We start from the raw sequence: 132,904 nt of genomic DNA on the forward strand, positions 1-132,904 counted from the left end.
ATAATAAAAGAATTTGCGAGCATTCAAAACTCTAAAACGCACGGTAAACGAAAACTGTCGTTTTGAGTGGCGTTGAGCAGATTCTGACTAACTTAAACACCTGATTGGCCATTGACATCAACTTTACATTTTCACGCCCCTAAACATGGTGCGGAACAAAACAAACTGACTGGTTGATTTACATGCCGATTTCAGAAGTCCTCTGGGCAGTTCTTGGCCAATGAAAGCTGCGATGGAGTTCAGACCTCACAGACAGTCTGAAGGTCTGGCTACATGAAACTAGACATTAGTGGCTGATATGACCCACCCGTTATATCACGATATGAGTAATGTTATTTCACGATAACAATATACTTATTTTTGCTTTAAATTTATTCATCAGGATTTTTGATAACCATTGAAATTTCATAAATCTCATCACCAACTTCAATATCACAAAAAAACAAATACTAGCTTAACTAACAAAGTCAAGCTCACTGTAGATAAGTAAACAGTCTGTTACGGAATGTATACTCATAACAGAGGAATGGTTAACAGTTTATTTGAGACAGCACAAAGCAACAGGCAATGTAAACAGGTGAGAAGACACACAGAGACTTGACGTTCTTTGGGAGGATGAACCTGGAGAGTGAAGGTAAGACTTGAAGGTAATCACTGGAGAACAGGACACAGAGAAGAGAAGAAAAAAAATTAATAATAGAAAATAAAAAAAATTTAAATCACTCGAGAAACAGGCAGGTAGTCCATGTTGCATAAATGAGACCAGACAACTAACTGGGGTGAGGTGTGTGCTTAAATTGGAGTGCTGATGAAGGTGCAGACGAGGTGCAGGTGTGTGTGATAATGAAGTGCATGGAGGTGAGAGTCAAGGAGGAAGCTGGGAAGTGAAGAGCAGAAGTGACAGGTGACCATGTGTGACTGTAACAGTCAGAGATAAATTAGTAAAACCTGAACAAAGAAACTAATTACAAGCAATAGGGCAAAAAACTACAATAGAACAAAGACACAAATGAAATAGGGCCTGTTTACATGACAACGATGTACTAAAAACAGATGACAAAACACATAAAAAGTTTTCTGTTTTCAGTCGTGTAAACAAACCCTTAGACCTACCTGAAAAACTTCTAGCACTAAAAAGGCCTAAATAGAAATACTGCATAAATTGTATTAAGTAATTAAAGGTAGGGTAGGTAGGATTTGGTTAAAAAACTTTTTTAACTTTGTTTAAACTTTCTTTATATATCAATACATAATTAAAATGTAAGTACTCTGAAAAAGAAAGTATGTAAATTGAGTGTTTGTAGACCTCTCACGACTGTTTTAAAGACAGCTCATTATTTCCATTCACTCCACCTTCTCCCTTCTGGGCTCTTTCCAAAGCCACGGCCCCAAAACACATGAACGCGCCACGCCGACCGTCAGCTGAAAGACGCATTATTTACCTGAGACGAGCGGAGAAGAAGTGCATGTAGTGACATCATGTAATAAAAAATCTAACTTTATCATTATGAAAATAAACAAATAAGATGTCTTTTAGTACTCACTCTCAAGCTAGAATAACGATACAGGTAAAGTTTAAAATACACACACAACACAGTGTCTACGACACACACAGATACAAGATAAAAACATTGGTAGGTTATATACAACAAACAAAGGGCCGAAATAAACGTGCAGGTAAAGTTCCCGGTGAACATGGTAAAAGAGTTTAGTAGTAGCTAAAGCTAACTTAGTTCTAAAAAAAGTGTACCAGCTTTTACACATGCATTTTGTTATCTAAAGTTACATTTTGCGAAATTCAACACGACAGCGATCAACTTGAGCTAAGCATATTGAGTATTTATCATCTCTACTAATGGCTCCCTAAGTGTATAACATTGTAACTTTATGCTAAGTAATGTTATGTTAGCTATATTAGGCAGCTACGTGTGCTAGTGAGACATACTTCATGAAAACATAAACCAAAAAAATGTATAATCAAAATGAAAGATTACCTGTCCAGCAGAAATACAGCCTCTTGAACTCAAACGGGTGCGCCAGGGTTGCCAGGTTTTCACAACAAAATCCGCCCAATTGCTACTCAAAACTAGCCCAAAACAAGCCCAATCGTGTTTCTCTGGTAAAAATCGCATTTGGGGGGTAAAATATGTGTCTTTTTGGTAGGGCTGCCTGCTAAAATTCACAAATCCCGGGGCAAAACATCACATAATTGGGGTCGCTTCAACCCGCGGACATGAAAAACAGCCTGCGGCAACAGTGTTTGAAGTAGCCCGACTTGGCAACAGAGGGGTGCGCGCATGTGGGCAGATCCTGTAGCAAAAGGGGTGGTAGCCATGGTAGCGAGAGAGAGTGACAGTCGCCCAAGCCAATCACTTGTTTCGGCCCGAACGAAAATAATGAGCGGTGTTTATTGCAGATTAAAAAGTCTAGAGTCACCCGATTTTTATACTCTCTTTTTCAGAGTACTTAAATTTTAATTATGTATTGACATATAAAGACAGTTTAAACAAATTTGGACAAAAGTGTTTTAGATCATACTTACCTACCCCACCTTTAAATGTACAAAACACTGCATAGTCGTCACAGTGTAAATTAAATATACATTTATATTTATCAAAGTAAAAAAAATAAAAAAATAATTCACTCAAGAGCTATGAGATTGTCTGATTAAAATTAAATGACAGCAGCAGGGTTATTGTTTGCTGCTGTCCCTTTAAGACTGAATGGACTAATCTAATATAGCTTACACATGCGCTTTCTTTCTCAACTGTTTGCGTTCACTTAAGACATAAACGACTGTGTTTACAAGGATACTCGCAAAAATGAGCATTTTGACACATACTAGTGTGTGTATTTGACCGCTCAAGCCCAATTAGGCACCAAAAACAACTCAGTTCAAGACTCACGAGCTGTGTGAGCAGCTGCTTCATGTGCGCTCAGAAACAGCATATACCGAAATGAGTCCGCTTTCGCTGCTTATTGTGCTTGAACGTAAAATCACTTGTTTTTAAACAACAAGGCTTAAAAACCCATTCAAATAATAAGATATGTGTATGTCACGTGAGCGTGACGATCGAGACGATAGTCCAAAATCTATACCGGTTGACAAATTTCTGATCGTGTCTACCGGTATATCGCCCACCCCTAGAGGCTAATATTTGTTGCAGCATTTGAACTTTAAACAAAGACATAAAACATTTAAAACAACACCCAAACTCAAATATCAACAGCAATATTGCTGCCAGTTGCTGCCCATAAACTGTACTCGTATATGAACAATACCGGCTTCCACTGCAGCATTTAGCGTTCAGCTTTTATCAGCTGACTCATTTCACACTCAGCCTTCAAATCTATCACAGGGACAGGTAAGATAGCTGAGAAAACAAAGAGCTCAGGAATAATATTGCTTCCAAGGGTAACCAGTGTCCTGCAATTGTGGGAAAGGAAACACCTCATATAATACTCAGGACATTCTTAAAAATAGGAAAATGACTGCTTTCCTTCAAGGCTCGATGGCCTTCTCCTGTATGCTTTTAGCGTGTTGTTAACTGAACTCTTTCACCCCATACTCAAAAAACACACAGCTGATGTCAGTATGATAACGTTGCGTGAGCAATGACGTGTGTCTGCCAGACCAAACAAAAGATCTGACACATTCAATGTACTTTGGCCCAAAGCAGAGTGAGCTAAGACAGCATAACAACAGGTTGAGGCCGTCCTGTAACCTCGTTTGCAACAAAGCTAGAGCTGTTATGCTATGGTAAATACTGCTTAAGATGAACATTTCAGGACACCTACAACGAGTTCCTAAAGACAGTGACATCCTTTTATCCCTTTGTCTCAAATCGGAAAACCTACAGTCCATCATCATCATCATCATCATCATCACACCTCCCCTCACACAAAAGTACACAAAAATGTTTTTAAAAATCAAACAATTAAATTACCTCTAATAGAAATACAATACATTTTAATATGAATAATATAAATTACTATAATTAAAATAAAATAGAAAATATTAAATAATCTCAGCATATAATAATTCACATTGCAAGTAAACTCTTTGATAGTCTGGGTCATATTGTCTTTTACATTACATCATTTTGTTCATGTTTTTAAGGATGAAAGCATGTCATGTAATCTGTCCATGTCGTCGTCTTCTTACCGGTAATTTCACAAACGTATATAATCATGCCAGACTTTTGGGCCATCGACCTGAGAACCCTTCCTGGGTTCAGTCTGGCTACGAGATCTCTAGAGAGACACATGCATGAGGGACACTGTAATTAAAAAAAAAAAAAAAGTATAATCTTTGTTTCCATCAATTTAACGCAATAATTTGTCATTTCTAGTCATTTTAATTCATTAAGTTTAATTAATTTATTGGTTGGTGGTTGAAAAGTTGCAATCAGGTTGCCCTTTTGGCACCACTTTGGGTGTGTTCACACTTGGCAGGTTTAGTTTGATTAAAACGAACCCTGGTGCGATTGCTTTGTTAGTGCCGTTCATTTGATTAAGTGTGAACGCTGTCATCCGAACTCTGGTGAGCAACAAACAAGCAAACTGAGCAGGGCCGTGCACAGACATTTTGAGGGGCAGTGGCCCAAACCAAAAAAAGGGGGCACTGGGGTGAGATGGCATTGGGGCGAGGATTGGGTGCTTGTCCATACAAATTATCCATCTTACTCTTACTAGTCAGTCAAAACAGTTTTGATCTAATTCTGTGTCTATCGAAAATAGTGATATATGACATTGTATTATGTCGAATATGAAAGTTTTTGTGTCTATTTGTAAATTAAGGATTTGTGGACACAATGTTTTTGGCTTTGTGGAGTAAATGTTATAGCTTTAATTTTGAAGAAAAAAGATCAAATTAGACTCTTGGGGTAAGATGACCAAGCCATATTTGGCACAGAAGGCCCCAAGTGGCATGTTGTTACTGGTGTTATTGTTTTTGTAAATGTAATACTTATTGTAATTAACGGGGCTATTATTTAATATTTTCATGAGTTAGATGTACATTTCAGGCATCTTCACTTTCATTAAAACCTATAAGTTAATTGAGTGATTTCTATTATGACAAAATCTATTATGTTTTTTTTATTATGACATACCTTCAATTAAAATATGGGCAATTAAATAAGTAAATATTGATATGCTTGTACATAAGTCATAAAAAAAATACCTTTCAGATGATTATCTTTTACTGGGATTCAGATTTTTCTTTGATCAGTTATTCAATTATTCTACTAAATTGTCAAAATAAAATTAAGTGGAATATTTTTTGTATTTTACATTATGACACGGAAGATGTATAGCCTAAATAGTAATAAGATTTATATCAAAAGTAATGTATACATTCTGCAACAGTTTATGGGTTATTATATGAAATTAGGCCTATATATATTCTACAAAGTGTGCCATCAACAGCAAAGTTGATGTTATTTATATTAGACAAGAATTATAATTCTCTTCCAAGAACGTGTATTTTGTACAAGTTGTTAGCACTATTAGAAGATCAGGAGCAAAATAATACAGACAGAAATACAAAAACAAACTACCAAATTACTAATTCCGCGGATTGTAATGCATACTGTTAATGCAACGACATTCTGGAACTGTCGTCTCCGCTTTCCAGATTTCAGCGCACAGACTCAGAATGACGCTGGGGAGCAAGCGGGAAAACACGGGAGCGGATTCGCAGAATCGGTGGATCTTATGCGGAGGGAAAACAGAACACTTTTAGTTGGGATGGGTAGCGACCAAAGACTGCGAGAGGGGGACCTCAGCTGATGAGGGCAGAGGGGCAGTGGCTCTAGCCACCGGGCCAGCCCCCTGTGCACGGCCCTGGAACTGAGACCCCTGAAAAGATGGGTTTCGGTTCACTTCCATTCCAATTAACTCTGGTGCGGTTCGACTGAAATATAAACACAACAAGGACCAAAGACATCTAAACAAACCAAAAACACTCTAAAAAGGACAGGATGCTGAAACTGAAGAGTTTTATAAACTCTTCACGTGTTTTTAGCTGGTCAAAATACCATCATATTTTGCCCAGAACACAGCATTGTTTTGGATTTTCATTAAAGGATTGGTTCGGTTCAAAATTAAAATGTCAATATTTTACTCACCCCCATCTCATCCAAGATGTTCATGTCTTTCTTTCTTCAGTCGAAAAGAAAACAAGTTTTTTGAGGAAAACATTCCAGGATTTTTCTCCACATCATAGACTTCCATGGCAACCAAAATGATGACGGTCCAAATCAATGCAGTTTCAAAGGGCTTCAGAGGCATTTACAATTCATTCAATCCACACCAGATTTAGTTTGGAAGCAGAGTAAGACCCATCTTTTCAGGGGTCTTGGTCTTGTTTGGTGCGCACCAGGGTTCAGATGGCAGCGTTCACACTTATTCAAATGAACCGCACTAATAAATCTCACCAGGGTTTGTTTTAATCAAACCAAATCAAGAATGTAATTTTTTTTTTGGTCCGGACCAAAAGAACCAAGAGAACCGAACTATATTTGAGAACACATCTTTAGATTTAAGTCAGCAATTAAACTTGAGTTTTAATAAATTTTAGTAGGTTAACATTTTTTACAGCATCTGTCCTGCCATTTTAGCAATTTTGGAGGACACTAGATCCTTCAGAAAGGCAAGTAGGAAATAGGATTTTTGACAATGACACATCTGGTACTGAACACAATTCATAGTTTTCAAGTGACGTCACACGCTTATAGGAACGCCCACCAGGAGGGTAAAACAAGGCTTTCCTCCATTGCCCTCCAGTGATTTAAACCAGGTTTGTAGTCAGTATTAATGCAGTAAGAAAATGATATTAAAATACCAAATTCAATATACACCTTATTGATGTTGCATACAGATGTTTGTACAGGAAAGCAGATGAACACAGAATATTAATGCAACACAAGGTTTCTCGTAAAGTGTTTTCCCCATCGAAACCCATTATAAAGAAAACGCGTTGCGTTCATATTCTTGGCCAGTGTATAGCATGCATCATCAAAAAGGTGTAAACTGAATTTGATCTTTAAATACATTTTTTTTTAGTACATTACAGCACTTTAAGGGTGGGTTGCACAAATATGGATTCTTTAGCCTGTCATCAGTTCACCCTCTGCCTGTGCTGCTTGATCAGCTCTACAATTCTAACAGTTTTACTGCGTAATTAAAAGTTTAAAATTAAGTGGTGCAACAACTCGATTTAAAATAAAATCAATTTCAAACAAATTCCTAGATTAGGGTTAACTTAGCTTAATTGAACCCTTATTGGTGCAACTCACCCTATAGTGTTTTTCACGTTAAGCGTTTTAAAAATGCCCCGCTGTTTTTAGTGATTGGAATACTGCAGCAGGTGCTGTATATGGATCATAAGTGCCCAAAACGTGCATCTTGTTCACATATTTTTGTTTAAAGATGGAAATTTGACAGGCTTGTGCAGCAGTTTTATGGAGTTCTATGGCGGTTTTGCCCTCCAATGCTCCGCGACAGTCACGTGACTGAAAACTATGAATAGGAAAATGTGTTGGCATTGGACAGTAAAACCAAAAGCCTAAAACAACTTCATGGCCTCTGGCACACTGAGTGTGATGCTCTATGAATTGAAGATTTAGTCTACAGCATTCAGGACAAAGAAAACGATCTTGAGCTGTCTGCATTTATTATCATGAACGGTTCAAGGATCTTCAGCAAATTAATGAATTTACTAAATGTTTCTGGTTAGCTAGATACAAACAACAATTTATTGTGATGGGGAATATTGAAAAAAAAGTGCTTTCCAATGTAAACGTGCCCACAATTTTCTTTTAAGACATATTTGCTTTTAATTCAATGCACATATAAAAACTGACTACCAAGAATGTTTTTGTCCATAAAATTACACACTCTTCTTTAAGTTTATGAGATTTTTTTGAAGGCGATGAATGCGTGTAATTATCTAAGTGCTAGTACCTTAGAGTCAATGATTTAGAGTGCAAACACACTTTTCATATGTAGTATTGTGTAACAGTTACTTACAAATAGTGCCAAAGGGTGCATAAGTGGGTTATGGGATTTTCATACTGCTGTTTGTTGCCAAGCAGCACTTCCCAGATGTGAATTCCCAGTATCAAAGCATGAGAGTGAGTGTTATGACTGGTGAGCCTTTATGACAAAACAAACAGGCGGAAAACACAGCTCATCTTTACATCTCCTGCTGGAGAAGGGAGCTGCCCAACAGTTGAGTGGGAAAATGATGTCATGGACTGTTCGTAGTTTCCCTTCTGGGCATTAAAATATGAGAGGGAGCAAAACAGCTTAACTTTTCTTTTCAGAAATTAAACAACAAAAGTTGCAACGATAGCATAAATAATAAATGGCACAACTAATACCAAATATAATCTGCTGTTTTGTTTTGCAATTTTGTGCTTCGAAATCTGGACTGAAATTGTGTTAATAATGCTATTACTACTATTATGTATGAATACATATGCTATGAAAATACATACAAAGGAATAAGGAATAAGATGCTTCTGAGGAACTTCTTTCATATGACAAATGATGCAAACTATGTTGTGGAGCAATTTAAAAGTTAGATTTAAATGTTTAAAGGCAGACAAACTATAGTGGATGGCAATACTGTGGTGTCAAATGTGTCAAGTGTTTTGATGTTGTTCAGTATGCAATTTAGATCTAGCTTCTTGATTTCAAACTAAATATATCTTAACCAGAGGCCTTGAGTCAACTTCCTGGTCTGAAAATAACACATACTGGTGGTTTCAGCATAGAGGAAATGGTAACACTTTACACTTTACTTTACTTTCCCTTATAGTTAATGTATTAACTACCATGAACTAACAATGAGCAATACATTTCTTACTGTACTTATTCATCTTCGTTAATGTTAGCTATCCAGTTGTTCATTGTTAGTTCACAGTGCATTAACTAATTATAACAAAAACAACTTTTGATTTTAATAATGCTGAATTCAACATGAACTAAGATCAATAAATGCTGTAGAAGTATAATTCATGTTAACTAAAGTAGTTAACTAATGTGACCTAATGAAATCTTATTGTAAAGTGTTGCCAAAAATACATTAAGATTAGACCACATACAGTGAAATAGTTACATAAAATATTTTTGTACATCTTGTAATTTTATAAGGGGACTGGAAATGATGTTACTGCTTATAGAATTGGTGTCTTCCTTCAGATGCAGCAGGTGACAAGTCTATTAGTGTTCATCCCTTTTCAAAACACTTCTACCATTCAAACCATATCAAAATAACTTGGATTTTTACAGCACTCAAGAATTTGTTAGTGCTAAGAAATTCCCCCAAGAACACCAAAAATCGGAGACATTTTAAAATTTCACACGACTACAAAAAGTCTAGAAGTTGCATAAAGAATTCAGAAAAACAACCACGTGTTTCCCAATCCCATTTTATGAAATCTGCCTTTTTTTTTCTCATCATACCCACGTGGCTGCAGTCGAGACAAATCCCTTCCGCCCTGCCATCACATCTCAGACAGACATTCACCCTGAATCAGAGCAGCCACACATGAAGTAGTGATGAGACACTTCGAGCTGTTATGTAAAACTCTTGAGCCGTGTCAATGCGGGAGTTCTCAGAATGTGTCCACGTGTCTCCTCAAATCATTACACAAGTACAAGACTCCTAACACCTTTTTGCCAGCATGTAAACAGTAGGTAAACAAGCCTCCTGACCTTTTCTTATACTTCACTGGAAGCAAAGAAAGTCCATTCTTTCCATTTGAGCTTAACAACACTTCAAACTACTTCAAGTTTCTCTGACCTCATTTTTTCTCAAATGTTTATACAGACTGCTTCTTTCTGATTAAGTTTTCCTTGCTTAAGAGAGAAAAGGGAATTAAGAAAAAGTGCACGCACCCATCTCATAAGGCTTCCTGTCAATGCTGTCCATCTTTTCCAGTGTAATCCACGTTCACCTTTTCAACCATAGAGCCATAGGTGCAGAGGGAGCCATGCAGGGTGGAAGCCACACAGACACAGAAAAGTATAACACAAGCGGCGTTGCCCTCCCTCCTGTTCAAATTTGGGGGTTGGATTTTGTGGGAGCCGAGCGTGCCTCAGAGAGCATGCTCTGAAACGAAAGGCACACTTTTATAGGCACATAACAAGTGATTTCCAGTCCCTCCTCCCCTCCACATCCTCCCTCCCTCCCTTCTGCCTCCGAGCTGAACAGAACCCAGGAATGTGGCTCAGACCAAAGTCCGGCCTCCATCAGGAGTAGAGGAGCAAGAGAAAGCCTCCCCCCACTGGATCAATAACACGTCCAGCTGCCCGAGGCAAACGCTGAATTTTACCGGCCGCTTGCTTTTCTTTATTGGAGGCAGGTGGCTAAATGGCAAGAGGTCTGTACCACGAATGGGAGGGTCCCAGTTCCCAGTGAAACCACTGCTGGGAGAATGGCACCTAACTAACCCCCTGACCCTTCATCGGCCCCAAGGGCATCCCAAAAAGACTGGCTTTCCCAACAAAGTGTGTTTCCTACTAAGAATAGGAATGTGTGAGGTAAAAAGACACCTGAGCGAAAGTGTTCAACTGGTTAAGTAAGTTGTGAAATACCCTCTTATGTTACTGCTCTCAAGTTCTCACAAATCAAAGGTGCCACGCCTCTTTTAGTCAACCCCCTGACCTCTATTGAAACTTAAACAGGTCTAAAATTATTTCTTTATTCAATACCATCAACCGTTTGGAACTAGTACGATTCTTCTTTCATTTTTTTTGAAGGAAGTCTCTCCATGCTACAAGGCTGCCTTTAATTGGTCAAAAATGCAGAACAATATAAAATAACTGTTTTCTATTTGAATATATTTTATGTAATTTATTGCTGTGATGGCGAAGTTGAATTTTCAGCATCATTACTCCCTAATATGCTGATTTGCTGCTCAAGAAACATTTCTCATTATTATCAATATTGTCATTACTGTCACTTTTAATCAATTTAATAAAGCTACTGAATAAAATGATCAATTTTTTGAAAAAAAAACCTTACAAACCACAACATTTTAAATGGTAGTGTAGTGTATACTATATTTATACTTTAATCATACTTATTTGTTTGTTTATTACATTTTTAACACCATGTTAGCCTCAAGGCTATTTACATGGCAAACACAAGGTCAATATCACAATCCATAAAATAATTATATTTAAAAATCAACTTGACATAAGATAATCATACTTATTTAACTATTATACTATTTAATACACTAATAACATCACATTATACTATAATCTAATATACTTGATTCTAATTAGTAAAGCACAGCATTTTTCATTTTTTGTAAAATGGCCATTAAAGTCTTTACTTGACTGTGGGCAACCTTTTTTTATATACACATACTGATAAAGTAATGTAGTAATGTAGTAAAGTAATACTCCAATCAGTATTTTAGGTCTCTGTATTTATTTATGTGTCAAGTAGCCATTTAATAAATGGTATAATGTCATTCACTAAAAAATAACTTAAATTTAGGATACAAGATCTGATCACCCTAAAAGAGATAACCACACAGCTGAAAAGGACTGAATTATAAGTTGTGTGTTATTATGCTATGTTAAGTTACAATAAAAAGACTAAAACACAAACTAAACAACTAGAACAAAAAATATGAACTTACGAAAGAGAACTAAAATAGTCCAAAAAAAAATTATTATGGATAACTGTTGGCCATCTCATCCACCAGCTCTGTTATCATTTACAGTATGCTGTTTCATATACATATCCACCCAAGGGAAGAATGAGGCACGCCTCCCATGGTGTTTTTCAGTGTGTGCACGTCTGTTTTCACTCTTCTATCTATGTGCCGCTGTCTGGATAACTCTGATAAGAGCCTTGTCTCAGCCTACATGCAGATCTATTTGCCATTTCACTGATCAGCCGGATGAGACTTTTGTTCACCAAGTGTAGCAAAACAAACCACTGCGGTTTTCACACATACATGCATACTTATCACATACCGCTCTATCTATCGCAGACAAAAACACACACGACCCATGAATCACTGCTCGTATTCCCCAGCTCTCAAAAACACACACTGAGCTGATAAGACCGAATAGCAAACAGATTCATTCGAGAAAACATGATTCCGCTGGAACAAGCTTCTATTCAGAGAACATTACAACAAATAAAAAAATTAAATGTGTTTCTCCTTTTTAATTCATAAAAAAATCCTTAATCTACTCATTACTGCTAAAATCTAAATATGTCTAATAAAAGTTATGTAATTAGTTGATTTTGACACCAGATATTATATTTTCTGGTAGTAAGTTTCACTGTGCAGGGTGTTTCTGCCGTGCTCCGGCGATTCTCTCTCCTGCCCTAATTTCTCAGAGAATCTGTCTGCATTCAAACCAGGTTGTACAATGAGGACATTAGTCCTTTGAGACATTCTCTCAGCCTCCCTCTAGCTCTCTCCTCTTTCACACACACTCTCACTTTCTCTCCCCCCACTCACTTCTTTTTTTTTCTGTCTTACCCTGATTGCCATCCTACAATGAGAACCAAACCCTGTTCTCAGTATTTCCCTTCCCTCTTAACACCTGTCCATCATACCATGTCCCTGTAGGCACCAAACAAATGCCAAGTTAACGTCTTACCTCAAATGGTTTCTATCCACTGTATCTAGTAATGGGGTTTTCAAAATAAAAAAGGGGGTTTGGGGCAAAAAAAGTAAAGTGTAAATTCCGCGATGTGAAAAGTGCTATACAAGTAAATCTGATTTAGCTTTAGCATTTTTTTTGTTTTACTTTTAAACGTCTTTATTAGTGATGCACCGATCATGATTTTACATGGCCGATTCCGATACCGATTTTTTTCAAGAAAACTGGCCGATTCCGATTCCGATACCGATTTCCGATTTTTTTTTTTTTTAACACAATAAAAGAATGAAAGTATACATGAACAAGATGTTTGTTTGGTATTTAACAGGCTAAATTGGCTTTTGGCTAATGAAAACAAGTCCGCAATCTGAAATTAACAAGAAATTTAATTGGAAATTAAAGGCTGAAAGGTGAAATTAAAGGCAACAACTGCATATTCTGCAATCCAAACAAAGATGTTACTTAAATCAGCATTTGTTTTTAAATTCAGTGTAAAGAAAAAAAGTATTTACCAGTGAAATTAAATAAAACCAAAGTATATAATTGTTCCAAAATGTTAAATCAAATAATGTTTAGTGCAACGAAAAAAAACTAAGATGCTACAGCAGGTGCTTTTTAAATCAAATTAAGTCAATGTAATTAAGGTAAAATAAAAGGTAACACTTTAGAATAATGGTCATTAGTTAACATTAGTTAATGTATTAACTAACATGAACTAACCATGAGCAGTACATTTGTTACTGTATTTGTTCATCTTTGTTAACGTTAGTTAATATAAATCCAGCTGTTCATGGTTTGTTCATGTTAGTTCACAGTGCATTAACTAATGTTAACGAGATTTTAATAATGCATTAGTAAATGTTGAAATTAACATTAACAAAATTAATAAACGCTTTATAAGTGCAGTTCATTATTAGTTAATGTTAACTAATTTAGTAAACCAATATTAACTAATGACCATTATTCTAAAGTGTTACCAAATAAAAATGATCATCCTATAGCAGGGTTTTTCCTGGGTCAAAAATGGTCTTCGGTGGTTTCTGACAGACATTGTCATCCACACACACAGTAAAGAACTCTACCTACATGATCTGTGAGCGCAACACTGACAATACATGTAAAATAAATGCAAAGAAACTTTTGTAATTTTTGCTTATCTTATTTTGACATCTAATATTATGTATGATCTCTACCTTGATGTTTGTTTCTTTTGATCCTCATTTTTTACACTATTTAATGATAATTGTTTTGGTATAATCATATCAATATTAAAAAGTAGCATAAAAAAATAATAAATAGCCTAATTTTCTACCATATACAATTTAGTAAAATTATCAGCTAGCTAAGAACTTTGTTCGGGTCTCACCTATCTCCAGTCTACACTAAATTATATTTCACTACACATTGTCAACATAAATAAGCTGAATGACTGTGGATGATTAAACTAATTCTTACTATTCACTCTTGCTGAATTGGGTAAGCACACTTGTGTTCTCATTTCAGAGGAGTTCTGAGTAAATTAATAAACTGGTTCGTTAGTTCAAGTGTTGGACGGATCAGTTGTTCTAACCAGTCGTTAAAATGATTCGGTTCAAATGAGTCATTGGTTCGCGAATCGGACATTAGCAGACGCGTTGTGTGTGCAGATGAAGCTGAGCTGAACAAACGCTCACTATCTGCACTTGTGCAGGGCGCGGAGAGGTAGGCTCGCGCAGGAAAGCGGCTCTTCCTCAGTTCTCCAGGTTCCGTTTGTAACACACAAGTGACATGTTCGCGAATGATTGCAATATAGGCGTATGTGCACGCGGGCGCACTTCCGGATAAATCGGCAGAAAAATTCAAAGAAAACCGGCCGGTTGCCGATCGCGCGCTAGAAGCAAAAACCGGCCGGTTCCGGTTTTTGGCCGGTCAACCGGTGCATCCCTAGTCTTTATAATATCATATTCACTATTTTTCCTCACGTTCTCAGAAAAAAAGGTACAAAAACTGTGGTGGGATGGTTCTAACATGTACCATTTAGGTACTAATATGTACACTTTTAGTACCAGCATGTACCTTTGAGGTACTTATATGCACTCTTTAGGTACAAAGATGTACCTTTTGAAAGGGTACTGCCCTAGTGACCTTTTTTTCTGAGAGTGCACACTGAATAAGTTGGTCTTATGTGGTGGGCCGTTATCGTCGTTAAAGGGGCTATATGCGTTTTTTCTGAAATTTAAACTCGCGACTGACACCTGTGGCCAAAAAACAGAACTGCTCTCATTTTCTGCTCGCTCTCGCAGCGGTGGTGACGTCACATCCGCAGACAGCGCGGGAAAAGACAACCCGCCAGAAAATAGGAAAAATAGGATACAGGCTTATAGGTGCACCCACTGTGAGCGGACAAGGTGTCAGTGTGCTCATCAGGAGATGTTTGAGTCATAAATGGTAAAATAAAAAGGCTATTGTAACGTTTATTTTGGGGAAAAAGTTGCATATAGCCCCTTTAATGTGAGACTCTTATCGGGCGATAAAAAAAAATATCGCCGTTAATCTATTCTCAAAGTTGGGTTGGGAGCTGGGTCCTACGCAAGCTATGATGACTTTCACCTTGATATTTTAGCGCAGATGTATACCTAGCCGAATTGCACTGTAGGGGGCGAGAGAACGAGTCTTCGAACCTTTGTGTATGCCTACTAGTGTTGTCGGTTGTGTGACCGGTCTGAATTTCTCGCGGGGTTGCACATAGCGTTAATTCTACTAATTCCCGCAGATTTCACGCTCGCATCTGAAGCCCACACACATACCATAATAAAGCTTCCTCTGGCATACAAGTGCAAAAATGAGCTCCTTTTTCCAGCGTATTAATGGTGAGTTTTAACGTAAACACAGTCGTAACCAGCAACAGTTTTTGGGATCCATGCGTGCGTCAGGTCTTAAAGGGGCAGAAGTTATTTATTATTCAAACTACAAAAAGACAAACAATCACTTACGAGCACACATATTCTGAATTAATCTAGATTAATTCCAAGATTACAGTGAGATTAATCTAGATAAAAAAAATGTATCTATGCCCACCACTACTTATAATATATACGCGACCTTCATAATTTGGGAAGAAGGTCCTTCGCAGTCCTCTTGGCATGAAAAGGTTTGAAAACCCTTGATGCAGAGCTTTACCCTTCTGTGTTCATGAACTTTCCCGAGTCTCTTCTACTTCTCACAACATAATAACATACCACGCAAATCTAGAGTATTCCAGAAAAAGTATCCTAAATGGTTTATTCAGTTTAACACAAGTTCATTTTTAATTAGCTAATATTATTGAAACGGTTTGCACAAAACATCAATGTTTTGCGTAAACAAATCGCCCGATTAGTTTTGGCGGGTGTCAGACTGACTACAAGGAAGAGAATTAAAGGTCAAAGGTTATGGGAAAAAAGGAGGTAAAAAGAGCACTCGTGCTGAGGTGAAGGTGGTTGTCTGACTGGGCAAGAACAAAACAGTGAGGTGCAGAAGCGGGGGAGGAAGATTGTCATTACGGCGGCCACAATAAAAGGTTTAAGCCTGTGACCCTTCAAAGCGAAAATAATGCCAATTAAGCTTTAAGAGACCCTAGCGTGGGTTCAGCCAGTGGCTCTTAGCCCTGGTCCTATTTGTCAGTTTTAATGACCACTTCAGCCAGACAAACAGCTCACATTGTCCGTACATAAGAACTACATCAAGAACAAAGGCGGTACATTTACTGCCTTTCTCGGGTCACGCCTTACCATAACACAGCAGCATTGACCGGCAAGCCACTACGCTGACCCAATGACTTTACAAAGTGAAAACAAATAAGAACGTGGTTTAAATCTGAGTTTCAAAGGCAGCTGCTGCCTGCCCCATTGATGCTGAATAGCATGTGGTTATCTGCGTTTCCTCTGCAAATAATAATAAAAAAAAAAGGAAGGACGCATTTAAAACAACTGAATCTGAACAAATAACGCATGGACTATTTTCATTTATCATGGTAGGTAATTCAGACCATATTAAATCTCTCCCAGGTGTGTGCAATGCATTATTAAAGCTACTAACCTCAAGAGCCTGGAACAAGGATCTGTGCAAACAGCAGCAGCAGCTACGGTGCAGGCAAATCTACAAGCAAACAATTGATATGTATCACACTTTACATATTTGCGTATTCTTTCTGCCACAAAAGTATAATGAAACCATGCTGCTCATTTAAAACAAAACAGAGACAGCAGATGGCAGTATTTGACCCCTTTGCTATAAAAACTTGGGACATTTTAGGTGATTTTATTTTTAAATATTTATAACATTTTCATATTTTTTTTATATTTATTTAAGTTATCCATGAAAATTATAAAACAGCAAAATCACTGCAAATTCTCTTTTACTGTTTTCTTGTGAATAGAATAGAAACACCTGCACAAGCCAACAATGGACCTTTTGTGCGTAGGCCTTGAAATAAACGGGCTTAACAACAAGCAAAAAGTAGAAAACTCACAGGTCTTACATTGTTGCTGCATGAAGCAATGGACCGGCAGCTTGCATCACACCATATGAAGCTCTATTGCCTCCTTTTGGAAATAAATGGAAGTTCCCGAGGACTTCATTTCAGTCAGACAGCTTGATTAGAGTTGTAGTAGCCTGCATTTTGCTTCATTCCTTATGGCATTTAGACATATTTTAAATGTTTTTTTTTTCATATCTAAAATTGTAACACAAAGATTACTTTTCAAGGATGTGTGAATGCAACAAAAATACATGTTTCCATTGTCTTTTAAATTAAAGTTTTTCCTTTATTTGCTCAATAACATCCTGTTCCTTAACTAAAAAAAATCTACATGAAAATATATAGTATATACATGAACATTTAAAAAGCAAGAAAACAGACATCTTACCTGAAATGTTCTGGTTAGGACTGCATGAATGTTAATTATCTGTCCATAATTTGTAGAAACAGAAGTTTCACTTGAAAGATTCAGACCTCAACACAAACAACAAGCTAGAAAACTCACTTATTCTGTCTCTGAATGCAAAGTGAACAAGCAAAGACTATAATATCAACACTGAAAAGCAAACGTTATTCCGGTGAGACGTCTGTGGGAGAGCAAGGGGCTCAGTGTCTTTACACCCTCTGTGTGTGTGCGTGCGTGTATGTGTGTGTGCTCCTTTCACTCCACATATGCGTGCCTTTGCTATCGGCATTACACTAATATATGTCTTGTCTTTAAGAAGGCACTTCCCTTTTTTCTCTTTTTGACTGGAACTGAAATCAATGGTCACGCAATTACAGAATGTGGATTTGTCAACCGACTTCTGGCTGTTAAAGTGCGTGTGGGGAGCACTATACAAATACCCAATAAGGAGTTCAATAAGAGCAGTAACACTGCTGATTGCAGACTACGGCCCCATCAAAACCAGACAGCCAGTTCCAGGTGTTTTATTCTGTCGAGAGGCAATATTGCATATTGGCAAAGAACATCAATGTTCACTCAAACGTCTCAAGGCGGTCTATTGACTCTCCACCAGGGAGCAGAGTCAACCATTTGGAAGTTATAGCTCCTTTCAAACAGTTTTAAGATAGGAACAAACGTTCGGAGCTGGAAAGTGCTGTCTCGAGAGGCTCCGTCACCGATAATTAGTGATCAATCACGAATTAGTTTAAAAGCTTGAAAAGAACACTGAGAGCATTATTAGATTGCAGAGATTCACTGCTCTCCAATAATGCCTTGGATTTTTAGAGGAATGAAACCCTCCAATCGTTTGTCAGTCTCCTCTATTGCCAATCAGGCCCATTAATCAGGGGAAGGTCCAACCGGGTCCACATCTGAAAGATCGCAGGTGCCAAAAAGAAAGGAAGAGGGGGAAAAAGGCTGCTTTACAGCTTGTGTAATTAGAGGATGTAGTCAACTGCTGCAGGTTCATCACTGTGTGGTAAGTATGCTTTAATATGTTTAATAACCCGGTCTTAAAATGCTAATCAGAGAGTCATTTGTGTTCATTCTGCCATCGAGATCTAAACTGAATACCTAAACTGAAAGGTGTTTGTTTAAAATTGCACTAATCTAGCGTAACATATCTAAGATACTTTAATGTCTGGAGTTTGCCACTCTCTCCCATAAGGATCTGTAGCTGACCTGAACTGACCGGCTCTCTGTAATTGAACAAATGCATCAATGCTGCATTTGTTCGATATCATTTCAGGATGCTGCTAGAGGGCATAGAAGAGAACAATATGTCTAATAGATCAGATTAGCCCACAAATCACAGGTCAAAGAAAGAAGCCATATGACAAGATACCTGAGGTTAAACCATTAAAGATTTTATATGGTTGTCCTTTACGAAACCTGACTAAGGCCGTTTTTTGTAATGTCATAGGGGCCTTATTGATTCAAGAAAAAAAAGAAGAGTTATAGTTTGTACTCAAGTTTCAGTTATTATGGCATAAACTGCCAACATATTGATATACATAATACTCACACTATCCTCTATAGTCGATTGACTTCGGCAAACTAAATGGTAGGATTTGCTACGCTTATGGTGATGTAGGCCTAACTTACTTGATAAAGGCGCGAAGAAACTAATTGACAGAAATTGTATTTTCAATTGACTTGTTTTGGCGCCTTAACAGGTTCGTCACCTTCACAGGCGTGAAACCACAAATAAGAGATACCTTACAAAGGCGTGAGACGCCTGACTGTTTTCACAAAACGTTCATCTCCAGATCAACGAGATCATGGGAGCTCTCAAATAAAGAGGCAGACTTTCTTAATGGATCCTGGCCCAAAATTACTCTGGACGTAATTTTATAAAACGTGCAATTATTAGCTTTGGGTAGGCCTAATTGAAAGGAAGAAAGCAATGAATTACCTACTTCTCGTAGCTGTTATGTCGCTCTTTTTTAATGACGATCTCTCTGCAGTACTTTTTCTGCAGTGAGGATGGGCTTGTTGCACGTCCATGCTGGAGTTGAGAGGGGCTGAGGCGAGGCGAGGCGAGGCGAGGCGATACAGCTGTCACACGTTCGAATCATTTCCGTGAATCGGTTCTTTCGAACATTGCTCTGAACATTCCAATAAAGCCATTTCTAGGAACATAATGCTGTTTATTGTGTGTTTTTTAAAAGTAAGTTATTAAGTAAGTTATTAAGGTGTTGATTGTAATTAAATATATCCCCAATCATTCATTGCATATGCGTTAATTCAAACGATTCGACTCAAAAGAACAGATTCGTTCACTGATCTCTGCTTGATCATTCCCACAGGTTCGAAGAAACAATAATAACAAAGTTGCAACATCTCAGATGTGTTTTACACAATCAAACACTATTGACTTTTCCACGTATATGCTATATTATTAGTCTTAGAAACGAGTAGGCTATCGCTTTACATTATGGATAAAGGCTATTTTGACAGTACCATTCGACCAATTATATGGATTAGTCTGTGATTGTCCATACTGCTAAATGTAATAATATGGGCATCCTACTAAACAGTTTTACAGTATTAATCCAAGGTAAACAGATGAAGTCTGACGTCTCTGTTTTACGCCACATCAAATGTTCTGATTGACTGTTCATTATTTTATTTTTTCAAAAAAGCGTTTTGATTTTTATTCATTTTTTTATTCACAATTGAATTCCTGATATCAACAATTTAATTCTTGATATCAATATAATTTCAGATATCTAAAATGGCTTTCTTAGTAACAATCACATTCATGATATCAGAAATGAATTATTGTCACTCTTGGCAATTTAATTGTTGATATCAAGAATTGGATTGTTGATATCAATAATTCAATTCCTCACCAAAGGTATTGGCAACAATAATGATTTTTTTCCGACCAGTTTTCCAGGACACGTCTGTCACTGGTCGAAAAAACGATAGCCTCGCCCCAACTGTCCGGCTGCTCAAACAAATTGAGCAGTGATAGCGCCACAGAGCATTCATACTTTTTTGGTAAATCAACCTGCAAATGACTTACTTATAATTGTCTGTTCATAGTATTATGGGATGGGACAGGAAACCTTTTAAAGATTAATTACATTATTGATTATTTATTTTTTAAAATGACACACTTCAGCTTTAATGTAAAGATATTACAAATGCATCGGATATCCATTCAGCTATGCTTAAACAAATATTACACTTTTTATGCATTCAAGTTACATTTGCAAGAGAAATAATTGAGACATGGCTGCCTTTAACATCTCATTACAGAATTGTACATATTTGCATGGCAGGAAATGATCTCTAATATTTATAATAAGTGCTGCATTATGCCACTGTGCATTTTGACCTCTTAAAGTGATAGCCAATGCCCTGAGAAAGCCTCTTTAAAGGCTCAGTAAACACTACCACAAATGTTCATTTTTCAGTGCATTCTCCTCTGTCCACCTGCAAACAAAAACTCTGCCACATCCTCTATCAATATCTTAAAAAATATTCTCGGTTGTGTGCTTCCAATGCAGGTAACATTTCAGTCTCTTGTGGAATGACCCAGCCTGCATACTAGGTCATTCTTGCTGTAGGGTCTCTCTCCAGCTGAAGCTGTGGTTGGGCCCATGAGTTAAAGGAAGAATTGGTGGATCCACCAGCTGCCAGACTCCTGAGTCCCCCTGCTCCTCACAGGCACAGAGACCCAGGTATGGAATCTGGATGGAAAAATCGGATTCCATAAAGCATCACAAGTATAAAATTCAAGTGTTTAAAGTAAAAGGATGAAACTAACCTTTCGGACTACTTGCACAAAATCTTTAGGATTCTGGGGAGAAAGTCCCTGGATCTGGCGAGTGCAGGCCTCCAAAGAGGAAGCATGTCCCACAAACAGAATATTTTTTCCTGATATAAAAAAAGAGAAGGGGGTTATTATTAGGGATGCACCGAATCCAGGATTCGGATTTGACCGAATATTGGGCTTTTTGACGGGGTTCGGTTTCTGCCAAACCGAACCCCGTCAAAAAGCCCAATATTCGGTCAAATCCGAACCGAACCCTAGGCTTGCACTATGTGCGTTACACTGGTCGACGTAATGACGCCGCCGTTGATTACGGGAAGGTGTTTACTAGGTGGACCGATCAAATGCAGTCGGCTGTGAGAAAGTGAAAATATAACTCGTGAGCAGAAAAAGTGTTGTTTGGCAGTACTTTCACTCAAAAGAAGGCGATTCAAGTCGAGCTACATGTTCAATTTACAATGCCGATTTGTCTCGTTGTGACAAGGACCCTGAACAATAGCCGCTGTTAAAACATTTGCGTATGAAACATCTGAAAGAATGAGTTTTGCGTGAAGGAATCTACAGACAGCAGCCAAAATGCTGCAACTTCAGGTACGACAAAGGAAGGACAGTCATCCTGGCATAATGTTGCCTATTCTTTCTTTTTTTAAAGTTAAAATAAAATAAAAGGAAAAATACACTGCTGTGGACGTTGTTTACTTCATTAATGTGTTTAATGTGATGGATTCGGATTCGGCAGAATCTTAACCAGTGGTTTCAGTATTCGGCCGAACCCCAAAAATCTGGATTCGGTGCATCCCTAGTTATTATTAGTTAGTAGTAAGATCAAGTGTGCAGCACACATCCTGAAAAGTGAAGCCAAAGCATTTTAAATGCCCCCTGGTGGCTAGCGGCAGTATAGGTCATAAACCCCTCCCTCTCCATGTCAAACTAAAAACTCCAATTACACTTCGAATAATTTTTTTCAAAGATGTTGTCTGTCATTTTAGGTTCTGTAGTTCTTATCACACAGACATATGTTCACAATAATATTTGATGCTATAAAAACGTCATAATTGACAGCTTGTGCTTGCGATTGATTCTGCAGGAGCGTGAATATGGGCGGGACCTTGATACCGCGTCTCCACCTCAGGATCACTACTACGCACTCAGGCTCCGAATGATGTAATCGGCAACAACCATTTCTGGGATATTTTGGCTTCATTTTTCTACAGTGGAGTGAAGTGGTGGAGACATGTTATCCTTTTTTCCCCTCTTTGAGGCAGAATCATACATATGTACATATGGTTATTTACGAGTTGAACACAAATGAACGCCACCACAAAGTCGTAAATTCCAGTGGGAAGCTAGGGATTTTCTTTAAGCCCTGATCTTTACGAGTTGGGGGCGTGTCAGTGAGAAACAGGCGGAATATCACAATACTTAAAGGGTTAGTTCACCCAAAAATGAAAATTCTGTCATTAATTACTCACCCTCATGTCGTTCGACACCCGTAAGACCTCCTTTCATATTCGGAACACAAATGAAGATATTTTTGTTGAAAGCTGATGGCTGAGAAAGGCTTCAGATAGGCCTCCATTGGACTTCAGTACATTTACACTCCCAAGACCCATAAAAGGCACTTAAAACGTCGTTACAAAGTCCATCTCACCACAGTGACTCTACAATAATTTTACGATGCGACGACAATAGTTTTTGTGCGCAAAAAAAATCTAAATAACACCTTTATCCAACTTGTTCTTGTCTTCCGTGTGTGCCTCCACGACGCATGCGCGAGAATATGACGTAGCGCCGGGGTTCGGGAATCCATGAAATGCACACTCTAACCCCATTTTGAGAACTACGCCGAGACCTAAAGCACGATCAATGTAGAATACAACAGCTTACACACGTGCGTCTTCCTCTGCTTGTAAACAAATCGCTTCTGGGTCATGTGTCCGAACGCCGGATCTGCGTCATATTCTCGCGCATGCGTCGTGGAGGCACACACGGAAGACAAGAACAAGTTGGATAAAGGTGTTATTTAGATTTTTTTTTGCGCACAAAAACTATTGTCGTCGCATCGTAAAATTATTGTAGAGTCACTGTGGTGAGATGGACTTTGTAACGACGTTTTAAGTGCCTTTTATGGATCTTGGGAGTGTAAATGTACTGAATGCCAATGGAGGCCTATCTGAAGCCTTTCTCAGCCATCAGCTTTCAACAAAAACATCTTCATTTGTGTTCCGAATATGAACGGAGGTCTTACGGGTGTCGAACGACATGAGGGTGAGTAATTAATGACAGAATTTTCATTTTTGGGTGAACTAACCCTTTAAAGGTATTTAGCAGTGCTATTGTCATGCTTTCCTTTTTACAGTGAAGTAAACTAATTGCCTGTACAAAATATGATAGCATTATAATATAACAAAAGCAAAACACACCTGATGCACATTCCAGGAGGACTTGAACACCGCAATAGTCAGGTAAACGCAGCATTTTTATGACTCACCCTTATTTTTGCAGTATGCCAAAATGTCTTTGGTCACCTGGTGGCTGCGACTGATATACGTGTCATACGACTCCGAGGCGGTTAGCTTGCTAATGGGGATATGGGGTCTGTGGAAAGGCAGCTGTTGATTAGGACTGAATTTTAAATGTAAAAAGCTCTTAAATAGGTAACAGAACATGATCACTCCAGTTGTTACCTGTACGTTGTGTCTACATTAAGGTTGGCCGCAGCAAGATCTGTGGGGGGTATCCAAGCAGGCAAAGATGTTCCTGACACCCATTTAGTCCACTCAAAAAGCCCAGGCTCAACTCGAATGCTTATTCTGCCATCTTGCTGCATTCCTAAAAAGCAGTACATGTCACAGAGCATTTAAATATAACATTTTTAATTAAAAGTAGACTAATAAAGTGACAATGTCAATAAAAATGTAGCACAACAGAGTGTTATTCTTCCACATTTATTATGAAGCAGCTCATAACTTTTTGGAATATTCTGGATTAAGTACAAATCTAATACAATTGGCGTTCTCTAAAACAGGGAGTTTTAAATTGGGGTCCAGGGACCCCCAGGGAACTGCAAGGAAATTCTAACTATCTATTATTGGGTGGAAAAAAGTGTAACATAATAGAACTAAATATCCAATTAATATCCATTAAATATTTCGCATAATATTCTTATGCTCACCAAGGCTGCATTTATTTGATTAAAAATGCAGTAAAGCAATAATAGTGTGAAATTTTATATTTTAGGAAGGGGGTCCCTCACAAGGGGATCATCATATTTGAAGGTCCATGGCATCTAAAAGATTGAAATCCCCTGGTCTAAAAGACATTTACATGCTCCTATTGAGACTTTTCTGTAGACGTGTATAGATTTGTACACACAGCACAGGAGTAATTTTTGACAGGAACCGAATCAGCTCATTAATTCTCATTCATATCCTTCACAAGATATAAGAGTGTGATTTTTCCAAACGTAGGTCATGTAAAACATCATTCCCTCGTTTCAAATTCAACCTTTCTTCATATCATGTTGGCATTATTATCTATTACACCACTGCTGTCTACAGATTCCTAACTATAGTACGTACCTCTGAGGATTTCATGAGCTGTCTGGACACATCGGAGGCTGGGTGAGCAGTAGACAAAATCAATACTGGTATTACTTTCCATCAGAGCCTCACCTGGAAATCAGACAGATGACATAAAAAGAGCATGATGGACAATTCAATCGGTGAAATTGCATGTGAACATTAAAACACGGAGCAGACATACCCACTATCTTAGCCTGTGTAGATCCAACCACTGTGATAGGAGCATCCATTCCATAGTCCCTGTGCGCTCCACCCCAGGCGGGCAGTGCAGCAGGCATATTCAGGTTCCTCCTCACGTACCTGCCTACAGGAAGACAAACTGAGCTGGCAAACTAACAGCACCACGTGAGCGAGGTGCCACGACCCGTCTGTTCAGATTACCTTTGGAGTCAGAGCACTGTGAGAGCCAGTGTTTCCCAAACACAACATCCATTCTCTCTCCATGCCGACATACAAACAGGGTCCTTTTAGGGGTCCGAGACTGCATGTTGGAGCGAAGCACCTACCATCAACAGCACAAAATGCGTTAATAAATTACACCATTAGTATCTGCACAAACCCAACGTTTATGTTTTACTCAAAAGTGTTTATTTGTCTTAAATGATTAGGCACCTGCATAGGTTGGCAAATAACACTCAAGATGGCAGACTCTCCCAGCTTTGAGTTTTCAAAGCATCGCATGTTGAGCAGCCCATCCAATGCTTTGTTCTCTTTGCAAGACTTTTCCAAAGGAGAAGTACAAAAGAAGGAGTGCGATCTGTTCAAGGAGCATGAGAAGATTTAAACGACTTTGTTGACATTTAACACTCATTCAGACTGTGAAAATTAGATTATATTTTTTCCTTTCCTGTCAATGTGAGTGGTGTTAAAGGCACAATATGTAAGATTTTTAGATTAAAATAAGCCTTTCAATGATGTCATATCTGTGCAACTACCCTTGATTTCCATGATTTAAAATAGTATGCATTTTATTAGACAAGCGAGCAACTGAAAACGAACCATTGTTATACAGCGCAACACGGTTAGTATTATAGTTTGAATCGCTTGTTTTCTTGATTCTCCGCAAGTAGTGTTGGGGGTAATGTATTACATGTAACTTGAGTTACGTAATAATATTACTTTTTCCAAGTAACTAGTAAAGTAACGCATTACTTTTCAAATTTGCAACACAATATCGGAGTTACTTTTTCACATTAATTTGACTGACAGCTCTCCTGCCCCCATGTTGAGAAAAATAAGTGCAGAGGCGTTGTGTGTAAACATGATGGTTATTGTAGTTCCAGACTAAATGTGAGCATTTATTTATCTCACTTGCACAATAAAGATTCTGTACTACTCAAAATGAATAAAATCAGTCAAATGCAAAATCAGAGTACAATGCAAACCTCCAATAATTAAATGTTAAATAAAACAACTATTTTTATGCATAATCTACCTTTTTATATTAAATTTACCAATGTCTGGCTGCTGACCTTTGATGATGAAAATTACTAGATTTTTATTGGTTTTTATTTTTATTTCTCCTGCATCCTATTCTACCATTATCCAGAATGGCAGCACAGCAGAGCTGCACCCTCTACTGTTCATGCGCGTGAATTAGCATTTTTACCTCAGCCTGGGGCTTATTATTTCAAATTTGGTATGAAGAGGTCTTTACCGTTGCACAAAAATATTACTTTTTTGATATAAACAAAAACAAGCCCAGTTCAGGTGAGAAAAAGTAACGCAAAAGTAACGTAACGCATTACTTTTCTTAAAAAGTAACCTCAACTCAATCAGTTACTTTTTAAGGGAGTAACGCAATATTGTAATGCATTACTTATCAAAGTAACTTTCCCCAACACTGTCCGCGAGTAACGTTTTTACCATGCCTCAGAGACAACACTATTTTTTTATCAAGTAGCTAACATAGCATAATCAGAGAGAGCTTCTCCATCATACTATATATTAAAATTAATTGCATGTCATTTAGTCATCCTGTTATCGATCTAGATTAATGCAAAGTGCAAAAAGTCTCCAGCCACGGAGCGAATGCACGAGTAACATAATTCTCAACACAGTCAAATGTATTTAGTATGATTGTTTAAACCATGTAAAACAGCACAAACGGAACAAAAAAGAGCGGAAGCGACCGACTGCAGCCAAAGCATAATAAAAGCTCTGAGACCTGTGTTTCACTCAGGTCTCTCTTCATACCACCATAACGTTAATAAAACTTTAACGACTTTGTTTGCCCATATAATCTTAATAGATTTATGTTAAGCTTATTTGGCTTGCTGTCTACTGATGAGGGGCTCGATGAAGCGGCTTCGACTCAAGCTCTGATTTACCCCACAGTGACTAAATGATTATGTAGGGCAAGCTACCTAAGATAAAAGTGGAGTTTGGGGGGGTGGTGGGATGCTGGAACATCTGAGACTGAGGAGAGGTAAGCAGCTGTTTATATACTCTGGCTGTTGGCTGTTAATTGGAAGATTAGATGGGCTCGCTCCTCCCTAAATTACGTTTGGAACTTCACTTAATACATTTGCTCATTCATGAACAGGATTTCTTTCTGAGTCCGTCGCATTCCTTTCCATTGGCTGTGAAGATGAAGAGTCAGGACTACAACTCCCATGATTCCACACTCATTCACTACATCATGTTTTGAATAAGCGACCTCTAGCGGCGAAACTTACATACTGTGCCTTTAACCAGCCATAATGCTAGGATGTTATGTGGCTGAACTAATTTTTCTAAGGGTACATTTACACGACATCTATGTACTAAAAAACAGAAAAGCTTTTCCATTACATTTCTCGTGTAGAGATGAAAACGTAGTTGGCAATGTCACTTTGTATGCATACAAAATATGCATGATGTCACCGTTTTCACAAATTCACATTTTTGTTGTTTACACAGAGAAAATAATGCACTTTGAATCCCGTTTTCAAAAGCCTACATTTTCAGGCCCCCAAAACGCTGTTGTCGTGTAAATGAACGGCCAAAACGCATAAAAAGTTTTCTTTCTTCTGTGGAACACTCACAAAAAATGTACAACACTGGACCCCAATGACTTTCATTATATGGAGAAAAAAAACCACTGAGACATTTCTCAAAGTATCTGCTTTTGTCTTCCACAGAAGAAAGAAAGTCATATAGTGTAGGAATGACATGAGGATGGCTGCATCTGAAATCACATACTTCCTTACTTTATAATAGGTGAAAAACAGTGTGTTGAAAAGAGCAGCGTGTCCGAATTCACAGTATTTATAATACGGATGACCTACTACTTCTGACGAGATTCTGAAGTTCACATCCAGTGGACAATTTACTAGCCCATGAGGCCACAGGAGAGGATTTGTGAATGGCAGTGAAATGACGCCACTGACACTGGTAGGTCACATGACAATGACAACATGGATAATTTAGTACGTCTGGATTACATTCATACTACACACATTCATAGCATTTAGACCATATTTGTTTAATGGATGCAAAGTAATTTCTTATTCAAAAGAAGTACCTACTTAGGAAGTATGCGAATTCGGACGCAGCCGATGAGTACGTTTTAGGTGAACTATCCCTTGAGCCTTGCTGAGAACTGATCACAGCATTTGGAGAACCTACCCATGGAAAACCCACGTGTCAGACTCATCAGCAGGGCTCACATAATTCTCAGGCAGCAGTCCAGAGACGCCTGTTCCCAGAGACGTGCCGTACACCCAGCCCTCACTGGTACTCATTTGCTCCACTGTAGATGAAAAGATAAAGTCTCCTGGCACCAGTTCCAGCTCATCGTCATTCTGAGGAGTGTAGGGGTACATCACTCGCAAAGTCTGACAGTAAAACAGAGGTTAGTGTGCATTAGAGTACATTTGCATGAACTAGTAAAACATTAAAGACTGCATGAATTAGACTAATAGTATGACATAAGGCTCAATTGGGCCTCACCTCATGATTCGCAAATCGTATGTCCCGTGAAAAGAGGGCAGCTAGCCAGTCACAACCCAGCTTCACCTCAATCCCTCTTGCCAACTTTTCCAAGGAAGAATAATGATTGGTTGGGAAGTGATAGGCTAGAGTCAAATGAAGCTGCTTTTTATGTGGTTCCACATGAACATCTAGGAAATAGATCAAATAATGTCATGAGCATTTTTATGAATATCCATTTTGATTAATTAATCAGTATCAGTTCATTTCATTTAAACATTTTGTTTAACACATAAATCGTGTTTAATCGTTTAGCAATCGTTTATTTCACTTTGTGAAATGTATAATGTATGTATAATTTTCATTTTGTTTTAAGCTGTTAGTCTAATATTTCAAATTCATTTCAACATTTCAATTAACGAAAAGGTTTTTTATTAGTTTTAGTGGTAACGCTACAATATGGTCCAATTAGTTAACATTAATAAATGCATTAACTTCGACTGACAATGAGCAATGATTGTATTTATGAATCCTTGTTAATGTTAGTTAATAAAATACAACCTGTTCATTTAAGAAATGGAAGCTTCTTGTAAAGTGTTACTATTTTCATGAACTAAACTAAAGTCAAAGCTAAATTCATGGCATTATTCACAACTGCTGCGGCGACCTGAGTTCGGTTCCCAGGTCCTTTGTCGATCCCATTCTCATCTCTCCGCCCCATTCATACCTGTCTTATCTATAACTGTCCTATCCAATAAAGGCTTAACATTTTTTTTTAATTTCCCTGCCTTCATTCTATTGAAAAAAGCAGCTTGAACATTCTGCTAAATGTCTACATTTATGTTCCAAGTAAGAAAGAAATTCATACATGTTTGGAACAACATGAGGATGAGTAATGAGCTGATTAGAAAAAACGTGAGCACTATGCAGGCACCATCTGTGACAAATGCTCAGATCACGCCTCCCCACCAGCTTTAGTGGCAGCCTCCACCGCAAAATCAGCCGCAAACTTCTTCAGTGTCTCAGCCACCTGCTCCTCCACAAAGAGCCCTATGAAGTTGGTGGAGGTGTAGAGCTCCAGGGGCAAAGGGCTGGGGAAGCGTCCTCTCCACTGATTCACTGTAGACTGCAGAACTTCAGTCAAAGCCACTAGTTTATTGTCTGGACACTGCAAATACATAAAATGAAGAAATACATACGGTACTTATAATAGATCAAAATTAAAATAGAAATTGTGACTCACCATAAAGAACTGGCAGAGTGTGATGTGTGGAAATATGTTGTGAGCTTTGTTCTTTCCACAAGTCAAGCGAGACTGCTGCCAGAAATGGGAAAGCTGGTTTTGTAAAGGCCCACTGGGGCGCAGGTAGAGCACATACTCTCTGGGTAAAGGGTCATCCAGGAAAGGGTCATCTAAATGTGAGAAAAGCCTAAGAAGACACATGCGCATGATCATAAATGATACAGCATAGCTAAGCCAGCATATAAAGTCTGTGTAAATGTAATGGTTAACAAATTATTATGCTTGTTTAATGGATAGAACAGCTGGATTGATGCAAATGAGCCACTAGAGGGCAGTAAAATTCATTTAAACAAAAGGTTTTCAACCCTGCTCCTGGGGACCCACTGTCCTGCAGAGTTTAGCCAAAGCCACTAGAAGGCAAGCCTGCAAGGATAGCAAAAAAAAGTGTAATGCCGGCTAACATTGTGATACACGGGCAAGGAGTCCAGAGGCCATTTTTTAATGGATGTCAATGGAGGAGAGGCTTCACAACGCTGAATAAACCGCTTTTGTGGGAAAATGGCCCATTGTCTTATCTAATCTTCAACATCTTTGCTCTTAAACATTAATTTTGGATTGTTTACATCGACAAAAAAATGCTGTTTTATAAAAGAAGTCATGGACAATTGCGTGACCGGTTTTTTGCGTGATTCATTTCTATAGTAATGTGATTGGTTATCAAGGCACACATGATCCAAGTTGGCCGTTATCTTTTCTCAAATGGTAGAGCCACGGATTTGCATACTATCCGTCCAAAATAGTATTCAAAATAAGAATTAGTGTGTCCGAAATCGTAGTATGTTTAAATGAGTATTCCTAGTATTTTCTACTTTTACCGGTTATAATTCGTAGTGCAGATCCGTGTACACTCTAATGGCACAACCCATTGCACGTTGTACGAGGATCCGATTAGAACTACAAACACAAATAAAAAGGTCAAATAAAAAACATTATATTTAATCTGCAAAAGCATTGTGAACTTTTGTAATGATACGTTAACTTTTAAATGTATCATTATGCAAAACGCAAACACAAGCTCTCCAGACCCGCAACTGGCAGATCAACGTGCTACTACATTTCTCTCTGACAGCAGGAAATTAAATTAAATTGAATGTGGAGAATTTTAACTGACAAGATGTTTGACAGAGCAGTTCCGTGACAGGATGCATGTAACCAAGAGACACACTCAAAAGTATGTACTTTTTCTTCACAAAAACAGTACATACTTACATACTTTTTGGGCATAGTACCAGTATACATAGGCGAATTGGGACGCAGCACATCTCTGGTTTAGCTACAATCCTAATCAAACACACCTGAACCAGCTAATCAAGGTCTTCAGGTGTGTTGAAGCAGGTTGGAAATAAACCTTGCAGAAGAGTGAGGGTGCGTTCCATTCGACCGTAAGTGGACTGCGAAGTGGACTTCAGAGGGTATTCTGCCATCTTAAGTGAGATTCCAATCCAAAGGGAGCGAACATGTTCAGTACGAAGGGTACTGCGAACGGCGTAGGGAAGAAGGGAACATCGATACATCACTTCACAGGAAGTAGAGAGTGAAAATCACCCAAATGTCTTTGCGCGTCGCGTGCATCACCTGTCTGAACTAATGATTGTGCAGAGCCGTTGGTTGGAAGAGTTTTTAAACAGCTCTGCGATTAAGGAGTTTACATATGCATTTGAATATTCATAGTTATTATACAAACTAGAGTATTTATGAATGGTTATGGCAATAACTGTTACATTTGTATATTATATTTGATGAATATGTAAACAAATTAAAAGTGTTGAGAAGCATCTGAGGGCTGTCATGTTTTTTATTTGACTTTATTTACCTCAGGAATGTTTCCTGTGCAGCTGCACTTGGGAAAGAAAGCGCACGAGATGAGACGCTACAAAGACCATTAAGAATAGCCTACAAACATAGTTAACCAAATCAAAGTATTTTCATATTGAATGACAGGTGCAGCTTCAAATCTGTTCATAGTCAATACAGGTTATAAGTAAACTAATAAAACTAATGGACAATGTTTTGATTATATGTTTTAGATAGCCTATACGGTGTGTTTTGTAACTGTATATGGTTATTATATGGTTTTCAATTTGAAAGTAAAGTAAATTACAATATTAATTTATGTTATATCGTAATCTGCACCCGTCGTTGCCTTTCTTTGATGACGTTGCAGGGAGTTCCAAATGAGCGATTATTGTCAGCGAAGTCCACTTCAGCTGATATACCGTGCTCAGGGAGTAGGGAGCAGTGAACAGTGCGTAGGGACCCTGTCGAATGGAATGCACCCTGGGTCCCCAGGAGCAGGGTTGAAGACCTAGGGGTGCAATTAGGAAAGCTCACCAGTCACATGCAAGCTGAACACTTCTGCCTCCAGTTGATGCCAGAGCTTTCAACCTGTAAAGAGAGAATATTTTAAAATTACCAGCAGCTACAAGTGACGATCATTCATTCTGCATCCAAAATCAAAGATGGTATAGGAATTTAGTGAGAACATCTGGAAAATCTGGACTGTATATTTCCATTTTGTCTACATGAATAATTTTAGTGTTGCATTGCTGAGACTGTGTAGGGGACTTCTAGCTTCCATTATGCTTTGGATGGGGAGATGGGAAGTGCTATTTTGTCTTTTATAGCAAGATTGTTGAGTGTTCAGGAGCCCGATTCTCAAACATTCTTAAGAATAAAATTCTTACGGTGAACAACACACACACACACACACACACACACACACACTCACTCACTCACTCACATACACCCAGAGCAGCGGGCAGCCATTTTTGGCTGCCCGCTGGATGCAGGATGCAGTTCACAGTCTTTAATGGAACAAAAGGAAAAAGTCCTCAAATAGCAAAACTGAACAAAACGTCAGGCAACAGAGCCAAAACAGAAACTGCCACAAGGCTGAAACAACTCAGGATCCCACGAGGACAGAGTGATGATTCCTTGTAGGAGGCCACGGGAGAAACAGCCAGGCGCCACACAGGTACTCTGCACACAGTTACAATATGAGCACAAACACTGGACAGGACATGACAAGATCGGGTAACAAACCAACGTCTCTCATTTGCAGAAGTAATAATCCGACAACTAGACCAAGACGGAGAGGGACTTAAGAAGCTGAGACAATCAAGACAGAAAGAGATAACAGGTGAGGAAATAGATCGGGAAGGGAAAACAGCTGTGAGAGATAATGAGTAGGGATGAGCGTGATGAGTGAGTGCGTACGTGAATGACCACAAGAGGGAGACAGAGAAAGGAAAACCCAGGATCATAACAGTACCCCTCTCTCAACGAGCGCCACCCGGCGCTCCTAGGGGCACCTGCCGAGACCGGAGGAAATCAGAGATGAGGGAAGGATCCAGGACGTCCCGGGAGGGAACCCAGCTTCTCTCCTCTGGACCGTATCCCTCCCAGTCAACCAGATACTGATGACCGCGTCCCCGACGGCGCATGTCCAGAATACGGCGAACCCTAAAAACGGGGATATCCTTAACCATAATAGGACCCTGAACAGGGCGGGAGGGAGGGCGAATGGCAGGCTTAACGCAAGAAACGTGAAACACAGGATGAATCCGACGAAATTTAGGCGGGAGGTGAAGCTTAACAACGACAGGATTAATCACCTTAGAAATGCGAAAAGGTCCGATAAAACGGGGCGACAACTTGCGTGAATCGGACTGGAGAGGTAAATTAGTAGTGGATAACCACACTCTCTGACCGCAAACGTAGCGAGGGCTTTTAATCCTGCGTTTATTAGCGGCAATGGTCATGCGCTTTCTAGCTCGACAAAGGGCGGACCGCACTCTTTTCCAGGTACGCTTACAACGACTAATAAAGGACTGTACGGAAGGAACGTTCGATTCAGAGTCCTGGGAAGCAAACAGCGGCGGCTGGTAACCGAGGCAACAATGGAAAGGGGACAGTCCGGTGACGGAGGATGGAAGCGAATTATGGGCGTACTCGGCCCAGGAAAGATGCTGGGACCAGGACGCGGGACTCTGGTGAGTGAAACTGCGCAGCATGCGGGCGATGATCTGATTGGTTCGTTCAGCTTGACCGTTAGTCTGGGGATGATAACCGGACGAGAGACTAACGGATGCCCCAATCAGACGACAAAACTCTTTCCAAAACTGAGACGAAAATTGAGGCCCCCTATCTGACACTATGTCAGAGGGAAGACCATGTAGCCTGAAAACCTGATCAACCAGGATCTGGGCGGTCTCTTTGGCAGAAGGAAGCTTAGCGAGTGGAATAAAATGGGCTGATTTCGAGAAGCGGTCTACCACCGTGAGAATAACGGTATTACCTGCCGACGGGGGAAGCCCGGTGATAAAGTCAAGGGCCAAGTGAGACCAAGGACGAGAAGGCACCGGTAGCGGCCGAAGCAGACAAAACTACGTACATCACGCTCCAATGAGGACCACCAGAAGCGCTGGCGGATAAACGAGAGGGTGCCCCGAACGCCTGGATGGGCAGTCAATTTAGATGTGTGTCCCCATTGAAGGACAGCACGTCGCGTGGATACGGGGACAAAAAGAAGTCCCCTAGGAACATTCTGCGGAACAGTGACACGAGCGAGAGAGCGCTTAACCAGCCTCTCTATTCCCCAAATGGACGTACCAACTACCCGACCCAAAGGGATAATCTCCTCTGGCTCAGAGGAAGAGGATAAATCAAAGAGACGAGATAACGCATCCGGCTTGACGTTCTTGGTACCCGGGCGAAACGAGATGGTAAAATCGAAACGAGTAAAGAACAGAGCCCAACGGGCTTGACGGGCGCTGAGTCTCTTAGCCTTACGAATATATTCGAGGTTACGGTGATCGGTCCAGACCAAAAACGGAACGGGAGATCCCTCCAACCACTGTCGCCACTCGCCTAGCGCTAGACGAATGGCGAGCAGCTCCCGGTTTCCAACGTCATAATTACGCTCAGCGGGAGAGAGCCGATGGGAAAAGAAAGCGCAGGGATGTATCTTTCCGTCAGCGGCGGAACGCTGGGACAGAACAGCCCCGACCCCCACCTCGGAAGCGTCGACCTCGACGATAAACTGTTTAGCGAAGTCGGGGGTCAAAAGGATCGGCGCGGTGGTGAATCGGGACTTTAGTACGTCAAACGCAGCCTGTGCCGACTCTGACCACCTAAATTGTGACTTGGTAGAGGTAAGAGCGGTAAGAGGAGCGGCCACCTGACTAAACCCAGAAATAAAACGACGGTAAAAATTAGCAAAACCAAGAAAACGCTGTAGCGCTAGGCGAGACTCGGGTACGGGCCAGTCAGTGACTGCCTGAACCTTAGCCGGGTCCATACTAATTCCTTCTGCCGAGATGACCGAGCCCAGAAACGTAACAGAGGGAGCGTGGAAAGAACACTTCTCTGCCTTAACGTAAAGACGATTCTCCAATAGCCGCTGAAGAACACGACGAACATGTTGGATGTGTACTTGGAGTGACGGTGAAAAAATTAAAATGTCGTCCAAGTAGACAAAAACGAATACGTTAAGCATGTCCCGTAGGACGTCATTGACTAAGGCTTGAAAGACAGCGGGAGCGTTTACTAACCCGAACGGAAGGACTCGATATTCAAAGTGCCCGAGGGGCGTGTTAAACGCGGTCTTCCATTCGTCCCCCTCCCTGATTCGCACCAAGTGATAGGCGTTACGTAAATCGAGCTTAGTAAAAACCTTAGCTCCCTGCAAGAGTTCGAAGGCCGATGACATCAGTGGCAAGGGGTAACGGTTCTTGACAGTGATGTCATTCAAACCTCGATAGTCTATACAGGGACGCAGAGAGCCGTCTCTCTTCTTAACGAAGAAGAAACCAGCTCCCGCAGGAGAAGAAGAGGGAACGATGGTACCGGCGTTAAGTTCTCCTCTGTACCCTAGGAAGGGCGCTACCGTCAAGAGCGTACAGGGGGGTGGAGTCTTGTAAGTCAGAAAGAGGAATACCTTGCTCTAGAGCCCATGACTCATCAACGAAGTTCCCCTCCGCTCCAGAGTCAATCAACGCTGAACATGAAACTGACGACCCCGGCCAGCGAAGATGAATGGGAAGAGAAGTGCAGGACTTAGAAGGAGAGACCCATGACGTGGCGCTCGTCAGTAACCCTCCGCCTACTGACGAGCGTTGGCTTTTACCGGACACCTGGAGACAAAGTGATCAGCGGCAGCACAGTACATGCACAGGCGATTCATTATCCTGCGCTGACGTTCCCGTGTGGAAATACGAAGACCCCCAAGCTGCATCGGCTCGGGATCCGCGGGCGAAGGATGTGACGACTCTCTCGGTATGGAAGAGGAGAACAATGAAGACTCCAGTCTGCGGACCCTCCGTCGCACCTCGAACCTTCTCTCCACACGCAGGGCCAGCTCGATCAGAGAATCAAGGTTCTCCGTGACCTCCCGGGCAAGGACCTCGTCCTTGACCTCTGAACACAGACCCTCGAGAAAACGGGCTTGCAGGGCAGGACCGTTCCATCCGCTGGTGGTAGCCAGAGTACGAAACTCAATTGAGTAATCAGTAACTGACCTCTTCCCCTGACGCAGAGTGGACAGAAGACGAGATGCCTCATCCCCATGAGCAGAGCGATCAAAAACTCGGATCATCTCCTCCTTGAAAAGAGAAAACCTCTGGACACAGTCTGCCTCAGCATCCCAGTTAGCCGCAGCCCACTCTCGAGCCCGTCCGTCAAGGAGAGAAATCACGTAAGCCACTCTCGATCGTTCCTTGGCATAAGTCAAGGGCTGGAGAGAGAACACAACCTCGCATTGTGTGAGGAAAGATCGGCACTGTGTTGGCTCACCCAAATAGCACGGTGGATTGTTGATGCGCGGCTCAGGCGGATCACGCCCTCCAGCGGAACTCGTGGCCTCCTGGCGATAATAGTGGAGCTGCTGGGTCAGGTCAGAAAGTTGGGCGGTCAGAGAGTCCACAACACGTCTCGTGGCGGCTAGGTCCTCCTCGTGCTTACCCAGCAGAGCACCCTGGTACTCGACGGCCGTCTGAAAAGGACTGCTACTCGTCTGGTCCATCCCTTTGGTCGGATTATTCTGTTATGTGAAAGGAGGATGAAGAAACCAGGGAGGATGCAGTTCACAGTCTTTAATGGAACAAAAGGAAAAAGTCCTCAAATAGCAAAACTGAACAAAACGTCAGGCAACAGAGCCAAAACAGAAACTGCCACAAGGCTGAAACAACTCAGGATCCCACGAGGACAGAGTGATGATTCCTTGTAGGAGGCCACGGGAGAAACAGCCAGGCGCCACACAGGTACTCTGCACACAGTTACAATATGAGCACAAACACTGGACAGGACATGACAAGATCGGGTAACAAACCAACGTCTCTCATTTGCAGAAGTAATAATCCGAAAACAACTAGACCAAGACGGAGAGGGACTTAAGAAGCTGAGACAATCAAGACAGAAAGAGATAACAGGTGAGGAAATAGATCGGGAAGGGAAAACAGCTGTGAGAGATAATGAGTAGGGATGAGCGTGATGAGTGAGTGCGTACGTGAATGACCACAAGAGGGAGACAGAGAAAGGAAAACCCAGGATCATAACATTAGGTGCCTTACTCAAGGGCACCTCACTCATTTCCTGCCGGTATTGAGAATTGAACCTACAACCTTCAGGAAACCAGAATCTCTAATGTGTTCCAAAGCATTCATGAATTTCTACCATTTATTTGACATTATTATAAAGTGCACTTTTTAAAGTATGCTTAAAGGAACTGTATGTAAGAAATGTATTTCAATTAATCATAAAATGGCCCTGATATGTCACTAGACATTAAGAAATCATGTTAATTTCAAATACTTATATCACTGACAACAGTTGTCAGGCCAAGATATTGTCATTTTAAAAGTGAAGTTGCAGCCCTCAACTGATGTTGATGTTGACATGTTGTGTCATGCCTGAAGCGCCACCCTCCACCTGTCTACCAATCACGAAGTCAGTAGTGTTTCTGCATTCGGGTTGCCAGCTCTGCTCTAGTTACCACAGCTGCAGCTACAAACTTTTTGGATAAACAATGTCTAACTTTACGAAACCTAAACGGCCTCGTTATGAATCATAAAAACGTCGTGACAGTGTCCGAGATAAAACAAGGATTTGTATAAGAGATGCCTTTGAAAGATGGAGACGGCTGAAAACGGAGAATAATTTGAAGACTGATGCCAACGTTGCTAATTTTCTCCTGGACAGGTAAGGTTCATCTATGTTTGGCTAACTTGTACTTAATGTAAATGGACATTTCAAATATTCATGACAGTCGAAAAAAGTTATGCATGTTCGTGCAAAGTAATGTTAGGTTAGCGCAGATGGAGGAGGTGGGTCATTGAATTGAAAAGGTAACGTTAAGGAATTGTTCGGTAAATAAAAACGGCGAGTCGTCATTGCTAACATTAGTAATGCATTGTCAGAGCCCGTTTCTCTGTCATTATGCTGGGACGCTGAGGAAAATAACATTAGCACGCCTATATATGGCAATGTGAAAACGTATTTGAGACTGTAGCCTAACGTTACCTCAGTAAAAATTATTCCTCATTCGTTCTTCGCATATATAGTGGACAAAACATGCTGCAAGTGGACCTGTATGACCATTGCTAATGTTATTTAGCTTTGCTGTAATTTTACTATAGTATTTTTTCATGTGGGAATGTACTGTCACATACGAGCGTTCATATTTACGATTATATTTGGCTAATCGCCATTAGTAAATTTTTGCGATTCATAATTACTTCACAAAACATCGCTCTTGAAGCATAAACATAATTAACAGAAAGAAAAAAAACTTACTGTGTACGACACGTCACTTGCCATTGAAAGCTCCTTGTAGCAGCCTACGTTCCTGCTGGATCCTACAGTAATTTGAAAGTGATTGCAGTACCAGTTTTGGCCACAGTCCTACATACAGCTCCTTTAATGCCGAGTTCACACTGCACGATATTAGCCTCGATTTTCACTTTCCAACAGATTTTGTGAAATCGCTGACAAATGCCCAAAAAACATATTACTATGTTCTTGTTGTGTTTGTATTGTATATGTGCATTGGAAGCTTCTGCACCAAGAAAAATTCCTGGTGTGTGCAAGCACACTTGGCAATAAAGCTCTTTCTGATTCTGATTCTGATTTTGTGTTATATCCTTATCACTTTTTGCGTGTGTTTGGTTGCAAAGTAAACATAGGTTGGGGACCAGACAGAGTTGTCAGCGATTCTTCCTATAGACCTTTTTCACAGCAAAATTGGTTACCGGAAGTGCTTGTCGAAGCAGTGTATCGTTCTTCCGGTTATGTATATTTTCAATACTGTAATTACCTAGTTGACTAAATGCCTCTTAAAATGAGCATCCGCAGGATTATTTCAAAATCTGGACATTTTCAAGGACAGGAAAAGAGATATTCTGATTATTGTGCACAGAATTTTCCAAACTCATCGAAACTTGAAGTGTTAATCCAACATAAGCAGATCTGAGAAAGCCGTGACTCGTAAACATGCACGATTATTTCACCACACAGTGTCTCATCTAAATAGTCCCCACGTAGTGTGTGTGAGACCTGATGAATAAAATAAGAATGAGCATATTTATATGTATTAAATATTTTAGTCATTATTCTGTCCTTTTTCTTTGACAATCATTTCACTGTATGTATTTCACACATTTATGCCAAAATTCTTAATATTCATCACAGTCAATGCATTACTGCAAGATTAATTAGCCTATGTTTAACATCGTAAAATTTCTTTAACGCTGTTTCCGTGCATTCATTCATCTATTTTAATACTGAAATGTTTTTATTTTATTTTAATACTGCTCTTACGAAAATTAACCATGGCTTTGCTAACCATAGTTTATCTGTGGTATTTGTAGTAAAACTGTGGTAATACAAATAGTAATCACTCTGCGAAAAAAACATGGTCACTACATTTACCATGGTAAATTTCGTAAGGGTGTTTATCATTTAAAATGTAAATTCAACAGGTATGAAATATGATCATTAAGAGAAAAACACTGTTAATGAGAAGACGAGCAATGGACTGTGGCAGGTTAGTTGGGAAATAAATGTATTTATTATTCAGAATGCACATTTGGAAGGGAACATTTCAGCAGGTTGAAGATATGAGATGTAAACATCCTCAGTTTCGAAATGCATACTACACTCGAACGTACTCCTGCGTATTATTCTATAAGAAGGATCTTCATCCTGCCATATCAGTCTCGGGAAATCATGAAAACTGAGGTAAGGGTGTCGTTGTTTAAAATTAGAGCAGCCGGGTACGCTGCAATAACACCGGCGAGAAGATTCAGCCATTGCTTTTGATTGCATTGCAATGGGACCGGAAGTGGCGATACACTGCTTCACTTACCGGAAATAGGAAGTGTGATAAAGGCCTATTGTAATGTCATGCAATTTGTAACCCCCTGTCACCAATTCCATGCAATGTGCACACAGGAGCAACTGAATGCTACCCCAGATAGTCGTGCAGTGTGAAAAGAACAGCGATTTGGTGAAAATCGCTGTGAACTCGGCTTAAGTGTGTTAAGAAACAGTCATGAAAGTGTACTCTCTTTAAAGGCACGCTAAGTAGTTTTTCGCCGCTAGAGGTTGCCTATTCAAGACAAAGGCGTAGCTTGATGACGGTATATAACCGGTATGTAACCGGACCGAAACAGAACGCAGATTTCGGTGCCACTTAAATTCAAACGTGCTTTTGCGCTTTGGCTGGCGCTGAGCCAGCGTATTTTCAACCACATAATATTTATTTTAGGTTTCAGACATTTAAATGCACATAATTACTAGAAAAAAAATACACACTGATATCTATAGCGGCAATGACAATCCTTTCAGACAGTTATAATTTGACTACGTGTTTTATTCATATCAGATACACATTATATAGTTAACTATATAGTTTATAGTTAACTATATAATATGATTCAAGCTTTGTGACATGGTGCATTATCCTGCTGGAAGTAGCCATCAGAGGATGGGTACATGGTGGTCATAAAGGGATGGACATGGTCAGAAACAATGCTCAGGTAGGCCGTGGCATTTAAACGATGCCCAATTGGCACTAAGGGGCCTAAAGTGTGCCAAGAAAACATCCACCACACCATTACACCACCACCACCAGCCTGCACAGTGGTAACAAGGCATGATGGATCCATGCTCTCATTCTGTTTACGCCAAATTCTGACTCTACCATCTGAATATCTTAACATTAATCGAGACTCATCAGACCAGGCAACATTTTTCCAGTCTTCAACTGTCCAATTTTGGTGAGCTCGTGCAAATTGTAGCCTCTTTTTCCTATTTGTAGTGGAGATGAGTGGTACCCGGTGGGGTCTTCTGCTGTTGTAGCCCATCCGCCTCAAGGTTGTGCGTGTTGTGGCATCACAAATGCTTTGCTGCATACCTCGGTTGTAACGAGTGGTTATTTCAGTCAAAGTTGCTCTTCTATCAGCTTGAATCAGTCGGCCCATTCTCCTCTGACCTCTAGCATGAACAAGGTTTTTTTGCCCACAGGACTGCCGCATACTGGATGTTTTTCCCTTTTCACACCATTCTTTGTAAACCCTAGAAATGGTTGTGCGTGAAAATCCCAGTAACTGAGCAGATTGTGAAATACTCAGACCGGCCCGTCTGGCACCAACAACCATGCCACGCTCAAAATTGCATAAATCACCTTTCTTTCCTATTCCTATTCTTTCCTATTCAGTTTGGAGTTCAGGAGATTGTCTTGACCAGGACCACACCCCTAAATGCATTGAATAATCAATGCATGTTCCTAATTTCAATGTTCCTAATAATCCTTTAGGTGAGTGTATATTTACATATTTAAGTATACTTTAAACTTTTAATAAATTTTTCAATTTAAATAATTTTTTATTATAATTTTTTTCAATACAAAGTCATTCTTTAATCATCCACCGTTATTTTGTGGCTTTTTTTTTTTTTTTACATCGGTTCAGGCACCGGTACCGTTTTAAAATTATCGGTTTGGTATCGTAAAAAAACCCAAACGATACCCAACCCTACTCACAGCCAGTGGACAAGAATAGGGACGGGACTCGGGCAGAAATCATGTTAATGGATGAGATTATTAATGTTACTGTAGTATGAAGCAGAGCAGGGCCGAGTGTTGAGATTGCCATATCGCTAGAGCGTTTGCATAAGAGAGACGAGCGTTACACACGGCTCAACAGCAGCAACTTCCGCTTCTTCCGCTCAAGCGTATGTGGGGTAACGCAGCTCATATTAGATACATTTGAGTGTGTTGAAAATGATGTTATAACGTTACTCTCTGCGTTCACTACGCGGCTGCTATGAGACACTTGTTACACAAATTGCTAAATGGTAGTGCAATTCATTTGAAAACATATTGTATGATGGAGAAAATGCTGTATTACTGTACAATTAGTTTTCGGTCTATAAATGTCTCCAAACACTTGTTCTCTTGTCTAATAAAACACACAATATATTAAAGCGTCTTTTGTGTTTCCATGGTTTCAACAAAATAAAATTTTGATTTTTTGATTTTTAGGTTGATTTAGGTTTTTTCAACTATTCAATTATTTCAGTAGAGTTTATCGTTAAATTCAACATGCCGCATGTAATTTAAGTGCATTAACGTAACAGGCCTGAGCGAGCATACAGTATGATGAGAATATGTTTGAAGTCTATGAGCTAAGAGGAAAGATGTACTTGTAATTTTCCAGTGGACCATGTGTCATTTTGAATCGACTACTAGACTACGTGCTCACACTATGACACCATGTTCTGAGGTCTGTGACAGTGGAGAACATGTGTAAAAAGAAATGAGATGATATTTTTATGATTTCTATACGTGAGCCAGTGAAGGACCTGATATGCTGCGTGGGAGAGGTGAGCATCACACTTCTCTCAGTGTCTCATACACACTGTCTGTGATTGCATCTTGAAGTGAGAATACTGCTTCAAAAAGTGTAAAGCTTTTTAAAATGCACCTTAAATGGAAAGTATTTCAGTATTAAATGCAGTTTGAATCATATTTTCTTTGATCTTGCATTGCTTCTTTGAAACATCTTTATTTGTCTAGCTTCTACCAAGTGACAGATACATTTGTGTCAAAATATAGTAGAGTTCCAACACGCAACCTTTGAGATCAACAACAAAACATATGGGAAACATTTCCCATAACATTTTTAAAGTCGATAAACCTTTATCTTTCTAACTATGCATGATAGTATAGTTAGTTGGACTTTATTTGCGTATTACGGAGCCCTGCATAAAGTGTTGGATGTAATTTAAAAACTTTTCCCTTGATTTTCCGTAATTTAGTTAGTTACTTCTTATGTAATTGCATTAAACACTTTATAATCTACAGAACAATTCTTTAAGATGCTCATGAAAATAAAAATATGTCAGGGTAAGAAAGAATACAGCCAAATTTATCATTTCCAGAAAACTTGGAACCTGATGTCATTAGAAGAAGAGGTCAATTTAACAGCATTTGCGTGACCAAATAAGCCTCTCATTTAACAAAAAACACATTGTGAGACGGTTTCTGTTCTGGAAGCACTAAGTGAGACTGTGACTGTGGTTACATGGGATTGTAGAGTGTATTAGTGTTTCAGCCTGTGTGAACAGGTCATCATAAGACCACACATAGCCTCATTTCAACTATTACCACTGAAGCGAAACCTCAAGGTATACCAGGACTTCCCCTAAGCTCTGTTCTACAATGACCTCGAACAGGAAAGAGTTTACCCAAAGCCACGGAGAGTCTGCATATTTGTTTGGTGTGAACCTGACCTCTCAAAAAAGTAAAAAAACATTTTTCGTTGTTACAGACGTTATGTGACTGCTTAAACTCTTTTTTTTTCTAGAACGAAGCACAGCCCAGCAAACAAATTTTGTTTTCAATTTAGTTTGAAAGTACATCACACAATAAGAAGATGAAATTTGCTATAACATTTTACAATATTATTTGTTCATTGAAAAGACTATTTAATTGCTAGCAGTCGACTTCGAAAATCGTAATATTGCCATGATCGTGTACATGCTCAACAACATGCAAATTATTAACATGACATTTGATGAAAGGGATTTTTTTCTTTTTATAAATACGGAAGTGTGCTTTACAATCCACATGACACGATCACTTTGCTTAATATTGTATTAGTATTATCCAAATTTTTTGATTAGGCTCATGGCCTTTCACTTGACAACAGACAAAAAACATAAAACTAAAAAAGCATTTTGTTCTTCCTAATAGTTGATTAATTTATTTAACTATTTTAAATATAATATAACAATATAAAGACTGATTTGATATGGTTAGTTACATTATTATTTGCACTAAATGGTTTTTTTTTTCATTTCCCCATTTTCTTATAAAAATAGACCTGCACTTTTTCATAATAAAGCAGCCCAGATCAAGTCATCTCTCTCTATGACAGGGGTAACAGGCCCTAAATTCTTCCCCGTGCACAGTATGCACTGCATGAAAAAGAAAAAGAGACCAAAGAGGTATACAAGTTAACAAGTTCAACAAATCCGTTTTTATGGCAATCTCATTTCATGGAAAAAGCTCTTAACAACATGAAATATTAACGCCCATACCAAGCATGATAATGAAAACATCCACTAATTAAAATTTAAAGTAGGTCATAACGCTTGAAGTAATATTTTCCCATCATATAACCAATATGCCTCTTAAAACAAGATAAAAAAACGGAATATCCGCCCACACACGCCCCACTCACGACCTGTCATGTACTTAGATGCCGTTATATGTCTTACAAGCTATTTCCAATTTACCCTATTACTCATTTACAATTTGCTGAAGGTGCAGTGGGGGGTGATTCACATATGATAATGAATTAATAATGACTGTTCATACGAAAAGCTGTGATCAGCAAAGTCTTCCACGCCTATTTTGCTCGATGAATTTGTACATCTTTATCCTCATGTGTATTGAACAAAAACGTAGAAGTAAATGGAGAGGGGAAAAGATTAGTTTTTAAAAGCATATTCAAAAATATGCCCCAACTCACTTACAAGAGTGCACAACTAAGATCAGTGTATTTTACACAGTTCTTGTTCTTTGATGATGCATCGATCTGTTTTCTACAAATCACTCCAGATAATCTCCACAAAGCGTCTTTTCATAATCATCCAGCTGACCAAGCAGGCATGGACACACCTTTCACTCGGCTCTTTGGGGAAATCCCACAGCTCAGACCTCTGCATCCCTAAGTTTCCTGTTTACAGATCTTCCGTTTAGCCTGATTCTTTGTCAAGAGGCTCAAGAGAGTCACTGCAATCCAGAATAACACTTTCAACTAGATTTGCAGACAGATAACTAATGTCTACAGTGTGTTTAGAAGATGTACTACTGCAGTACTGGACTGTTTTGCACTCAATAGTAATATATGTAAAATTATAAATATAATTATAATAGTTAGGGCGCATTAAATCGATCAAACATGACAGTAAAGACAAAGTTACAAAAGAGTTCTATTTTAAAGAAATGCTGTTCTTTTGATTTTTTTTTTACTCATCAAAGAAGCTTGAAAAAAATATCACAGCTTCCAAAGAAATATTAAGCAGTATCGTTTTCAACATTGATAACAAGAGATACACTATATTGCCAAAAGTTTTGGGACGCCTGCCTTTACATGCACATAAACTTTAATATCATCCCATTCTTAATCTGGAGGCAGCTTTGCAGCTATAACAGCTTCAACTCTTCTGGGAAGGCTTTCCCCAAGGTTTAGGAGTGTGTTTATGGGAATTGTATTGGGAAGGTATTCTATCGGGTTGAGGTCAGGACTCTGTGCAGGCCAGTCAAGTTCCTCCACACCAAACTCGCTCATCCATATCTTTATGGACCTTGCTTTGTGCACTTGTGCGTAGTCATGTTGGAACAGAAAAGGGCCATCCCCAAACTGTTCCCACAAAGTTAGGAGCATAAAATTGTCCAAAATGTCTTGGTATGCTGAAGCATTAAGAGTTCCTTTCACTGGAACAAAGAGGCCAAGCCCAACCCCTGAAAAACAAACCCACACTATAATCCCCCCTCCAACAAACTTTACACTTGGCACAATGCAGTCAGGTAAGTCGTTTCATTTCACAAATGGACTTATGCACAGGTGGCAACCTATCACGGTACCACGTACACATTTTCTGAGCTCCTGAGAGCGACCCGTTCTTTCAAAAATGTTTGTAGAACCGGTCTGCATTCTTAGGTGCTTGATTTTATACACCTTTGGCCATGAAAGTGATAGGAACACCTGAATTCAATGATTTGGAGGGGTGTCCCAATACTTTTAGTGTATTTCTTGAGCACCAAATCAGCATATTAGAACGATTTCATGTGACACTGAAAACTGGAGTAATGATGCTGAAAAATCAGCTTTAGCATCGTCGGCATAAAACTTTATAGTATTACACATTATGGCTGTTTTTAGCTGCATCCTTGTGTGTCTTCCAGAGCTTCATTCTGAGCAGGAGGGTGGAAGAACACCCGCATTTGGACACACGGCTCTCATTCTGGCAATCGCACAACCGCCACAGATGGTGGAGTCACAAATGAGAGAACACACACTGATACAGGCCCCTTATAAACAGTGGAGGAGTGGAAGAGTAGGCAGACTTTATAACAACTGCCTCTGTGGATCCCACTCTTGTGCCTGTGTCTGTTTTTTTTCAGCAGTGGAGGAAAGGTTCGCTCCCTATTTATGCTAGTGTGCTGGCCTACATCTGTTTCCTTTATCCCAGCAGCCACTGAGGGAGCTGAGCCAAAGAGGAAGAAGAAAAAGATACGATTGATCTCACTGACGCCCGGCAAGAGCAACAGACACTATCCCACATGCCCCAAGGCCCGCAAGTACCAGCTGCCATCCCTGCCACACAGAGCGCACAGCTGTTCATCCCAAAATATGGCCAGCCAACACCTGCAGGCCTGTCGGCAAATGTGGCCAGACCAGGGCAGGCAACCGGGACAACTGATGGCCCACTTGTATCCACAGAACATCAGAAACATGAAATGCATCCTCACAGGCTGTGAGAGACATAATGTGGCCTTTCAGTACGGAAGATGATAAGGATCTCAATATTTATACACGGGGAGGTCATGGTCGCGATCTCATCTCCTGCTCTGTCATCTTTCAGGAAGGAAGTTGATGACATTTACACAGCGTGACCCTGAGACAAAACCACACTGATACAGCATTATTATATGCGCAGACTGACTACTGGTAAACGCTACCTTGACAAGTCAGTAATTGTGATATACGTATGAGCAAGAGAATAACGAGAAGGACTGGTTAGTGTAGTCAAACTTAACGGTTCACACAAGAATGAAAACTGTGTCACCGTTTACTCACCCTGCTGTTGTTTCAAACCTGTATGACTTTTTCATCTGTGAACACACAAGAGACATTTTTGGAGAACTTCTTGCCCACACTTTTTTAAATGTATAATATAAAATATATATATTTTTTAAATAATTATATATTATAATATAATGAAAGTGAATGAACTAGTTAATTCATGTATTCTGTCAAACTCCAAAATAAAAAAATGCATCATAAAAGTATCATAAAATTGATCCAAATGACTCATGAACTACCAGTTTAGGTTGTTATTCAGTGATAATCTCTTTAGCCAAGCATTCACATTATAATTACCTTTTATACTACAGTTAAATCGGATCAAAAGCATTAATATTCTTAACAGCAGCTATGCTAATTATTTCCCATCTGCTTTTCTGTTGTTATCTCGGGACACTAGTCCCGAGGTAAATAGTTCGTCAGCTCCAGTTTGTATCCAGTCTCTCATGGAGACTTCAGATGCTCCAACACCTGTGATGAGACGACTCAACGCCAGCGTTGTTATGGTCTAAATTAATACATGATTGATTAACTTTTTCTAACATTTTTCTTTAACATTCTCTTTCTAACATTTTTCAATGTACATTTATGAAATGCACTTTCTGTAAAGCTGCTTTGAAACAATGTGTATTGTGAAAAGCGCTATACAAATAAATTTGAATTTAATTGAATTGAATAATCTTGACATCTGCCTTAACTTGAACTTGAACTGCCACAAACTTGGTGAGTTTATGAGAAGTTGTGTTCAATTTGTGAATGAATCAATCTTGTGAATCAAATCTTTTAAAATAATCTGTTAATCCGGTTGTCCAGAAAAACTAGGCTGTGTTTAAATTCAAATTTTTAATGCCTTTCCCTCACTAACTTCTCTCCGTCTCATTCACTCATTGCATGTCATTGCTTAAATGGAACACCTGAAGCCCTTTGATCACTTGGAATCTGCAATAGAGCGGATTTATTATTTATATATTTTTTCCCTTATGAATTAGTTTTTTTTCACCATTCTATAGGCCTGTATGTATGCTTGGGCTATTAAAAAATGAAATATAAACAAATATTAAATATGAATCTATTAAAAATACACATAAAAAGTATCATACAATAACCTATAACTGTGTTTAAAAAAGGCTTATGGTAGCTACTACAAGTATTAAATGCGGTTAAATGTCAAAATAATGCCAATATCATACACTAGAGTTGAGTTGGTAAATTAAGCGCGATCGGCTGTGACGTCACAATTGTGTGGCATTGTGGACTATGGATCTGCCTGAAGTGTACATGTTGAGACTCACTCCCTCTGTCAAAATTGAGGAGTCAAGGGTCTGTCCAAATAAACTTTTCTCGTCCACTTGACGAAGTTGAAAGCACTTCAAAATGGCGGCGGGGATTCCCCCGAGGGGAAGTGCTTAGGGAAGTTTGTGAGTGAATGTCTAAAAGTGGAGTTAAACACAGCCTTAGTCTGAGCGATTGTTCTCCCGAATGATTCTCCTGGTTAGAATGATAGCAATGAGAATGATTTTCTAATCACTAACTGATCCGGCTGCAAGAGTTAACAGCTCTCTGGCGGTGAAGGTTATCAGTGAATAATGACTTAAATTTCAATAAATTCCTCATACCAAGTAATACTGAATACTTTGGTGCTTTTTTTTGTCATTTCACTTTCATTATATGGACTAGAGAGGACAAGATTTTCTTTAAAAATTCTGCTTTTGTATTCAAATGAAAGAAAAAAAAGTAATATGGGGTTAGAACAGCATAAGGATGAGCAAAGAATTGAGAATTTTCTTTTTTTTTTATAAAAAGAAAATAACAAAAAGAAGAAAAAAAAAAACATCCCTGTGATCTCTTCCAAATGCAACAGGACCAAACAAGTAAACACCAGGACCACAAAAAAGAAACTTCCCACACAAGACTGAGCACACATCAGCTACATGTGCTTTATTTAATGTTGAACAGCTGCATAGTCTTGGGTTTTCTCGATTATGAGCCAAAATAAGAATGAAAATAAAACCTTGTGACTTACAAATCATTCATGCTGTAATAAGCACAGATGTTCCTTCCCACATGTTACAGCCAGGACACATATACCACCTTTTTACATTGACTGGGTCAGTATGATGGTGGTCCTACCTCTGTTGGTTGATTAAGGGAAATTGATCAGTCTGAAACCTCTTAACTTTAAAATAGTCCTTTACAGAAAATCAGGGCACTTCACTGTTGTTATGTGGGTCAAAACATCCATAAAGGAGAGTATATTAATAACTCCTGACAAAGCTTGACACACACACACACACACACACACACACACACACACACACACACACACACACACACACACACACACACACACACACACACACACACACACACACACACACACACACACACACACACACACACACACACACACACACACACACACACACACAACACACACAAACACACACACACACACACACACACACACACACACACGCTAGTTAAATACAAAATGCATGAGTGCATTCACATAGGACATTTAAAAAACTGAATATATATATATATATATTAGGGCTGGGCAAATTAACGCGTTAACGCGGGCGATTAATTTTTTCAGCTTAACGCAATTAAAATATTTAACGCAAATAACGCAGCGTCCGTTTTTATATCCATTTTTGCTTAGCGTTACATGATCATCACGCTCTTATTCATGTAAATGCTTCCAAGCGTGACAAGACACAAGCGAACGCGCTGTGTGCCAATGTCCTGTCTGTCTGTGTGTGTGTGTGTGTGTGTGTGTGTGTGTGTGTGTGTCAGTGTCCTGTCTATGTGGATGCGTCTCATGTCAGCTAATCAAGGGACACACACACACACACACACACACACACACACACACTCGACGCAGAGATAGACTCGCGTCAGTTTCCTGCTCACATCGAGTTCTCTTTTGCTCTTGAACAAACAATAACACAGAGGATTTTGAGTATTCTCATATTAGAGTCTTAAATTAGTTAAATAACGTCTTAAATGAACTTAAAGAGTTGTGAGGAAATGAGATCCGCGGCTGTTCTTAAAGTGACAGGAGCACTGATGATGCCTGTCATTAATGTTCAACAAAGAACAACGGGAACAGAGAAAATTTTAGCTTTAATGATGATTCATCTATATTTAATTTATTATTTATGCAGTTAAGAAAGATAACTATTACATTTCTGTATATGTATAACAGGGAAGGCCATGGGTACATATAACAAGTATTATTTTGGGTTTATGTAAAGATTGTCTTAAGTTCACTTAAATTAAAAGTTGTTTTTTTAAAGACTAATAAATGTTGAAATTGGGAGCTTCAGTTATACTGTAATGTAACGTCATTAATGTTTCATAGACACTTTAGTATCAGTGATACTGGCCTTCATTCATAAAAATATGACAATACAACACATATTTAAAATATGCAGTCTTTAAATTGTTTATACATTAATTTGGAGAGTAACTGAAATTATTACAATATCAAAATATTAAAAACGTAAAATATTAAAAACTTGCGATTAATCGCGATTAATTACAGAGAAAAGTGCGATTAATTAGTTACTTTTTTTTAATCGATGCCCAGCACTAATATATATATATATATATATATATATATATATATAATGCCGACCAGGCGCATAACATTATGACCTCCTAATATTGTGTTGGTCCCCCTTTTGCTGCCAAATCATCAGCCCTAACCTGTCAGGGCATGGACTCTACTAGACACCTGAAGGTCTGCTTTGGTATCTGGCACTAAGCTGTTAGCAGCAGATCCTTTAAGTCCTGTAAGTTGTGAGGTGGGTCGGACTTGTTTGTTCAGCACATCCATTGATATCTGGAGAATTCTGAGGCCAAGTCAACACCTCAAACTCGTTGTTGTGCTCCTCAAAACATTCCTGAACCATTTTTGCTTTGTGGAAGGGCGCATTATCCTGCTGAAAGAGGCCATGAGACCGTTTCCATGAAAGGGTGTACATGATCTGCAACAATGCTTAGATCGGTGGTACATGTCCAAATAACATCCACATGGATATCAGGACCCAAGGTTTCCCAACAGAACATTGCACAAAGCATTACACTGCTGCTGCCGGCTTGCCTTCTTCCCATAGTGCATCCTAGTGCCATGTGTTTCCCAAGTAAACGATGCACACGTACCCGGCCATCCACGTGATGTAAAAGAAAACATGATTCATCAGACCAGGCCACCTTCTTACATTGCTCCGTGGTCCAGCTCTGATACTGCTGATGCTTTCAGCGGTGGACAGGGGTCAGCATGGGCATCCTGACTGGTCTGTGGCTATGCAGCCCCATACGCAACAAACTGTGATGCACTGTGTATTCTGACACCTTTCTATCAAAACCAGCATTAACTTCTTGAGCAATTTGAGCTACAGTAGCTCATCTGTTTGATTGGACCACACGGGCCAGCCTTTGCTCCCCACATGCATCAATGAGCCTTGGCCGCCCATGACCCTGTCGCACACACTTCAAATTGTTGTATTTGTTACATTAGTTACACTTTATTTTAAGGTGTCATTGTTACAATGTAGTTATATATTTAAGTACTGAGTAATATAAATGAACAACATGTACTTAGAGGATTAGGGTTTGGTTGAGGGTTATTTGTAACTAGAAAGTTAGTTATGTGTAATTATTCATAATTTACTGTTATTACTATGGTAAGTAGCCTACATGTAAGACAAAGCAGACACATGCCTTTTTGAGGTGCAAGTTGAGGAAACAAGTCTGGTATCTTTACCTAAACTCTACCTTGACAAAGGCTAGCCGTAAATAAATGCCATTCTTAAGAGTGTGCCATTGTTCTCTTTTAATTCAAGTAGCCTATGTAACATAACATGGTAAAATAAAGCATTACCTCACATGTATATCATATATTATAATTTTATATTTAGGCATATATATATATATATATATATATATATATATATATATATATATATATATATATATATATATATATATATATATATATATATATATAAAAAATAAAACATTAGTGCAGGATACGATAAGAAAGTCAATGACTTTCTCAAATGACATGACATTTTTACATTGCTTTAGACATAATCCCCTAGTTTAAATCGAGCGCACTGTGGTTTTTTTGACAATTACCAAAAAAGGCTAGACTTTCTCTTGTGTGATGCTCATGAAGGCTACAAAAAACACACCAGTGACCTAAATGACAAACCATTAAAAGCTTTTCTTGTAAGCGATATAATACAAGCCATTTGGATTGCATAATAAACATTTTCTTCATGTCTGAATGTACATTATCCCAAAGGTTATTCAGTCAGTTTCGTGACTTAATACCGACTTGAAGTCAAAGTAAACCATCTCAATAATAATTTAATTAGGTTCAATAGAGTGTTAAAACACCCTACAGACGAACTTTTATCGACGAAAACATTTTCATTATTCATACAATGATAATTTTAAGAACGCCATTTATAGCCTATATTATAAACATAGGACTTACGCTCTCATCTGAGGAAATCCCATCGACAGCAGCACGTCCAGATTGGATCCATGTTTGACAGAGACGCAATTGTTCTGTCTCAGTCTGCGCGGAATAATCTTTGAGTAAAGATCCTCCTTTGCTGCCATCCTTCAGACCCATCAAATGATACTGACGATAGTCGGATACGACACATGCACATCTGCTTATTTAGCGCTTTACACTATGACTGTAAGCATAATCGGTCCCTCCTCCTGACAGCCGCAGCCTATGTTTGTATACAGTAGTAGTAACGAGCTACAGATAATATCTGTGTTTCAAAACCAAGTCAGCTGCCTACATAGGCTACTGAACATAATGTTGACAATCATAGGCGGGTTCCAAGTAAGAACACGGCAGCATATTTGAGCAACGCGCCTGTATGCCAGAAAAAAATGCTATATGTAGGCAGGTCACGAGGTTGAGACACAGCTCAAGTGTTATTATGCTTGTCAAACTAGCAGCGACCCGTTCACTCGTCATGCTTGAAACTAACCTCCTTTAATTAGTCGAATTTACCTGAAAGTCCAAGGTTAATAATATTTCACATTAGCCAACTGTTAAACACATGACCTGACAAAATATTTACACATTCAATCACACAATCACCTCTGTTTACTTCCATGTCATTTACTAACGCAAAGTGAGTCAAGGATTTATTGGATTCATTTACATATTGACAAAATGGGAGACATTTTTGGTAGTAATTTGGTAGTGTTGACTATAATAATACATAGACATGATTAAATAACACCATTCTCAATCACGTCTTAATGAAATAAAGTAAACACTCTTGACTCGGCACAAAAAGTCTTTACGACACAAGAACAGGATGGGTGTGAAAGGCATTGCAAAGTCAATTGTTTCTCATTTTTATCTGAAACGTACAACAACTGGAGCCCCACCCAGCACTAAACAATGACCTGTGATAAAAGTCTGAAATAGGAAAACACTGAGTTCATTTTAACTCAAGTTCAAATATAAAGGCAAAGAGTTCACCCACAAATGTACATTCTGTCATCATTTACTCACCCTCATGTCGTTCCAAACCTGTATGACTTACTTTCTTCTGTGGAAGACAAAATATGATATTTTGAAGAATAGTAACCAAACCGTTTTGGCTACCATTCTACTGTATGGACCAAAAAATAAAACCTTAAAATATCATTTATGTTCCACAGAACAAATAAAGTCATACGTGTTTGTAATGTATATTGTAAAATTTACAATTTTGGGATGAACTATGCCTTTAAGCTGTACGTTTAGCAGACCATTTAGATCAGACTCAGCTTCTTGGCCAACAATTAATATAACCTTTTCTCTGAGTGATCAGTTCTGACCCTGCACTGACGGGTCATAAGGCACAATAAGACAAAACACACATCCCGCCTCTTGGAAAGCCCTCTTCATCTCCACCTAGTGGTAAAACATGATAAAGATATTTTTACACTGGGGCACAAAGAAAGGAAGAAATACTTTTTTTATTGTTCATAAATTAAATTACAATTCAGCAGTTACTTGTTAAAAGATCAAAAATATATCCCACTCCAAGTTAGTTTTAAATTTAAATAAGCCAATTTCAAGATCTGTTTATGATAGTTGATGCTGTTTTCACATCATGTTAAAATGACTGTAATTACAAGTTCAAGACTTTGAAAAAAAAGCAAACTCATAATTAAAAAGTTAAAATGTCAGGCTAACTTGACTAACCAAAATGGCAGCAGTTTAAAGTAGTTTGGTATATATATATATATATAAAAAAAATAATAGTAATAATATTTTTTATATATATATATATATATATATATATATATATATATATATATATATATATATATATATATATATTATTTTTTTTTTTTTTTTGAAAGACATTTTTTAAAAACTTTTATTCAGCATGGATGCATTAAATTGATCAAAAGTGATAGTAAGTTACAAAGTTTATAATCTCACAATGTTACAAAATATTACATTTTCATAACTGTTTTCAGCAATAATAAGAAATGTTTCTTGCGCATCAAATCAGCATATTAGAAGGATTTCTGAAGGATCACGTGACACTGAAGACTGGAGTAATGATGCTGAAAATTCAAAATTAATTGCATTTTAAAATGTATTAAAATAGAAAAGGGTTATTTTAACCGTAAAAATACTTTACAATATTACTGTTTTTACTGTACTTTTGATCAAATAAATGCAGCCTTGGTGAGCATAAAAAATCTCAGATCACAAACCTTTGAACACTACTGTACGTTTGTGTTTGATATAATTCAAAATGTCTTAATATAAAATAATTTAAATTATAAACCAAATACATTAAAATGGTTTACAGATAGATAGTGTATCTTGTACAAACGTTTTGAGGTTATGAATGTTACAATTTCCAATAACTCTGAGTAGAGTCCTAAGTTACTTGCCACCTCCTAATTATGGTAATTCACACATTACATAAATAAAAATTTACAAGCATTATATAAAAGTAGAAAGATCTGCCATACCAGCCGCTCTTGGTCCATACACAAGCCCACCACAGCACCACCACTGCCGGGCAATTTGACTGCAGATTCAAACTACACAGACAACAAAAGAATCATTCAGATGTGCTGCTTTTTTCTAAAGGTCAGATTACTTCTAATGTCATTAGTAGCATTTATGGAATAATTCAATGCAGCAGTTAATTCACCAGAAATCTTTGGGAAACTTCATTTACCTGTCTCGCAAGCTGTACCATTCTCAGATTTCCAGGGCCCAAGCAGTCTTCAGTATACACCGACCTGATGGACACAATGCACCTTCAACAGAGGCATCTATTTAGCCATTTATAAATGAGCATATTAAAATCCTGTTTGATTTAGATCACATAATGAAGGATTTGTTGTTGGTTCTTATACCTTAAAGGTATAGTTCACCCAAAAATGAAAATGATCCCATAATCTACTTACCCTCAAGTCAGGTGTATATGATATTCTCCTTTCAGACGAATACATTCGGAGTTATCATAAATTTGAAGCCCAAAAAAGTGCATCCATCCATTATAAAAGTAATCCACACAGCTCCAGGGCATAAAGGCCTTCTGAAGTGAAACGATGCGTTTGTTGTAAGAAAAATATCCATATTTAACACCTTATAAAGTAAAATATCTAGCCTCCAGCAGACCAGATTCAACTTACAAAGAAAGTGTAATGCCTCTCGCAGTCAAAAACGCTTATTCTACGTCATCGCCGTGCCAGTAACGCTTTTTTCATAAGTTGAATATGGAAGGCGGTCCACCGGAAACTAGATATTTTACTTTATACTGTGTTACGTGTATAATATGTATATTTTTCTTACACAAACCCATTAGTACGCTTCAGAAGGCCTTTATTAACCCCTCAGAGCTGTGTGGATTATTTTTTATAATATTTTGAGCTTCAAATTTTGTGCTGCCATTCACTGCCATTATAAAGCTTGGATTAGCCAGGACATTTTTTAATACAACTCCGATTGGATTCGTCTGAAAGAAAAATGTCATATACACCTAGGATGGCTTGAGGGGGGAGTAAATCATGTGGTAATTTTCATTTTTGGGTAAACTATCCCTTTAAATCTACAAGGTTAACCAACAGATTAGTGACATGCAACCTCTATTCGACTATTGGAGTTTGACGGATGGACTAAAACATCATACCGCCGTAGCTCAAAGTTTTCATCCATGAGCTGTGCGAGTCTGGGCCAGTCCTTACACTGAAAGGCATCCCTGCATAAGGTGAGAAAAGCACATTTAAAGCACTTTTCATTGACCATCTTTTATTCCAAATTCTGCATGAAAAATGTAACGCTACAATTATTGAAGGACCAATGCTCAAAGATGAACCAACCGGGCCTGGTCTGTGAGTACAGCAAACGACTTCATAGCTTCAACCACAGCAGAGTCACCTGTCCAGAGTGAACAAGACTTAAGAAAAGCTATATTTATTCACTATCAAAACATAAACCAAGGCATAAAGCAGGACTCACCGTTCAACCAGCGCTGTCTAACATTACTGTGAATCCGTCCAGAATCACTTGGATCGCCCAAGTATGCCAGCCAGAACAAGGGAAGATCGTTCATGTCCAAGGGAATGTATTCTCCTATAGAAAACAGTACAGGAATTTCAGGTTTATATTGCAAATGCATTAACATTTAAAAGTTAGGGAGAAATAAATTAACACTTTTATTCAGCAAGGACGCATTAAATGAATCAAAAGTGATAGTAATGTCTTTTACATTGTTACAATATTTTCTACTTCCAAAAATGCTGTTATTTTGAACTTTCTATTCATCAAAGAATCCTGAAAAAAAAATGTATCACGGTTTCCACAAAATATTAAGCAGCCCAACTGTTTTCAAGTTCAACATTGATGATAATAATAATAATAATAATAATACAAAATGTTTATTGAGCAGCAAATCAGCATATTAGAATGATTTCTGAAGGATCATGTGACACTGAAGAGAAACTAGAGTATCATCACTGGAATAAATCACATAATGATCTATATTAAAATAGGAAATAGTTATTTTCAATTTCACTGTATATTTAAATCAAATAAATACAGCCTTGGTGAGCATTAGAGACTTTTGAACTGTAGCGTAAATCACAGGTTTAAATATAATACTGAAAAATGCTATTTATATTGCCCAGGATAATATTTCTGTTCAAAGACAGTACCATAACCCCGCTCGTCCATAAGCTCTTTGTTGAAGTCCATGTACACCAAGCCTTCATAGACCTATTAGTAAGTTAATACAGAGACAGTCATGTTCCACACAGTGCAAGTCAGATGGGTCAAATTAATATGAATATACATACCTGCACAACGCGATCCTGTAGACCAGCTGTGATGAACAGCTCATCTGTCTCTACGTTGAGGATGAAGTTGGCTCTGACTGGTTTAGGAAGATCCTGACTCAGAATAAAGTTTATGTAAGCTAATTTTCAACATAAAAAAAAGAAGCTCTAAATCTATCCACTGATTAGTGAATGCTGAACATACATTGTCTGTGATGTTGTAAAACTTCATCAGGCACTTCAGTGTGGCAGACACAATTGCACTACACAGAGAACACCCAAATGGTACAGTTAGAATATTCAAATGTGACCCTAATAACAGCAAGTGTATTTTTGTTTGATTACAAATTAAATAGACATGAATGAGCTTTGGAGAACCTGACTGTTAATGTTCATTGAAGTTTGTAGTCAATGTTCGACTTACCTACTGCCAGCTAAACCCTAGAAGTCATCAAAGAAATGTAGTACAGTGTTACTCCACAATCTTAGAACTTCAACTCGAGTTAAACAACTGCAAATATCAATAATAATAATAATTAAAGCTGCAAGCAGCATTTAGCGGGGTTCAAGCCTTTAAGGCCTTTAAGCACACAAACATCAAAAGACATTAATTTTTATTTAGCAAGATTTTAAACACTGAAATAATAGATGGAAAATACCATTTACAGTCAATACAGGCAATTTACAATAGGAAATACGTGGTTTTAAAAGGCTTTTAACAGTTATAGCGTCACCTATGGTCCGATTTCCATAAAACTTTGCATGCTTGTTAAAGATGTTATCTTACATATGCAAAAACAATTTTCGTGAAGTTTTGAGTTTTCCCTTAGAATTTATAGGCTTTTGAGTGTATGTTGCCACACCTCTTTTCTAAATGACCCTGTAATAGCCATTCAAATGCAAAAGTTCAACTTTTTTTCAATAATTATTGATCTAGAGAGTCCAGAGAATTATCCTAGACTAGTTTGGTTCCAATCGGGCAAAAAACCAGGGACTAGTTCGCAAAAGTAGGTTTTGAACATACTCAGGAATATTTAATGAACATATTAATTGACAGCAACAGTTCTAGAGAAAAAGTTGTTTGGTATGAGGAGATCTATCAAATGATATGCATATTTCGTGGATGTGTGCAACACCACGTGATTACAGAGCCGTAAAACTCGTTAGCGCCAACTAGTGGCCGATTTCTTTCAAAATTCTTACAGACCTCTAGGGCCATGAGACTTGTCTAATAGGTGCTCAAATTTAATTGGCTGTGGCAGCCATGTTTTTTAAGATACGCCAATGTCCTCATAGACATACTTGGTACCTTGGACCAAGACACTGCATACCAATTTTCAAGTCAATCGGACCAGCGGTCAGGTGGTTAAAGCCATTTTGATGTTTTTTCACGTTATTGTGCCACCAAGTGTTAAATCGTCGCGATTTTTTTATCGTGACCAAAGACTCAGCCTATACACATGTGTACCAAGTTTGGTGAAGATATCTCATTTTGTTCCTGAGTTATAGCCCTTTTAGTAAATAGGCTCCCCCCTGAACGATTATTTTTACGCTCCTTAACAACCGTGAATATAAATTTCGACTTTTTTTGATAATTATTGATAATCTGACTCCAGAGAACATTTTGACACTGGTTTGGTTCCGATCCGGCAAAAAACCTAGGACTAGTTTGCAAAAGTAGTTGTTTGACAAAATGCAAAATGGCGGAAAATCTATCATGGCGGAAATGAAATCGGAGATATACGTTTTATTCGTCATGGACTCACCTTTCCAATGATATAAGACACTTGAGTCTACGACATACGGTTTAGGAGTTATGAGCCATTTCGCCCTTTTGATTGCTGTAGCGCCACCTATTGGCCAATCAAGTTCATACTCTGACAACATTAGCCTCGATTTTTGTACTACCATCTGATAAAGTTTCAAGTCTCTAGCATTTACGCTTTGGTCTGCACGATCACAGTTTAAATATGATTGAACAATATTAGTTTAGAGGATAAGCCAATGAGTGGTCTTCTGCTGCCATCTGGTGGCAATTTTAGGTAATACGCCATAATATATTTGAAATAAATTAATTTGACAAAATGTAATTGTAAATATTGTAATAGTGACTTTATAATGTCTAAATAGGAATTATAGAACATGATAAGTAAATAGAATGACAAAATGACCATTTAAGCCCAGCAGGTGGCAGCAGAGAACCACTCATTGGCTCATTTTCATTTTAAATGTCTGTTTTTCATTTAATTGGCACATTTTCCAAGTTAATGTCTTCAGACGTGCTTAACTCACATGCACATTTTGTTGGAGATATAGATATTTGAAATAAATGATGGGTAACAAATAGCTTATTCCAGGTTTTCCCCTTTAAAACATATTTTCAGGCATTATTTTAATTGTAATTTAATAATTATTGTAAAAACATTAATCAAATGAACAAATTAATTGATAAACATTGACAAAATGTCATTTGCAACATTTATTATAATGATTTTATAAAGTTTAAATATGCTTAGTAAGCAGAATGAACCAATGAGTGGTCTTCTGCTGCCATCTGGTGGCAATTTTAGGTAATACGTTTTTAACATAATTGTGAATAAATAAATAACAATTTGATTGACAGTATTGGTTCTTGAGGCAAAGTTGTTCAGTATGAAGAGATCTATCATAATTTCTGCACATTATGTGGATGTTTTTTACCCCACCTGATTACAGAGATAGAAAATACCATTTACAGCCAATACAGGCAATTCACCATAGGGAATACATGGTTTTCAAAGCTTTTTAACAGTTATAGCGCAACCTATGGTCCGATCTCCATAAAACTTTGCATGCTTCTTCAGCATGTTATGTCACATATACATAACAATTTTCGTGAAGTTTTGAGTTTTCCTTTAGGATTTATAAGCTGTATAGTGTATTTTGCTACGCCCCTCTTCTAAATGACCCTGTTATAGCCATCCAAATGCAAAAGTTCAATTTTTTTTCAATAATTATTAATCTAGAGAGTCCAGAGAATTGTCCTAGACTGGTTTGGTTCCGATCAGGCAAAAATCCAGGGACTAGTTCGCAAAAGTAGGTTTTAAACATAATTGCAAATATTTAATGAACGCTTTGATTGACAGCAATGCTTCTAGAGGCAAAGTTATTCAGCATGAGGAGACCTATCATATGATATGTATATTTGGTTTATGTGTGCAACACCACGTGATTACAGGGCCATAAAACTCGTTAGCGCCAACTAGAGGCCGATTTCTTTCAAAATTCTTACAGACCTCTAGGGCCATGAGTCAAACATGCCCACCGAGTTTCATTCCGATCGGCCTCCGTTAACCTTGTCTTAGAGGTGCTCAAACTTCATTAGCCGATAGCGGCCATGTTTTTTTAGATACGCCAATGTCCTCATAGACATATATGGTACCTTGGACCAAGACACTGCATACCAATTTTCAAGTCAATTGGACTAGCGGTCGGGTGGTTATAGCCATTTTCATGTTTTTTTTGTGTTATAGCGCCACCAAGTGTTCAATCGTCGCGATTGTTTTATCGTGACCAAAGACTCAGCCCATACACATGTGTACCAAGTTTGGTAAAGATATCTCATTTTGTTCTTGAGTTATAGCCATTTTAGTAAAATAGGCTCCTCCCACAACATTCGTTTTCCGCACCTTAGCAACCGTGAATCGAAATTTCAACTTTTTTTCGATAATTATTGATATTCAGACTCCAGAGAACATTTCTGCACTGGTTTGGTTCCGATCGGGTTAAAATCCAGGGACTAGTTCGCAAAAGTAGTTTTTCAACAAAATTCAAAATGACGGAAAAATTTGCCTACCGGAAATGAAATCGGAGATATACATTATTTACGTCAGGTATTCAGCTTTCCAATGATATAAGACACTTGAGTCTATGACTTACGGTTTAGGAGTTATGAGCAGTTTCGCGCAATTGATTGCTATAGCGCCACCTATAGGCCAATTTGGCTCATAATTTGATAACCTCTCCTCGATTTTTGGGCTACCATCTGACAAAGTTTCAATGCTCCAGCCTTTACGGTTTGGGCTGCACGATGCGTTTTAGCGGAGAATAATAATAATAAAAACCCTTACAATTACAATAGGGTTTCAGCACTTCGTGCTTGAACCCCTAAATATAGCTGCGAGCAGCCATTAACGGGGCCAAGCGCAAAGAACTAGACAAGACATGCCACCATGGCTGGGAGGGTTAGACCAACTGCAACAATGAGCAATTAAAGGCATTTTAAGATGATTTTAGTCAAAAATGGCTGAAAAATCACATATACAGTCACTAATAATATAATTTAATGGTTTGTCACTTTCGACCAATAGGTGGCGCAGTAACGAAATTGATGTGGTGTGGTCAGAGTGAGATGACAATGACAAAGGCAAAGTTTGGTGTCATTATGTCAAAGCATTGCAGAGATACAGCCTCAAAAGTAATTTTGGCAGTATATGAAAACGGTTTTGTTTGTTGACACGAAATGAATAACTTTTTGCTGTCATGGTCTGAAGATGTTACGATTCGATTTTGGTGAAAATCAGGCAAATAGTCTAGGAGGAGTTCGAAAAAGTAGGTTTCTGAAGGAAATTAAAATGGCGAACAGAATGTTTGGCCAAATATGGCAAAATTGGGATCTATGTTCTTGGCATCACCCAAGGAATATATTGAAACCATTTTTATGACAATAGTCAAATTTAATCAAAAGTTATTAGCATTATTGGAAAATTCACTATAACTTTTGTCCACAAGGTGGCGCTGCCTTGAAACTTTTTGTGTACTTTCAGGGCTTGGTGACAAAGACACACACCGAGTTTCGTAACGATACGCCAATGCGTTTGTAAAACATAGCACTTTCTGACAAAATTCAAAATGGCCGACGCCCAAAATGGTTGATATGGGAAAATTGGTTATGGCATGGCTTGGCGTGATGCCCCGACCCTAAAGAGACCAGTTTTGTGATATTTGGCTAAAGCGTTCTTAAGTTATAATCAAAAATATCAAATTTTTGTATCTCTGGACCACTAGGTGGCACTGCGCCGAAACGCTGCAGGCAGCCTCAGGTCATGGCTGGCATAACACACACCAAGTTTGGTTAGAATATGCTAAAGTGTTTCGGAGATAAAGCCTGATTTTCATTTTTGTGTGCACTATGTCGATTTAATTCGAGGGTTGTTCAATAACAGTTTGACTAATCATCTCAAGTCTAATACGGTTTGGTCAGCATAGTCTGAAGATGATCTGGTTCAATTTTCGTGCAAATTGGAGCAACGGCCTAGGAGGAGTTCGCAAAAGTAGGTTATTCGGTTAAATAAAAATGGCGGGAAAATTATTATGACGGAAAATGACGTTATAGGGTGCAATCAAATTGGCTTGAGCCAAGGAATTAGAGGAAAAAAGAATTTTGTTTCTAGCCCTTATGGTTCAAAAGTTATTAGCACAAATATGAGTCAAACTTTGGACAGGTGGTGGCGCTAGAGGGATTGTTTTAGAGATTCCAAAATTGGTGTGGTTAATGCTGGGACTGTCCTCTATCTGTGTGCCAAATTTCACAACTTTCCCGCAAGCGGTTCTATGGGCTGCCATAGACTTCGTGGCGGAATAATAATAATAATAAGAAATCTAACGATTACAATAGGTGCCTGCACCTTCGGTGCTTGGCCCCTAATAATAAGAAATCGAACGATTTCAATAGGTGCCCGCACCTTCGGTGCTTGGCCCCTAATAATAAATATAGCTGCGAGCAGCCATTAACGGGGCCAAGCGCAAAGAACAAGACAAGACATGCCAACACGGCTGGGAGGGTGAGACCAACTGCAACAATGAGCAATTAAAGGCATTTTAAGATGATTTTAGGCAAAAATGGCTGAAAAATCATATATACAGTCACTAATAATATGATTTAATGGTTTTTCACTTTTGACCAATAGGTGGCGCAGTAACGAAATTGATGTGGTGCGGTCAGAGTGAGATGACAATGACAAAGGCAAAGTTTGGTGTCAGTATGTCAAAGCATTGCAGAGATACAGCCTCAAGAGTCATTTTGGCATCATGGCTCAACTTTGTCGCTGCAGTATATGAAAACGGTTTTGTTTGTTGACACGAAATTAATAACTTTTTGCTGTCATGGTCTGAAGATGTTACGATTCAATTTTGGTGAAAATCAGGCAAATAGTCTAGGAGGAGTTCGAAAAAGTAGGTTTCTGAAGGAAATCAAAATGGCGAACAGAATGTTTGGCCAAATATGGCAAAATTGGGATCTATGTTCTTGGCATGACCCAAGGAATATATTGAAACCATTTTTATGACAATAGTCAAATTTAATCAAAAGTTATTAGCATTATTGGAAAATTCACTATAACTTTTGTCCACAAGGTGGCGCTGCCTTGAAACTTTTTGTGTACTTTCAGGGCTTGGTGACAAAGACACACACCGAGTTTCGTAACGATACGCCAATGCGTTTGTAAAACATAGCACTTTCTGACAAAATTAAAAATGGCCGACGCCCAAAATGGTTGATATGGGAAAATTGGGTATGGTTTGACTCGGCGTGATGCCCCGACTCTAAAGAGACCAGTTTTGTGATATTTGGCTAAAGCGTTCTTAAGTTATAATCCAAAATATCCAATTTCTGTATCTCTGGACCACTAGGTGGCACTGCGCCGAAACGCTGCAGGCAGCCTCAAGTCATGGTTGGCATAACACACACCAAGTTTGGTAAGAATATGCTAAAGTGTTTCGGAGATAAAGCCTGACTTTCATTTTTGCATGCACTTTGTCGATTTAATTCGAGCGTTGTTCAATAACAATTTGACTAATCATCTCGAGTCTAATACGCTTTTGTCAGCAGAGTCTGAAGATGATCTGGTTCAATTTTCGTGCAAATTGGAGCAACGGCCTAGGAGGAGTTCGCAAAAGTAGTTTTTTCGGTTAATTAAAAATGGCGGGAAAATTATTATGACGGAAAGTGACGTCATAGGGTGCAATCGAATCGGCTTGAGCCAAGGAATCAGAGGAAAAAAGAATTTTGTTTCTAGCCCTTATGGTTCAAAAGTTATTAGCAAAAACATGAGTCAAACTTTGGACAGGTGGTGGCGCTAGAGGGATTGTTTTAGAGATTCCAAAATTGGTGTGGTTAATGCTGGGACTGTCCTCTATCTGTGTGCCAAATTTCACAACTTTCCCGCAAGCGGTTCTATGGGCTGCCATAGACTTTCGGCGGAATAATAATAATAATAAATATAGCTGCGAGCAGCCATTAACGGGGCCAAGCGCAAAGAACAAGACAAGACATGCCACCATGGCTGGGAGGGTTAGACCAACTGAAACAATGAGCAATTAAAGGCATTTTAAGATGATTTTAGGCAAAAATGGCTGAAAAATCATATATACAGTCACTAATAATATGATTTAATGGTTTGTCACTTTTGACCAATAGGTAGCGCAGTAACGAAATTGATGTGGTGCGGTCAGAGTGAGATGACAATGACAAAGGCAAAGTTTGGTGTCAGTATGTCGAAGCATTGCAGAGATACAGCCTCAAGAGTCATTTTGGCATCATGGCTCAACTTTGTCGCTGCAGTATATGAAAACGGTTTTGTCTGTTGACACGAAATTAATAACTTTTTGCTGTAATAGTCTGAAGATGTTACGATTCGATTTTGGTGAAAATCAGGCAAATAGACTAGGAGGAGTTCGAAAAAGTAGGTTTCTGAAGGAAATCAAAATGGCGAACAGAATGTTTGGCCAAATATGGCAAAATTGGGATCTATGTTCTTGGCATGACCCAAGGAATATATTGAAACCATTTTTATGACAATAGTCAAATTTAATCAAAAGTTATTAGCATTATTGGAAAATTCACTATAACTTTTGTCCACAAGGTGGCGCTGCCTTGAAACTTTTTGTGTACTTTCAGGGCTTGGTGACAAAGACACACACCGAGTTTCGTAACGATACGCCAATGCGTTTGTAAAACATAGCACTTTCTGACAAAATTAAAAATGGCCGACGCCCAAAATGGTTGATATGGGAAAATTGGGTATGGTTTGACTCGGCATGATGCCCCGACTCTAAAGAGACCAGTTTTGTGATATTTGGCTAAAGCGTTCTTAAGTTATAATCCAAAATATCCAATTTCTGTATCTCTGGACCACTAGGTGGCACTGCGCCGAAACGCTGCAGGCAGCCTCAAGTCATGGTTGGCCTAACACACACCAAGTTTGGTAAGAATATGCTAAAGTGTTTCGGAGATAAAGCCTGACTTTCATTTTTGCATGCACTTTGTCGATTTAATTCGAGCGTTGTTCAATAACAGTTTTGACTAATCATCTCGAGTCTAATACGCTTTTGTCAGCAGAGTCTGAAGATGATCTGGTTCAATTTTCGTGCAAATTGGAGCAACGGCCTAGGAGGAGTTCGCAAAAGTAGTTTTTTCGGTTAATTAAAAATGGCGGGAAAATTATTATGACGGAAAGTGACGTCATAGGGTGCAATCGAATCGGCTTGAGCCAAGGAATCAGAGGAAAAAAGAATTTTGTTTCTAGCCCTTATGGTTCAAAAGTTATTAGCAAAAACATGAGTCAAACTTTGGACAGGTGGTGGCGCTAGAGGGATTGTTTTAGAGATTCCAAAATTGGTGTGGTTAATGCTGGGACTGTCCTCTATCTGTGTGCCAAATTTCACAACTTTCCCGCAAGCGGTTCTATGGGCTGCCATAGACTTCGTGGCGGAATAATAATAATAAGAAATCTAACGATTACAATAGGTGCCTGCACCTTCGGTGCTTGGCCCCTAAATATAGCTGCGAGCAGCCATTAACGGGGCCAAGCGCAAAGAACAAGACAAGACATGCCACCATGGCTGGGAGGGTTAGACCAACTGCAACAATGAGCAATTAAAGGCATTTTAAGATGATTTTAGGCAAAAATGGCTGAAAAATCATATATACAGTCACTAATAATATGATTTAATGGTTTGTCACTTTTGACCAATAGGTGGCGCAGTAACGAAATTGATGTGGTGTGGTCAGAGTGAGATGACAATGACAAAGGCAAAGTTTGGTGTCAGTATGTCAAAGCATTGCAGAGATACAGCCTCAAGAGTCATTTTGGCATCATGGCTCAACTTTGTCGCTGCAGTATATGAAAACGGTTTTGTTTGTTGACACGAAATTAATAATTTTTTGCTGTCATGGTCTGAAGATGTTACGATTCGATTTTGGTGAAAATCAGGCAAATAGTCTAGGAGGAGTTCGAAAAAGTAGGTTTCTGAAGGAAATCAAAATGGCGAACAGAATGTTTGGCCAAATATGGCAAAATTGGGATCTATGTTCTTGGCATGACCCAAGGAATATATTGAAACCATTTTTATGACAATAGTCAAATTTAATCAAAAGTTATTAGCATTATTGGAAAATTCACTATAACTTTTGTCCACAAGGTGGCGCTGCCTTGAAACTTTTTGTGTACTTTCAGGGCTTGGTGACAAAGACACACACCGAGTTTCGTAACGATACGCCAATGCGTTTGTAAAACATAGCACTTTCTGACAAAATTAAAAATGGCCGACGCCCAAAATGGTTGATATGGGAAAATTGGGTATGGTTTGACTCGGCGTGATGCCCCGACTCTAAAGAGACCAGTTTTGTGATATTTGGCTAAAGCGTTCTTAAGTTATAATCAGAGGTGGGTAGTAACGAATTACATTTACTTCGTTACATTTACTTGAGTACATTTTTTGGGTAACTTGTACTTTTAGAGTAGATTTAAAGATGGGTACTTTTACTCTTACTCAAGTAAATTTCTTGTGAAAAAACTGTACTTTTACTTAGTTACATTCGGTGGCGTTCCTCCGTTACTGTCAAATGGTAGGCTAATAATTATATTATATATATTAAAATAAGTGAATATGACTTTCGCAAGTCTCGCGAAACGTTGGAGAGGCTGCTTCGCGAGAGGTTGCTACGCATCACCCGCTTATAATTAGCGCGCGTTTAGTCGGAAGATGTGTGTGAGCTACGGGAGGCAGATTGCCCGTGGCCTCAAGTTCAGTCTATGTTTTCACTCCAAGATGTCAAAAAGAATAGTTTCATAATGCGATGCATGTTGTGTGCACCAAAACGAACTGACATCTCTCAGCATACAAGAATTCCACCCTGAAAAGAACATGTAGCGGTAAGTGTCACAATGATGCCTATATTTGAACACTATTAACGGTCATTTGGTAACTATGGGGAATTTTCCCTTATTATAATACTATTTCACACACTGTCCGAGTGTTTTCCTCATATGCGCTCTTTTGCAAGCAATGAATCGTTTGAATCCTCCAAACAATACACGTCCACGAACAAACGTTCTCATCTTCACATTTACATATCCTTTTCTTCACAAAACGAAACAAATTGAATAGCCTAATGTGACGTCTTGCATTTATACACAAATCCGGACAGACACCTGTCTGAAGTGTAGAAAATACATACAAATAAAAACGGTATTGTATTTTATTCCTACCTAAAGAATAGCCTATATACTTATACAAATATAAGAACAAAGTATGTTTTAAAAAGAGCTCTAGTTAGCCCAGCACACCATTAATTTACACTGTTTAACCATTAATCACACAAACACACACACACACACACACATATATATATATATATATATATATATATATATATATATATATATATATATATATATATAAGGTTCATTAGCTTACATTAGTTAACATGAACTAATAATGAACTGCACTTATAAAGCACTTATTTATCTTTATGTTAATTTAAACATTTACTAATGCATTATTAAAATATTGTTAACATTAGTCAATGCACTGTGAACTAACATGAATAAACCATGAACAGCTGGATTTTTATGAACTAACGTTGACAAAGATTAACTAATGCTGAACAGAGGTGTTGTTCATGGTTAGTTCATGTTAACTAATACATTAACTAATGTTAACTAATACAACCTTATTGTAAAGTGTTACAGAGAGGTGTGTGAAAGCTCTCCAAGTAGCCTGAAATTCAGGGTTTTCGCTTATCAATCAGATCGAAAGTAACTAGTAACTAACTACTTGAGTAGTTTTCTCATCGAATACTTTTTTACTCTTACTCAAGTAAATATTACGATTGTTACTTTTACTTTTACTTGAGTAAATATTTCAGTAAGTACTTGTACTTTTACTTGAGTACAGATTTTGGCTACTCTACCCACCTCTGGTTATAATCCAAAATATCCAATTTCTGTATCTCTGGACCACTAGGTGGCACTGCGCCGAAACGCTGCAGGCAGCCTCAGGTCATGGTTGGCATAACACACACCAAGTTTGGTAAGAATATGCTAAAGTGTTTCGGAGATAAAGCCTGACTTTCATTTTTGCATGCACTTTGTCGATTTAATTCGAGCGTTGTTCAATAACAGTTTGACTAATCATCTCGAGTCTAATACGCTTTTGTCAGCAGAGTCTGAAGATGATCTGGTTCAATTTTCGTGCAAATTGGAGCAACGGCCTAGGAGGAGTTCGCAAAAGTAGTTTTTTCGGTTAATTAAAAATGGCGGGAAAATTATTATGACGGAAAGTGACGTCATAGGGTGCAATCGAATCGGCTTGAGCCAAGGAATCAGAGGAAAAAAGAATTTTGTTTCTAGCCCTTATGGTTCAAAAGTTATTAGCAAAAACATGAGTCAAACTTTGGACAGGTGGTGGCGCTAGAGGGATTGTTTTAGAGATTCCAAAATTGGTGTGGTTAATGCTGGGACTGTCCTCTATCTGTGTGCCAAATTTCACAACTTTCCCGCAAGCGGTTCTATGGGCTGCCATAGACTTTCGGCGGAATAATAATAATAATAAATATAGCTGCGAGCAGCCATTAACGGGGCCAAGCGCAAAGAACAAGACAAGACATGCCACCATGGCTGGGAGGGTTAGACCAACTGAAACAATTAGCAATTAAAGGCATTTTAAGATGATTTTAGGCAAAAATGGCTGAAAAATCATATATACAGTCACTAATAATATGATTTAATGGTTTGTCACTTTTGACCAATAGGTAGCGCAGTAACGAAATTGATGTGGTGCGGTCAGAGTGAGATGACAATGACAAAGGCAAAGTTTGGTGTCAGTATGTCGAAGCATTGCAGAGATACAGCCTCAAGAGTCATTTTGGCATCATGGCTCAACTTTGTCGCTGCAGTATATGAAAACGGTTTAGTCTGTTGACACGAAATTAATAACTTTTTGCTGTAATGGTCTGAAGATGTTACGATTCGATTTTGGTGAAAATCAGGCAAATAGTCTAGGAGGAGTTCGAAAAAGTAGGTTTCTGAAGGAAATCAAAATGGCGAACAGAATGTTTGGCCAAATATGGCAAAATTGGGATCTATGTTCTTGGCATGACCCAAGGAATATATTGAAACCATTTTTATGACAATAGTCAAATTTAATCAAAAGTTATTAGCATTATTGGAAAATTCACTATAACTTTTGTCCACAAGGTGGCGCTGCCTTGAAACTTTTTGTGTACTTTCAGGGCTTGGTGACAAAGACACACACCGAGTTTCGTAACGATACGCCAATGCGTTTGTAAAACATAGCACTTTCTGACAAAATTAAAAATGGCCGACGCCCAAAATGGTTGATATGGGAAAATTGGGTATGGTTTGACTCGGCGTGATGCCCCGACTCTAAAGAGACCAGTTTTGTGATATTTGGCTAAAGCGTTCTTAAGTTATAATCCAAAATATCCAATTTCTGTATCTCTGGACCACTAGGTGGCACTGCGCCGAAACGCTGCAGGCAGCCTCAGGTCATGGTTGGCATAACACACACCAAGTTTGGTAAGAATATGCTAAAGTGTTTCGGAGATAAAGCCTGACTTTCATTTTTGCATGCACTTTGTCGATTTAATTCGAGCGTTGTTCAATAACAGTTTGACTAATCATCTCGAGTCTAATACGCTTTTGTCAGCAGAGTCTGAAGATGATCTGGTTCAATTTTCGTGCAAATTGGAGCAACGGCCTAGGAGGAGTTCGCAAAAGTAGTTTTTTCGGTTAATTAAAAATGGCGGGAAAATTATTATGACGGAAAGTGACGTCATAGGGTGCAATCGAATCGGCTTGAGCCAAGGAATCAGAGGAAAAAAGAATTTTGTTTCTAGCCCTTATGGTTCAAAAGTTATTAGCAAAAACATGAGTCAAACTTTGGACAGGTGGTGGCGCTAGAGGGATTGTTTTAGAGATTCCAAAATTGGTGTGGTTAATGCTGGGACTGTCCTCTATCTGTGTGCCAAATTTCACAACTTTCCCGCAAGCGGTTCTATGGGCTGCCATAGACTTCGTGGCGGAATAATAATAATAAGAAATCTAACGATTACAATAGGTGCCCGCACCTTCGGTGCTTGGCCCCTAAATATAGCTGCGAGCAGCCATTAACGGGGCCAAGCGCAAAGAACAAGACAAGACATGCCAACATGGCTGGGAGGGTTAGACCAACTGCAACAATGAGCAAATAAAGCCATTTTACGATGATTTTAGGCAAAAATGGCTGAAATCACATATACACTCACTAATAATATGATTTAATGGTTTGTCACCTGTGACCAATAGGTGGCGCAGTAACGAAATTGATGTGGTGTGGTCAGAGTGAGATGACAAAGGCAAAGTTTGGTGTCAGTATGTCAAGGCATTGCAGAGATACAGCCTCAAGAGTCATTTTGGCATCATGGCTCAACTTTGTCGCTGCAGTACATGAAAACGGTTTTGTCTGTTGACATGAAATTAATAACTTTTTGCTGTCATGGTCTGAAGATGTTACGATTCGAGTTTGTTGAAAATCAGGCAAATAGTGTAGGAGGAGTTCGAAAAAATAGGTTTCTGAAGGAAATCAAAATGGCGAACAGAATGTTTGGCCAAATATGGCAAAATTGGGATCTATGTTCTTGGCATGACCCAAGGAATATATTGAAACCATTTTTATGACGATAGTCAAATTTAATCAAAAGTTATTAGCATTATTGGAAAATTCACTATAACTTTTGACCACAAGGTGGCGCTGCCTTGAACCTTTTTGAGTACTTTCAGGGCTTGGTGATGAAGACACACACCGATTTTCGTAGCGATACGCCAATGCGTTTGTAAAACATAGCACTTTGTGACAAAATTCAAAATGGCCGACGCCCAAAATGGTTGATATGGGAAAATTGGGTATGGCATGGCTTGGCGTGATGCCCCGACTCTAAAGAGACCAGTTTTGTGATATTTGGCTAAAGTGTTCTTAAGTTATAATCAAAAATATCAAATTTTTGTATCTCTGGACCACTAGGTGGCACTGCGCCGAAAGGCTGCAGGCAGCCTCAGGTCATGGTTGGCATAACACACACCAAGTTTGGTTAGAATATGCTAAAGCGTTGCGGAGATAAAGCCTGACTTTCATTTTTGTGGGCACTTTGTCGATTTCATTTGAGCGCTATTCAATAATAGTTTGACTAATCATCTCGAGTCTAATACGCTTTTGTCAGCTGAGTCTGAAGATGATCTGGTTCAATTTTCGTGCAAATTGGAGCAACTGCCTAGGAGGAGTTCGCAAAAGTAGGTTATTCGGTTAAATAAAAATGGCGGGAAAATTATTATGACGGAAAATGACGTTATAGGGTGCAATCAAATTGGCTTGAGCCAAGGAATTAGAGGAAAAAAGAATTTTGTTTCTAGCCCTTATGGTTCAAAAGTTATTAGCACAAATATGAGTCAAACTTTGGACAGGTGGTGGCGCTAGAGGGATTGTTTTAGAGATTCCAAAATTGGTGTGGTTAATGCTGGGACTGTCCTCTATCTGTGTGCCAAATTTCACAACTTTCCCGCAAGCGGTTCTATGGGCTGCCATAGACTTTCGGCGGAATAATAATAATAATAATAAGAAATCTAACGATTTCAATAGGTGCCCGCACCTTCGGTGCTTGGCCCCTAATAAGAAATCGAACGATTTCAATAGGTGCCCGCACCTTCGGTGCTTGGCCCCTAAATATAGCTGCGAGCAGCCATTAACGGGGCCAAGCGCAAAAAAAAAAGCCAATATAACATGCCAACACGGCTGGGAGGGTGAGACCAACTGCAACAATGAGCAATTAAAGGCATTTTAAGATGATTTTAGGCCTTAATGGCTGAAAAATCATATATACAGTCACTAATAATATGATTTAATGGTTTGTCACTTTTGACCAATAGGTGGCGCAGTAACGAAATTGATGTGGTGTGGTCAGAGTGAGATGACAATGACAAAGGCAAAGTTTGGTGTCATTATGTCAAAGCAGTGCAGAGATACAGCCTCAAGAGTCATTTTGGCATCATGGCTCAACTTTGTCGCTGCAGTATATGAAAACGGTTTTGTCTGTTGACACGAAATTAATAACTTTTTGCTGTAATAGTCTGAAGATGTTACGATTCGATTTTGGTGAAAATCAGGCAAATAGACTAGGAGGAGTTCGAAAAAGTAGGTTTCTGAAGGAAATCAAAATGGCGAACAGAATGTTTGGCCAAATATGGCAAAATTGGGATCTATGTTCTTGGCATGACCCAAGGAATATATTGAAACCATTTTTATGACAATAGTCAAATTTAATCAAAAGTTATTAGCATTATTGGAAAATTCACTATAACTTTTGTCCACAAGGTGGCGCTGCCTTGAAACTTTTTGTGTACTTTCAGGGCTTGGTGACAAAGACACACACCGAGTTTCGTAACGATACGCCAATGCGTTTGTAAAACATAGCACTTTCTGACAAAATTAAAAATGGCCGACGCCCAAAATGGTTGATATGGGAAAATTGGGTATGGTTTGACTCGGCGTGATGCCCCGACTCTAAAGAGAGCAGTTTTGTGATATTTGGCTAAAGCGTTCTTAAGTTATAATCCAAAATATCCAATTTCTGTATCTCTGGACCACTAGGTGGCACTGCGCCGAAACGCTGCAGGCAGCCTCAGGTCATGGTTGGCATAACACACACCAAGTTTGGTAAGAATATGCTAAAGTGTTTCGGAGATAAAGCCTGACTTTCATTTTTGCATGCACTTTGTCGATTTAATTCGAGCGTTGTTCAATAACACTTTGACTAATCATCTCGAGTCTAATACGCTTTTGTCAGCAGAGTCTGAAGATGATCTGGTTAAATTTTCGTGCAAATTGGAGCAACGGCCTAGGAGAAGTTCGCAAAAGTAGTTTTTTCGGTTAATTAAAAATTGCGGGAAAATTATTATGACGGAAAGTGACGTCATATGGTGCAATCGAATCGGCTTGAGCCAAGGAATCAGAGGAAAAAAGAATTTTGTTTCTAGCCATTATGGTTCAAAAGTTATTAGCAAAAACATGAGTCAAACTTTGGACAGGTGGTGGCGCTAGAGGGATTGTTTTAGAGATTCCAAAATTGGTGTGGTTAATGCTGGGACTGTCCTCTATCTGTGTGCCAAATTTCACAACTTTCCCGCAAGCGGTTCTATGGGCTGCCATAGACTTTCGGCGGAATAATAATAATAATAATAAGAAATCGAACGATTTCAATAGGTGCCCGCACCTTCGGTGCTTGGCCCCTAATAATAAGAAATCTAACGATTTCAATAGGTGCCCGCACCTTCGGTGCTTGGCCCCTAAATATAGCTGCGAGCAGCCATTAACGGGGCCAAGCGCAAAGAACAAGACAAGACATGCCACCATGGCTGGGAGGGTTAGACCAACTGAAACAATGAGCAATTAAAGGCATTTTAAGATGATTTTAGGCCTTAATGGCTGAAAAATCATATATACAGTCACTAATAATATGATTTAATGGTTTTTCACTTTTGACCAATAGGTGGCGCAGTAACGAAATTGATGTGGTGTGGTCAGAGTGAGATGACAATGACAAAGGCAAAGTTTGGTGTCATTATGTCGAAGCAGTGCAGAGATACAGCCTCAAGAGTCATTTTGGCATTATGGCTCAACTTTGTCGCTGCAGTATATGAAAACGGTTTTGTTTGTTGACACGAAATTAATAACTTTTTGCTGTCATGGTCTGAAGATGTTACGATTCAATTTTGGTGAAAATCAGGCAAATGGTCTAGGAGGAGTTCGAAAAAGTAGGTTTCTGAAGGAAATCAAAATGGCGAACAGAATGTTTGGCCAAATATGGCAAAATTGGGATCTATGTTCTTGGCATGACCCAAGGAATATATTGAAACCATTTTTATGACAATACTCAAATTTAATCAAAAGTTATTAGCATTATTGGAAAATTCACTATAACTTTTGTCCACAAGGTGGCGCTGCCTTGAAACTTTTTGTGTACTTTCAGGGCTTGGTGACAAAGACACACACCGAGTTTCGTAACGATACGCCAATGCGTTTGTAAAACATAGCACTTTCTGACAAAATTAAAAATGGCCGACGCCCAAAATGGTTGATATGGGAAAATTGGGTATGGTTTGACTCGGCGTGATGCCCCGACTCTAAAGAGACCAGCTTTGTGACATTTGGCTAAAGCGTTCTTAAGTTATAATCAAAAATATCAAATTTCTGTATCTCTGGACCACTAGGTGGCACTGCGCCGAAACGCTGCAGGCAGCCTCAAGTTATGGTTGGCATAACACACACCAAGTTTGGTAAGAATATGCTAAAGTGTTTCGGAGATAAAGCCTGACTTTCATTTTTGCGTGCACTTTGTCGATTTAATTCGAGCGTTGTTCAATAACAGTTTGACTAATCATCTCGAGTCTAATACGCTTTTGTCAGCAGAGTCTGAAGATGATCTGGTTCAATTTTCGTGCAAATTGGAGCAACGGCCTAGGAGGAGTTCGCAAAAGTAGGTTTTTCGGTTAATTAAAAATGGCGGGAAAATTATTATGACGGAAAGTGACGTCATAGGGTGCAATCGCATTGGCTTGAGCCAAGGAATCAGAGGAAAAAAGAATTTTGTTTCTAGCCCTTATGGTTCAAAAGTTATTAGCAAAAACATTAGTCAAACTTTGGACAGGTGGTGGCGCTAGAGGGATTGTTTTAGAGATTCCAAAATTGGTGTGGTTAATGTTGGGCCTGTCCTCTATCTGTGTGCCAAATTTCACAACTTTCCCGCAAGCGGTTCTATGGGCTGCCATAGACTTCGTGGCGGAATAATAATAATAATAAGAAATCTAACGATTACAATAGGTGCCTGCACCTTCGGTGCTTGGCCCCTAAATATAGCTGCGAGCAGCCATTAACGGGGCCAAGCGCAAAGAACAAGACAAGACATGCCACCATGGCTGGGAGGGTTAGACCAACTGAAACAATGAGCAATTAAAGGCATTTTAAGATGATTTTAGGCAAAAATGGCTGAAAAATCATATATACAGTCACTAATAATATGATTTAATGGTTTGTCACTTTTGACCAATAGGTAGCGCAGTAACGAAATTGATGTGGTGTGGTCAGAGTGAGATGACAATGACAAAGGCAAAGTTTGGTGTCAGTATGTCAAAGCATTGCAGAGATACAGCCTCAAGAGTCATTTTGGCATCATGGCTCAACTTTGTCGCTGCAGTATATGAAAACGGTTTTGTTTGTTGACACGAAATTAATAACTTTTTGCTGTCATGGTCTGAAGATGTTACGATTCAATTTTGGTGAAAATCAGGCAAATAGTCTAGGAGGAGTTTGAAAAAGTAGGTTTCTGAAGGAAATCAAAATGGCGAACAGAATGTTTGGCCAAATATGGCAAAATTTGGATCTATGTTCTTGGCATGACCCAAGGAATATATTGAAACCATTTTTATGACAATAGTCAAATTTAATCAAAAGTTATTAGCATTATTGGAAAATTCACTATAACTTTTGTCCACAAGGTGGCGCTGCCTTGAAACTTTTTGTGTACTTTCAGGGCTTGGTGACAAAGACACACACCGAGTTTCGTAACGATACGCCAATGCGTTTGTAAAACATAGCACTTTGTGACAAAATTCAAAATGGCCGACGCCCAAAATGGTTGATATGGGAAAATTGGATATGGCATGGCTCGGCGTGATGCCCCGACTCTAAAGAGACCAGTTTTGTGATATTTGGCTAAAGCGTTCTTAAGTTATAATCAAAAATATCAAATTTCTGTATCTCTGGACCACTAGGTGGCACTGCGCCGAAACGCTGCAAGCAGCCTCAGGTCATGGGTGGCATAACACACACCAAGTTTGGTTAGAATATGCTAAAGCGTTGCGGAGATAGAGCCTAACTTTCATTTTTGTGTGCACTTTGTCGATTTCGTTCGAGCGTTATTCAATAAGAATTTGACTAATCATCTCGAGTCTAATACGGTTTGTTCAGCAGAGTCTGAAGATGATCTGGTTCAATTTTCGTGCAAATTGGAGCAATGGCCTAGGAGGAGTTTGCAAAAGTAGGTTATTCGGTTAAATAAAAATGGCGGGAAAATTATTATGACGGAAAATGACGTCATAGGGTGCAATCGAATTGGCTTGAGCCAAGGAATTAGAGGAAAAAATAATTTTGTTTCTAGCCCTTATGGTTCAAAAGTTATTAGCACAAATATGAGTCAAACTTTGGACAGGTGGTGGCGCTAGAGGGATTGTTTTAGAGATTCCAAAATTGGTGTGGTTAATGCTGGGCCTGTCTTCTATATGTGTGCCAAATTTCATAACTTTCCCACAAGCGGTTCTATGGGCTGCCATAGACTTCGTGGCGGAATAATAATAATAATAAGAAATCTAACGATTACAATAGGTGCCTGCACCTTCGGTGCTTGGCCCCTAATAATAATAATAATAATAATAATAAGTCTTACCACTTGCCGAGGAATGTTTGTATCATACTTGAGGGTAAAATTCTGCTTGGACAAAGCAATGCTGTCAGCATAAAAGAAAGCAGATACAGTCACTGAAATCATTCCAATTACACAACACATCTTTTCTTCCGTATTATTCCATATATCCGATGAATTATTGAAAAAGAAGAAATGTAGTGCAAGGGACTTGGTTCAATTTAGTGTATGTTGATTTAATTTTGAATTTTTTAAAAATAAAAGTTCAATAAAATCAGTTTGCAAAGAAACTGTGATTTCCAAAATACTTATACATCAATCGTAATCTTAATTTTCTATATATCCTAATGACATTGACAATCACAATGATGATTTCATTATAATGCATAGAATAATACTTCAATAGACACACTTTAAGATTTGTATTGTACATAATCCATGTCTACATAAGATGATTGGACCCTGATAATCATTTAATTATGCTTATTGGATCTCACCCTTGTTCAGAGCAGAACTGGTAAAACTTTTTACATGTGGCTTGTAGAAGTCTCAGACCTCCCAAATACCTGTAAGGCAAATAAATGTATATAAGTAATTATAATAATTGGTTTTGTTGTATCGTAAAAATTCTGCAAATTGTCTAATTTTCTGTTCCACTTAAGAAAGAAAGATATGGGTTTAGGTCGACATGATGACAGAATGCTAATTTTGCATGATTTATTCCTTTAAAGTGTCCAATTTGTTGATATTTGGACAAACCCTTCTTTCCGGCTGATCTGAAAGAGATCCTGCAAGCTTCCGAATTCAGTAGGGTCGTTCAGAGGATGAGGTACAATGATCTTAATAAAAACAATGAGATGAATAAATAACAGTGTCTTCCATGATGTCTTATCTAATGTTCTTTTTTATATATGTATACCAGAGTCTGGCTCTCCATGAGTGTGACCTCAGCCCAGAAGTTAGCAATGGTCATAGCAATGGTTTTCCCATTGAAACCATCAGAGGGGTTCCCCATGAGTCCAACCCTGCGAGTCAACACACAGACACAATGTATAGTGATGAAAAGCAGGTATGCATTTGTGAAGACTATTGTGTCGTGCCAGACCTGGCATATGAACGGCAGGTAATGGGTTTAGAGGGGGACAGCTGCTGTTTTGAAGAATAGTGAGTGAGCCATTTTGTGTAATCAGACAGACCCTGTAAAAACAGATGTTAAAATGCTCAACATGTATTAATACACAATTTATGTAGGTAACACTTTGTAATAAGTACACAGTAATAAAGTACTTACAAATAATTTGCAAACTATACATTCATAGTTAATATATTGTAGTCTCTATGTTGTTATATTATATTAAAGCCTATATATCAATAGGCTATATACAAATAGTGAGTTCTTCATTCATTGTCACTGTAATTAACCAAATTTTTATAATTTAATTAGCTCATAAGAAAATAGTTACATAGCTCTCACTTTAGATTAGGTCATGGAAAATGGGAAAATGTAATGAAGTAAGTGCTTTAAACCAACCTCTATTAGACATCAATTGCTTTGGTTTTCCTTAAAAAAATATTATGTATATATAGCATACAAACCATTACGCCTAACAAATATACCGTATGTGTGTGTGTCCTGGTAAACCCTACATCACGGAGACAAAATGTCCCCACAAAGATGGCAATATCCAAAATCCTTGTGGTGACATTTTAGTCCCCATGAGGAAGAATAAATCATATTAAGGTTTTTTTTGTTGTTGAAAATGTAAAAATGGGTAGGTTTAGTGTACAGGGAGGGAATATACAGTTTGTACAGTATAAAAATCATCGTCTATGGAAAGTCCCCATAAAACATGTAAACCGTGTGTGTGTGTGTGTCTGCTAAATGAATTTACATTTTAAGGAACACTGAATATGAATGCAATTAATGTCTAATAAAGGTTGGTTTACAGCACGCACTTAATATAATTTTCCGAGACCTAATCTAAAGTGAGAACTATTTACTCCTAATAACCATTTAACATTTTCTTTACTACAAGCTCATTAAAAAAAAAATTGTGTTAATTATAGTGACAATGAATGAAGAACTCACTATTTGTATATAGCCTATTATTAACAATGAATGAACTACAATATATTAACCATGAATTAACTATAAACAAATCTTTTCTTAATGATTTGTAAGTACTTTATTACTGTATACTTATTATAAAGAGTTACCATTATGTTTAGAATAATGTGGTATACACTACAGTTTGGGGTCAGCAGGATTTTTTTGATGTGTGCATTCAAAAGTGAAAAGTAATTTATAATGTTACAAAAGATGTCAAATAAATGCTGTACTTTTTAACATTTCACTCAATGAATCCTGAAAAAAGGAGCAGTTTCCACAAAAATATTAAGCAGCACAAAATGTTTTCAATATTGTAATATAACCAAATAAGCATCTTAAGGCTTTCAAAAACATTTAAAATCTTACCGACCCCAAACTTGAAAAAATATATATCAAATATTTTAACCTAAATAATGCTACATTTGTACCCACCACTTGTCCAATTAGTTGAAATCCTGTAGGTAACTTCATCCCATAAACAGGAACTTTCTCCTCATTTATAAGCCATTCCTACAACCAGTAAAATCCTACTTAATATTGAAGTTAACAATAAATCTAAAGAAGACGCATTAACAAAGGCTTAATGCTTTACATTTAAAAAATTCAAAGATTAATTTAAAACATTTACCCAAAACATGCCAAAGGTTCTATCTTTAACATCTGAGTGTTGAACAAGAAATTCAGAGATGTATGGTAAGGACTCTTTGCGCAGGCAGTAGAATACCACACTTGCCAGACGGGACGCGGTGACGCCCTCCTGAGGCTTCTCAAGGAAGCGCATGACCCTGGTGTGGACAGATTCAGACAGAAGCTTGTAGTGAATGCTAAACTCAAGTGGTGTTCACTGCAGAGCCAAATGACTTCCAGATCCCCCTCTTTGGACATCATTGGTTGAGCTTGAACTAGTCCAGCTCCACCTCTGTGGATCTAATGGAGGGATATAGTAATGGGCAGGGTGTGGTTGGACCTTCTAGCTCCACCCATTATGCATAAATTACATCTAGAGAGGGGGAGCTAGACGTCCAGATCTGGACTTCAAATTCAACCCATGGCTCTGCAGTGAGCAGCCTCTCCTTAAACTTTCATCGAGCCATAACATAAGCATTTATAAACATAAGAATACATGTAGACATAAGTAAAAAATAGCTAGTAAAAAAAATCATAACATCACTTTGCTATTTTAGACTTTTTTATTTATGTCCAAAGTTATGTTTATATTCAATGATTATGTCTAATGTTTATTTTCTGTACACACTTTTCTAAATGTAATTTATGAAAACATCAAAAGCATGTTTCCATTCTATAATTAATTGAAAGTACAATAAAGAACCAAACCCTGTTATTTAGAGTACATAAAATTGCCATGCACCCTATATGAAAAAATAACAAAGAATCTATTAACCTTGGCTAATTTTATTATATCAGAAGGTATAACCTGGCAAGATAATAATGTCTATTTCTAAGTTTTTTTTAAAGGTTTAATAGAAGTAAAACTAATGTTTAATAGATGTCACTTTGTATTTTAAAACAATACTTTTTTTTAAAACTTATGTCTACAAGTATGTTTATATAATATTTACTTGTGTCAATATGTTTACATTTAATTTGCCATCATGTCACACTGCTACTGTCATGTATGATAACATCAAATACATTTCCATTTAATGAACAATAAAAGCACAAAACCCTGCTATTTATTTAGAGTGCATGACAATGGCCATGGAACCCTAAATATATTATATATATAAAGAATTGGCTAATTTGATATTATCAGAGGGTACTTCTACTGTGACAACACAACAAAAGTGTAAAGATGCCGTCTCACCGATGGGTATTTGGACAAACTTCAACAATTCCTCTGGAGTAGCTCTTCTCTCCTGACTCCAGCTCATAATATATGGCAAGTTCTCCAGGCTGAAGTATCAAATTGTAATGAGAATTAAAATGGAGTAGAAATGACAGAAATTATTTCACCAAGTTGGAGTAAATAGAGTCTGTGCAGGATGAGCATCCCACTATGGTGCAAGCGGGAAAGTACAAATCAGTAGGAACCTGGTTGGGTTACTATGACATCTCACCCACAAGAATCAACTTGTTACAACACAGTCACTTTGATTAGTTCCTCTTACCTTAGACCTGAAAAATCGAATGACTTGTGCAATATCAAAGTTTTGATCGGCACAAAGCATATCTCCTGCAATCTGTAAATGCAATATGAGAACACAATTGAAAACATTCCTTCAAATTTAGGATTTAAGTCAAATAAAAAGGTCTTGGAAAAAGGATATTATGCAAGTTAATAGCTCAATGCTGTGTCATACCACCATAATGTCATCTTGTAGCTGTCGGCTTCGGATGGCCAATTCAAGGTCTGCGACAGCCCCGAGTCTGTCATCCAAAGTAGTGCTGCCATCATTCACAACATTCTCCACAGGAAAGTCATTGGCTGTTGCCCACCGTTCATAGTGTTTGTATCTGAATTGAGAGCAAATTTCAACCAATATACAATTTTAAATGGGTTTAATCGCTGCTATTGTGTATCCTAAACAGAAAAAAAGCCACACTTCCTGCCCTTATTTCCACAAAAGAAAATGTAAACATTTCAACAAACCAGGTCACCATGTATGTCAAATGCAGGACAAATAGGACTTACTTATCAGCATTCGTGACCAGATAGACTTCACTGAAGAGCTGGCGACTGGAAGAGAGGGTAACGTTAAATACTGTGTTGCATTAGTTTGCATGGAAAACACCTTTCACAATGATGCTAACAATATAATCACTCACGTGTTGACGGTTTCCCACCAGAAATCCAATATTTTCTTCCCCCCCACTCCAGGTAACAGAGCTTTTGGCACACCGGGCAGATGAGCATACAGACCTGTAATATCACTCTTGAAATATAGAGACATTGAACATTAACGTTAAATTAACGCAGCATTAAAGTTCCTACAAAGGCTAACTTCAAAATGACACAAAGTTTTAAGAAATCATAACCGTTTTTGCAGCTCAATTGATTTACCTTGATCTGTGTCTCTAAAACCGTACCGTGCCCCGCAACTAACAATATGCAAATCATTGCTCCGGCTTCTTATTTATTTGAAATAGCAACGCATAATACTTCCATCAAAGTAGAAAGTCCATAGTGCAACTAATAACAGTTACAACCGTGAAGTGACACACGTCACCGGAAACCCTACAAATCCTTAAAGAAACAGGCTCATGATTTAATTTGTAATATGGCAAGCCATTTTAACATTTAGTACTGTAAACGAACGCGTGTTTGTTTGTATACTACTATTATACCATTATTAGCAACCAGTACTTATTCAAAAGTTTGTATTTCACTAGTAAGGATTGCTTTATAAGTATTATAGCTAAAACACACACTAAACCACACTACTAGTCTATTAGTACTAGGATACCTGGAAGAGTTACTAATAACGGGAATGCGGACCTGGGACAAATGGAATAGTTTTAAGTTAACAGCATACTTATCAGAAGCGAATATTGGTATTCTGAGCCACATATACCCATATATTTCAGTGGTAAAATGTGTTACAAGTAACAAAAGAATAGTCACTGGCTGCTCCTGGTCCTTGTTTGGGTCCAGCACTGCACAATTTAGATTCCTGATTCAAGGGGTTTCAGTGATTAATAATTAATATCTAACCTAAAAAAAATATTTATACTACATTATATTTCATCTGCAACAACATTGTGAACTTTTACAGATATGTATGGTCATTAACTTTTATGAACATGAAACATGAAAGACCCGCGACTGGCAGATGAACATGCTAATACATTTTTGTCAACATTAAATTGAATGTGGAGGACTTTAACTGTGACCAGATGATTGACAGGGTAATTTAAACAGTGGCAGGATGCACGTAACTAAACGACAGAACGTTCTGTTAAAGATGAAATTATGACAAGGTAGTATGTCCCAAAACTATTCTGCTACACACTCAAAAATGATGCAATTTTCCTTCACAAAAACAATACATACTTTTAGGGCATAGTATAATAGGTCAATGCACAGGATGTAGCATTTTTTTTCCCTGGAGGGCCGCAGCCCTGCAGATTTTAGCTTCAATCCTAATTAAATGCACCTGATCCAGCTAATCAAGTCATTCAAGATTAATTGAAAACTACAGGTATGTGTGTTGGAGCAGGGTTGGGACTAAACTCTGATGGGCTGTCCAGGACCACCCCTGCTCCAATTCCTGATATATGTGTATTAGGACAGTGGTTCCCAACCACGTTCCTGGAGGACCCCCAACAGTGCACATTTTGCATGTCTCCTCAATCAAACACACCTGATTCAGGTCATCAGCTCATTAGTAGCTACTCCAAGACCTGATGTGGGTGTGTCAGACAAAGGACACATCCAAAATGTGCACTGTTGGGGGTCCTCCAGGAACGTGGTTGGGAACCACTGTATTAGGACATCAAAAATGGGCAGTGTTGGGGGTACTCCAGGACCAGGGTTGAGAACGAACCACTGTATTTGTACATAATGAATTATTATAAGTCACCATTGGAATAAATACTAGTACCAAGAGATTATGTACAAATATCTAATAGTTACTATTGTATGGACAAAGATTTTAGTCACCATTGGATTACTTACTATTAATTTTATAAACGTTATGGAAACGCAGATTCAGAAATAAGTGTTAAAATGGCTTGCCATAATGTCCATGGTCATAGAACAGTGATGTCGAACTCAGTTCCTGAAGGGCCACTGTCCTGCAGAGTTTAGCTCCAACCCTAATTATACAACTGAACCAGCTAACCAAGGTCTTCAGGATTACTAGAAACATCCAGGCAGGTGTTTTGGAGCTGGTTGGAGCTACACACTTTGCAGGACAGTGGGCCTTTGTCACATGTGTAATGGAGGAAGGTCTAAGAACATTGAAAGCAGGTTCTTTAAGACCTGAAGTGCTTGTAAGTCTCGAGACTTTTTGGTTACCAAATATTTGGTATTTAACAAAAATAGACAAGAATATCTCAAGGAATCAGAGATATTTTTTGTCAATTTCTGTTAAATGCTAAATATTTGCCAAATTAAAAGGCTTAAGACAACATAACAATATACACTGAGATGTTGCAACACAAAACATTCTTAAACCAGAAACTGCAAGAATGGCGTAAGGGAAATTTGTCTATTTATTTCAGTACTCTGAATAGTGAAATCTACTATGACACTATACCATGTTGTTAATTTTTGTTAAATAATGGGCAGTTATTTTACATGCTCATTATTTGAACAATTAAATTGAAAAACCTTTGAAAAGTATGAAAAATGCATTTATAACACAAATATTTGACATGTATTATTTCCACATATTTAGTAAAATTTGTAAAACAAAGGTTTAAGAAAAAGCACAAAATGAACAAATTCTCCTGACCTGCCCTGGTACATAAAAATGAATGCTAAATTACATTAAAGTATGGTGCAGGAGGGCGCAAAAAATAAAAAAAATTTAAATAAAGACATAAGGCAAATTCCTGATGGAGAATCATCACCAGCAGTGGCGTGCACAGACCTCCACTAGGGAAGGGGTGAAATCGCGTTCTGGGGGGAGGTTGGAGAGTGGTCCTTCTCAGTTGAAATCACGTTCCTAGGGGCACCGCAATACGACCGAAAGGGCACTTTACTATTGGCAATTAAAGGGGCAGGGCCACCCCAGTGCATGCCACTGATCACCAGTATGTTGAATATTGCATCATGCAAGTCCTTCATTATGCATTGTTCAAGGTTGTTAAAAAAACTGCAGAAATGTGCATCTCCAGCACTGAATGTTTTTTTTTGTCTAAATTTCCAAAACTCCAACATCCTTAGAATTCTTCACTGGGAATCTGCACTTGCTGCTGCAACTATGCCGTGTTGTCGTAGTTGGTTCCTCAAAATCTGATTCTTAGATTTCCAATCTTCCACCTTTAAAAAAACAACATGACAAAATAAAACTGTCAAATGACAACAATACAAAAGTGATAAAGACAGATAGGAAAAGTATGTCAAGTCACCTTTATTTACTGTATATAACACTTTATATGATACAGATTGTTTCAAAGCAGCTTTACAGTGATAAACAGGAAAATGATGCTTAATGATGCAAAAAGAATTAAATTTGGCTGTAAAGCAGCTCTAAAAAAGACAATACTCTCATTATTCAGCTGAAGTTAGTTCAGTGTAAAGTTCATCAATTATGAAGTTCAATTCAGCTATAAAGCATCTCTGCATAAAACAGTGGTGTTCATCATAGAGCTCAGTTCAGTTCTCATCCGATAGGGTCAATCTATCTCTAACATATATATTATATAGATAGATAAAGCCAAAAATCTTGGTTTTCGCCAATTCATTTTAAATAACAAATCCATTTAATACATTTACCTGTGATTCATTTTTAGATTTAAAGCTGCAGTCCGTAACTTTTGCCTCTGTGTCGCCATCTCTGTTTGAAACCTGCAATTGCAGTTTGCGGCGGCGTTATCATCTGTACGCAAGTTGTGCGTCAGCTCCTCAGCGCGGATTAATCTAATGTTTTGAGAAGTAGGCCTATGTGCGGCTTGCTGTCAGTCACCGCACCGGTATGGATACTGTACTAGTCAGAATCACAGATTCTACGTCTTGGAGTATAACCTAAATAAGAATTTTCGCCGGAAAATGTCATCTGAACATGTAACATGTCTGACACTTTTGGGAACAAAACATCACAATAAATTTAACAATCACTCATATAACATCAAACTGTGCAAATTATTATTATTGTTATACTTTGTTCTCACATTGTTCATGTTAACAGCATTAGAATTGCGTGACTACGTGTATTTGGTGTTTATTAGCGTGTTTACTAGGTGTATTTGGTGGGTATTTCTGTCCAGTCTAATCTTTTGCTTTTGACTATGGGTGAATCTCCAGTTGTCATTGATGATGTCATTTGGGCCTTTCTGGATTACGATCCGCCATCAAAATTATACGTTTAATTACTCCAGCTGCTGTGAGAAAAGGCTTTAAATGATCCGCTGAAGAACATGAGGTATACATGCTCCTCACGTGCATTACTACTACTAGCATGACTCTTTCTTTATGTATATAGACCATAGACTGTAAATAAATATGGACGTAGTGTCCGTGACGTCACCCATAGGATTTTGATGAGCAGTTTTGAAGCGGAAAGTATGGACGAGATGGCCGTTGCCATCTTAGCAGCACGTCATTCCCGGATAACAGAAAATGAGCAAAAAGGCGGGACGTGGGCGGAGCTGAAGTGACACGATGACTAACAGACAGCAGATAAATGGCTATCCACCAGTCACTCGAAGTGGCCACGCCCTTAATTATGCAGAACTTTATTGCTTTATATAATGTAAATGAATGAGTTATAAAAAAAAAATCATCATGAAGGGTAAAATTAGCCCTATAGACCAAAACCACAATTTGTACCAGGCTGTAAACATGTTTTTTTCTGCTGTAAAGTTGGGCATTTTAACATGGGGCTCAATGAGATTCTGCTCCCTTCTGGAGCCAGTCCATAGCGGCCAGTCGATAAATTGCAGTATATGTCACTTCCGTATTGGCTTCAAGAGAAACTGCGGGAGGTTGCCGCTTGATATAGACATGATGTAATGACGCAAAGACATGCTTGAATTTCCTGCGGAAATCCACCATACCACTCTAATTAAAACACATTACTACAAGCTTACCGTTGTGAATGGGGCTAAGGTAAGGAGATGGTTTTGAATACTGGCTTGTTGTGTACTTGCTTAAAATTGATTTTGGATAATTTTTAACCCTAAAAAATTACGGACTGCAGCTTTAAATAAGTTTAAATTAATTCCAGTTCACTGCAAAATTATGATTAAATTGCAACAGAATTATTAGATGAACCTGGATTATTAGGATAATTCAATCTAGATTTAAATTGAGCCCTTATTGGTGCAGACCAGTAAAATACCTCTTGCCGTAACAGCTGGTTATCCATCCTCAACCTCTCAAGGCTGTTCATTTCATCTCCTAACCGGCTGTTACTTTGTCGCAGCTCCTGAATGTAATCGCAGGCCTTTGATAGAATCCCACCCTTACTCTGTAACACACAAAACAGCCCAATCAGATGCAATGGGGGTTATGCGCAGCAAATTTCCATATTCTGTAAAACAGGTTGCATCGCTTCCGGTTCAGGTCTTTTGTATGTGCTTCGTTAAATAAAGAACTATTTTACTCAAGAACCCTTCAAAGGAGCGAGCAAAGATGACCATAAGCAATGTCCATCGCATATACAGACTATGTAAAAGCTTTGTGTTTTTCTTCTTCTCACTCACTAACATTTAGATATTTAAATTGAATAAAATGACAACAATAAAAAGAACTAGCTAGGTTAGCCGATGATTACCTTAAAAGTCAACAGATATTGCCTTCAGTTCATATTGCCAGTAACTCTTTCTCCGACAAGGCGGATGCAATGAGACCTGTTTTCCTGTTTGTACATGTGACGTTTGACATAAAGTCTATCCAAAAGATCTTGCTGCTACAATTATATTCACAAAACGAACATACCTGTCCAGTTTTAGTGGCATCAATGGTGCAGTCTGGAATTGTTTTTGAGAGCTGAACGATCCAGTTGTTAATTTTGTCTCTACGCCTTCGCTCAACTGTAAAGTGGTTTGAAAACAATCACTCACAAATATCTTACACAACTGAATGCATGTTATTTTCAATCATTTTACAATTGAAAACCTTTACCTTCATTGTGCTGAGCTCGCCTTTTCTCATCTCTTGAAGTTCTTGGCCCCTCTGACTTGCTGCAAATATTGAAAAAGTGTGTTACAACTGTTTGTTTTTTTTCCTTTGGGCTAATCCATGTAAACGTAAATGTCTAGGGAGAAACACAATGAGTTGTATTAGCAACATTTCAAAGTTTGGAAATACAACTTACAACACAGGGCTCGACATTAAGCATGTTCACATGCTTGTCCTTCGGACAAGTAAATCTGTCATCCACTTGTCCGGAAAAAAAAAAAAAAACTTTTGTGTGTGTTGTAAATAAAATTCATTCTGAAGCAATATTCTCACCAGTGTTCAATCAGCTTTGACATATGCATATTTGTGATATTTTAACCTTTTATAAAGGGCATTTTCCCCTAATCTTATTAAATATAGGCTATGATTCAGAATTCCTTTTATATTCTTAAATTGGATCAATAAATTAAATTAGAAGATTACACTGGCTGTTACTAGTCAAATTAAATAATTTACACTGAAAAATTACAACTGCATTAAATAATGTTATGAGATTGTTTTAAATATTTTTTGAATATACAAATAAGAAATGTTGGAAAGATGAAACTAAACCACCAGTAGGTGGCAGCAGGTGACCGTCTGAATGAGTGAGTCATTGAGTCTTTTCGTTCAAACGCTAATTAATTCAAGAATGAGGCAGTCGTTTACGAATAGTTCATTCAAAACGCTGAATCATTCACTAACACGTTGTTGCTGTGACACTCGTTCTGCTGTGATCTTTTGGAACTATTTTCGCTGTTGAAATAGAACAAAAACACTCAATATTGCATCAAAATGTAAGTGACTTAATGTTAATAATTGTTTATGGAGCTGTCATTTGAAATCAGTGTCCTTTTCAGTCGTGATGTTATTCAGGAAAACAGCACTCTTGGTAATGAGACATTGCAACTGTATCATGTTATAAATATAAATAAACTCCACATTTCTACATTTTTACGGCAGTGTAACTGAGTTTCTCTGTGAGCGGTGCACATATGTTTCGATTTCTCCTCGAGAGGCTGCGCGAGCCTAAACAGTGCGTTAGTTACCGTCAGTTCATTATACATTATTATCATTCACTGTCAATCGCCACTTACAGTAATGAATGCAGAATCATTCTTGCATTTGGGTGATTCCCTAGTTATTTTTGTTAATGACGTTTTATCAGGCTACTTGTCCGTCGGGCAAGTAAAATTCTCTTTCACTTGCCCCTTCAAAAAATCCACTTGTCCCGGACAAGTGGACAAGCGTTAATGTCGAGCCCTGCAACAGATATCCATTACTTTGATGTTCTTTCTCAGTAATTTTGTCTTCAGGTGCAAATGTCTAAAGATTCTCAATTCAAGATGCATCTACTGGAGATACAAAATTACATAAAGGACCCTATTTTAACGATCTAAGCACATGGTCTAAGCGTACGGCGCAAGTACCCTTAGGGCGTGTCCGAATCCACTTTTGCTAGTTTAACGATGGGAAAAATGGTCCAAAAGGGTTGTCTCTATTCTCTTAATGAGTAATGGGTGTGTTTTGGGCATAACGTGCAATAAACCAATCAAAGTCTCATCTCCCATTCCCTTTAAAAGCCAGTTGCGCTTGCACCATGGTGGATTCACTATTTACATGGCGGAATATAGATGCCCTCAACATGACGAGCCAGTTTAAATACGTGTGTATTGCCATGATTGGTTAAATATGTAGCCAATTTCATCATTCATTCCTGCAAATAGGTAATTCTGACACATGCAATGACTATCCATTATGACGTAGGTATTTTTATCTTTATGTACACAATTATAATCTTTTATATTGTAATACTTTTATTTTTTATATTTTGCATGTTTGTGTGATGCTGCGCTTATTACCCTGTGTGTGTAATAAGAGTGTACACGTGTTGTGCACCCACCTATAGGCGCATATTGCTAACGCGCCCTTTAAATAACACAAAAAAACTACTGCACTATTGACTTTAGACCAGGTTTTTGTTGGTCAATGGCACAGTCTAATTCAGTTGCCTCAGAATAGCAACGCGCCAACAATGCGCCTGAACACACCTCATTTTCAGACCAGCACGCCCATGGGCGAACAAATGGGCGCAAATGTATTTACTATTTAAACAACGGCGCATGACGTGAAAATGATAACACCGTCGGGCTGAAACTAGCAAAAAACACTTGCATCACACCTGGTGCCGCATTGCGCCGGGTGTATGATAGGGCCCAAAGTCTTGTTTTCTGTGAAATTGATAGTTTATGATTCAAACAAGAACAAATATCTGCCAATAGGCTCAGAAAAATCAACTGAAGGTAAGGTTCCATTACAAACTTAAAGAGATTTTTGTTTTAAACAAACTTAATTTTGTTACATTTTTCAAATTTGGAGTAATTACTCAAGTAAATGTATCTTGATTTAAAGATGTTAGGTATTTAGGTACAAAATTACTGAGGAAGATATTGGGTCTCATTCACTAAACATGCATATGTACAAATGTGTGCGTGAAATCTGCGTACAAACAAATCATCATTCACCAAAAACGTTTGAACTAAAATTTATTCTAAATTTACGCAAAAAACTTAAAACACACGTACGCAAAAAGCTTTTTTAATCATGTTAAGAAGTTATATTTAATCTTAACACGACTATAATTAAGCTATATTGTTAATTTTTTTTATATATACAAATATATAATACAATTAATAAATAATACAATGTAATTTCATTTTAAATATTTCATCATATACAGTGAGAGTATAATAATAATCCACACAATTATTAGTGAATGAGACCCATTCATTTTTTGCAATGCATGCAACATTTAATGCCATGACTTCATGAATTTAAGACTTTCTACTCTGACCCAAGACCTTAATTTGTGAAAGGGCGAATTAAGACATTTTAAGACCAGCAGACCGTCTGTACTATATTTTAACGTTTAATATAAAATAGAATCATGGCATGCTTACACTGACATCAAAATAATAAATAGAGTTTATAATGTTTTTATTATTATTATTATTATTTATGGTCACTAAAAACAGAATGCAAATAAAGATAGCAAAACATCAATAACTGAAAAGAGAAATGTATTAAAGACTAAGTGCTTTTAAGAGGCTTGAAAAGGCAACATTACGCATTGTAAGGTTGTGTACGAGGTGCAATAGACCTCTGGTTGGCTCCAGTAAGGACCTCCTGCGGAGACATCATAACATACAACTGACCTAAAGCAGGAGCAAAAACACAAATAAATATTAGCAAAATCTAGGCTGCTTTGCAATAATAGAAATTGAAAGTCATTATCTATGCTGAAAAGTGTTTGAGATGTACCTGCAGGAGCACTCTGACTAAGCAGAGCATCTGAGGCCTGAACACCGGTCACCATTGTGCCTGCTGCAGCGTCTGAGATAGTAGCAGGGTAATACGTGTAATGGGTTTCTGTGCCATCTCCATCTAAGCCTTCTGCCTGAGAGAAAACCTGAAAAACCGATGTAAATAATACTGAAATTAGTTGCGATCAGATTTATTTCAGTTATCTATTTCAGGTAAAATAATAAGAGCTTTTCCACCTGTGTAACAGGCTGTGTTGTAGCCGGAAAACCGGTAACTACACTAACAGCTGTTGCACCGTCGGCTTGAGCTTCCAGCTGTCCATCTGCGACCTGGATTACTCGATATGTAACCTTAAGAAAATTAAGATAGTAAATTGTTATGCAATACAATCTTTCAGAACTGGACTTGTCTGTAAATACTACCTAAAGTGAAAAAAGAGAAATCACTGGTAAATCTTTCTGAATCGTACATCAGAAAGAACACTCTATGGGAAGAATTTAGGTTGGTTTAAACCTGGTATTAACATCCGTCTGGGATGGACAGCAGCACTAAATCAATTTGTAAAATTGTTCTCCAAAAGCACTCAAAAAGTAATTTCTGTGACATATATGCACGCAAATGTGTGTCTGTCTGTCTTTCTTTCTTGACTGACCACTTGTGATCAGATGACCGAGATGAATGTCACTACCAGGTGAAAACTGGGCCTAGGTTCTCACTCAGGTTTGATTATAACCCTTCCTCCCCATCTCCTACCTGCCCTGAGGGAGGGTACAGCTCCCCTACCTGCCCCCCAGCTCCCTCTGTCTTGAAAAGGTATTTAATCGGCTGCTCCGAGGAAAACGTAGAAGCAGACTGAATAGTTGTGATTGCCGATGGGTCCTCTGCAGTAGCAACTGCCCCTGAGAGAGAAACACACACACACACACACACACATCAATTCTCAAAATCTATAAAAAAATAAAAAAAAACTGACATTACTGCATTGCTTAATGTGATAATACCTTCTTCAATGACTGGAACATTGACATCAGGTTCAGAACTTTTCTGTTGTCTGAAAACAATATTTTAAACCATAGTGTAGTTAAAACAGTGTCATTATAAATGTTATAGTGCAAATATTCAGATCATTTATGTTTTATAATCAGTGACAGTAATATTTGCAACTAACCCTTTCATATCCACAGTCAGTATGTGACAGGAAAAAGTGCCTTTACTCCCTGTTGACTGATCAAATCTGTAATGGAGAGAATAGAGAAAACCAATTATTTGAACGATAGCCACAAATAGATAGATAGATAGATAGATAGATAGATAGATAGATAGATAGATAGATAGATAGATAGATAGATAGATAGATAGATAGATAGATAGATAGATAGATAGATAGATAGATAGATAGACGTTATTAACAGAAATTGCCAACAGGAGTCACTCCTTACATTAGTACCCTGTATTAGAATGTAAATATTTTAACATAAAAGACATAAATATTACATAGCAGGCAATATGCAACAAAAACAATCTGCATACAGAGATGTATAAGCCAAATCAATGGAGGTTATAGACTCAAAAGGATAGCTAACTAGCTCCTACCAGAGCTATCTGGAGAGCTTAGACAAATAACGAAACAAGCCACGTACAAGAATGAATAATTTGCATCTACATATAGCCGTCATAAAATTGGTGTTGAAATAAGCAACATAAACATTGGATTTTATTTAAATCTCACCGTTTACTGTTCTCGTGTCGTCTTGTTTACAAGAGGAGCAACCGGGTTCGGCTTCTGCGCATGCGCACATAATCAGCAGCTCCGACAGGACATCATTTGTCACACACTGTTCTGTATTAGTGCCACGGAACTTGACCTGTTCAGAGTAATTGTAAAACATCTGGAGTCGTTTTCTGTAATTATCGAATTCGGTAAACCTGTCCTCTCTCGTTGAGCAGGACTATTCGACCCTGAATGTTCAAATAAATATTCAAATAAATGTTCAACTAAATTACTGATCTGCCCGCAATGTCGAAATGAGCTTTTCTCCAGAGCGGCTGTACAGTAGCCTAGAAATCTAGACGCACCCTAGCGGCAGCAAATCTAATTTGCAGCCAGGGGTCTTGCAACTGTCAGTTGAATTCTGGTGTTTCTCAAACGCAAGCAAAAGCACTCTCAGTTGATACTGTAAGAATATTGGCGAAACAGATTTGGCAGGTTTGCACATTTGTGTCCGAGCTCTGGAGAGCGTCAAATGCATCTATTTACAGCGTGTTTTTGCAGCGGTGAGTAATGATCAACCAATCACAGTTGATCTCTTGAACGCGTTCAGAGGTATTTAAAGGGATAGTTCACCCAAAAACAATTTTTGAATGTTTATCTGCTTACCCACAGCCACAGGGCATCCAAGATGTAGATGTCTTTGTTTCTTCAATAGAACACAAATGAAGATGTTTAACTCCAACCGTTGCAGTGTGATAGTCGTATAATGCATGTCAATGGGGGTATTTTAGAGTATAAGAGCAATGAGAGAAAAAACACATAGACATTCTAATCCATATTAAACCATACGGCTCGTGGCGACACATTGATGTCTTAAAGGTCCCATGGCATGGCATTTTTCTATTATTTTATAATGTTTCCTGAGGTGTACTTATATTGTTAGTATGATTTTTACATCATAAAATGTCATAATTTAGAAATAAAAGGCATTTTTTCTATACTGATGTTTGCCCTGTGGCTGAAGGCCCTGTTACAAGAGGCGTGTCTGCTGTGAGACTTCAGTAAAAACGCCCACTGTTGTGATTGGCTGACATCTTTGCATTTGATATGAGCGGAGGGGGCGTGGTTTAACGAGGTCTACGAGGCACGAGCAGGCACGAGCTGCTGCCAGAGAGACGGATGGACCGGAGTTCACTTCACATCGGTTCTGTCAGTCTCAGTTCAGTGAACTGTTTTAGTTACAGCATATACTTCAGGTTATTAGTCTATTTCTAGTTGGAGGGGCTGTCACTCATGTCAGAAAGTTAGTAACTTTAGTAAATTATGGATCAGCGCTGACTGGAGACGCGAACCGTTTAGAACGATTCAGTCCGATTTGGTGAACTGGTTCGGTTCACTAAAAAGAACCGGTTCAAAAGAAAGATCGTTCGCGAACCGGACATCACTAATGTACCAGAGACTGAGCTCAGCGATTGTTAACAAAGTTATTTATAGTAACTACTGAGTTATGAGAGCGCTGTCAGTCAGCGCGAGTTTATTGTGTTTGTATTTGAGAGTTCTGAGTCCCAGTCACGCCGAGTCCGTCTTCATCATTATTACCAACTTTGTAACACATGCAAAGTACCATTACAGCTGTCGAGATGAACGAGTTATGAGTAAGTGTTGATAATACCATTATTTTTAGATATGTTCCTATCATATGGAAAGCGTCAGTGACGCGCATTGAGTACACAGCGCAAACAAAGACAACAGCAGTAATCGAATGTAATCCAGTTTATTGTGGGAATAGCTGGCTAGCCTAGCCCAGATACCCTCACACTTACCCCCCTTCTGCTTAATCTCGCGCCGCGTTTGGTGCCTCCGCTGTGGGCCAGATGCAGTACTGGGGGTCAGGGATGTTGGAGGCCGACTGGCCAGTGCAGCCCGAGCCTCGGCGTGTGTAAGGTTTATCTCTAAAGATGTTACTCTGCTGATGTTGAGCAGAAACGACTGTATGCACATTGTAGAACAGATAGACGGGACGAGGACGTACAAAAACACTCACTCACAAGATAGAAAACACCGCTCTGTCGGGAGAGAGAGAAGCCGCAGTGTGTGCACGAATAATAAATAATTAGCTACACATAAGAAATCACTGATCACAGATCAGAAGGAACTGAAAAAAGACTTCTGTTTTCATTTGTACATCCAAACACTGAGAAACTGCCAGCGTTCACTCTTCACAAGCAATGATCTCTCGAGCGCTTGCATGGGCGTGCCAGATTCTCTGGGCGGAGGAAAGGGAGGAAACCGTTCCTGCTTGGACGTCAAACCAGGAGACTTCAGGATTGGCTCGTCTGGCCTGTCATTTTCTCAAAGGCAGAGAAAGACAGCCAGAACTCGGTTTTACACCGATCAACATTTCTATCCACTTGGGGACAATATTCAGGCTAGGGGAACTCATATTAATGTTGAAAAATCTCATAAAATAAAAATTTCATGCCATGGGACCTTTAAGACAAGCAACTATTACTGCAATTATTATGCTTGGATTAGCCAGAACATGTTTAATATAACTCAGATTTTATTCGTCTGAAAGAAGAATGTCATATACACCTCGGATGACTTGAGGGTGAGTAAATCATGGGCTAATTTTAATTCTTGGGTGAACTATCCCTTTAAGAATCTCACCGCTCAAAACGGCAGAGTTTTTATTCAGTGCTGACTGCTGAGTTAATGCAGGCTCGTGAAATCTCTCATTAACAAACAAAGTCAAGACACGATGTAATTAAGAGATTTATACAGTCTATAACATTCATTGAATAAAACTATTGTTGCTAAGAGGACCAACCGGCCAATTGCATTCTGCAAAGTTTCGGAAGTGACATATGTGACAAATTTCGGAAGTGACAAATATTTATGCCACTCTGCATGAGACAGAAATATCCTCCTGATCCAGAATAGAGGTTTTGCCTCTGTAGAGGACACTATTTAGCTAATTTCTCTGACAACATACAGTTTTAAGTCTGGATATTCTTATGAACATAAGTTATGAAATATGAGACATTTTTATGAAAATACTTATTACACGTCTTTTTACATGACATTGTTCCAAAACACATTAATATGCAAATGAGATACAGATGCATTGCATAGAATCGGAATGGCATTTATGGCCATGTTTACTCACACATTGCATAAAGTAAAATTGTATATCAAATAATTATGTTATAATTCATAACATTAAGAATCATCTTTATACAAAGTTTGGATTTTTAAAAAAAGCTTGTAGCATAAAAATTGATTGGTGAATGAAAAAAAAAATCCCATTGTTTTTGTCTATTCATGTCTTTTAATTTTCTCAATAAATAGTTCTGGTGTCCTCTACACTACAGAGGATATAATATATAACAGGATTTAAAAAAAAAATTGCATTAAATAACGCATTAAAGCAATGTAAAGGCAGATTAATAGATTAATAGACAAACAAAATATTTTTGAAATTCCACTTATTGGTAAAAGGGATGACTTGTAAATAAATAATCATACATTTCTCACTGTACACTGCTATGGTGGAGCTGTTGCTTAGCCTGCACTTTACTAGAGCACCCTCAGTCATTTCAGAAGCACCCTCATAACCCTTTTCCACCAGAATGAACTGGGTGCTAGTTCAGAGCTAGTGCTAGTGGTTGGTTCGACCGACGAGCCTTCTAAGAACTGGTTTGGCTTTCCACGGGCTACTTAAGAATCACTTTTCCCGGTTCGGAGCTGGTGGTGCTTTGGGTGTGGAAAGACAAAGAACCGATTTGAAACTAGGCTCTGACTCCAAAACAGCACCAGCACTGCCTCGGTGGAAAAGGGGTATCACCGGGCCTGGTCGGTGGGCGGGCTTAACATAATGACGGCAGAGCTGCGGCGGTTCCGCGTTCTACTCGTAAACAACGAAGCTGGCGAAACAGCAGTCTTTCGAACCTGCTTTGGCCTCGACTCTGGAAGACTTGGAGTTAAGATTTTCTTTGAGAAAAGAACAAAGAACTGCACTGAAGTCATTCTTAAGAAAGGAAGATGTGTTCAGAGTTTTGCCGACCGGATACAGCGAAAGTTTAATCTATGAGCTCCGCTTCACCTTCTTTGGTTGGTTGTAGCACTATCCTATTGCGTGTAGAGGGAATTTGAAAGACAACCGTTTATCCCGCCCCCCCGATTTGAGCCCTGCCAATGGTGAGTTCCCAGACCCAACATCTTGATGTGGGTCTGGTTTGTCAGGCTAGCTGTACAGCCGAATCAAAGTTCTGATGCATTATTTTCCTGCTTTGAAACAATCAGCATTGTAAAAAGTGCTATATAAATAAAGGGGACTTGACCTTGTTAACGTGTTTCGGTTTGAATTGTGCAACTTTAAGCGTTTAAGTATGTGCAGCCTCCCCAGTTTCTCTTGAAGCCAATACGGAAGTGACTTAAACTGCAATTCATCGACTGGCTCCAGAAGGGAGCAGAATCTCATTGAGCCCCATGTTAAAATGCCCAACTTTACAGCAGAAAAAAAACATGTTTACAGCCTGGTACAAATTGCGGTTTTTGTCTATATATCTAATTTTACCCTTTTGAATTTTTTTATAGCTCATTCGTTTACATTATATAAAGCCTTAAAGTTCTGCATAATTAAGGGTGTGGCCACTTTGAGTGACAGGTGGATAGCCATTTATCTGCTGTCTGTTAGTCATCGCGTCACCTCAGCTCCACCAACGTCCCGCCTCTTTGCCCATTTTCAGTTATCCGGGAGTGACGCGCGATGACGCATTGCCAAGATGGCAACGGCCATCTTGTCCATACTTTACGCTGCAAAACTGCTCTTCAGAATCCTATGGGTGACGTCACGGACACTACGTCCATATTTTTTTACAGTCTATAGTTGTCTCTGATATAACAAACATGACTTTTTATTAATAAACAGGGAGTGAAACAATCAGTCCAGTATTATATAAACCGATCAGGCATTTCAGGAAGGAAGTGAATAACAATGCATTAATGCTGGTTCAGCTAGAAAGGTGTCAGAATACACAGTGCATCAGTTTGTTGCGTATGGGGCTGCATAGCCGCAGACCAGTCAGGATGCCCATGCTGACTCCTGTCCACTGCAGAAAGCGGCAACAGTGGGCACGGGAGCATCAGAACTGGACCACAGAGCAATGGAAGAAGGTGGCCTGGTCTGATGAATCACGTTTTCTTTTACATCACGTGGATGGCCGGGTGCGTGTGCTTGGCTTACTTGGGGAACACATGACACCAGGATGCACTATGGGAAGAAGACAAGACGGTGTAGGCAGTGTAATGCCTTGGGTCCTGCCATCCATGTTGATGTTATTTTGACATGTACCACCTAAGCATTGTTGCAGACCATGTACACCCTTTCATGGAAACGGTATTCCCTGGTGGCTGTGGCCTCTTTCAGCAGGATAATGCGTCACTAAGCAAAATGGTTCAGCAAATGGTTTGAGGAGCACAACAACGAGTTTGAGGTGTTGACTAGGCCTCCAAATTCTTCAAATCTCAATCCAATCGAACATCTGTGGGATGTGCTGAACAGACAAGTCCGATCCATGGAGGCCCCACCTCGCAACTTACAGGACTTAAAGGATCTGCTGCTAACATCTTGGTGCCAGATATCACAGCACACCTTCAGGTGTCTGCCCGATGGTCACTGCTGACATCAAGGGTGGGAAGAGCGCAGGTGTAGGAGTCAAGGCGTCGGAAAGAGGTAGAGTGGAGCACACAGAGGCCGGAAGTGGAGCCACAGGCTCCCTATACCCAGGAGGAGATGACTCACAACCTCCGCCCTCAGTCGTTTCAGCTCAACCGCAGCCCTCCGGATCCCTCCTTCCACCAAGGTTATCAGTGTCCTGTCGCTTCATCGGCTCTCTGGCTATGCGGTGGGCTCCAGTCCACCTCCTATGTCGCCATTGTCTCCTGTCGTCACCATGAGGTCATCCGGTTGTCTTCCTCCATGGCTCCTCCCTAAAGCGCCGCCGCCGTAAAGCACAGTCCTGGTTGTGCACTGGGGTGTTTGAGGGTGTCATCTTCCTGCCCCTGTTCAAGGCCATCCCATGGATCCTTCCACCTTCGTCACCTCCATGGACTTTTCTGTTGGACCTCCTCCTGGTCGTCCATCAACCTCCAAAGCTGCCTCCTGCCTTTTTCTGCCATCCATTTGCAAGCCCCTTTTTTTGCCAGGCTTTCGCCACCTCCTCATCCTCCTCTCCTTCTCTTTATGGTGCATGGGCGCGCCTACCGGGAGGGGGCGTTATGTCATGATTATGTTAGTTTGATCTTTTTGGCTGTGTCCAAAAACTGTAACACATTTTGAAGGTAGGAAGGCATCAAGTCACGTCCAAATCCAATGTTAGCTTCACTTTCTGTCTCCTGAGATCCCTTCATCTGATCGATTTTTGAAGGCAGCATAGATGTATGCTTTGCTGCCTTTGATATCCCACAATCCTATGCGTTCCATTCGGTGACAGTTGAGCTAGAAAAAGAAAGATGGTATCTGAAATTTGTGGTTGCTGGTCAGTTTGTGTGGAAATGTACATTTTTGACCAACGTTTCCCACTTCTGATGTAATTTCTCAAAGTTTTATGACAGTCAGTTACAGTTTACATGAATCAGTTTCTTGTGTATTAGCGCGTTGGTCTTTTGAATAAATGTTCTATATTTTGGTGTTATATCGCTTGTAAATGTACAGAAGGACTGCGGAATATCTCTGAAGAAAAAAGCATGAATATCTCTATTAGCTGCGAAGTACTAGTCATTGCAGGACGCATAAAACTACATTTAAGATTAAAATTAAGTTAATTGTAATTTGATATAGCCTATTTAATTTGTTAAATAATTTTTTTACCTTCATTCATTAAAAAAGCGTTATAGATACATTTTTTAATTATTGTTATAATACCTTATAAATATAGTTTTTTTTCCTTCAGTATGGTACAACATTAGCCTGACGTCGTCATACTCAATTCTAGTCAGAATATGAGTCTGATACTGCACCGTTGGGCTGTGATTATGGGGCGTGTTTCAACCGAACCAGGAAAGACCTCAATTGGATAGACCTACAACAGTGGCGGATCTAGAAAATTTGACATGGGGGGGCAAAGGGGTGGCAAGAGGTCTTGGCAGGGTGGCAGGGGTAGACGGTACATGGAAATCCCTATATGTGAATTGCTTTAACAAAACAAACACAAAACCACTTTTAAACTACAGTACTTTTTGCTTAATCATGCCCTTACACACTACAAAGGTTTTTAATTCACAACAGGAATAAACCCAGTGTTCAAACAAAACAAAACAGTATAAAAAGCAAAATGAAAATATAAAAAAGTACAATAATTGTGTCCAAGATGCAGTGGACTACAAATATACAACAGTGGACAATACTCAAGTTCTTATTACAATTAAAAACCTATAATTACAGTCCACAAATGAAATGACCAATGATCACCCATCTTTTTTAGGAATGCTTAAGGCGACTGTTGTTGTGCTTTGCAGCAAAATGTTTCACAAACAGCATTATGTGTTTCTCAACATGTTACAGTGTTTACATTGTACAATTTCTGGTAAGCTACGCTTTTTTGTTATTTCAATTCAATTCAATTATTGTGATTTGATTTATTGACTCATTTGGATAAATATTAGGCACACAAGATGTACCTAATCTCAAGAAAAAGTAAAAAAAACCTAATCTTTTTTTCCAGCCAACTAATGTGCTATAGCCTATTATGGTCATTAAATGGCTTTCCTGAGGTAAATGTTATGTGACATAATTGTTCTCCAGTTGTTTTATTGACCCCTTTGTTAGACTGATTTGTCGATATTATGTATGAGGAATATACATTTAGGTAAGTTGTAGGCTACTGTTTCTTTCAACATTGTCCATTCGTGTTTATTTACTATTAGCTAGTAGAGATGATCGGTCCACGTGCAGCTAGGGATCTGTCACGTAACATTTACAAGCGCCAAAACGGCATTTATTTTTTGAATTTCGTAATAAAAGTGACAGAATCTGAGAGCTGAGATTTTTTTTTATATCATAAGTAACCTGCTCTGTCTAGTCTGTCAGTCTGTCCTCTTTGCTTCGCGATTTTTCTGTGCGTGAAAAAATATATGTGTGGCGTGAGAGCGTGAAAAGTGTCAATTGCGTGTGGCAGTTATGGATACAATATTTTTATATTTTGTATTAAGCTGTTCTTGTCTTTACTAAAATCAAAATTAGGCTAATCAAAGGGAAGAGTGCTCTTACGAATCACAACCGCTGATTTTGGCTAATGTAATAGACTCGCTGTTTTTGCTGATGCTGAATCGTCTTTAGCATACAATACATTCATTACAAATGTAATTTTAAGTTAAACGTGTGTTTAAACTACACCTGGGGAAACTCACTTCACCTTCAGGGGCTCTGGGGCAGCTCAGTCTCTCCAGTCGGTTTGTAGGGCCACCGCACCGCAGCAGACTCGCTGTGTGTGAGCCAGACTGAGCGAACGCCGCTCTGCACGTTTGAATCAGGGACGTATAGTATTTGAGGGGCGGGGGGAGGGGTATTTTATGTATTTTAATTTGAATACATTAAAAATAAAAAAATTAATGGTTTACTTTTGGTAAATGTATTGGACATACTGGCGGGTTGTTTTTACAAGTACAGTTTTTGGATCATCAAAGTTAGGGGGGCAGCTGGGGGGGCAAGGCTCTAGAGTGGGGGGGCACCTGCCCCCCCTTGCCCCCCTGTAGATCCGCCCATGACCTACAACCAATCAGAGCAACGGAGCGACGCATAACGTTAGTTGTCAAATGTCAACAGAACTCAACTGCACTGTGTTGCCATGTCCGCGGGTTGAAGCGACCCTAATTATGTGATATACAGACCCAGGAATGCGAATTTTAGCTGCCAGCCCTGCCAAAATAACACATATTTTACCCCCCAAATGCCTTTTTTCCCGGAGAACCCCCCCTGGAAAGCTATTGGGCTTGTTTTTGGCTAGTTTTGAGGAACGTTAGCAATTGGGCGGGTTTTGTTGTAAAAACTTGGCAACCCTGCACACACGCTGGAATAAGTAGCCTAATGTTAGAAGAAAAAGATGAGTGTAAACGATCTTTGCCAGCGTTGTAAAAAAAGAATTTAAGGATACACAGAGTACTTACCAACACGATCATCATTTCTGAGAGAAATAGTGAAGGTGAATGCATATACGAACAAGTTCTCCGTTTAGGATTAGAACGAATTCAACCCAAGCCTGTAGTGCTCCTGTCAGAAACTGACGCTTCCCCGCCTCGATCGCCCCCCGGTGGCTGGTCCCAGTATAGCTCCTAAACCCCACCCCTCCATGTATTACAATGGACGCAAGACACACTAAACAATTCAATAGAGTGCCGAAGTTATGACCTCACTTTGTAGGCCAACCCGGAAGTTAGCAGCGCATGGGTTCCCTCGATCGAAAAGCCATGCATTTTCCCCATAGACTTTTGGAAAATCGCAAAAAATAAGATCTGTGTTCAACAAAGAGTTATGACCCTTACACGTTTTGTCTATCAAGATAATCTTTACAAATTAATCCAAAATGTATACATTTTGAAGCCTAAATAAAGCCGTCAGATATAAAATGCTAACGGTAGGCTATAAACGGACTACAGCACACCATGGTCGCGGATCAACGTCATCATCAAGCTTCCTCAAACTTTATTTAAAAGCACGCTCGCTCATTATGATCTGCGCTGTGTATGAACACTTATCCACTTTTTCATGAGAAATATTGCCCATTCGTTTTTTCCAAAAATGTTAGAAACTAATTTTGTTTATGCGTGCCTCTCTGAGATTTATCTTTTGTTAATGTTTTTTCAGACAATATGATTATCACTGTTATAACATTAAATGACATGAAACACAACCCAGTCTCTTTTTGTTAAATGCAAGTTTATGTATGATCAATAATACAAAAGTACAAGTAAAATATATAATAAGCTATACATTAAATAAAGCAAACAATTCAGTCAAACATTCAAAGTCAGTGCTAGTCGGCTAACTTACAACGGTAACGTACAGTTATAGCCTAAAAATAAACAAGTAATGAAACTTCAATTTGCACTCAGCCTAAACGATTTGCCAGGGAACAAATTATAGATCCATGAGAGCAAATATGGGCTGTTAAATCTCCACAAGACGAATTACAGCTGGAGACGCCACAGAGACATCAGAGCCAGCGGCAGACGCCAGAAGGACTAGCCGAGGAAAGTCTACTCTCACCGGTTAAACAAGCGCGGAGCGCCGCTGACCCACTGGAGCTCACAACTCCGAAAACACCAGATAAAATGTTTAAATAGGCACTCTTCTTATAAATAAACCACAGATTTGAGCTTTAAACAACTACATTATCGACTGAAAAAGTCTTAAAACTACGTTTTGTCACACATTAACAGTAGATTTTAACACAAAAAGACGTGTAAACACAGCCCATGTCAGTCATTTCTCAACGAGACGAGCAGCTGGCAGAAGCTCCTCCTATGAGGCGAATTCGAAATACATTTATAACACTAATACTTTACTCTATTTATTCTATACTCTATTTTTTCCTCTTTTTGAAAGTTGTGAAATCACTATTGTGGAGTTTTTCTTTTGCTATTTGAGCAAATGGGCACACAAAAAATATATAATTATTGTATTCTCTCATTCACCGCTATAAAATTTAACCCAACTATGACGACTTCCGCTCTGAGAAACCCGAAAATATGAAAAGGGTAGGAGAAAATACTAAATATAAAAATTACTTCTTTGTCTCCCACAAAGAACTAATTTTACATCCTTCCATCCACATGTTTTTATTTAACTTTTAAACATCCAGTGTGTGTGTGTGTGTGTGTGTGTGTGTGTGTGTGTGTATTCTTCGTTTACAGTAGCACTACTGCTTTTACGTAAACAGTAAAATACTGCAAATTCCCATATACAGTAAGTTACTGTAAATTTCATTAAAAATACCCACAATGCAGTGCATATTACAGTAGCTAACCGTAAATAATATAAATGGTATTTTACTGGGCTTTTTTGCGGTAAGTAACTGTAAAATTGCGGTAAAGTCTAACAGTGCACATAAGTTCTTCATAAGTGATGCTGAAACGCGGGCTAGTGAGAGATTTCCTGTTTGTCACGATGACGTCTAAAGTCCCCGCCAAAGGATGTAGTCCCTTTTAGCAACTTTTTAGCAACCACCGTTTTTAAGACACAATAAAGTTTAAAAAAATCACAAGCAGGTTTTAACTAGTGTGTTTTATGTCATAGATCAAAACGTGAAAATATTTAGAGGCTTTGTTAACCACAGACTTTATTTCAGGCGATTTAGCAAAAACCCATTCAAAAAACCCATAGACTGTAGGGCGAGGGTAGCCTGGCTCCGCCCTCCTACGTACTTCCGCTCAATTTTCATTTTCCTTCAGTACTACGTCTGGGACTGCGGTGTATCCTTAGGTTTTCCCCCGAACAATTTTTTACCGGTCCAATCAGCGAACAGAGGGAGTGGCTGAGAGCGATGACGTTGATGTTGTGCGCTAGTTTGAGTTGTAGTTCAGTAATGGCGGCGGTGAAAGATGCGAGTGTGTGGCAGCGCTGACGAATGTCCAGAAGTTAAAAGTGTGGCGAGGTGGACGAGCGAGCGACACCGGTGTGCGTGATTGAGACACACCGATCTCGAGTCCTCTCATGAGGGAGCACGGAGGCATATAAGGACGAGCGACACCGGTGAGAGAGGACCAGGCCTGGATTTTAAGTTGGGTTTTGTTATGTTTGTGCGCGGCAGTCCTCCGTGAGGGGCTGCCGCTTTTACTTTCATTTTGTGTTTATTATTTGATTAAAAGTTGTTAAACGTTCGCCGGTTACCGCCTCCTTCTTCCCTGAACAAACGAACTCCCGTTACACGGAGCAAGAACAATCACTGCTGTACTGCTTATGTTGTGGTCCGGGAAAAGTCTTTTCCAGCTCGCTCCGTTAGTGGTGAAGGAGTTGCTGAAGCCGTCCGTCTCCCACCACCAGCGAGAAAAACCCAGGCTGAATTATCGACTTTTGACAAACACCAAGGTCGTGTGGTAATGTAATTGCTCTCCGAATCCACATCTCTGAGTTTTCAAGAATATATCACTTCAAAACTCACTGTTTATATCCTTTATAGACCCTTTCAGAGCACTGTGCGGTTGCGTGAGCTGTAATTTGCATTTCTAGACTTGTATTTCTTTAAATACTGGCAAGTGTTTACAAGAGCAAAATATTTCACCACCACTCAAAAAATAAAAGAAGAAAAGCACGTAAACATTTGAATTGGGCTGTTATTCAAGGCAGCATTTATTCTTATCATACTAAGCATATGACATTTTATTGACAGCATACAATCATGTTATGATTGCACGAGATATGCACCACGAGAGCAGCGCATTCAGATCACAAAACTCTCCTCTCCACCGTGAATAAATAACAATCCGAATGTACTAATGCACGAGGTTTTATCACTTAGGTGGTGTGCTCAGTTAATGTGAGAATCAAAGTCGAACGGCGCGTGACATACGTAACGACCAAACGTTAGTGATTGGTTAGGCAGATCCAGAGTGACTCTTGGCAGATCCAATAGTTTTAAACTTCAACAGAGAACCCGCCTTCAAGGAAGTAAACGCTTGTCAATGGAGAGTGGCCAGACTCTATGTACAAATGAAATGTACAAGAGTCTGGTAAAACCAGGCTAGGGCGAGGGAACCGGAAGTGCTAAAATGCTAACTCACTTCTGCGTTTTGGCCTACAAAGTGACGTCATAACTTCGGCGCTCTATTACACTTCAGTTTCCTAAAGATGGTTTCTGTCATTTTAGGCAGTTTTTATTACGATGATTTCATGTCAAGTGTTCGTTGTTTAAATAAGTTTAGTTTTAGTGAGTTATTTGATGCTATAAAAACGGGGGGTGTGACGTCATGCTCGACAGCTGAGATTGACGGCTTCTCTGAGTGAAGTTGTCACTGAGGCACTAACGGACTTTTTTCGGGATTTCAGGGAGGAGATTGGAGCTTTAGCTTTAATTTCTACATTTCTATAACTGTTTATTTCACACCAACATAATGAATTGTTCTGCATCTGTGAGAGTGTGGGCGGGCTTTTGATAATCGCGCCTCTACTTCCTGCTCTCCACTGCGCAACTCCAGTCCCGAGATCGCTAACTGCGCAGACTCGGTCCCAAGATGTCAGCGCCGTGTGCGGGCCTATGAAAGCTTAAACTTTGGTCAGCGGAAGTCAATGAAGTTGCGTCGTCCATATTTTTTTACGCCCAGATCTACTTAGCCCTATATCACCTAATGACTACTGCCCCATTGAGTCTCTATGTAAATGCATTGATGAAGTTAACAGTTGGATGTGCCAAAACTTTCTTCAGTTAAACAAAGACAAAACTGAAATCACTACATTAGGAAACAAAGATGAAATTATCAAGGTGAACGCATATCTTGAGGCTAAAGGTCTAAAATCAAAAAAATCAGGTCAGGTGTGATTTTGGTGTGATTTTGGAGTCAGACCTGAGTTTCAGTAGTCATGTCAAAGCAATAACTAAATCAGCTTACTATCATCTGAAAAATATTGCAAGAATTAGAAGCTTTATCACCAGCAGGGTGGACTATTGTAATGGTCTCCTCACCGGCCTTCCCAAAAAGACCATTAGAAAGCTGCAGCTCAGAACGCTGCTGCCAGGATCCTGAGCAGAACCAGAAAATATGACCATATCACACCAGTCCTCAGATCTTTACACTGGCTTCCAGTTACATTTAGGATAGATTTTAAAGTACTATTACTTGTATATAAATCACTCAATGACCTAGGACCTAAATACATTGCAGATATGCTGATTAAATACAAACCCAACAGATCACTCGGATCATCAGGATCAAGTCAATTAGAAATACCAAGGGTTCACTCAAAGCAAGGAGAGTCTGCTTTTAGCTATAATGCCAGCCGTAGCTGGAACCAGCTTCCTGAACAGATCAGATGTGCTCCAACAGTAGCCACTTTCAAATCCAGACTCAAAACACATCTGTTCAGCTGTGCATTTACTGAATGAGCTATGCCACTGTACATCTGACTGATTGCACCTTTTCTTATGCATTTACTCAATGAGCTCTGTGCTTTGTCTGAACTGCTTGCACTTTAATTATGTGTTTCAATTTAACCCTGTTTTTTTTTTAGTTTTTAATTATACTTTTTATTTTTTATTATTTTTTATTTTTGTTAAGGCTGTCTGGGTGGAAGAGGTTGAGAGACGGGGGAGCGATAAATCGAAATCCCTCCAGTGCGAGGACGATCCGTTTAGATCTGCTCTGGCGGGTAGATCTGTATAGCCTTGGTGGTAAGAGGAAGGACCGTGTAGATCCGCTCTGACGGTGGAACAAAGTAGAGATAGCCCTGGTGTTCCTGTCCAGGAAGATTTGTCTGTAAGGGTAATGCTTAAATGCACAGTTACCTGACAAATATTTTTGAGTACTCCCTCCGGTGCGAGGAAGACCCGTTTAGATCTGCTCTGGCGGGTAAAACATCTAGAGAACGCCCTCAAGTTAGGCCAAGAAGATTTGTCTGTAAGGGTACTGTCTAAACGCACAGTTACCTGACAACTATTTTTAAAGTAAACCTGACTCTCCATTTTCTTCCACCCCAGATAGGGGATTTCATCTTTATTTTTTATTTCCTTTTAATTCCTATTATAACTGTAATACTATATATATTTTTATTTTTTTTCACTTATAACTATTTTAACTTAATTTCTATGTAAAGCACTTTGAATTGCCACTGTGTATGAAATGTGCTATACAAATAAACTTGCCTTGCCTTGCCTTGCCTTCATCTGGGATGAGTGTTTGGTCATTACATCAGCAATCATGTCATCAGTAGAACAATACATCAAGGTCACCCTTCCCTCATTCACAGTAGACCTGATAAAGTGATACTTTATGTCTATGGGCCCTATCTTGCACCCAGCGCAATTGACTTTGTACACCGACGCATGTGTCATTCCTATTTTGCACCCGCGCAAAGCGCGCTTTTCCCTCCACAGAAGCACGTCGCTAAACTAGTGAATGAACTTGCGCTACCTGGGAGGTTCAGCGCAAAAAAGGAGGCGTGTTCCGGCGCAAACAATCCCTGGTGCTATTTTGCTGTTCCATTAAACAATTGCGCCACTGACCAGAAAAAACCTAGGGCCCTATTTTAACGATCTGAAACGCAAGTGTCAACGCGCGAAGCGCAAGTAACTTTGTGGGCGGGTCTCGGCGCTGTTGCTATTTTCCCGGCGGGATAAATGGCTCTTGCGCCCGGCGCAAATCTAAAATGGGTTGGTCTGAAGTAGCTTCATTATTCATAGGTGTGGTTTGGGCGTAACGTGAATAAACCAATCCGAGCGTCATCCAACATTCCCTTTAAAAGCAGGTGCGCAAGTTCCATTATGGATTGCTATTATTATGGCGTATTTACCAGTCGCACGCCAGGAGCGGTTCACAGCCGAGGAGACTGATGTGCTAGTAAGAGCAGTGAAAGACAGAGAAGTGAAGTTGTAATGTTGTACATTATGGTAAAGGTGATTTCACAGTCTTTTTTTTTTCAGTCTTTCAGTTTTTTCAGTTTTTCAGTCGATTTTTTTTCCTGGTTCTTGACGGACAAACCAATTTGTCAGATGTCCTTATATACATATATGTCTTGCCACTATTGGGCAAACAGGTCTTATCCTTAATTATTACAATTAGCCTGAATCATTTGTAAGCTAGATTTATGCCTATTTTTTCACATCTTCGTGGCACACCACAATGATTTCCGTCATCTCATGTGTTAATATTTTTTTAGTGTAACAATTTATGATTTGCAAAAATAACTGTTGCATCTGTGTAGATTACATGAGCAAAGTGTATGCGCGTTGTGCACGCTATACATTATGGTCAAGCATGCGCCCTTAAAATAGCATAATGAACAACGCGCAACGCGCCACTGACTTTAGACTAGGTTTTTCACTGTGTTTCACTGCTCTTACAAGCACATCAGTCTCCTCGGCTGTGAACCGCTCCTGGCATGCGCCTGGTAAATACGCCATAATAATAGCAATCCATAATGGAACTTGCGCACCTGCTTTTAAAGGGAATGTTGGATGACGCTCGGATTGGTTTATTCACGTTACGCCCAAACCACACCTATGAATAATGAAGCTACTTCAGACCAACCCATTTTAGATTTGCGCCGGGCGCAAGAGCCATTTATCCCGCCGGGAAAATAGCAACAGCGCCGAGACCCGCCCACAAAGTTACTTGCGCTTCGCGCGTTGACACTTGCGTTTCAGATCGTTAAAATAGGGCCCTATGTGTTTACATCTCCGTCTGTTTACAGGGTTTTTGGCGAGAGCGATTGTTCCCTGATTGTCCTCATGTACTACAGTTTACTACAGTACCAGTACAGTGTCCGCAGGTTTGCGGTGCTGGATCGGTCGACGGCTGGCATGGCATGTCATAAAAAGTAGCTACAATTGCATCTGAGATGATGTGAGTTGAATAAAAATAAGTAAATACAGACTTGGACGTAAACATATAAATGTTTAAAATATATTGTTACAGTTACATTTTACATAAACAATAAATAAACAATAGTTGCAACTTATTAGGCTAAATATTTAACCGCTACAGATTTACGTGCTTATGGTCCGGTCTCCTGTTAAAAATATGTTCATTATGTCCTCAGTTGTTAATGTAATGCTGAACTGTTCTGTATTATGCATTATGTGTATGCCACAAGGGAGCACTAAAAGTGTAAACTACAGAAGACGCGTTTTGCGTTATTATGTTTGTCCCTTTTGATTTACGGTTCTCTCTTAAAGCTGTCTGACCGTGAGACTGATGTGTCGGCAGCTAGAAAAATAAATATGCCAAGGATGGCTAAACATGATCCATCTCTATCGTCTATTTTCCTCCGAATGCAACGCTAGCTGCAACAGTAGTGAAGCATAATTCAACATCTCCCATCTTCGCAGGCTTTGAAGCATGTCAAAATCCAATAAAACTCATAAAAAGCAAAAAATAAATAAATAAATTCAGCTCCATTTCTCTTTTTAAAATCTCCTCGCGAACGTCCGCTGTCAGTCACACACCTGCTAGCCCATTCAACGACGCTCGGTTCAGTGTTGCCAAGTCTGGAATTGGGAAGCATTTACTGTTGATGTGGGTTGTTTTGTTTGTAGCCTAGTCCACAGGTGTAAGTTGTTTTTACTTTAGCAATATTTGTACTGGGCGCCCCCCGCGTTCCCTTTCGAGGGAACTCGCACTGCATCGAGACGACGCTTTGGGGATGCTCCCTTAGCATCAGCGAATCTGAAACCAGAATGCCAACTAGGCCAATCCGATTGGCGTGCGTGATGACGTCATTGTGACGGCATACCCGGAAGTATAAAAGGGGAGCTGGAACGTAATGACGGTAGTTATTGCTCTTCAGCAAGCGCTATCTGTCAAACTGTCTGTCTATTTACTGTTGTATTGTCAAGTGAAAGTGTGTGTGACTGAAAAGAAATGGAAAAGTGTGAGAGTGTGAGAGAGTTCAAGCAGTGTGTGCATCCTTGCCCTCGCTACATGTCGGGCTCGGATACACACCTGCTTTGTGTGCATTGCCTGGGCGTTCAGCATGCTCAAGCGGCTCTCGAGGGAGCCGCTTGTGAGCATTGTGAGAGGCTGACGCTCAGGGTGCTCCGCTCTCGGCTGGCCGCGTTTGATGAGGCCGGCCAGCCTCGTGAGCCCCGTGGTTCTGGACCCGCAGTCGCTGAGGCGGCTCGGCGTCGCAGATCATGGGGCTCACAGCGGGACTTGACAGAGGGTTTCGGGACTGCTGCGGCACTTTCCCGATCCTCCTCTGACAGTTCCGTGGATCTTCCTCCCCGTGTGGAAGCCCGCTCTGCGGCTTCTTCCCCCGGGGTGGGAGGTCCGGTGCTTGTTCTCTCTGGTTCCGAGGAGCCAGAGGAACTAGGCACCGAGGCGGGGGATGAAGCAGCAATTGTTTCATCGTTTCATCCACCCGCCCAAGAGGAGCTGGTCGAGGTGTTGACCCGGGCCGTGGCTAAATTAAAAATAAATTGGCCACAAGAGGCTCCGGAAATCCAGCCACCCAGTAGGCTGGATGACCGGTTCCTCTCGCACCGGGTTCAAACACCTCGCCGGGGCCTGCCTTTTTTCCCGGATCTGCACACCGAGGTGTGCAGATCCCTGGAGGAAGCCCTATTCTTTGCGTGTGTCTAATCCTCCAGTGTTGGATTATTCCAATATTCTGGGGGCACGCGAAGCGGGCTATGGGGCGATGCCTCGGGTGGAGGAGGCTCTCGCGAGCTATCTTTCACCCGACTCTGCATCGTCCCTTAAGGCTCCGGTTTTGCCCACCAAACCCTGTCGGGACACCTCATCTTTGGTGGGCAAAGCTTATATGGCGGCTGGTCGGGCTGGTGGTTCCCTGCACACTCTCTCGGTGTTGCAGGCCTACCAGGCCGATCTCCTCAAAGAGTTGGACGAGGGAGATGGTCCCTCTCCGGAGGACATTCTGGAACTGAGGAAGGCTGCAGATTTGTCTCTCCGCGTCACCGAGGAGACGGCCCGCGAGAGAAGAGAACGTCGCATCTAGAGCCCCTCCCCCGGGAGCCTGGCAACAGAGGCGACGCTCTCAGCAGCAGTCTTCAGCTCCTAAGGGCGATCTTCGGAACGTCCTTCAGGCGCGGAAGGCTGCTGGGAAGAAGTCTTAGCTGCGGCAGGGCTTCAAATAGCGGTCCCCCCCGTGGAGAAACAACCAAGGTTGTTTCCTCCACGGCGCTCTGGGGAAATCGATGTGGTAATCCCGCCGTCTATGACGCTTCGGGCCACATCGATTTCCCGCGAACGCATGCTGCACCCGCCGCCTCTGGAAAGACCTGCGGCTGGGCAGCTCGCGCGTCCGCACACGGAGAACCGTTCCCAGCTACTTCCTGCCGGTCAGCCGCTTCAGGAGGTTGGGAACGGGAACCGTGCAACACCCGACGCCAGCCTCGAGAGGCTGGTTCCCTTAGTAGATTATCTCGGCGCATGGAAATGCCTTCCGAATATTTCTACATGGGTCCTGCGTACTGTAGAAAAGGGTTACAAACTGCAGTTCGGTTCTCCTCCTCCACAATTCAGGGGGTTATACTGGACAGCAGTGGTACCCGAGCAGGTTCGGGTAATGGAGCTAGAAGTAAAAACTCTTTTAGCGAAGGAAGCCATAGAGCGTGTTCCTCCGCTGGAAAGAGAGTCCGGGTTCTACAGCCGGTACTTTATAGTTCCCAAAAAGGATGGAGGGTTGCGTCCGATTATAGATCTGAGGGTTTTGAATCTGTCTCTGAGGAGCTTCAGATTCAAAATGCTCACCATTCCCATGATCGTGAGTCAGATTCAGTCCGAGGACTGGTTCGTCACGATAGATCTGAAGGACGCATACTTTCATATCTCCATCCTCCCATGTCAGAGGAAGTACCTGAGGTTCGCTTTCGGGGGCGAAGCGTACCAATATCGAGTGCTTCCCTTTGGCCTAGCCCTCTCCCCACGCACATTCATGAAGTGCATGGATGCAGCCCTGGCTCCATTGAGACTTCAGGGCATCCGTGTACTGAATTATATCGACGACTGGCTCATACTGGCCCAGTCGTACGAAGGGGCGGTCCGGCATCGAGATGTCGTTCTGAACCACATAAAGTGCCTGGGGCTGAGACTCAACACGAAAAAGAGCGTGTTGACGCCGTCCCAGAGGACAACGTTCCTCGGGGTCGTATGGGATTCGACGACGATGCGGGCACAATTGTCTCCCGCGCGAGTCGAGACCATACTGGCGATGGTCTCAGGAATAAGGCTAGGCCACAGCATCACTGTGAAGCACTTTCAGAGAGTGCTGGGGCACATGGCAGCAGCGTCCAGCGTAATACCTTCTGGCCTGCTGAACATGAGACCCCTCCAGTGGTGGCTGAAAACCAAGGGGTTTTCCCCCAGAGGGAATCCTTTCCGTATGATCAGGGTAACGCGCAAATGCCTTCGTTCCCTAGTCATATGGAAGAAACCTTGGTTTCTGTCCCAGGGGCCAGTGTTGGGAGCATCCTGTTGCCGGAAATCCGTTTCAACAGACGCCTCCCTCACTGGTTGGGGCGCGGTCATGGACGGCCGCTTTGCGAGGGGCCCATGGGAGGGCCGTCATTCCTCCTGGCACATAAATTGCCTGGAGATGATGGCGGTCTACAAAGCTCTCAGGAGCTTTTTCCCGGACCTCCGCGGCCAACATGTCCTGGTACGGACAGACAATACGTCTGTCGTAGCGTACATCAACCGCCAGGGGGGATTGAGGTCGCGCCCTCTTTACAGACTGGCGCGTCAAGTCCTCCTGTGGTCCCAGGGGAAACTATTGTCCATCAGGGTGATATATGTCCCAGGGGTCCAAAATCAGGGAGCAGACATCCTGTCGAGGCAGGGGCTGAGGCCCGGGGAGTGGCGACTCCACCCAGAGGTGGTGGAGGCCATATGCAAGAGGTTCGGCCCAGTGGAAGTGGATCTGTTTGCGTCCGCTGGGGCTGGATGCCATGGTTCAGACGTGGCCGAGGCTGCGTCTGTACGCATTTCCCCCGATTGCTCTGCTCCCGGGAGTCCTGGAGAGGGTCCGGCAACAGGGGATCAGTCTACTTCTGGTAGCACCCCGTTGGCCGACTCGAGTTTGGTTCTCGGATATCACAGCTCTGCTAGCAGGTCAGCCGCGGGAGATTCCTCTGAGGAGGGATCTCCTATCTCAGGCGGCGGGTACGATATTTTACCCCCGCCCGGAGATTTGGAACCTATGGGTCTGGCCCCTGAGGGGACCAGGTACATAGAGGCTGGCCTATCGGCGGAGGTGATAGAGACCTTACTCAGTTCCAGGGCTCCGTCTACGAGGAGACTGTACAGCCTCAAGTGGAATGTATTTTCCACTTGGTGCAGGGAGCGTGAGGTGGACCCAGTTAACTGCCCAGTGGCTTCAGTGCTGGAGTTCCTCCAAGATCGCTTCTCTGCAGGGCTTACCCCGTCCACACTCAAGGTGTACGTGGCTGCCATTGCGGCTTTCCACGCTCCTATGGGTGATGGGCCTCTGGGTAGGCACCATCTGGTTGTACAATTCCTCCGTGGGGCTCGGAGGATGAGGCCTGTTGCTCATTCCAGAGTTCCAACCTGGGACCTGGCAGTGGTTCTCGAAGGTTTGGCTGAGGCCCCCTTCGAGCCATTGGAGTCGGCCGAACCTAAGATTCTGACCCTTAAGGTGGCTTTTCTCCTCGCCATTACCTCTCTTAGGAGAGTGGGAGATCTCCAGGCCTTGGCGGTAACGCCAACCTGCCTGGAGTTTGCCCCGGGAGGAGTAAAGGCCATCCTACACCTTAGGCCGGGCTACGTGCCTAAGGTGCCATCAAGGGTGGTCAGGTCTTTGGTTCTGCAGGCATTTCATCCTCCACCTCACGTGACGGCGGAAGAGGGGAGACTTCACCTACTCTGCCCGGTTAGGGCACTCAGAGTTTATTTGGCGAAGTCTGCACAGTGGAGGAGATCGCAACAACTGTTGGTGTGTTTTGGCTCACCTAAGAAGGGATTGCCTGCGTCTACTCAGACAATCAGTAATTGGATTGTCCAGGCGATTACCATGGCCTACCAGGTGCGCAGTTTGCCTTCACCTGTGGCCGTGAGGGCTCATTCCACCAGAGGCATGGCCTCTTCGGTGGCCCTTCTTTCTGGGGTCCCCTTGCAGGATATCTGCGAGGCGGCCGGGTGGGCTACCCCACACACTTTCATCAGGTTCTATAGCCTGGATCTCCCTACGACGCCTGGTGCTAGGGTGCTCCAGTCCTAGCTGTGCCCGGTCTCCGGCTTCACACTAGGGCAGGTGCTACCCTTCGGTGTGGCCTAGTGGGTACTCGTTCCCCAAAGCGTCGTCTCGATGCAGTGCGAGTTCCCTCGAAAGGGAACTGCTCGGGTTATGTATATAACCCTTGTTCCCTGAGAAGGGGAACGAGCACTGCATCCCGACGCCACACCTCGGCGCGCCTGGAGCGCATGCTTCAGAGCAATTACTACCGCCATTACGTTCCAGCTCCCCTTTTATACTTCCGGGTATGCCGTCACAATGACGTCATCACGCACGGCAATCGGATTGGCCTAGTTGGCATTCTGGTTTCAGATTCGCTGATGCTAAGGGAGCATCCCCAAAGCGTCGTCTCGATGCAGTGCTCGTTCCCCTTCTCAGGGAACAAGGGTTATATACATAACCCGAGCAGTTTTGGCATATGCTGGCCCATTTTGGCCGTGATTCCGCTACTTTTGATTAGCAATTGGAGGGGTTTTGTTGTGCAGACCTGGCAACCCTGTCCCTCGGTTCGCCCTTCATGCACTTCGAAGGCGTGGCCTGGTCTGGCCTTCGAAGTGCGCACCCTTCACTTTGGAACACAGCTTATGATTCAACCCAAGCGCCTTTGATGACGTGGATGATTACGTTACTGTTTATCATCTGTCCATTATCGTCTAAAGCTCGCCCTGACAATTTAATTGGTCCGAACAGTTTCTGTTCGGGCATAATTACTTCTCTACCGATCAAGTACAATCTATGGTCCAGACCGCACTGCCCGAGTAAAAATGTTGTGGGCGGGGCTAAGTTCGGCTGGCATCCAGGCTAGTACAACATACAGATTGTATTTTATTTTATTTTATTTGATCTTTTTTGTTGTTCGAAAGAAAGAAAGAAAGAAAGAAAGAAAGAGAGGTACACAGCAGTCATAAATCATTACAATACACTTGGCAACACATAATAACCTGGCAGCGATAGAAAGAACACTTCACTTTTAATTTCATTAAACAACATACAGTATAACACAATAAAACATTTTCTCTTTATTCATTAAACTGCATAATATCAGCGTCATTTGCATGAATGCAGTTATAATAGTCATTATGATTTATGCCAAAGAAAGAAATCAGTGTTTTTTACTTTCTTTAAACAATATACAAAATCACTCAATATTAGCCCACTATTAAATATTATGGTAATGCTTTTATTTTATTTTTAAAATATATTTTTATGTAATGTATTTTTTTTAACCAGGAAAATGTGACAACATTAAGTGTAGGTATAAAAGCCAAAGCTGTAAAACCTGTGAGGATTGCGCCTAATTTCAGAACACCACTGCACACAACTAAACATAACATGATACATAAATTGAGATGTGGTGACATTGAAATATAAATGTTCATTGCTTTCAAGGAAAAAAACACAAAAAGGTGTCTCATGATGCATGCATACACTGTTGGACATATATATAAAGAAAGAGCATAGTAAGTGTTTTAGACCCAGGGCCAAAAACACAAAGACTGTAATATGGACCATGCTGTAGCTACTGAACAAATAAACCCCTTAAAGGGATAGTTCACCCAAAAATGAAAATTAGCCCATAATTTACTCACCCTCAAGTCATCCTAGGTGTATATGACATATACTTCTTTCAGACGAATAAAATCAGATTTATATTACAAAAGTCCAGGCTAATTCAAGCATTAGAATTGGATTTATAGTTGCTCTGTTTTTAAAGTTCATAAAAAGTGCATCTGTCCGTCAAATAACGTGCTCCACGTGGCTCCAGAGTGTTAATAAAGGCCTTCTGAAGCGTTTGTGTAAGAAAAATACCCATATTTAAAACTTTATAAAGTAAACTTTTGGCCGACCACCTTCCCTGTTCAATATATGGAAAAATTGTTGAAAGTTCCCCTGCCGATCAAAAGACTAACGCGACCAGGTCTGCTCGTCATGACGTCACGTACGCATCTTGAGTTTAACTTTCAACATTCAACACTTTTCCACAGAAGGTGATCGGCCGAAAGTTTACTTGATAAAGTTTAAAATATGGATATTTTTCTTACACAAACGCATTGATTCGCTTCAGAAGGCCTTTATTAACACCCAGGAGCTGCGTGGAGCATGTTATTTGATGGACAGATGCACTTTATATGGACTTCAAAAACAGAGCAACTATAAATCCAATTATAATGCTTGGATTAGCCTGGACTTTTGTAATAGAACTCCGATTTTATTCGTCTGAAAGAAGAATGTCATATACACCTAGGATGAATCATGGGCTAATTAAAATTTTTGGGTGAACTATCCCTTTAAGTGGTTGAGTACTCCTAATAAATTTAATCTGCTTTACACTATTTATTTTGGTTATGCGAGTTTATGTAATTTATATTCCATTCCACATACTCCACTCTAATGAGTATAGGTTTTGAGTGGAGAAAATTACTTGAAGAGTAAGCTTCTTTGAAGAAAAGAAATGCCATTGACCACAGAAGTCTTGAGACATGTAGGAATGGTCCACCTTAGGGACACTTCTTTGGTCGCTCTGGAAGTAAAAAGAAGGCTGTTAAAGTGTGAAGGATAATGCACTGATTACAACAAAAAATAGCACATTCATAGTTGCAAGCCTTTCATTACCTTTAGCAAGCCTTTAGCACGTGTTTCATGTTTAAAACCTGCTTTTTAACTGTATTTTGGCAGCAGGATAACAAGAATATAGCATTATGTTTTTCACAGAATGCCCATGTTTCAAAATGTTTCCCCCCAATCTCATTCTCTTTTAGTGAAATAAATAATAATGTCAACTGTATCTTTCACATATTTTTGTAAAGTGTTTGCCATTCCTTGGTCAATTGCATTGTGATCAAGTCATTTATTTTGAGATTAAGTAAACTGACTCTAACCTTTTCTTGTGCCATTGTATTTCAGTCAGCATCTTCTTTTCTTTACTTGTTCTCCGTGACAGATGGCATGCGTAAATCTTGGTCTTGTTAAGGTAAATCGTGGCATGATCTTTGATAATGAATCGACATATTCCAGATGTAGCATTTAAGTATGAAACATTGCTGTTTACCTTTGCCCAGTCTGAGCTGGCAATTAGCATTGTGTTTCCCTCAACACCATACAAGTCGCAGTTAAAGGCTGTGAAGCTGGAGTCACAAAATGGGTAAGAACAATCAATTGTTAGGCTTTGGTTTCTGCTGACACATGCTGTGAAGATTCCAAAATCTGGCTTCTTTTCAGAATAGACAGCTGAGGAAGAAAATAAAAAGTCTTAGGTGTATATAATTAGGTATTATGTATACGTATAGAGGTAACACTTACAATAAGGTTGTATTAGTTAACATTAGTTAATGCATTAGTTAACATGAACTAACCATGAACAACACCTCTGTTCAGCATTAGTTAATCTTAACACACATATATGAATGCATCGCGTCAACAGCGCAAGTAGTTAATATGAACTAACCATGAACAATGCTTGCTTTACTGTTATCTTACAGTATATATTTACATTGGTTTACATAAAGTGTGTATAAACATGGTTTCCACTGTACTGTAGAATGCCTTATTATTAAATAATTTTGATAAGGTACACAACTGTTTACCTTTAGAGTAAGATGTGAGTTAGAAATGTTCATCCTTAGTGTGTGTCAGCTTCTACGGAAACTAATGTAAATATGTACTGTAAGATAACCATGCAAAAACAGTAAAGCGCATGTAAACTAATGCATTAACTAATTGCGCTGTTAGCATGAATAGATGCATTAATTTATATGTGAGTTAAGATGAACTAATGCTGAACAGTGGTGTTGTTCATGGTTAGTTTTTTTATGTTTCATTGTTTGTATTTTCATATTTCTAATATTTTACAATTTAGTTTAAAGATGTAATTTATTTGTTACTATGGCCTATTTATTGTCTTTCTTTTTTAATTATATTGTATTTTGTATTTTGCTTTTTTGTATATGGATTGGTTTATTGACTGTATGTTTATTTATTTCTTTGTGTATTTCTGTGTTGTTGTCTTTTTGCTTTGTCAGGTCGCAGTTGTAAATGAGAACTTGTTCTCAACTGATTTTATCTGGTTAAACAAAGGTTAAATAAATAAAAAATAGTTTATGTTAACTAATGCATTAATTAATGTTAACTAATACAAGTTTAATACTAATAACACTTTACAACCTTATTGTAAAGTGTTACCGTAGATTTGAATGTGCAGTGAAGTAAAATGTGATCTCTGGATAGCAAAATAATAGTGTGTAATTCCTTGAAAGTAAAATGATCCAGAAAGGGATAAAACAATGTTTTATGACAACACCATATGTAAGTGTATAGAGACATATGGGTGATCTTGAAGATTAAAACACTTTTATCAAATCACATTATGGGCACATAGTAAACTTACCGGCAACTCAATCAAATATCATTCGAAAAATTTTGATTTGTTACATTGTAAAATTTCACCCTTGATGTTTAGTATTGATGTGAACATTTATAACATGTTAACTGATACATTGTTGAGTGAGATTTTAAGGGGGCTTCTATGCGATTCTTACCTGAGAGCAGTAGGACAGCGATGATCATTTCGATATTCAAATGGCTCTCTGTGCAAGACAACAAAAGTAAACTTTTCTCATATTTATGTCATAAATGACACACAACTAAAACTTAACAATAAATATTATAACATCAAAGTCGTCTGTTGAAACTTTCCCGTTAAAAAAACAGTAAAGAACTGGCAGCACGGTTGCCAGCAATTTATTGTAAAATTATCGGTGTCTTACTGTTGGTGAAATTTACAGTTGCCTACTGTTTTTCAAATACAGCATAAAGCTGTTTCTACATTTTATAGTAAAATTCTGAGAAAAGCATTGGTAGTGAATGTTTATTTTTCACACATGCCAGGATGACGAAACGTAGTGAATTTACTCGTTGCCATATCAACATTATTCAGAGAGAAATAATGCGTTAAAATTAAAAATCTTTGGAAGATATCACTGAACATATATTTAACCATAGCAAAAGTTTTTCATCTCTGTTTTTTGTGTTTATTTAAAATAAGACAAATCTGATATTATTTTAATCTGTTATTTAAAGGAAATGTATGTAAGATTGTGGCCAAAACTGGTACTGCAATCACTTTCAATTACTGTAGAGCGGTGTATCCCCTCTCCCCCTTTTTTTTTTTCATTGTCACGACGTTTTTCTGATTCATAACGAGGTCTTTTAGGTTTCGTAAAGTTTTATTTTTTATCCAAAAAGTTTGTAGCTGCAGCTGTGGTAACTATAGCAGAGCTGGCAACCCAAATGCCGAAACACTTCTGACTTGGTAGATAGGTGTAGGGTGGCGCTTCAGGCAAAAACGCAACATGTCAACATCAACATCAGTTGAGGGCTGCAACTTCCCTTTTAAATGACAATATCCTGGCCGGACTACTGTTGTCAGTGATATAAATATTTGAAATTAACATGATTTCTTAATGTCTAGTGACATATCAGGGCGATTTTATGATTCATTGAAATACATTTCTTACATACAGTTCCTTTAACAGTTGAGATAGTTCTTTAATGCTGATCTAACCAGAAGAAGACACGAGCCAGGGTTAAATCCCAGTTGCGCAGGTTGTCACACTTGCATTACAATGAGACAACTTTGCTATTATATTCTATCCTTTTATGAATTCTTTTGAGAAACCATGAGAAAAAAGTGAATAAAGACTGAGAGTCAATGTTCAGAAATGCTTAATTATTATTATTTTTTTGATGCTGTTAAACTGTTTTGAGGTGTGTTTGTTGTTAAACTCAAAAATCAGTTTATTTTTAATGATTAAAAAATGCCATTATTTTATTTGAAAAAGGTAATAATTGTATTTTATTGACAAAATATTTTAGTTTGTCTTGGATTTTTTTTTATTATATCAAAAAGATTAACATTTTAGGTTGTGCCCCGCTCTCCCCTATATTTGCAGGATTTTAGTGTAAATTACAAATGTACTACATGCTATTGTATAAGTGTTGGGGGTCCCACTTTATATTAGGTGGCCTTAACTACTATGTACTTACATAAAAAAAAGTACAATGTACTAATTGTGGTCATATTGTATTGCAAAACACCTATATATATATATATATATATATATATATTGAGGTACGGGAAGTTAGTGATAGGTATGGGTTCGGTGTAAGGGAAGTGTCACCAGTATAATTAGAAGTAACTACAGAAATAAATTACAGATGTAAGTAATTGCAGGTAATTTTTTAAAATGTAAGTACAATGTAAAAACATGAAAACTTGTATCTAGTTGAGCTGTTTTCATACGGGCAGTTTTTCTGTTCACAATTTTCAATAAAAAACAGGTTGTAGACTAAAATATTCATAACAGAAAACGAGTCTAAAGGTCTTACCTTTGAACATTGTTGCTTGAATATATTTGCTTTTTAGATGAATAATCCTTGTATTTCAGCTTTTTGAGATTGAGAGAAACATCTAACAGAGGCAGAGTTCAAATGAGAGAAATCGAATGTGATTTCATTGGGCTTTATAGCATTCATTTGTGTGTGTGTGTGTGTGTGTGTGCTGGGGCGTGGAGTGCATTTCCAGAAGCAGTTGATTACATTACATATTACAAGGAAACCGTTAGGCCTACTCAGAAAGAATAGTAGAAAAAAAGAATAAACAGTAACAATTATGAATACACCCAATCCTTCTGATTGTTTTTATTATTATTACTATATGATAGCATAGTACAATGTATCACATAACTTTTTAAACCATATGTGCCCAAATTATTCTGAATGGTTTCATAGTTGTGCGGCAACTTTCCTGGTGCACATGAGGGCAAATATGTTGTATGCACTCCTTCAATGTCAAATTTGAATAGGAGGAGAACATTTGGCATCTAACTCAAAATAACTGCTTTCAACAGATCAATCTCAACAAAGTGCAACCATTAAGTTATGTATCAACTGAATGGCTGCACTTATCAAAAATGTAATGAAAATAAATAAATAAAAATCTATATAACAAAGACAAAAAATGAATAACAAAATAGACCCATAGTATTCTTGGCTGACTATAGTAGGTGATTTCATATAATAATGTACATATAAACTCAATACTTGTCTGAATTGCCTTTTTTATTTGGTTGTTTTTACTTGCCTTTTTTATTTGGTTGTTTGCTTGAATGTCATTGAAACATAAAACATGGATAACATCTATAAAAATACTTACAAAATGAAAATGGTTACTAGTTGTTGTTGGGCTTAAATGGGTTAACCGCATCCTGTCTTCTTAAAAAAAAACCCTCAGCTATTACAGTGCCTATGTGCTACAACATCATGCATTATAAATGTAATGCACCATTAGAAATATGAATTTCCCGGTATCACAAGAGCTGTTTTCATGGCTTACAGATGTTAAGTTGATGAAACAAGTTGTCTATCTTGTTTGCCCAATTTGGATGCTTAAGCAGAATAAGCACATTTTAGTTGCCATTGCACAGTTTTCCGGCTCATACAAAAGTTCGTGAATCGGACTGCACTTCTTATGTTACACTTCTACACACACATTTTTTAGGTTAGCAATAACTTCAGGATTGCACAAACTTAATACAAATACCATTTTACCATTATTTAACAGTACACAATCAATCACAAATGATCATCAGACTGCACGAACAACTCTAGGGAACTGTTTATTTTGCCATGGCACTGTAGATTCAGGGGGTGTGGAGCAACGCACCTGGTAAAGGGAGAGATAAGTGTGCAACGTTCACTTGTTTGGTGCTGCTCAAAAGACTTATTTTTTGTTTGTTTTTCCAAATTTTAGGAGAGTTGCTACAGCTCTACGTTTTTTTTTTTGTTCTGTCAAAATGCAGAGCATGGCTGGTCTTGTGATCTCAACATGGCCTTATGGTACATTTACGCCTACAGTAATTGCTAGATTCCCACTTGTAAAAAGCATTCACATCCTCATAGAACTCGTAATTACAACTTGTAAAACTCAGAATTTTCTGGGAATTACCGACTTGTTCCACATGATCGCTGTACTAACACCTAGCCACTGCAGACTAATTTAGGTGTTGATAGTGTTGCCATAAAACTGCACAAGTCAGAGGACAGCTCAGTGAAACGTCACATTTTGTCATCTCATAAAAAGGGTAACTACAACATTCATATTTATAAAGATATTTCTCAAATTATTAATTTCTTAAAGGTATAGTTCACCCAAAGATGAAAATTCTCCCATTTATGGACCCTCATGCCCTCCCCGATATATATGACTTTCTTCAGATAAACCCAAATGAAATTTAGGATGAGTCCATATATTGGAAGAGAAGTATTTTTCTTAAAGGCTTAATATGTAAGATATCCAAAAACCACTTGAACAGTCTTATATTTTGTTGACTTGTGTATTTACATTATCCCAGTTGTTTCCAAGAATGTTTAAATCCAGCGAATTTTAACCAGGACACGGACCGTGTCCATGTGTTGCCTATCAGTGACATCCTACCTGTCACGTAACGTGTTGATCAAAACTCACGAAGATGATGAAGAACTGGAAACAGGAACTTTAATATCAAAAACTCAGGAAACTCACAGAGAACTCACGTAAACATTGACGACAACAGACAAACACTGAGGGAGAACTGAAGGCTAAATACACAGGGCAAATGAGATAATTAACAAGACACTGGTGATTGAAATAACTAATTAGACAGACTGGGGAAAAATAGTGCTGTGTTCCAGGCAACCCGAAACCCGTGTGTTTCCATCCTTCTACCCGTGAAAGTGCACTGGAACGGCATGCAGTCAAACCCGTGTACTTCCCACCCGTGTACTCGTACTAGATCGATGTACTCCCAGTTATGCACTCTGACGTCACATAGAAACCCACGAAACAATGGCAGCCCCTACGGATGCGGTGGGAATATAAATAACGTAAAATAAAAGGTATAACAGCTTCTCTTGCCTTATGCACCGTTTTTTCTCCACAGTTTCCCTCAAATAAGCAAGGAGTAAGCACCTTTGGCGATAAAAATGCTTGTAAATGAGCACAAGCCCTGTACTGTCCGCCATGCTTTGTTTACATCTAGCTATCACAATTCCTTGCGCTCAGGCAGTTTGGCGTGCCTGGAATCCCATACGGAAATGTAATATATGTGTATTTATGAAATATCAATATATGCGAAATATAAAGTAAAAATATACAGTATATGAAACCTATTAGAAATAGGAACAATTCCATATATTGACATATACATCCATACCATATATTACATATGTTTATGTATTGTGACGGGGTGAAGAAGCACACGACACGAGGTTGCAGGTGAGTTCCCCGAAGGGTGGGTTTTATTAAGTGTCAGAGTGAAAGTGGGCCGTTTGGCGTGTAGTCGGTGCTCGGCGTCTCATCCTTTGTTCTCCCAGTGCGGTGCGGTGCAGTGTGGATCCGTGCTCTTCTCCCGTGAGTGGGCTGGCGGTCACATGCTGCTGTCTGTGGGGAATAGCAGAAGTAAGGTTAGCCAAGTCTTCTGGAGACATCTCTCACCTCTCTGCTTGTCTCATATAGTGGGTGGTTGATGACCCGCAGCTGTGACCGCTCACTCCGTGATGAGCGGGTGCAGGTGTGTCTGGTCCGTTTCCATGGCGACGCTGATTGAGGCTCGGGGCGTTTTTCACACTCATCACCGTTCAGGACCTGGGACAGAACGGCTCCCAACCCGGTGTCGGATGTGTCCGTCTGCAGCAGGAAGGGGCGGTTGAAGTCGGGAGCCCGGAGCATGGGCTCTGCCGTGAGGGCCGTCTTGATCCGCTGGAACGCCGTCTCAGTGGACCATGGAACTTTCTCCGGTTGCCCCTTCCTGGTCAGGTCTGTCAGGGGAGAGGCGAAGGAGGAGAAGTCAGGGATAAAACATCGGTAGTACCCCGCCAACCCCAAAAAGGCCCGTACCTGAGTCTTGGAGGTGGGACGCAGTGCGGAGCGGATCGCAGTCACCTTCTTCTGTGGTCGGATTAGGCCGCGTCCCACCTGGTAGCCCAGGTACTTTGCTTCGGCTAGGGCCAGGTGACATTTCCGGGGGTTGGCAGTCAGTCCAGCCCGGCGGAGCTCCAACAGCACCTTCTGTAGCCGGTCCAGATGGTCCTCCCAGGTCTCCAAGTGGATGACGACGTTGAGGTATGCGGCGGCGTAGGTCTGATGCGGCCGCTGAAGGACGTCCATCAGGCGCTGGAATGTGGCTGGGGCCCCATGCAGGCCGAAGGGAAGGACACGATACTGCCAGTGGCCACTTGGGGTGGAGAAGGCGGTCTTTGGTTTGGCGTTCTCCGTCAAGGGTACCTGCCAGTAACCTTTTGTTAGGTCGAGGGTCGAGATGTACCGGGCCCTTCCCAGGCGATCCAGGAGCTCATCGACTCGGGGCATGGGGTAACCGTCAAAATCGGAGACCTCGTTCAGCCGGCGGAAGTCGTTGCAGAAGCAGAAGGTGCCGTCGGGCTTGGGGACCATGACGATGGGGCTGGACCATGGGTTTCGAGATGGCTCGATGACCCCCAACTTCAGCATTTCCTTCACCTCCTCCTCGATGGCGTGTCGCAGAGCCTCCGGAACCCGGTATGGCCGCTGCCGTACGACGACCCCCGTGGGGGTGCGGACGTAGTGCTCCAGTACGTGAGTCCGCCTGGGTTGGGGAGAGAACACCGCAGAAAACTGACTGACCAGGTGCTGCAGCTCGGACTTCTGGGTGGCGGAGAGCTGGGGATCCATGTCGACCACCACGGGAGCCCCGGCGGCCAGGACGGAGAGCTGGGGTCCTGTCCCAACCCAACGCTTCAGGAGGTTCACATGGTACAACTGGTCTTCCTTCCTTTTCCCTGGCTGGCGACCTTCTCGGTGACGGTGAACGGCCCCTGCCAGGTGGCGAGGAACTTACAGGCGGGGGTAGGAACCAGGACCAGGACGTGGTCACCCCGCCGGATCTCCCGTGGTTGGGCCGTCCGGTTATAGTGCCGCTGTTGAGCCCGCTGGGCCTGGGTGAGATGTTCCCGGATGATGGGCATGACCCGGTCGATCCACTCTCGCATCTGCCTTACGTGCTCGTTGGTGGTGCGGTGGGCGGCCGGTTGCTGTTCCCAGGCCTCTCGGGCGACATCCAGAAGCCCGTGGGGCTGTCGGCCGAACAGAAGCTTGAACGGGGTGAAGCCCGTGGATGCCTGGGGTACCTCTCGGATCCCGAAGAGCACGTAAGGCAGCATTTGGTACCAGTCGCGGGTATCCTCGGCTTTGGGCGGTGGCTTTGCGGAGTGGGACGGCTTCCGGGTAGCGGGTGGCATAGTCGACGATGACCAGGATGTGCTCATGGCCCCGGGCGGACTTCTGGAGCAGCCCTATCAGATCCATTGCTATCCGCTCGAAGGGCACCTCAATGATGGGCAGCGGAATCAGCGGACTGGGGGGAGGACGATGGGGCGATGTCCGCTGGCAGGTGGGGCAGGCCTGGCAGAACCTCTTGACCTCAGCCTCCAGGCCGGGCCAGTGGAACTGGTGCCGAAGGCGCTGTACCATATTCTGGGGACCCAGGTGGCCTGCCATCGGATGGGCGTGGGCTATCTCTAGCAGGGCCCCAGTCTTCGAGCGGGGGACGACCAGCAAAAGTTTCTCCGCTGAGCGACACAGTAAAGCAGACCATCGTTGGTCACGAAGTGCGGAGTGGGGTGGGGTGCAGGTTGGAGCTCCTTCCCATCCACCACTCTTACCTGGGCCCAACAGTGTTTCAGGCGGTCGTCCTCGTGCTGCTCCTTGGAAAAACCCCCAGCCCCGGAGACCTGCTGGTAAAGGTCAAACAAGAGGTTCGTGTCACGAGGGGGCATCTCACCATCCCTGGGGCTGTCCGAGGCCAGCAGCACGGGACGCCGTCGGGCCCTTCTGGTCTTCCGCTTGGGGTGGTTCCCGGCCACGCTGGCAGGCTGGGTGACGGCGGTGAGCAGGCGGTCAAAACCTGGTCAATTTCTTCCAAGAAGAACCGGGACCGGGAGATCCTTGACGATCCCCACTTCCACCGGCCATGCTCCGGGAGGAGCCGCGATGATGACGAGCCGGGCCGTTACCTCTCTTGTATCGCCGTGCACACAGGTGACTGACAAGATGGTCTTGGGTTCGACTCGTGGGGGTAAGACGGTGGCTTTGACCAGGCTGACCGCGCTGCCGGAGTCCAGGAGAGCTAGATATGGGTGGCCGTTGGTTCCTCGGTGGGCATGGGTTCGTCCTGCGGACCGGGAACCGCCGGTCTGCTTACTGGCCGCTGGGTGCCCTTGGGCGGGCGTCGCTCCTGGACCACCCTTCGGGGGAAATGGTGGTGCTCGCTCCCCAACCTCCCGCTGTTGGGTGGCTTCCGCCAGCTCAATGGCCTCCGCGAGCTCGTCCAGGCTGGTGGGCTTCCGCATCCCCGCTGCCTGACGAAGCGGCCGCGGGAGGGCTCGGAGAAGGCGGTCAATGACGACGCGCTCCGCTACCTGGTGTGCGGTGGGATCCAATGGTGGGCGAGATGAGACAGATCCGCGGCTTGAACCCGGGCGGGCCGGCGGGTGTTATAGGTCCAGTCGTAGAACAGCTGTGCAGCGTTCAGCGGTGAAAGCCCTGCACGGCCCAGGATCTCCCTCTTCAGCCCCTCATAGGTTGCACTCTGTTCGGGGGTCAGCGTGAAATAGGCACCATGAGCTTCTCCGGTTAACAGCGGGGCCAGGATCCGGCCCCACTCATCTCTGGGCCACACCTCCCGGACGGCAATGACCTCGAACATTTGTAGATACTAGGGATGAAACGATTACCGGTTTCACGATAAACCACGATAAAATGTAGTGACGGTTAGTAATATCGTATAAAATTTAATTATCATTAAAACCGCCTGTGATTATCACGATTGTGAAAACTTGCGGTAAATCTTGTCCAGTCAGCGTCAGTCTGGCGCAACACACCGCTGTTTTTTGAATGAGAAGAAATGGCAGATGGCAGTGACAGCACTCGGGGGATTGTTCAGACTTCTAAAAGGACCAAATCTGAGGTGTGGTCATATTTTGGCTTTAACAAAAGTCCTGAGGGAAACTTAATCGAAGATGGTCACCCTGTCTGCAGAACATGCCAGAAGAAAGTCGCTGTAATAGGGGAAACACTTCAAAACTACAAACGCAAGGCAAGTGGACTTTGACCTCAATACCAAAACTACGTCTGGGAAAGCGAACGAACAAGTTCAGACAAGACTAGGGTGACATTTAGGGGGTAATAACCAGGGCTTGACATTAACAACCGCCACTTATTATAGTCTTCTCAAAAGCCATCTGTTATAATCGCGTTGCGCATTATAACCACTTACGTGTTTCTATTGAGTTTATGAATGCAATGTCTCATAATCAGAGGCATTCCGATTAGCCAGAGTTTTTCAGAGCGCGCGCCGCGCTCACTCGCTGAAATCTACACTCAAAGCAGAGTTGAACGTGCGATGTACGCAGGAGATTCATTCATCATACAGTGGTTGACAGTTTTTGTTCTATTTCAGCAGCGAAAATGGTTTTTAAAAAAAACACAGCAGAACCACAGCGCATCTGATATGACTGGCATAACGCAGGCGAATTTAGGGACCGTCTCTAAAGTTACATACAACATTGGTAACGTTATACACGTTTCAAACTTCACTAGCATTTGAAGAGAATGACAGTCATAAAACTGACTGTAAAGTGTTCATTTAGGTGTCAGGTATGATGCACACATTTTGATATTTAATAATATAAACTGTCAAATCATATGGAAATATGGATATGCATTATTTCACTAGGAGACTGTTTGGGCTCTTACACAAAAAATGCTAGATTTAAATGTGTCTGATAGAACATTGATGAGAATATTGCTTGAGAATATATTTACAGAGATAATATTAGAGATTATATTTACGACAAATTATTATTATTTATGCGTTGCTATTGACGACGGCCATTATAAGGACGGAAATCCCACTGAATAGAATCTAGCTTAAAAAAAGTGCATAGAGCTGCTTTAGTTCCCTTTCGTTCAGTCACTACGACGTAACGTTAGTGACTAACGAATGGGGGTTTCGCTTAGAAGCCTATCATCTTCGAGCTTAGAGAAAACGCCCAATGGCGTGCCAATGCCATGGGCATGCGGAATTTGCATACGTGACTCCGCCTCACTGCGTGAGTATATAAGGAAGTACGTGGCAATATTGCATTATGTTTCTGCTTTCGGAGCCAAGGGTACCTACCTCTTCACTCCTACAGCCTTCTGAGACTCTGTCAGCTTCTTCGAGACGAGCAGCTTTCCAGTCGGTGTTGGTGTTACGGCGCGTTCCAGTGATCGCATACTTCCTGCCTGCTGATCTGCGCAGTGGTCCGTTTGACAGCTGGTGTGCGTTTCCCTGGGCGCTTCGGCATCGACTGTGAAGTTTCCTCTCACAAAAGAGCTTGCACGTGGCACGTCCTTTTCAGGATGTCTCGCCCGTGCACTTCTGGGTGCGGTAGATTTCTCTCGCCTTCTGATGGGCACGAGCGCTGTGTGACGTGTTTGGGCTTTCAGCACGCTCAAGCAGCGCTCGTGGATGATTCATGTTCTCACTGCGGGAACATGATCATCTCAGTGTTACGGTCGAGACTCCGTGACCTCCGCGCTGATGCCGGAGCGAGAGTCCCCTCTGCCACACCCCAATCTGCGGTCTCCACCGGAGGCGGCACTTTGGCTGGTGGCCAGGGTGACCTGAGGGTGACGATGTGGAATAAAGCTCCGACGCTCGTGCCTCGGCCCACACCCCCCTCTCATACACTTGACCCGCCCCGTGTTCAAGCGTCTACATCGGGGCCAGCAGTGGAACTTTTATTATGCCACTTTTATTATTCCTGCTGTAGGTTTTCGTCGTCTCTGGCGGCGAAGACCTATAGAGCTGCGGGGCAGGCCGCCGCTTTGCTGCATGCCATGGCAACCCTCCAGGCTTACCAAGCCCAGTTGCTGTGTGACATGCACGAGGGTAGAGCTGATCCAGGACTCAGCAATGATTTGCGTGCCGCCACCGACCTCGCTCTCCGGGCGACGAAGGTGACCGCACGCTCCCTGGGTCAGGTGATGTCCACTACTGTGGTCCAGGAGAGACACCTATGGCTCACCCTGGCCGATATGCGGGACGGCGAGCGAACCCGGTTCCTCGACGCACCCATATCCCAGGATGGGCTATTCGGCGGGGCGGTCGAGAACTTCGCCCAACAGTTCTCGGCCGCTCAGAAGCAGACTGAGGCGATAAAACATATCCTGCCCCGGCGGTCAGCTGCTGCCTCCACACCACCGCCCGCACAGGTGCCTCAGTCTGCTCGCCGATGAGGGTGCCCTCCCGTGGTTCCGTCAACCTCTGCGCCACCCAAGCAGCAGCCTCCACCCGGGCCGCGCAGAGGTAGCCGCAGGAAGGCGCCCCAGTCCGCTCCAGCCCCGCAGCCCGCGAAGAAACGCCAGGCTAAGCGGCGCTCCTGATGCGGACAGCTCAGGGATGGGCAGTTCTTTCCAGGAGACGGCAGCAGGGCCGCTCCTTCCCCCGGTGGAGGGCCGGGGGAGAATCTTTTGTTCAGAATTGTTAGGGAACTCAGGCTGGGGTGGGGTGGGGGGGATGGGTGCTTATAGAAAACAATCACTAGAAACGCACTGGAGGAAGCAATTTAGGGATAGGACCAAACTCTGAGGCATAGGATCAGGACATATCTAAATTGACTTATCATAATAGGGAGACATAATCCCAAAAGATTGGCGCTATCCCAGTATTGGCAAATAGCAGAGTAGGATAAAAATACTCGAATATACACAAACCTAAAACCGACCTTCATTACCTTGGACTTGAAACAAGTAAAATGGCATGGTTGAGGACAACAAAGTAGGGTTGGAGACGTGGAAAGAAGCGAAAACAAGATAACAGAGGAATTGTGATTGAAAAGAAAAAGAGGGGGGAGGCATAACCAGCGGCAAGAGTGGAGCAGCCTCATCAAAAACATGCGCCGGCCAGTGCCTTCCTGGGTCCTCCCTAAACCAAACTGGACGGCCCGAAAGGGTGGTCTTGGGGGAGGCGTTGCTTTCTCAAAAAAACCTAACCCTAACCCACACCTAAACGCACACACCTACACACACACACACACACACACACCTACACACATGCACCTAACCCTAACACCCTAACACTAACCCTAACTCTCCTAACCCTCTTAACCCTAACCTACACACACACACACACACACACACACACACACACACACACACACACACACACACACACACATACACACACACACACACAAACTGTTGTTTAGTTCAAATAAATATACAATCTCGTTTGTTTTGAGTTTTATAGGAATAGCCGGCCTGGGGAAGTTTGTCTTCAGTGCCACTCACACACACACACACACACACACACACACACACCCCACACGTACAAACTGTTGTTTAGTTCAAATAAATACAATCTGGGGAGAAACTGGACAGAAATTCTGTTGAATGTTTTTTCTTTTTTGAATGCTCACGTTATTTACATTTGTTGCCTCATTCTTTGTAACTATAGCATCTGTGCCAACCAGCCCCATTGCATGTGCCAACTAACCCCCATACTGGGGCTGGTTGGCACAAGTGCACAACATGACTTTAATGAAAAAAACAAAACAAAGGAATCATTTGAGAACATTAAATGTTGATTCGCTGAGATCTTAACCTTTCAGTTGTTACTGGTTAGACTATTTTCACATATAGCATGACTGAGAAATATGACAGAGAGTGAAAAGTGTGCCAACCAACCCCGCTCTCAGAAACGGCGACTGTGGCATAATAAAAGTTCCACTGCTGTTGAGCCGTGTGTCACGCTCGTCTCTCATTAGCAGTCTCTCTAGCGGCCTCGTTCAGCTCCCAGAGCACCCAGCCCTGCTCTGTTTCATACTACAGTAACATTCACAATCTCATTCATGAACATGATTTCTGCCCAAGCCCCTTCCCGATTCTTTTCCACTGGCTGTGTTTTGAAGGTGACAACTCCCAAGATCCCACCCTCAATCTGCATCAAGCTGTACTGTTTGATTAGGCGACCTCTAGTGGCAAAAACTATAGTGTGGCTTTAACACACCTATTGTTTTGTTTTTCCTAAAAACTTCAGAATCGTTCTTGTTTATCTGAAGAAAGAAAGTCATATATTTTGCTAATGCCGAGAGTGAGAAAATGTTGAGAGAATTTTCCTTTTTGGGTGAACTATCCCTTTAAGGTGTAAAATCGAAAAAGACTTAAAATTCAAATTAAGGACTATGACTAAACCTTTCATGACACTGTCAGCGCAATTGTAAATGGTTAGGAAACTGTTCCAGTTGATTTATAATACAGAA

General features: G+C 40.1%; 3 protein-coding genes across 7 annotated transcripts; all 3 read right to left on the reverse strand.

The window, feature by feature from the left end:
* Positions 1–20,670: 20,670 nt before the first annotated feature.
* Positions 20,671–53,479, reverse strand: ubash3bb (ubiquitin associated and SH3 domain containing Bb). 2 transcript variants are annotated; one of them, XM_079824611.1, is made up of 15 exons: positions 53,056–53,312; positions 47,541–47,575; positions 32,506–32,559; positions 30,115–30,301; positions 29,841–30,039; positions 28,893–29,062; positions 28,569–28,777; positions 25,572–25,716; positions 25,341–25,461; positions 25,141–25,263; positions 24,957–25,049; positions 24,063–24,207; positions 23,867–23,973; positions 21,370–21,479; positions 20,671–21,292 (listed from the first exon to the last, which is right to left on the reverse strand). In XM_079824611.1, exons 1-15 carry the CDS (start codon positions 53,194–53,196, stop codon positions 21,155–21,157), a joined length of 1,977 nt encoding a protein of 658 aa, XP_079680737.1. In that variant the 5' UTR covers positions 53,197–53,312; the 3' UTR covers positions 20,671–21,154. The 2 variants fall into 2 exon arrangements, with proteins under 2 accessions (XP_079680737.1, XP_079680738.1); XM_079824612.1 differs by lacking the exon at positions 47,541–47,575 and having other exon boundaries at positions 53,056–53,479.
* A 211-nt stretch (positions 53,480–53,690) lies between these two features.
* On the reverse strand, positions 53,691–82,995 carry gkup (glucuronokinase with putative uridyl pyrophosphorylase). The gene is made up of 23 exons (XM_079823583.1): positions 82,806–82,995; positions 82,571–82,677; positions 82,437–82,481; positions 82,105–82,258; positions 81,913–81,984; positions 81,609–81,697; positions 80,412–80,568; positions 80,216–80,293; positions 78,779–78,870; positions 78,593–78,698; positions 78,433–78,512; positions 78,171–78,239; positions 77,698–77,758; positions 58,309–58,325; positions 58,090–58,147; positions 57,906–57,998; positions 57,765–57,825; positions 57,070–57,183; positions 56,931–56,988; positions 56,741–56,809; positions 55,784–55,847; positions 55,572–55,643; positions 53,691–54,489 (listed from the first exon to the last, which is right to left on the reverse strand). The coding sequence occupies exons 1-23, from the start codon at positions 82,860–82,862 to the stop codon at positions 54,403–54,405; spliced, it is 1,860 nt and encodes a 619-aa protein (XP_079679709.1). The 5' UTR covers positions 82,863–82,995; the 3' UTR covers positions 53,691–54,402.
* A 1,934-nt stretch (positions 82,996–84,929) lies between these two features.
* On the reverse strand, positions 84,930–94,146 carry usf1 (upstream transcription factor 1). 4 transcript variants are annotated; one of them, XM_079824168.1, is made up of 11 exons: positions 93,625–94,146; positions 93,064–93,129; positions 92,897–92,946; positions 92,649–92,794; positions 92,132–92,245; positions 91,893–92,040; positions 91,732–91,786; positions 88,536–88,594; positions 88,350–88,444; positions 87,751–87,879; positions 84,930–85,730 (listed from the first exon to the last, which is right to left on the reverse strand). In XM_079824168.1, exons 2-11 carry the CDS (start codon positions 93,069–93,071, stop codon positions 85,641–85,643), a joined length of 894 nt encoding a protein of 297 aa, XP_079680294.1. In that variant the 5' UTR covers positions 93,072–93,129; positions 93,625–94,146; the 3' UTR covers positions 84,930–85,640. The 4 variants fall into 4 exon arrangements, with proteins under 4 accessions (XP_079680294.1, XP_079680295.1, XP_079680293.1 ...); XM_079824169.1 differs by having other exon boundaries at positions 92,679–92,794; positions 93,625–94,142; XM_079824167.1 differs by having other exon boundaries at positions 84,937–85,730; positions 91,699–91,786; positions 92,679–92,794; positions 93,625–93,969.
* Between the last annotated feature and the right edge of the window lie 38,758 nt (positions 94,147–132,904).

The sequence above is a fragment of the Gobio gobio genome (assembly GCF_949357685.1).
Source record: "Gobio gobio genome assembly, chromosome: 8".
In the NCBI taxonomy this organism is placed as follows: Eukaryota; Metazoa; Chordata; class Actinopteri; order Cypriniformes; family Gobionidae; genus Gobio; species Gobio gobio.

Excerpts from the sequence above, each read along its gene's own strand:
- ubash3bb (XM_079824611.1), bottom strand. The coding sequence starts at position 53,196 with ATGGGTCTGAAGGATGGCAGCAAAGGAGGATCTTTACTCAAAGATTAT. Across the intron at positions 29,063-29,840 it reads GGAGGCTGCCACTAAAGCTG|ATGTTCATGTGGAACCACAT; the intron begins GTGGGGAGGCGT and ends TCTATTTCCTAG. Across the intron at positions 25,050-25,140 it reads TACACAGGCTAAGATAGTGG|GTGAGGCTCTGATGGAAAGT; the intron begins GTATGTCTGCTC and ends TCTGATTTCCAG.
- gkup (XM_079823583.1), bottom strand. The coding sequence starts at position 82,862 with ATGATTTGCATATTGTTAGTTGCGGGGCACGGTACGGTTTTAGAGACA. Across the intron at positions 57,999-58,089 it reads TTTACAACATCACAGACAAT|GATCTTCCTAAACCAGTCAG; the intron begins GTATGTTCAGCA and ends ATTCTGAGTCAG. Across the intron at positions 56,810-56,930 it reads GTACTCACAGACCAGGCCCG|GGATGCCTTTCAGTGTAAGG; the intron begins GTTGGTTCATCT and ends CACCTTATGCAG.
- usf1 (XM_079824166.1), bottom strand. Across the intron at positions 92,795-92,896 it reads TGTTCCAGTCATTGAAGAAG|GGGCAGTTGCTACTGCAGAG; the intron begins GTATTATCACAT and ends TTTCTCTCTCAG. Across the intron at positions 92,041-92,131 it reads CAACACAGCCTGTTACACAG|GTTTTCTCTCAGGCAGAAGG; the intron begins GTGGAAAAGCTC and ends TCGGTTTTTCAG.